Raw genomic sequence first — 131,435 nt, forward strand, 5'->3', positions numbered from 1 at the left:
AAGCAGCATTGTATTGCATTTATATAAGAATATAAAAGTCACAAATATGTGTTGCATTTTGCTTTTTTTTTTTTTTACAAATATGGGGCAGTGATTGCTTTGCATGCACAAATAAATTTACAAGTTAATTTAGTCGAAGACACTTAAAATGAGCTTTTAATTGTTTTATACTAAAGGAAAAATTTGCTTGATTTTGGTTCGTGTTATGCTATAACATGTTGTCATTGAGTCACCAAAATATAGCCATACACTCAGGTTTGTAAAACACTGTGAGGCTTTAAGAGGGGGCAAGGCAGTGAACAGCACTGGAGTTAATTTGCACAAGAAATAATAAATTGTATGTAATTGATAATGCTTGTTTGTTTATGGACATTAATATTACATTACAAGGCTTATAGAGTGTTCTAATTGATTTGATAATTCAGGTAGTTTTCAAACCTTTATGGTAACAGTAAGCAAGCTGCACACAGTTTACATTCGAGGCATATTAGCAGACCTTTTTAAGCATGGAAACTTAGACTTACAATCCTGTTAAAGAGCTGGGCTGCGTTTCCGAGTTTCGATGTACCTTAACGTTTTACGAAGGTTCTTAAGGTATACCTTTCAAAGGGAAACCGCTTTTTTACGAGTGTTTCCGGGACTATACCTTAAGGCAACTGTTAAGGGACACCTCAAAGATACATCGTAAGTTGGAGCTGGCCTTCACTGTGGTGCTGAAAAGTTTATCAATCGATGCCAAGCGAATCGATTGTCTCACTTGTAAAGGCTTGTGAATGACGTTTTAATATAACAAGTGTTGTCATAATCATTTTACATCAATCTAATATTGCAGAAGAGGAAGCTATGCCTACTAGAGATCATCTGCTAATCTCTTTAAGAGTCCGTTAAAACGAGACCTTGTGATAGTTTCAATAAATCCGTACATATAGGCTACAAGGGATAAAATGAAAAGCATCAAGCCATATACATATAAGACATAGCCTGGGACTTCATGGAAGCCCAGGGAAAAGGATATAGGCTACATATGGGTGAATTATTTTGTTCTTATTGAAACAAAGGTCTAATGTTAATTTGTTTTTGTCACACAATATATAGGCAACTGTAGCAGCATATCACTGCACTGCACTGATTCCCGCGAACTTTTCTCTGCAATGCAAAAATGATCGTAGATGAAAGGCAAAAGCGCGTCTGTGGAAATTGATCATGATGAATTCTATACCGGGTGCCTTATGAATAGGTCTACCTGTTAAAGTGATTTGTTCATCCACCTTAATTTGCTGTTGGATAATCTTAAGTTTAACCAAGAATATCATTATTGGGTTGTTTACCGAAAATCGTAAAACAACATGGTAAGAAAAATGTTCCGTAATGTTGATATTTACCCAGTGCTATTTTGTTTTATATAGGAGGTGTGAGCTAAAGGAAGGGGATGTAGATCATTTGGCTATGTTTGTCCATTATGAGCCACTGTACCTGTATGTGTGTTTATGGCTAGGCCAATCAACGTGCTCTAGTTCGGTCATGCAAGTAGACTCACTCAACGTTGTTTTTGCACACACAGGTTTTATATTCTTAATAAACCGGCGGTTTGTTCCAAGTCAGTGTGATCATTGACTCACACACAAACGAACTAATTTCTACAGGGTATGCAGTCAGAAAAGCCATATCCTAAGTCAGCGCCACTATAAATTAAAAAAACTTTTTTTTTCTTTTCACAAATTGGATTAGTATCATGGATAGGCGACGTGCCTATCCATGACGTGCTATGCACAGACACGTTGATTGGATAATTACTTTTCGTAAAGTTAATATTAAACTATGTCATTTTCGCATGCCGATGTGCTACTAGATGCGCACTGTAGTACAACTGTCGATTTGAAAAGCAAAATGTTGGCATAAGGCAAAACTGTGACAGGATTACCGGAGCGCAGCGCTAAGGGACAGTTTACGAGTGCCTCAGACCACCCTTTTAAAGGTATACCTTAATTAAGGTATACGTTAGCTAAGGAGACGCTGGGAAACAGCTCGAGACCTAAAGGAAGAGCTTAAGGTATACCTTACGACGCATGTAGCGCTAAGGAGACTCTGGGAAACGCAGCCCTGGATATTTACTACAGCAGTTCAATTTACAGAAGTTTAAATTGCTCGCTCAAGGTAAACACCGTAGAAACCCACTGGGGAATTGAACCAACCACCTCTAAGTTGCCTAGTTTCCTATCTGTTATGTTACACTGCCACCACAAAACCTGCTTAGCGTTTTACACCATGCCTTGTAGGCAACAATGTTCATGAGGAAATAATGTAAAGTTTTGGAATATGACTTGAGAAGTCCAGTCCCAGTAGAGAATAAACATTCAGAGTGTTATTTGATCTACTTATTTAACCATTAGCAATGCAGAAGGCATACATTTATGATGTCCTGAGGGATAGAATATGTATTTAACAGTGAACACAACTGAATACTATGTCTAACCATGTTTGCTATATCAGCACCCGGTCTTAGTTAATCTAAGCCTGCACAGTTGCTATTTATCCTGAACAGCTTGGGCACCAAAGATTTTTTGCTTGAAAATCTCCAAGTGAACATCTGCTTTCCCAAGGCATACTCTAATCCGCTCTTTGCTGCTTCACTGTTAACCTTCTGTTCTACACATGAAGGCAACTGTGGATGGTTCTTTCATCTGGTCATCTACATCTCGCTTACAACGAAACATGAAAATGCACACAAAGCTTATCATTCATTTTGAAATGGCCACGGTTGCTAAATCACAAGGCCATGTATTTCACAAGTGTACAGGATAACATTGGCAATATCTCTCTTTCAATCACTTTCAGCAATCTATAGATAAGCACACTGTGTCTGCATTCCATCCAGCACATTAATACCCCACCACAAACAACACTACACGTCCAGCTGTAATTGACTGATACACTCAATATGGAAGCGTAATATGCTGAGAGACTAAATTAATATTCTCTCACCCTTTTTATGACTTTTTTGATAAATGACATATGGGAATAAATCCCCAGGGAAATGAAAATGTAAAGTAGTCCATTCATCATGTTACAATCAGGTTTTACGAAGAGTAAACAAATGCTACCTTCGACATAATCTGTTTTTTTCTGGGTGGAGTTTCTGGCTCTAATTCATCACAAGAGAGGCTAAACCAATGAATGGAGATTCATCAAATAATTACAGGCATTATAGTAATAAACAGGGAAAAACAGGTCCCAGGGGGGTTTACTATCCTGCTCCGACTGCGTGTCACTTCCCACTGACTTCCTGCGTAACAGCGGGTTATTCTGCAGTTCATGCTGTGACGCTGTTGCCAGCTGTGCTTGCTATTGAACTCTTGCCGTTCCTTAACATTTCACTTTCTAATACTCTACAGAACAGCTAACAATGGTTACCACCCCAGTGTTAACTCGGTCTCTGGGGTAATTGTGCTATCCCCTCATCCACAAAGTATTATGGGCCTCCCATGAGTGACACATGTCAACGAACTGGAAACCCTGCTGTTTGCATTTCAATTATAAGCTTAAAATAGTAACAAGTAATTAACCAATGAAGTTTTGAGAAGAAAATGTTTGATGATGACCAACAGTCCAGTAATAGATGACCTTGATTAATGAATGGGGTTTACGTAGTAATAACAGGTAGGTCGGACAGTAGGACTAGAAGCCGGCTAACTCACAAGTCCCACTGGACCACTTTATCCCTTAGAGCCGCTCCCATCAGATTGATAGAGAAACTGATGTACAATACCCTCAATATGCCTCCACGTGCATGTGCTGCTTGAAAACCACTGGAAACATTTTTTCCCTGTACTATAGTTGTATCCATGACGTCTTTGGGATCAGGAGGTTTAATTGCTGTTTCCACAGGGGATATAGATGGCTGTTTGCTGACCTTCTGATTCCTCTGTCTTTTTTTTTTTTCCATACTTCCTGTATGAGACCACAGGATAGCTCGGATGTCAGGCTGCACTTTGCTGAATTTGCTGGCCATTTGCGCTTCTGTGACATTTTTCAGATCAGTAATTCTACACCCAGGATTGCAGCAAAAGAACACCACACCGGCACTTTTCCTCACCACTTCCATACTCATTTCACAAGCAGAAATAAAGATGTACAGTATGCTTTAACAACAGAGGAGAACAGAGCATGCACCTCTGAGAGTAATCACTTACCTACAGTAATTGATCCGGTATGATGTGCTAGCAAAGCTGAGTTCCAACTGGGGCTCTTTATCACTTATATTGAACATGTACAGTAAGCCACACTGATTATTAGATGGATCTGATCCTAATCACTAAATTTGTAGGTAATGACAGATTAACAGTTATATTCCACTATATGACATTATTGTCATATAAAAACAGCAACAGTGTTGCTGTTTTTATATGTCAAAGTTGCAAAGTTGACACCTTCTAAGAGTGTTAAAATCAATAAATTAAAAGACAAGAAAAAACAATGAAATAAATAGTAAGAGAATTATGCAAACTGCCTTTTTTATAGTAGACCTATCATTTAATGTTTTGAATGTATAATTGTTTCATTTCACATCCAATATATGTAGTTGCTTAATGGTAAATGAAAATAGTGTTATACAAGTAAACTATACACTCTGGCCAAAAGTGAAGCACAGCTCTGTAAACAAGGGAAAAAAGCATAAGAGGGGGACTATATTTTAAGTGATAGAGCATTTGGGCATGGGTCTTGTGCTCTATACAGCCCAATATTGTTGACAAGGTTACCTGTAAGTTCTCTGCGTATCCCATAACAAAGAGTACAATAACCTTTCATTCAGCGTGCTTTGTTCGATGACCTTCTCTGAATGGGAATGGCGTAACTTTGAGTATGTTTTTAAGAACAGCTCAGATAGGAGGAGAAGGAAGCAGAAAGGATCTGGCCTTCGACTGGGACGGAAAGCATTTGTGATGTTGGTGATAAAGCTCACTGGAAAAGAAAGAATGAATCCATAGAATGCTCTAAAGGTCACATTCTGTATAACCTTTCTAGCAGTAAAAAAAAAAATGACACAGAAAACAGGTGAAAATGGCCTACTTGGAATCAGGCTAACAGCAGAGTGACAGGTAATTAAAGACAGTGGTGAAATGCTTTCCTGTAGAATCCGCCTGGGCCTTTTCCCTCCAATATCACTACTGTTGGCTCAGTGAAAGGAGGCAACAGTGGAACCAGCGCCAGGGACACCACAGACATGCCGGTGACGCATTTGACAGCTAGCGCACGGGCTACACAGTTCGACTCTGGAGGAGTTGCCATAAAAAGGAACAAACAAGACCCCTCCTTGAACCCAGGCTTCAGGATTGCACATCTCAGCCAGCTGATCTGCTGCTCCCTGCCCCCAGTTGTACGGTACTGAGCCAGGAGAGATGTCTTCCACTCCATCTTCTTCCCAGGTGTGAGGATTGGGGTGGATCCCTTTTGGCTGTGGCAGCAAACTGCACAGCTGACCAATCTCCACTGAGGCAGGTCCCGCCCATTTGATCTTTACTGGGTCATGCAATAAGAGACTGAACAGGTCTTGATATCACTCTGTACTCTCTGTACAGATGTAATCTCTCTGTACTTGTAAGCATATTTTCCTCCAGTCTACCGGTTATCCCTATTACATGCACGCAATTTGTTCATTTCCACTCAGCCAAAAAAAGCAATACTCCTGAGGGAACTAATAAGGGTATAGATGATTTCAAAGCCTCTCCAAAAAAACTTGCTGCGCTGTGCATATCCTTGCCAATGTTGGTCAGCCACCGATTAAATCCGCTCTCCAGGGTGCTGATTTTGTTTGCTATTTCAATTAGAATACCGATGCTGTCACAGTTTGTTACAGCGTATACTGACAGCACACTGCAGTAGATAGAACAATTTTAAGAACTGCACTGACTGAATGAGGCCATGTCAGAAGGCCTGGGCATCTAGCCAGGGGCAATGAGAAATGCATAATTAGTATTCTGCACGTTCTTCATGTTCAACAGGAACAATAAATCTTTTCCTACATGGTTACTAAAATACATGATTTAGTTACTAATTTATGATTTGGTTACTAAAACATGTGTTTTAGTAATCTAAATGTTGTGAGAAAAAGAAAAAAAAATGATAATCCAGGTTATTTTTCTCTACATTATAAAATGATCAGTACTATCTCTGTAGGACACCCAACACCAAGGACAGGGAGCCAAAACAAATTAATCTTCCTTTTTGTCTGTGTCATTAAGGCTAATCCAATTATGAAAAATGTATTGTATCTTGCTTTTTTATTTTGAGTGTGGGCCTGTCTGCATTTGTGTTCTGATGTCTCCTGGGCAGGCACACCAGGTAATCACTTTAGTGTGAGAGCTTCAGTTTTTGCAGTTTCTACCATTATGTACATGAATAAGGGCTGTCATAAGAAATGTATTGAACACCTGGATTACGAGAGCTTTTCAACAAACAGACTAATGCTGTCAACCAAACTTTGCACATAATATAATATTTATGCCAGTCCATACTTTATAATACAAACAGTAGGCTATATGCATGCATTTAAGGGACATTTAAGTAGTCCCAAATGTGATATGAATATTCTGGAGCAAAATCATACAAAATAATGTTAAGGTTTTATGTTTTGTACTTAAAGAAGTAGAGAAAAGAGTGGCTATCAGCCTCCACAGCTGACAAACAGCATTGTCATGTAATTGACACAGTTAGCTGATTATGGACCAAATTAACGGGCAATTATGCCCTCATTATAATGTAATCAATGAGCCTAATATAATCAGAAATTAAATTAAAGAGTAGATCAACACAGATGTTTATCTTCACTGTACTATTCAGAAAATGGAATTCTTATTCCCAAGACACCAGACATCACAATGGAGGCACTCACCAGTAATACACAATGGATCTTCAAAAATAAAAAATAAAAATAAAAAGATTTTTTGAGCAAATCATATGAAATATTCAAACAATCAAGTTTTTTTTGTCTGAATGATATTTCCTCTCTTCTGGTGCTAACCTATATTTGTTCATTGCATCTCGAGTCACTATTTTGCTAACAAGCACTGAATGTATCTGTGCCAAGGCCAGTACATGTTTTCCCTGCAACAGAACACTCAGTACTGCAGTTGAAGGAGAGACGCGTTTGTCACTAATGAAAACTGGCAGCCTGTGTGCTCCTGGCAGATAATAGGGATATGGTCATTATCATGAGCTTCTAGTGGTAGTTGAATCGTGAATACTCTTGTAGACCATGTGCTGAAGCAAATCATTCTAGGTTGGTACAGTAATATTGACTATCCATGGTACTTGTGAAGGCTATATCAGAATACACTAATGAAAATGTCAAATTTTATTTGCAAAATATTTTGAAGAGAACCTTACCCTGTTAGCCTTTTGCAGCTTCAAAAGTTTTGTACATGAGATACTGCTAAATTCTTACCTAAACAAGAGACAATCTTACCATATTATGGTTTTCCAGTTGTTTTCTCCTAAATTTGGATTTGCCATTTGTGCCAATTGAGCCAATATAGTGCCACCCACACCAGCACAAAGTGCAGTGGAACTGCAGAGCATGCACTCCTTCAATGCACTTTTCTCCCTACAGGCCTCACACTATTACAGGAGTAAGTACTGAGCAGAGGAGGCATCTTCAGTTTTAATAATATGAAGTAAAGCTCTATCCTTCATGCTAGTCTTATGGTTTCCAAGTGTGGTTTGGAAAAATTCATTTTGAAAATACTTTGAGAACAATGAAATAAATATTGTCACAAAACAGCATGAACAATTTGTCTACTTTTTTTAGGCAAGCAATTGCTTTTTTAAAGTAATAACTTCATGTGCTTTATCGTATGTATCTGGCATTTGAGTAAAAATATTGTGAATTAAATTTAATGCATGACTCATGAATGAAGAAACATCCTGGAGAGATATTTTCCCTTATTTACTTTTTGGCTTCCACTGAAAGTAAGAAATCAACAGCTTTATGCAAAGCTTCTGCAGATGCTGTCCATAGTCATTAAACATCATTTCAAAAAGAAAAGTAAAAAAAAAAGTATCATCTCAAAAGGCAAATTTTCAACACATCACAAGTTCAGAAGAAAAAATGACATTAAGAGCCCAAAGTGACAAGCAAAAATGTAGATATTATACATGAATAAGCATCATTGTCATGTCTCGTTTCTGCTTGCCCTCACACTTAACATGCTTATCTGCAACTCAAATCCAAATTCAACATTATGTTTTTAGAGGTAATATGCGTGAACAAATTAGTTTTACATGACAATACACGGCACAGTTAAAAAGCATGAATATCAGTTTTATTTCACGCTGGAACTTCCTTCTTTTTCAGTTGTCAAACAGCCAAAGTTCTTCCCTCCCATGGGTCCATGCAGTAATATCAATATAGGAAGCTGTGCCACCATTTTCTTAAGCTCAGCAGTCTCTAGTTGTATATGCAAAATTACTGTACAAGCTGCTTTGGAGTTACATGAATTTGTACTTTCTTAATTTTGTCCACAAACCCCTGGTCAGTGATTAATTGCCATTTATCACAACAAATCCTTTAAGATGAACTAGTTTTTTCATCATTTTACATATGTGTCAGTGTCAGCCACAGACTCACCGTACAGCTCAAACAATTTTGCAAATGAAACGCAGCCAAAACAGTAGGGACGGTTTCTTGCTGCGGTTAGATTTAACTTTCACAAAATTGGATTTTTCTGCCCCCAGCAGCAGCCGCAAACTCCAGACAACAGCTTCTGCTGAATAAAGCCCCCCCCCCCCCCTTTTTTTTATTGTTTACCTTTTAGTTTGGCTAAATTATCCACAGAGGGGTACTCAGTGGGCTGGATTTATATACAAACCAATACAAACTGACAGCGATGATGCTGAAGGCCATTTGAGAAACCTAAACCTGGTGATCCTCTGGGACACTATAAGATTGCTATCACATGATCACAGCCTGGAATGAAGAGGAAACAATTTAAGAGGACAAGGAGGAGGTAAGTGAGAACTTGGAGGCTCTTACACACTCAAGTGTTCCTGTGTACCATGGATTGACATGACCATTTTATAAAACTGCAGCAATGACATCTATTCATCATGCCCTTGGGATCAATCAATAGACCCTTATTTTTTATTTAGAAATGCATGTAAGGTTTGCTATGAAGGCTCTAGCCAATTATGCATCACCCGGAAGGAGAGTCAGACACAGATTGGCCATGACATGGTTCATATTCAGTCCAGACCAAAGGACATATCACTGTGCTAAGCACAATTGCCTCATCTTGATTTGTCATTTCTGAATCCCCATATAGTCCTAACAAAAGCCCACAAGACATTTTTCAATCAGTTGGCCTTTACAATGTTAGTTTGGCCTTTACAACTTTGCTGCAAAGGCTAGAACCAAAAGTTTCTAGCAAGGAACTTTGGGCAAACAACAGTTTCGACTCAAGCAATCTTCTGTCTGAGGAAGACCTTAAACTTTTGGGCATGGGTCAAAGCATGAGTTAATAAATGCTTTCACATAACCTCATTTGACGGAGGCAGTAATTCTAATCCAAAGAACCAATAAAAGAACCAGGACTGAACAAGGAAACCTGTACCAATGACCCAGGAAAAAGGAAGATGGCTTCAGACTCTGCTAGTGACGGTTCTGGGGCTTGAATAAGGATTGGCAAAAAATAAAATAAAAATAGAATAGAAATGCTCATTGAAGTGCATCACAGCTCAAAGGGTGAAATAATCACAAATTTACTAACAAACGACTAAACAAATAAAATGACTGAGCATATGAATCCTCTCATATTGATTTCATAAAGATGAACAGAATTTTCCACTGATTTGTTCTCATGCACTGGGTTTGTGAATAAGGGATACAAAAGCATGATATCTCAATGCAAGAGTAAGAGTTAAAGGCCCGAGACAAAGCAAATTAACAGGACTAAATTCAAAGTTGTGCTATCCTATCTCCCCCCCGTACTCTCTACCACACTCTTTCTCTCTTCCTCCCCTTCCCTTCTTCTCTACCAAATACCCACTTTATTCACACAATTTCACAATGTACAGCATTGCCAAAGCAGGGTTACGAATGCAAAATATGTTACACAATAGCAGCACCAACAATAATAGAGACAGCAATTTACATGCTAATGTGAGCCTTACAGCTACAATGAAGGTGAAGTAGCCCTGCATTAGCCCTGAATGTATAATTTTCCATGACCCTGCAGTAGTATCTGCAGAATTATCATTGTAACATTTATGCAACAACTATCCCCAGATCTTGAAATTAGAGATTGTGAGGGCAAAGCATGCTCAGCTGCTTATAGCAGAATTGGAATAACATTTGCTAGGCAGATTTTTTATCGTTTTTCAATTTAGCCATATACAAGTTTTATACCCATTTTGGATCATTCAGATTCTCTTAGGTGGCAGGTTGAAGCACCCTGATCCTCTAATGAATTGAGCCTGATTGGAGGACTGCTCTAACCCTGAATTGCCCCCCCTCCAGAAAAATCATCGGGCTGTTCTGAAACACCATAGCTCTTGTCGTGTTTGGACTGTCAGTGCCTGTTTCTGAAGTACTACTCCAACAGAGCCAGGCTTGCTGCAAACCCTTATCTGTAGGGAAAGGAAAGACCAGCTAATCCTTACGGAGCAGTAATTTTAATTTAAATAAAATTCAGGCTTCTGACTCCTTCTAAATTTAATTTCTAAGAAAACTCCCAGGTGGCTGAACATTATGCGCCCGCCACAGCAATGTTAAAATAAAGGCGTTTTTAATGACTGATTAAAAAGAAACCTCTTTCCGTGGCCCTTGAGAGTCATTTCTATATGAACTCAACATTTCGGCCAACTGTTCCTTTTCATTCGAAAAAATTCTTTAAACTTGAACTGTTCTACTTTTATATTTTGTGTATTTCTGTGGGGACTGAAAATCTGGGATAATGATGGATAATATCAAATGTAAAAAATGCTATTTCTTATCAGAGTTAATTTAACATACAGTAAAGTAGTTATATAAATGAGCCTGTCATCTGTAATCAAGTTTATTTTACTTCTCTTTCACCAGTTTGTTCAGACCCATAATAATAGTCTGAATTTCCCAAGTGACATTGTCAGCAAATAACTATTGGTCTATGAGCACCGCAATGAATAGCGGTGGTTTGGCCAAATTGCATTAAGACTGTGTTTGTGTTGTGCCTGGCAGCTAGGTGTCTGTGCACTCTACAGTCAATAACTAGCTGCCATCCCACTTAACTCTTCTATGAGCATCTGTTAGTATCAAATATAGCCTCAAACATAAATCTGCAATGAATTGAAGTTTAATGACACATGCCTTAAAAGTAGTGAAACTGTGGTAATAACCTACTCTATTTAATATCTGACATTGACTCATTACTTTTGACATTAGTTAATTCAATAGAGAAGAAAGTAGATGCACCGGCACGTGAAAAAATGGACAAATATGCATAGGAAGCAAATTCAATAATGTAAAATATTTGTCTTTGGATTATTAAAGAGTCATTTCGAAATGTATGAATACCCTAATATGTTACTTGACCTACCTTCGGCCATGAAGACGACAACATTCTTATTTTCAGGCTAACATTATAATGCAAGCCATTTTAGATGCTGGCAATTGCATTCCTTATCTTTGGTGGAATTGATGCTGGTCATGTATATTCAGTCAATTCCTCTTGTAATGTTTTATTGTTTATGGATTAAACATGGAATCCTATGAAACATCAAGGATCAGAAATGTATAGGCTGTAGGTCTTATTTTTCAACTAAGACTGTCATTCAATCCATAGAACTAGGTGTAAAACCTTTCAAACAGATAACTTGGTTGATCGCTTATGACAAGTTGATTACATTCATAAAGCTCAAAACGATATTAATGACAGTGATGAAAAATAAGAAGCTGACAGCTTTGGCTGTTAGGGTTTAGGTCCATTATTCATAAATCTCATATGTTACAGTAGAAACAACTCAGCAAACACTTCATTACTCACACTTCAATTTTTAAAATAGTTTATACAGTAACAAAATAGGAAATGGGAAAACAGCAGAATTCTACATATGCCTTACAAAGACATAAAAACACTCCAAAGCAAATAAATGCATACACGATGGAAAAGAAAAACAGCCAAAATTAGTCCTACCAAAGCACTACAAATCATGGCAACTCTGTTTAATTCTTACCAAGATCAAAGGATCCTTTTTACTTAAAGGAAATAATTAAGGACAGACTGGTTAAAACTTGGAGCCACAGATAAGTACCATTAAAACAAAGACTTCCTTTTCTGCTTCTTATGGCTACAGTGAGAGTAGCAACACAGGAACTCTTTGCATACTTCACTATCATATATACTCAGGACACACTATCTCTTGGAATGTTGCTTTGGGAAAAGCAGACTGACAATGAAACAATTATTATAATTATACAATACATTTCCATTATGTCAAATTAAATTCTGTATACAATTATACTGGTGAGAAAATTAATTAATTAATTAATACCACCATCATATCACTTGTAACAAGACAGTGCAGAAGATTGTATTAAGATTTTAGGATCAAGTTCATTGCATTTTACTTTCAATTAAACATTCATAAAAATCTGTACTATGTGAGTTTTGAAACTGAATAAAATCCCTAAACAAGGGGAGCAAGTCTAGAATATGTTTTGTGTGTTTTGCTGTTTAAATCAGAGGAATAGGTTTCTCATGCAATGAAATTTCCATTTGGAGTCTGGCATTATTATTTCTGTGTTCTGAGACATTGGATACTGTAATTCAAAGCCAGGAGGCCAGACCACTGGTTGCTCCCTGGGCTGTGAACCACAACTTAAATGGGTACTTCAGTGTGCCAACAGGAATCTGACATGAAAACTTTGTGCACAACAAGGAGATGGGAATGCCCTAGTTCTCATGGAAAATTTGTGAGCCACAACCAATAGCTTCTTGCCTGCTATTGTATGCTGATGCTGAAGCCATTTCGTCAGGGAAAAGCCCAGAGTAAATGGATACTTTTGAGGTAGCGTATGTTAAATTTTAAAAAGGAGTAAATTAAATTGCTTCCATTTCCACTTTTTTTGCTGATTTACAAAGCTCAGATCTCATTTCTCTTCCCCAAAGGCCTTGAGCAATATCAAGGGGAAAAACGGTTCAAATGAATCGGTATTCTTGTAGCTATTTTTACCGTGAATACGTCTTTAAAAATATGCAAGCTTCTTTCCCCCTCTCTTTCCAAATACCATTTGTAATTCTGGTCTTTCTCAGGGGTGCAGAGGCCCAGGAAAGACTTACTGTGTGTTGCCAAGCTGCGTATATATAAGCCTGTCCTCAGAGCCATGCAGAAACCGGGGAACTGCGATCGCAGAATGTCAGCACGACAGAAAACCATCAAGGCCCTTATTATCAAACATGCACCTCTGTACTCAAAGGAACAAGACACTTTCGGGGAACTAGACTTGTATCAAATGAAACTGTGGGGGGGCAGTTTGGTCCTTTCAGATGTTTCTCAGATATCATGAGTGTGCAACTGTATAATGACAGATGTGAAAGCAAGACCCCCCATCTTTTGAGCTGTTCCACTCTGATAAATGACTCCCCATGGACCACGGAGCCTCCTCCCGCCTCCTGTGTTAATCCCCCGAATAAAGACGCTACTGGGGCTTGGGATCTCTGCAGGAACCTCTGGGCTTTATAGTCATGCTTTACTGCTTTGTGTAACATCATCAGGCAAAAAAAAGATCACTCAGGCACATCAGTTATGTCCCCAGAGTGAGTCATGCACAATGGGGAAGCTTTGAACTTGGACAGAGGTAGAGGTAGCTTACAACACAAGCATGCATGCGTGCACCCAGTTATAAATATATGCAGTTTTACACACACACACATGCTTTCACATTAAGTGCATGCCCCTTTTATACCTACATTTTACTGTTCAACAAAAAAAGGCTGCCATACTATAACCAGACATCCTCTGAGTATTTTTTGGGCCGCCCGGAAAAACAAATTAGTGAAATACAAGGATTGGACCTGATTTCACATTGCAGAAAAACAACCCTTTCTGCTCTCCACATTCATTTTTACCCTTCTTCTCTGCAGACAGAGACACCAACAATCACTATCTCACAAGCAGAACCACTGCCAGTGGTTGTACCTACAGGGAATGAGGAGCTAGCAGTCAGGCATCATCTACTATAGCTCATGTTGCCTCTCCCGACGGATCCTGTAACCATGGTGACTGCAGGGACCATTGTGTCAGACTATTTTAAGAAAGCATTCGATTTCCTTCCCACAATGCGGATACCATGTAATTTTGGCTGGAGTGTGGAAAATGTGTCACAGCTATATTGGAGGTGGTAGGTAAGCAAACATGTCACAGATTCCTCTTGACAACTTCATATTTGATGAGGTTTCTGGCATCTACCACTCCAATCTGACCTTCAGTAAAATTATCCTTTGGCATTCAAGGTTACTGAGGTGTTGAAGCTTCCGGCTGAGGTTTAATACAGCCATTCATTCAAATAAATCTTCCTGTTTAGTCAAATAAAAAAATAAAAAGCAGTTAAAAGTCTGTAAAGCAGATCCTAAATGTTTTAAAGAAAATAAATAACACACACAAAAGTAAGAAACCTTCAGAGTGTTTATAATGTCCAGGTCATTAATTTTGTCAGAGAATGACAGTTCTCCATTGTTGTCCTCTAACCTGGGACCCTCAATGGCAGAATGACCAAATTCTAATATTCGGTTATGAAAAAACTATTTTGTGGAATGCAGAGGTGAGTTGAATAAGGAAGCTCTTTTTATTTGTGATACATTTATCTGTCAGTTTTTGGTCCTGCTGGATAGCACACCAACAACAGCCCTTTCTAACAAATCGCCCTCGTCTAAAAATGCATATTGCTCGCGGAAGACAAGATTCAGCATGCATTCCTATTGCTTAATGACTCCCAGCTTTCCAAATTCTGAGGCAAGGATTTAATTGCACTGCTGCTCGGCCTCATGCAAAATGCAATGAAAAATCGAACCCATGGCAGCAGAAGCACTGAGACCGCTGCATAGCCCTTATTTGTTGCATTAACTGGCACTATAATTCTCAAATTCGTTTTTTTTATTTTACTTTTTTCTAAAAATACGACTTATCTTTGCTTTTTTGCCAAAGTGTGTAACACATTTTCCAAGAAACGTTCAAACTGGCTGCCACACGATGATTTTCCCTGCATGCTTTGGGTTGACCCCAACCACCCACCATAGTTTATCATTTGTGATGTTGAATCTCTCAGCACACACCTTAATGTCTAACTAGTATAATACAGGAATTTTCAGGACAAGTTAGATGTGTCCATAGCATTGCTGTTATTTTTATACATTCAATTAAATAAATAAATAAATAATAATAATTTCTGCAATCACTTTTTAGCAAGCAAACAGGATAACAAGAAAATTTACAGCAGGTGTTTTGAAGAAAAAAAAGCCAGCAAAGATAAAGCATTATAAAAGCAATGACTGAATTTCCATCTCAGGATGTACTCTGTCTCACGATTGCTAGGTTCCTGGTATTTTGTTTTAACTCACTGGCTACTATTAGTGCCCCAGCTATCTAAATAGATAACAAGAATGATCAATTAATTGCTGGTTTAAATGCAAGCTAGATGACTTGGGAGTTATGGCTACACAATAGCAAGCTACATTTGTGGTACAGTTAAGAAAGAAAATGCTCCTGGCGAACAATGTTGGCTTTTAATGATTTGAATTTCAATATCGTCACCCACTATCTTTGCAGGACATAACCTTCGTTAGACTATTCATCTTTATCCATTAAAGTAGTACTTTTTTTTAGCAAGAAAGCAAACATAATAACATGCTAATGTGTAGCAGGTGTTTCGAGAAAAAAAGTAAGCAAATATAACTGGTCTCTACCAGTCAAATAATGGAAGCCAGGGAATGTCAGATGACAACGTTCCAGGTTCCACCAATTAATTTTCTTCACCTCTACACACTTCCCAGCCAAATGACTCAAAACACCATTCATCAGGAAGGAACTCATACAGTGCATTACAGATAAATGTACCAAATTATTAAAGCTGTTAATAATCTATTTTCACACCAGTTTTATGCTGGTTTATATGACTTTTATGTGACTTTCGTCTTATTTCTGGTCTCATAATGAGCTTCAACAAGCATCTCTCATTTGGAGGCAGACAGTAGAAAGATCCTCAGTCTTAATGACTCGTTTTAGACAGAGTGGGTAAGGAGGTGCCCTCCTGCAATTACAATGGAGATGAAAGGAGAACAAAGGGTAAAAAATGAACAGTGGTCTCAAAGAACGGTTTAACAAAGAGTGCATACTAGATATAATGAGATCTAGGAAAGTTAGTGGGCAACTCCTGGGCAGGACAATACCATCAGCCGAAACTAGTGAGTTGGACAAACTCCATAGCACCAAAACAGCAACGAAACAATAAAATACCTTGTATGTGTATGCAATGGGAGCTTTCACACTGTTCATTCTGAACGATATTCAGAGATTCACCGTACTGCATCAGCAATGACACCAACTTGTTGATCAATACGGTTAAACAACATGAACATGATTATGCGGTATATGCTATTATATAGTATAACTTTATAGTATTGGAATATTATACACAAGTTAAAGTAGCAGGCTAACTCAGTCCTGAGATCAGCCATCTGGGATGACAGTTTGTGTGTGGGGGCTGCAGGATAGCTGAGGAGAGGTGCATCCTACAGGCTTCCTGCTGGTACTGTGAACACGTTTGCATGCTTTTGGAGGAAATGTGCTGCTGTAATCTGTAAACCACTCTGTATTATCCTGTAGTATTGCCCAAACATGGCTCAATGACCCCACAATTAGCACTATTTAGTCTAATGTACAAGAGCCCATATGCAGCAGAAGGCGTTTCCAATGCACAGATTAGAAAAATAATTTGATGCAACCAGCAGTCAAAACCCTCGCCTCCATGGTTCTGTCACATTCATTGTGTTGTAGAAGCCACGGGTGGTGATCTGATAGTGCCTGGCTGGCTGAGTTCTTTTTGATTCTCATGGAAAATAAAGCATTACTGTGGTATGGTATCCAGGAAGGTGTGAGCACATGATGCTCTGATGTTTTATTCACTATTTTAGCTATAGTCCTTTAACCTTGATTACAGATATTTTTTCTATACAATTATACTGTTCCTGTCTAAGTGTTCCAGACAATGTTCCATTCATTTAGAAACACATCATTTATTGTACACTGTAATATCTTCTCTTGTTGTTATAATAATAATAATAAAAATAAGAAGAAGAAGAAGAAGAAGAAGAAGAAGAAGAAGAAGAAGAAGAAGAATAAATGCTATTTTTAGAGCAACTTTCATTGCATAGTAATCTCCAAGTACTCTATATGTCTACCACATTATATTTACCATATCTACATGATTGCTTCTTCATCATTTATTCCCATGGAAATTACTAATCTTGTGGGAAAGAATGCAGTACCAAGGCCTTCACCAGTGATACATTTGACACATCCTTTTGGGACTCAATGACTGTCTATGCAGGGCATGCTGAACACAGACCAGCAAATTATGTAATCTGTTTCATCTTGACAAAAAAGATGCAGTGCAGCTATTTTAACGATACCATTCCTGATTGCAGTTTCACAAATTCTCACAAAATAAATGACTGGGTCAATGTGAATATGGATAGTCCATCCCTGCATTGCAACTGGAACTAAGGGTGTCTACTTGCACACAATCCTGAATGAGCAGAGTGATTGATTAGTGGCAGATTGCACTTGGTAAGGACAGAAAAATCAAATGTAAAGATAATATACAGTTCAGACTAATGAAACACTGTTTACAATAGTTCAGATGAGCAAAGCATTTTTTAATTTATTTAAACTACAGCTAAATTGAGCTGAAAAAAATTCTCACCTTCCTTTCAGCTGAAACCCCAGCTGGTCTTTCTATGCCGCGGTGCATGAATCCCTCCTGCTTTATATTTTCTGTGTCTCCAACTGAAACGCAGTTCAATTTGCATGATTGATGTTTTTGGATTGAATGAACAGCATGCTACACAGCTAAGACATTTTTAATTGATATTTTAACAGGGCCCTGAGGGAAAGGAAGGAGTTTGCCCAGGCCTCTTTTCTGTGGATACAGAAACAGGATTTACACTATGTTTACCCTGTAATGAGAGTTCTTCCAGGAAAAGGTACAGAGAGTGCCTTTAGGAGAGAAATAATGCTGCGTTAAAGAGTAGCTGCTTAGCAGTAGCAGCTCAAAAAGGGTGTAATTGAACCTCTGGTTCTGGCAAACATGCCCCCTGCTGTGAAAGAATCGATCAGGTCAGCCCTTATCATGTTATGGACGAGGGTTTCTCATGTTTCACTAACTATTGTCAGAATCTGGCATCAGTGTGATCACTAGCTAAGCTCACTTTAAAATCCTGAACACAGTTCTATCAGTGTTGGGTTTATATCAACTTTCTTTCCTGTTTCCTGAAGACAGCCAAGAGCCAAGAGGGCTGCTCTGGTATCTGCACATATGGTTTTAACTTGATCTTAGCTCTGAAACTAACCACACTGTTACTGTATCTCCACTCATCTCCATAGTTATCAGTGTAGACATGGATGTTTCTAGCAGGGAGAAATCAGCTATACTCTGTTCCTAAAATACCTGTTTTCATTGTCACATAGCACATATGAATTTGGAAACAAAACTTAGCTAGATGAGTTTCCATCCCCCTTTCCTTTTCAGCCATTTGGATTCTATATTTGTTTTGAAGGCTGGGGGGTCACTGGAAAAAGTCACCCCCTCTTTCATATGACAACGAGCCCCCACAGATGATAAATTTCCCTCTGTAAATGTGGAATGTGACTTCAAACTGAGGAGGTTGCAGAGTTGAGACCATTGTTATAACATTAGTACCTCACATCAATGTGACAGATGTACCAGAGGTAGGGTGAAACAACAGCAAATAAGCCAAAGGGAAGAACAAACTGTACTGACAGCTCATATGAAATTGTCACAGTTGATACGGTTTTTCTGAGTAGGTTTTTCATTAGAAATATGTAAATTATGTATCGAACAGAGACTATGCAAACCTTTTAAAATGTATGATACTAATTTACCAACTGTACTTCAAAATACAACACAGTCAACAAAAATGAAAAAAGAATCCAAAAAAATAACTGGTCTAGCAATCCAAATGTTATGCTATGCCTCTCTGGCTCAGGGACTGATATCGAGGGGAATTTTTTTTTTGCTTCAGTCAGTTCTTGCAAAGTACAGAAATATATACCTGGCCAAATTGCAGTCACATTGCATAAATATGCACTGAAACAAAAAAAAAATTTTCTATGCCGTATTGGCACTGTTATTAATACAGCTGTTAACAGATTATGAATAAAATACCTAGAAACATTCAACATGATTCCATCTACATGCTTCTGTCTGCTGTCAAGGTCATTTGAAACCCACTACATTAGGGCCTGGTGATGAGGTTTAAACACTTTACTGAAGTGTACATTTTAGTGCTCATTAACTTGAACGATGGCCAGGCGAAAGATGGAGTCCGTTTTTTTCTACCCTCTTACTGATGCACAGTGCACGTTCTCCTCCCTGACATTGATTCTCCTGATTGAACCTCCTTTGTTAGTGACACAAATTACTGGTAATGGAAGGCATCCCCCTATTGTGCATGTGCTTTGTCCCAGTCTCTAGCTATTTTTTTTCTTTTCAAATTAACTTGGAGCTGAATCACAATTTATGACACAGACTCAGCTTTAAAAATGCTGAAAGAGTTTCGCTTTCATTTGCTATACTTTGCATTTTCCAGGCAGGAAATGTAAATACATAAACTAAATACATTTAAATTGATAGATTTTAAGTCCTTGAAAGAGCAGATGGGTTAATTAATTTATATACTGTGGAAAAACAGAGGCCTTTGTGGCATTATATTGAATTTTGTTTTATTCATCACCCAAGTGAGTGCTACACATTGATGGAGGGTAAAGCACTTTGAGCATTTGGAAAATGACTATATAAATGCAATGATTCGTTCATTAATTCATTCATACAGAAATACAATTGTTAAAAAAGTATAAATTATTAATGTGTTACTTTCATGAACACATGCTTGAGACCAAATTATATCAGCAGACAAATCTAATTTTCTATTAAAAACCTGAACACTTATTTTTAAAAATGTTTTTCTTGAGGACTAGAATTTACACCTTGTCTGTAGAATCACACACACACATGCTCTCTCTCTCTCACACACACACACACACACGCACACACACATTCAAACACACACACACATGTCACCAGAAACTCTGGTTCGTCATTTAAATTAGTGCCATCCTTTAAAAAGAGCTGGCATTTCTTCCACCACAGGTGTTCATCACACAATTGATGAAATTGACTCAATGAGGCTGTTGTTCTGGGTGTCAATGAGCTTTTCATTGGTATTCACCTTTTAAAGCCTCTGGTCTTAATTGTTTTACTGTATGTTACTTTATGTGGGCTTGCCTAACATAACTTGAGGTTTTTTTGTTAGCCGTTTGTAACATAGTGCACAGTTTGGCTGCATTTTTACACCTTACTTTTCCCAGTATAGCTTCAAGCAGATGGATCCTTTACAAATATGGTATTGTGGTCTGAATCATGCACACAGTGCGATGAAAGGGAATGCAAATATTTTAATTATATTTGGTTACTGTGGTGCAACTTTTCCCAACCATTATAACGGTGTGCCAGAACTCAGACAGGAAAAACAGCAGTTTTTGCACCCAGCAGATCATCCTACCCGCCAAATGCAAGACCTACAGGACTGCTTTGCTTGCACAATGTTATAATGGTACCTGAACAGTGTGAGAATCTGAAAAACTGAAAAATCTGACATTCGTATCTGAATATTAATCTAAAATCACCTTATGCATTACTTTAATTCATACTTGAACAGTAGTCAAACATAAACAGGTCTATGCACTCAATAGCTTTTTTAATTAAGTCTGGGACCTATTATATTTACTTGTCAGTAACAGAATAGACAATGTGGTGTGAAACTGGTTGGCAGGTAAGAACGGGATCTCAATTCAATGTAGATTGTGTGGGAAGCAATATGACTGCCAAATGGTTACCCTGATGTATACAGTAAACAATATGTAAACAGTATCTGTTTTCTGGTTAGTCTTGCCTGTTAGTCTAGCATGTCTGTTGGTCTTGGCTTATTTTTTTGAATCATGCACAAACTTGTCTTGATAAGCAGTGTGTATCTGTGTGTCTACGTGCTATGAGAGAGACTAGACTAAGACTACACACGGTACTCAAGACAAAACAAAATTGACTAAACAGACTAGACTAGACAAGACAGCTTAGCCTGGATGTGTCACATGTGAAATACATGAAGCATAAGGTACTACTGCATTGCCGACAAGGTCATGTCACCCAAAGAGTATGAGCTGTTGTGTGAATATTCAGTAAGGGAGACTTCCCATAGACTATTCTGAGATTCATATATTTTGGGGAAATATATACTTATATAATGAGGGAATTCTTTTTTAGTAATATAATAACAAAAAGATCCATAATAAGTATTAATTATATTTTAGGGCACTATAGTATGCATTATCAATCCGCCTGTGCAATCTCGGGCATTCCTGTCCACTCTAATCTTGTCTTTGTTTGTCAAGAGCATCCTCTTGCGTTGAGAAATTCCAGGGTGTTCCACTACTTCTACTACTGCTTCTAAAATCAGTTAAATCACATTTCAAAAGGAATCCTAAACAGAAACTTCAGTCACAACCGAAAGATATTTTCTGAAAAAGAATCAGCGAGAAGATTGAAAAGGACATTCTCTTTCCATGTGCAAAAAATAGAGTGGGAGGGAACTTTGCAGTCATTGTGATTTCCCTCTTGATGTATTTGGGCAAAATTTAGGGAGAACACATGGAAGATGAATACTACACAGAGAATTCCTGTATGCCTGCAGTAAAATTTGCTGCCTTTTTTTATTTTTACATTCAGTCTGGAGGCCATTTTAGGTCACAGAAGGACTGCATATTGCACAAAAGCAAGCTCAACGTAGCTATTCTGAAGTTATGCAGTTACAGTTACACTGCAGTGTCTCAGAACTTCTTCCCACTGCAAGGTTTTCTACAGGAAAATAATCTCAGGGGAAATCGTAACATACTAAACATACACTATAATGTTTACAGTAATAAATTGCACAACAACAGTACTGTATGTATGCATGTAAGCGCCACATCTATAAAAGGGACCATGGCTAAGGAGAGAAATCAATAAGTTCCCCAAACAAAAATACATCAAATCTAAATATCATTTGTAACTCTCTGTCTATTGTGCCAATGGCAACGTCCATTACGTTGTTATTGTCAATGCATTTTGCCCAATAGTAGAGTAAACTCACCCCTGAAGTTGTGTAGAATCAATATTTTGTTTAGTCATTGCTGATGTGCCTTCCTTTAATGTTGACTATTGCCTGTTCTGTATTGGCTGAAGTTTGAAAACTCTTAGGCAGCTGTATAAAATGTTCTATGACAAATTTATAGGCATTGTACGTGAAAGTGTGATGGGATGCATTCAACCAAAAAACTTTCACAAAGAACCCCCCTCCTCCTCCAAGACAACATTGAATCCCAAACCCTGCACTGAAGTGGTATGATGTTGAAAACACAGTGGCACAAGAATATTCCTGAGTATGGTATGGAGACTTCTACGAACAGATGTTACAGCAGACTACAGTGATAATAGTACATACTGTATAATTTTAATAAAGTCAAATAAATAATGAAATGCGTACACTATTTTGTATGCTTAATCTTACGATAGCTATCTAAAAGCATCAAATAGAGTTAAAAAAAAAAAATCAATGGACCAGGTCATTGGGTAATTAATTTCCCATCCTTCAGATAAATCAATGGGCACACCAATGTAGCCCTGTGGTAATGATACGCAGAGAAGCTAAATATAGACTGAGAAAAACAATGTCACAACTTTGTGGAGATAGTCACACAGTCAAAAGTGAAATGCCAAGATGTTCTTTACCCACTTTAATTTTGTTTTATGAACACCTCACTTTTAAAGTTCCATGGAAAAATGCATTGCCCTGATAAACTAACAACATTACAAATCATATCTAAGATCCCAGATCTACAACATGTATAAATAAGTACTGACCTACAACCTCATTCTATAAGTGATTTATGAGATCTGTCATATTTATTATTTGCTGTTACAGGAGCAGAAACACTTAATAGTACCTCTTATGTGAGCCAAATTCAGTGCAAAATGTGTGACAATTATCCCAGGTCTGGTCATATTCTTTAGAGGGAAGACAATCATGGCAGGTTGTAGTGTTGTTACAGGTTTATTGATACAAAAACAGGTGCAATACTGTGCCCCCATGCAGATTATACAGTGCATTATACCCACAAATTCAAGACAGGAAGCTGCCAATTGTCATTGTTCCGTGATGTGTGCCCTGTTCAGCACTTAGAATTTCAGATGGACAGGTCAAGTGGCATACTACAAACTAGCCTTCAAGTTATGAAGAAATGCATTTGCCAATAAAAATCTAAATACTTAATTGAATACAAAATCACACCCACACGTTTACAATAAAATGTGTATTATTATGCAACAGCCTCAATTAAATTCAGCATTTTCAATGAAATACCAATGACCAACCGTTGTCTGTAATTAGGAATTCAGTAACATAAAAACTTTAAAGGTCATTTAATACCATTGGCTAACAGGGACATAATTAACAGTCTGCAATTAACAATATATGGGATTCGGTGGTACAGAACATACTTTGCACCAACAAATACAGTGAAGTGTTTTTTTTTTAATGCTTGGTGGTGATGTAAGCACTCATTCAAATACAATGTGGAGAACATTCTGTTCAGCCTGTCACATGACATATTCACATACTGTATTTATCACCTGCCCACTTGTCTTTTGCACCAGGCAAAGTTACACTACAGGGCCAAAAGTATGTGGACACCTGATGTCCAACTTCTCATCCAAAATTATGAGAATTAATATGGAGTTGGTCCACCCTTTGCTGCTATACAACCTCCACTTATAGGAAGATATTGGAGCACTGGTGCCAGGATTTGCATCCATTCAGCCAGAAGGACATTAGTGAGGTCAGGCACTGATTGGGCAATTAGGCCTTGCTCGCAGCTGGCTTTCCAACATATCCCAAAGGTGTTGGATGGGGTTGAGGTCAGGGCTCAGTGCTGGCTAGTCAAGTTCTTCTACACCGTTCTTGACAAAACCATTTCTATATGGATCTCACTGTGTGCCCAGGGACATTGTCATGGTGAAACAGGAAAGGGCCTTCCATAAACTGTTGGGGGAGCACAGAATTGTCAATAATGTGATTGTATGCTGCAGCATTAAGAATTGCCTTCACTGGAACTAAGGGGCCTAATCCAAACCATGAAAAACAGTTCCTGACCAAGGGGTGTCCAGATACTTTTGGTCATATAGTGAACATACTTTTTTTATGTGCACTAATTTAACACCTGAGCTACATTTATGGCCATAAAATAGGGCCTTACATATTTTAAATATGGTGGAAACATCCCAAAAATAGCACTGTAAAAGCAATGTAATGTAGGATAATTTAATTAGGATAATTTAGGGTTGAAAGATAATGAAAGTTGAATCCAGTAAATCCAGTAATAATCCAGCTGTGGGTTATTTCATACATTACTGTGAGTTTGATGTAAAGTGGATCAACCTTGTTTAATGCACTATGATTTTCAACAGACCTGATCTGTTGATTGCTAGTTGGATATAATACAAAGTAGTGGTTAATTATTCATAATATTCATAATTGTAATAACTGTAATTATTCCTCACTGTTTTACTGCAGTGCAAGTGTACATATGTAATACAGACAGGGAGAATTTTAATGGACAGCCAAAACAAATATAGGTTCTTCCTCAATAATCAGTGATCAGTCCTTATGTGTTCAGTTCAGGAGTTCATAGAAGAGAATGCTTTTATCCAAAAGCCATGTAGTGTGATCCAGAGCTGTGACACATTCCCAGCTACGATTGTCATGAATCTATTTTAGGGAGTACCATAAAATTAATATTCTGTCTTCCATGACCAGACAAAAACACTACTTTAAATTCAGTTTGACTATACCAACTTCTTGAGCACATGGTAAATCTGATCTCTGTTGAGCAAAACAAGAAGAAGAAGAAAAAAAAGAAAAATTCCTTGGCATCTTGTCTTAAAGTGCAGTGGAACACAATATTTCTCCAGAATCACAAAAATCATGAATGACACAGCTTTCAGAGCTCAAAAAGAAGGTTTAAGTTTTTCCATTCAGGTTAAAACAGTTTTGTGATAAATAAAAGATAAATATTCTTGGAATGTAGGATCACTGGTGGCTGTTTTGAAGGCCTCAGATTGTGAGAACGTGAGTGGAATCTAGCCACAATTCTGAGAAAGATCTTCTCTCTACACGTCTAATCAATTCTGTGGATCTTTAAAAATGAAGACAACAGGGGTCAGATATGCAAATTAAACTGCAGACTTGCCTCTGATTTTAATGTCCTGTTAGATCATTTTGAATATTAATGTAGTTTAATGCTCTTGTCTCTATTGCTAAAAGTAACTGTTTCTATATTTTTATCTGCAGAAATTTTTAGATATAAACCTCGGAGCTATAGACTTAAAGGTCAGCCAAAAAGGGTATAAAATCAGAAGCAGCATACATGATTCATTTGTTAATTTCACTATCTTTGACAGGTATATGGTTTGTCAGAGCTCAAACTGGCAGAGACCATAACCTAGATGGAGACACAAAGGGGCATACACACAGACACACATGCACTTTATAAATACAAATGACCCAAAATGCGAAAGGAAAAATGCGAGAGAAATCGAGAGAAATCCTCCTCACAGGAGGAACATGTTAACTCTACATATTTCACAGAGACTTGCATGTTGAGACCCATAAAGCTGTTCAAGCTACGTAATCTGTATTTGAACATTATTCTTGGGGAATCATATATTAAAACCACATTTGAAATTCTGGAAAATATTTAACTTATAAAACATGCATAGCTAGGGATGTGTAGATGAACCACGGATAGCAGTGTGCCTGATATCTCTGTGTGAAATGTATTTTTCCTTCTTTACATCTGCAATAACATAATACACTTGGTAATACACTGAGGGTATTTGACTAATTAGAGAGCATAAACTGCCCTGTGAAATGCTTCTGCATTTAATTATTTAGGTACTCTTATGTCACATATTTTGTGGAGCAATGAATGAAGATGATGTTTACAAACAACTCAGCATGAGGCTGAGAGAATACAGCTTGGATTATTTTAAACACCCTAACCCCTGACTGTGAAACAAAGAACATGTAAGAAACCCCTCAGATACACCAAGCAGTGGAAGTATCTGAGTGGGGAAGGAACACATGTAGCATCTTTGCTGGTGGTACTGGAATGAGATTCATTTAATTTATCTCGGTTATCTGACTCCTAAATAATGTTTAACCTTTCCTGCTTGCTTTCCTCCAGCAGTGTAGCTCTATACAGATTGCTATCTATCTTGGTAAATGAGGATGTGCCTCTGGTTCGTGTAGCCTCCAAAAATACAATTGTGTATCTTGCTATGACACTAGTGCATAGGCAAGTGACTATGAGGTGCAGATATCCTGACTTCTGTGTGTGTGTTAGGACCTTAAAACTGCTAGGTGTGCAGCAGGAAGAGTCAACGTAATGGCGGGTCAAAATGAATGCAATTGATTGTACAGTACATCAATAATAGCAATATACAATGGTGGAAAAGTGTGCCTATGTACATCAATGTCCTGCTTGCCCTATCTCTGTAAGAATACCACACCAAGGTATCCTTTGTGTCTGGCTGGGTGCTGATGTCAAGATCTTTGGTCAGCATCCCACATCAACTTCATCCCCATGACATTGGCTTTCCAACAACACCAAAAATGATAACAATGTATCATGGAGAACCTAAGATTTACATGATCCAGTAGGGTGTTTTGCAACTGAGCACTGTCTCTTTATCACACCCTCTAAAGTCTCTGCCAGGACAGTATCCAGTCTGTTTTCCTTGGGGATCTGATAAGTTGCAGACTATTGTAAACCGTCCTACAAACCTGTCCACTCTTGCTTTCCCAGTGGAGAGGTAGGTCCTACTCTGGCCTTCTAAATATTGGAGAGCAGCACACCTTAATGATCTGCAGATGTGTCACATATGGGTGTATGTACAGTGAGCCTGTGAGTCCATGGCTTTGCTATCCTCCTTCCTGCTGAATCGCTCCCTCATCAGATGAAAACAGGACACCTTTCACACTATTTTTATTCATGCTGCAAGAAGAGAAACCTGGCCTTGAAATGAATTCTGTTTTTCATGTTTCAAAGTATCCAGGGCTGTATATACTTTCGAGCAGACATCAGAAATAGCATCAGAGAAGCCGCATTTCTACATTACAAAAGAGCCCGCATGGATATGCTTGAACCTTTACCATCTTCTACTGCATCTCGTGTGTTAAACTCTCAAGACCCATTATTCCACACATTTATTTTTTGTCCATTCTAGGAAGGAACTGATCCTTCACTGCATTTCTGTCAATTCATGATATTCTCATTTGATAATTACTTCACCAGAGAGTGCTTTTTTAAAAAGCATTCTCTCCGATCAACTTAATGAACTATTTTAATTAAACCCTGTCACTCAAACCACAGGGTTCTCTCGGCTCCACATCCTGCAAGCTCCAGCAAGGAGGAAAATTATGGGAACAACTCCAGAGATGAAATTAGTAAGACAGGTATGTACAAGAATGAACCACATTTAATTTGGAGAATAAATAACTGCTCAGGATGGAGAAAGTTACCTGGGTTTTTTTTTTTTTTCCAAAAATAATTTAAGAAATATAGAGTATGTGGATATTGTGGAGCCAGCCTTCCATTCCCGACCCCATACTGAGTGACACTAACTCTAACTGGAGGGCATATCCTATCTCAGTAATAAGGAGAGAATTGAAAGGCCTGCATGGAAGAAAGATTGCTAAGAGAGCTGAGCATCAACACTTCTTCCCATTTAGAAAGAGCTGAGAATCCCCACCTTGCCTTCTCATCACTGGAAAGATGAGTATTAACAGTTTGTCTTGCCATCATGAGGGATGGAGAATTTCTACGTTTTCTTCTCCATGAGAGAGTTGTGTGTCACCTTTCAACTATCCAATGGATCAAAAACAGCCCTCCTCTGAATATCTTCAGCCTGACCAGGAGCTGAATGAGTATAGAAATGCTGGCTTGAGGATTTTTGTTATTGTGAGGCTGAAGTGGTTACTTGCAAGGTTCTGCTATTGTATATAAAACGCAACTTGCATTGCAGGAAATTTAGGTTTAACAGCAAAATTATGTCAACAGATGACTGCCAGATGGTAACTGTTTCTCAGGTGTTTCCTTTTGCATGGACTGTTCACACATAATAGAGCAGTGACTGCCTAGTCTTGGTTTTAGCTTTTGTTTTCATCTGTGGAGATCGCATTTGGAGTCAGAGGCATACACTTTTGTGAAGACCAGAGAACTATGGTTGAAAAACATAAACTGTGTTAGCTGAGAGAACAAAGTAGTTCATTAAGAAGTATTATAGCACAACCTTGAAAAAAGTATTGAAAAAGAAATTATCCACTGGAGGGCTCAAAAATAAACAGGTCGGCCAATGAAGACAATTGCAGTTGACAACAGACAAATCCTAAGAACTGTTAACAAACAAAAAAAAACCCCAAAAAAACAATCAGTCACCAGCAGTTTCCAGAGGGCATGGGTAAAAATATCACAAGCCACTGTAGTAGATTTTAAGAGCACAATTATAGAGGCTACACAGCAAGACGCAAACCTCAGCTGTAAGAATCAAGATTCTAGATTAGAATTTGCCAAAAAATACAGATGAGCCAGAAGAGTTCTGCAAGAGTTTCATGGACAGATGAGACCAAAGTAAACTTTTACCAAAGTCATGGAAAGCCAAAAGTGCAAAGAAAGGAAAGACCAGCCCATGGAGCAAAGCATACCACCTCATCTGCGATAGGCTAAGTCAATCATCTGATTTAAATCCAATCGAGCACGAGTTCCACTTGCTGAAGAAGAGACTGAAGACAGAAACCCCTGAAACAAAGATAAACTGAAACGGTTTCAATGAACGCCTCTAAAGGCATTTCCAAATAAGAAAAAAAAAGAATTAGGAAAAGTCAATGGGTCTTAGACTTGATGCAGTTATTGCATTGCATTGGGCTATGAAACCAAAGGTTAGACAACTGCCTTAAGTATATAGAAAAAAATAACTTCACTCTGTCATTACCATATTTTTGAAGAGCACCTGTGGATCCATGAAACAGAGATTTTCTAGCTATGAAAATAGTTGGGCATCTGGCAGAGGCAATCAGTGAACGCATGCACTGCATGACCCATAGTCATTAAGGAAACATGTATTGTGACTTTAATGTATTATTAAGCCATTTCACATAATTACCACTCTACAATACCCGGTTTTAACCCATTCCACCCATTTGTCTCGGAACCTAGAACCTTACTGACAAGTTTTACCAAAACAACAGGTTATATTAAATGGACATCTCATATATTAGTTCCCCCTTGGGTCAATGTGATATCAAAGCAGAATTACGTTCTACCGTTTGCAGTTAATCAATCATGTTGTTCCATTATGAGGGAGGTGGGGGGGGGGGGGGGCTTGGGGTGGAGATGTAGTGATTGCAAGTGGTGGGTGTTCTGAGGGGTTCATGGCAAAAAATATATATATAGTATTAGTAGATGCATGCATACTTATTTATAAAGGTGTTTATTTTTGTTTCATCTAATAGTTAAATACTTTGTAAATGTATTTTCATTTTATTACTTATTATTGTTAAAAAATAGTTATTTATTGTTTGAATTTGTTCCAGTGTCATAAAAATAAAACAGTTTTATTTAACCATCTTAGTTCTGATATTTCTCATATGTTCAGAGCAGATTTCCACCAGGTACTCTGCTGATATTTATGTGCATTATAAAGCAATGGTATGCCCTATTGGCATGGCTGTATGTGATTACTCTATACAGCCTATTATTGCCATGTAAGATGTATGCCTGTGCTGACACTTTTGGTTCTGGAGATATATTCAAGTAAATACATTTTTAGTCAGTGAAAATGATTTTTTTCCTCCCAAAATAGGGCCAACTAATACCAACTAATCCATATCATATCCAGGCCCAAACTTGGTATTTTCAGATTTGTGTCAAAAAATGATGGGTTGCAAGAGTGTTTATCTATTGAATAAACCTGTTAAATCTGTAAAAAAAAAACTGAGGGTAGTGGAAAAAAAATGTCAAAATCACCATAGGGCTCTAGAAGTTCATTAACTGCAACAGAACAGTGAGGTAATCCCTGTACAATAATGTAGTGCGTGTGCTGACTTAATGAATAGATAAAATTCCATTTTTGGCCTACATTGGTGTACAAATGAACTTGGTCTCAGTTATAGGTCCCTATGGATAACGCCTGGAAAGTACTTATTGTCCTGTGGGGTCCTATGCCGTATAACTCATGGTGTTGCCCACAGAGGAGGATTTTAGATCACAGTCTATAGCGCATTAACAGTGCAACTGCGCCCCCAGACTTCACTGTCATTACCAATTACACTTTATGCTTCACTTTATCGTCCACTCTAGGTGGAAATTTGTTTTTCAGCTTCACATAACAGCATGCATTCATTAAAAACATGAACAATCACCATTCACATTGTAATCGCATTCAGCGTTCTGACCTTCAGATGACAAGCTAAAATTTACATACGGCAGCCTCATAGATCCAGGATTTAGCACCATAAATAACACAGGCTGCTATTGCACATCACCAATAATAAGTATAAAAATACAGCACAAAAATTCTGTTGTAAGTTGTGTTAATTTATGACACCTTTGACTACCCAAATTCAATGTGCTAATTGCATTTGGTATTTTTTAACTGTTCTTGGTTGCCTTTGGTTGTGAGTACCTTCTTCCTGATGGGAGCAATTCAAAGTAAAAATATAAAGGATGAGAAATGACACTTAAAATGCTTAGGGCTGTCTTATGGGTATCATCTGCAGAAGGTGCACAGGCTAATTGACAATGACATTGAAGTGACAGTCTGGGGGTCGCAATTGCAATTACAAATGGGGGGGGGGGGGGGGGGGGGGGGGGGGTGGAGGAAAAAGCTACAAAATACTTACAAGAATACTGTTAGATAGGATTCTTACTCTTATCATTCAATGTATACAGGCTTTGGACAGACTTTTTTTTGCCATGAATTAGTAAGCTAATAATAACTATCAATAATGCAAGAGACAGGTTTGTGCACTCCTTCTAGGTCCTTCTCTCAAAGCTAAACAAATCCAAACCTTCTGGTGTAACTAACAGTTATCCTTTTCTCTCTCTCTACTAAAGTCTACTAAAGTTCATGATGATGAAACTAAAGTAAATGACACTTACCAGTCAACAGAAACCATAGACTAAGTGAAAAATTGGGGTAGGCTCATTTGAATAACACTATAATAAGAATCTAGCCAGACATACTTCCGCCGTAACAATCATAAGGGGTAGTCATAAGGGCATTTCTCCAGACTGGGCACATTCTGTGTTTTTAATGTAACTACTTGCCCATCCTTCCTCCTGGAACCACCTTAATCGGTCACCTTTTTACATAAAGATAGAAAAAAAAAAACCTTTTCAGATCACCAAGGCTTACACAGAAAATTGGAAAAGCTCCATATGGCTATCCATCCAAGCAACAAAGGATGTCAAGTCCCTATTCAATAACCCCATTTCAGTAGCTATTTAAGGAGTGACCACCTGGCACTTTCATTAATCACCTGGTAGGGGAGACTGTCCAACAAATATAAAATCCTGCAACAAATAAAGCCATCTGCTTGTCTTGCAATTTGGCTGTTGCACGGTTCATATGGGCCTTAGTGCAGAAATAGGATCATACAGGTCTCGTGGTAGAAGATCCATGATGATGTCATATATTTTAAAACTCTACACATGCAATCAGTGCCAGTGATGATGAATGTCCTCAGGTTTGAGTGAAATCCTATTTCGGACCAATTACAGGGCTGAAGTCTACACACAATTTCATGCTGGATACTATATAAATGTCTGCTGGTACCGGAAATTGTTCTTGTGTCCAACGTTTTATGTTTTTCTTTTTACCGAATATAAAACGTGTTATTTTTTAGTTTGTTTGAAAACATGATAAGAAAACATGGGGATTGCATTTACTTGGCTGGATGAAAAGTGATAATGCCGTTTAAGAAATAATTAGATGAGCTCTATAATTCATTTTGTTCTTTGCGTTGGAGAGCACACGCTGCGTGACTGTAAAAATGTATTTGTTAATGCAAGGGGACACAGACAATCCATGCCATTTCTCTTCATTAATCTGTTTCACTGTCCTTGCTGACAGCGACGTGGAATCGCAGCAAATTAATGTGTGTAGAGACTGTCAGATTTAACGGCCCTAGTTTCCTGGTTTTAGAGAGAGAGAGAGAGAGAGAGAGAGAGAGAGAGAAAAGGATGCAACATTGTATAACTGCATCTCATGAACAACCACTCTGCTTCAAGTGTTGAAGCTGAGGTCCCCTAACCAAAACACACTCACAGAACTTTTGCTCTTTCACCACAAGAGGACTGCTAACAGTGCAAGGCTAAGGAGAGAAAATAAGGGGCCAGAGAACACAGGAGAAGGTCATATGCACTCCCCTGCCCCCGTTGTAGTCTAAAAATGATGTACCTGACCTTAAACCAAAACAAGCCAGTAATCAAACAGCAATCAGTGACATTCAGTTTTGAAAGATAGATAATGATCAGTCGCAGCATTTTCGCTCTTGCACCATCTGTATACTGGTAATTGAAGACACCGGAGGTGAGAAGAAGCCTACTTTTCACATCACTGGCAGATCCCTGAGAAAGCCAAAAAACCAGTGATGGCCTCTGCGTTCGCCCATTAATTTTCACCCTGTGAAAATCTGCTGCTCAGTTGTATAAAGTGAAGCATGCATAATGGTGTCAACTGCCCCAAAATTCACAGACAACTGAATCCAGACATGCACCATTACATTATCAGGTAGGCTGCTTTTTACATTTTGTACTTTTATCATGTTTTTTTTGGGGAGGGGGGGGGCAAAATATGCAGCTGATTATAATATAGTTTTTTCTGGAAGGATATTATGATTTCGAGGAGAAAAGAGAGAAAAAAGAAAAAGAGGAAAGCAGGAATTTGGGGAAGGAAAAAGGAGAGTAATCAGTCCAACACAACAGGTGTCATTCCTACCGCTTTAAAAAAATTCCTGGATTAAACAACATAGTCCAAAAATAATCAATTCATACTGCATTGATTATCATTTCAACAGCGTATTCCCTTTGTGATTTCAAAGTATAATTTGAAAGAATAGATATTTATATTGTTGTTTGCATGGATTTATGCATGATTTTTTTTTTCAGGTAGAACTACAATTACAGTTGACGCCAAAGCCTTACTTAAATTGGAAAATTTTCATAACCTGAAATTCATACAATTAAATGGTTGTGTTTACGATTTGATGTACCGTACGACTTATACACGATTATACACCGCCTGCAGGTTTTTTCTTTGTGAATGATAGTGTTGGAATTTACATTTTGATTACAATTTAAATGGAGACTGATGCAACAATCTCGTCCTGCCATCAGCAAGGTCTCTTTGTTCTAAGTGCCCATTAATGTTGACCACTGTGTCCTACTGTAATACTATTCATCCCTTACATCAGTCTCCCTCCCAGCAGTGCCCGAGCCGATTTTCTTAAATAATGCCATTTTTCATTTCACGTTTCATTTGTCACTTTCCTTTGACTGTCTCCTCTACAGCTTGCATCGTGTGAAGTGGAGGGCAACTGTAAGGGCTGCTGCACAACCCTCCTTTGCTCTGGGTTTAAACCAGTACTTCCTGTCCACTGGCCTCGGGCAGATTTAAGAGAGGGCTGTTGAGCCAAATGTGCGTTGCTGCTCGAGCGCTCATTCAAGAAAGCAGCGGGCCGGGTGTCTTTAAAGGCACCTGCAGAACCCGAGCGTCCATCCTTAAAAGCTTTTTGAAGACAGATGAGAGGGTCAGGCTCTCCCCCACAGGGTCCTCTGGGGCACAAACGGCACCATCGGGAAAGCCGGCGTCCCAACGCAATTTATTTCTCGCAGATTCTTTGCTTCTTTGATAAAGCGCTCAATTTATAAGAGCGAGACGGTTTCCGAAACTTGTGATGGTTTATTCATTCACTTGTCTGGGCCTTGGACCCAGGGGGTAAGAGTGGAGGAGAAGGAATCTGGGACAGATACAAAAAAACTGGGCAATAAATTGTGCGAAGGGTCGAAGCTCCTGGTTGCTACATTAAAACACCTGATGAATTGAAGACTAGGAGCAATCTTAACCCCCTTAGTGAGCTAAAACACCAGCGATTCTTCTTCTCGGAAGGACCCGTCTTGTCACCGGGCAGTTTTTCTCCGCTGTTCCTGGAATAACAATGGCATGCTCCCTATCTCAGGGACGGGCAGAACCTCAGCTCGTGAGAGAGACGACTTCCCGCCCTATTAATCCTCAAAAACACTTCAGTCTTCTCTCTGATCTTATGCCCACAGCAAATGGCCTTTCTCTGCGTGCCATGCTCCAGCACTTGCAGCTGCGGTCCATTCACCATGCAAGGCGACCAATATATAATTCCATTTCTTTTCAAGGCAATCAATTTTCAGAGAGTGTGGTGATGCAACTCATTTGTGTGTGTAGCAACACAGGCCTAATTTCTTCCAGGGACACCGGAGACATGTCCATAGAACTTTTTTTTAAAGGCTGATGTTGTCCCTGTCACATCTTAAAAATGCATTTTTTATTTTTTTTGTTGTTGAAAACTTTCTGTTTCTTTTGTGTGCATTAGTGCGGCAGAAGAAATAGCTGTAAGACTATTGAAAGATGCCTCTCCTCCAAGTGTGTAAACTGGCCTCCACACAGCCCACTGAGGTGAAAGCAGACAGTTTAGTCTTTTGTGAGAAGTGTTGACACACTGGGAATGGCCAGTTAATAGTTAGGAGAGGAAAGTTGCATTCATTAAAAAGATAGCAACTATAGGCGCGACTTAAAATGTATAACCCCCAGTCAGCTGAGTATTTGGATTTTATCTGAGGTATGGAGAGCATGTGTGTCTCATATAGCTACCTACATTTTATTGACTAACCCCCACATATATGACCAGTGTTATTCAGATTTTCTACAGAAAAACCTTTTAAGAAATGCATAAACAATTAATCAAAGAAGCTTGGCTGACAGAACAGAGACAGCTGTTGTCCTCACTTCAAATGAGGCCCGTGAGCCATTTGCTATCTGCACTCTGGGCTGATGTTCAGGACAATGTCTCCAGCATCTGCACAGCAGGTGAGGAACATCTATTTGACAACACAGAGGACATGGCACTGGCAGACAGAAGCATTGTCTCTTTCTGCGGAATATAAATAATTAACAATGCTGTTCTGTCAACTCTGCTGCTAACTCTGAAGAATGTCTGCTTAGGAAATATGTTGCCAAATGATGAGATGTTTAAATATAGACATACAACAATTGCGTTAATTTATTTCCAAGCATTTCATGACTAATGAATTATGCATCAAAAACATGCATAATTAAGAGAAAACAAGTGGAAGATCTACTGCAGTGCCAGCACGGTTGTTTTTCTTTGTCGAGCATTAAAATCGTAAAGGCGGCGTGAAACCGAAATCAGTGTCACGGAAAAATATGGCAAATAAATAATCATTTTCAGGTGCTCCATGTCATGCTGTGCTTCCAGGGTTGTCATAGTAAGCAACCCATCAGAGGCAGCTGTGAATTCCCGTTCAGCAGTTCAGGTGACAAACCTTTATATTGATTAGCCGTCATGAATGAGAGTATATATATATATATATATATATATATATATATATATATATATAAAGGCACTGAAAATATCTGGAGAGGAGCAAGGAAATTAATGGGCTTAGCTATCATATATTCAACGGCCCCACCCAAAATCACAAGCATCACTCCCTCTCTCTCCCACCCCCAACTCCTCCTCCCCCAACACTGAGGGCAATCAAAGGGAATAACAGAGACTTAAATCGTTTGGAAATTACGTTCTCCACTGGCCCATAACAAACAACCTGCAGCAATTTATCAACCTCGGTGCAAGACTTTAATTTGTACAAATTGCCATATTCCCCGTGTTGTCATTTAAAAGCCCAGAAATAATAATACTAATTAATAGTGTAAAAGCACAGGAAAGATTCCGCAGCCTGGTGTAGGCCCAGGAAACCCAAGAGGTCCTACCAGAGAAGCCCATCTGCTTTGCACTAGAGCATGCACACAACAAAAGGAAGTGATTTGGGTGCTGTGCTTTGCTTTCTTATCCACTCATAGTTTTAACAACTAATTATGCACTTTCCTGTCACATTACTTGATCTGCTCCAGCTCACAGTACACCTTCAGCTTGTAAATCACAGATTGGCTGTATTCAGAGCTTCAATCTCTGCAACTCTCCAATGACCTTGAAGTAGTTTGACTTGAATGCAGTACAATTTGAATTACACAACGATCTTAGGTCAGATATATCAATGTTTTAAGAGCATAAACCACTCCCCTGAATGCCAGACATTCATTTCACAATCCTCAGAATATTATTATATTATTCTCCAAGTATTAAAATGAGCCAACTTTTTCACCTCCCATTTCAGGAAAGGTTACCATGGAAACCTCCATGTGGAGAGACTGATCAGTGCAATGCAAGTACAACAGGTAAACTGAACTCATGTTTTTTAGCCGGCTATACATTAAGTACTAGCAGTCCTATCTATCTGTTAGCTGGTTATTGTCTGGGTGTTCAACAAGCATTTTCAGTGCTATGCCTGTAAGATTCACAGACCCAGCAGAACAAACACCTTAGTTAAACAATAAGTGTTATAGAAAAATGGCAAACTATACTACTACTACTGCTACTACTACTACTACTACTAATAATAATAATATTATTATTATTATTAATAATAGTAATAATAATAATAATAATAATAATCATACATTTGTATTTCATTTGTGGGTGTGTGCATGTGTACGTGTGCATGCATGTACATGTGTGAGTGTGTGTGTGTTTGTGTGTGTGTGCGTGTGTGTGCAAGCGTGCGCATGCATGTGTGTGTGAATGTGTTCAGAAATAAACAGCAGGATATCTGCACCCACCCCCCTCCACACAGCTAGGCCAGCTGGCCCAGGTGCACTCCTGTAAACACAGCAGCTGAGGATGATCGGTATCCAGATACCCTGACCTCACAACAAGAGAATGTGCGATTACACATCATGCACAGACACAGGAAACAGGTTTCAAAATGACCGGGTTATTCCTGTTGTCACTTTAGCTGCTATGAAAAGCACAGCGCTGATTCATAATGCATACTTCCTGAATGCAAATGTTAGAATAAAAAACATAAAAGACTCATGAGAAATTTGCGGATCCATGCAGCAAACAAATTTTTGAATGTAGAACAATGGCTGTCATAAAACCACATTACACCAACAAGAAAATAGATTTTTTTAAATCTGATGTTTTGAATAAGCTTCTTTTACCCATACATGAAATCTGAGGGAGTTACATTAAGTTGAAAGATTTAATCACTTTTCACTTCTCTTCACCTGCTTCTGAATGCCTCACCTGATAGAAAACATGGCCTCTTACCCCCACTGCCACTGGGTAGACGATCTGGTTGTACTGTCAGCTGGAAGGGCCACACTTTGTATGCCGCACTTCATACAAAACAGCACAATACCCAAAATTGAAAAAAAAAATACTCCCACAAGAGTTCTCTGATAGCTATTTAGGAACAACACAATAAGATGCAAAAAAAAAAGAAGATGTTCTTCTATGATAACAGAAGTACACTCGGCATCCAAGACTGGACGACAAACCAGTGGCACTCAAAACAGTATTGCATCCATTGCTTTGCAAGATCTCATGAAACCAAGCCAAACAAAGCTAGACCCTCCGTCCTATCGAGAGACTCTGCGGACTCTGAAAGTACAAAGTGTGACTTCAGAGAACTGTACACTGTGCCATCACATGATGCCGCTCGGATAGTTTCGCCTGGCCGGCAATGCAGGTTGCGATGGCCAGAGATGAATAGACGTGTTAACATGGAAGGGCAGAGCAGTAATTGAGGGAGCTGCTACCAGTGTGTCAAGATGGATGAGCAGTTTAGAAGTCCATCGCTCTGCTTGAAGGGATGCATGGGATTTCACGCCTCTGTGGGAGTCAATTTAACGCATGTGGGAACATCGATTTTCTGCAAGCTTGGTAAGTAATGGCGGATTCTGTCGCACGGGACTGGTACTGTTATTGAGGAGGACAAGGGTCATGTGACACAGGTCAGTAGAAGTTATGCAGTGGCTGATTGAGACGGGAACCCTGGGAGTTTGGCTGTGTTTCAAATGCTGGGATGAACACTCAGAATGCATTGTTGGCTACAAATGTAACAGTATGACTGATTGGGGTACAACTGTTACGGTATATACCGACGTAACTATGTAGTTGCCTGGCAGAAACTTTCAGTTGTGCTAACTAATTTGAATATTACCCCTTTTTACAGCTTGCTTTATTACTGGAGTGCCCTGCACAAGGATAAAATGGCAGTGGCTCAATGGAGAATTGAAACTGTAATATTGCCTTTGTGTAACACCGCATACATTCACATATTAATGTGCAAAGACAAAAAATATGTTTTAATGGTTGCATTTTTTTGAGACTTGTAAAATCTATTCCTAGGAAAAATGCAATGTCCAGTCATAAATGTACAGCAAGAGACTGTCACAGTTTCCACGTTACAGCACTGAAGTCTTCTGATTTCAGTCACAGCACAGCCAGCACCAACAGCACTAACGAAATGTAATGTTCAAGGCTGCAAGCAAGACTACAACATTCTCTGCACCAAAGTCTCCAGATGAGCAACAACCACCATCGCCATCATACTTGCACAAAAGACAGGACGGCGAGAGAGAAAATGAAAAACGTCACCCTGTCAATACAAGAATAAGAGAAAACATCTTGTCAATAAGACCTCATTCAGGCATTGATCTGCCCACTTGTGGAGTTGTCCCTGATCTTTAAGACTCCTTGGTCACTGGGTCGATAAAGAAAGGTATAAAGGACTTCCGTCTCCTCAATGTCCCTCTCCTCTTCCTGTATTAGCTTCTGCTACGCACCACCACCCTCGGTGATAAACCCAAAGCCACACACACCCAGAAAGGAGAGGAAAATGGATCTGCCACACTGCACTGGTGGAAAGGAAAAGATTACACAAAAATGAACAGAAAAGAACAGGTGGAGATAAAAGAAGTGCCTCTTCCAAGCTTAATTAACCTGTTCGATACAAATAGTACAGGCTATCAAATTGCTCAGCAAAAGCCGACTGTTCCTGGATAGTCAATTGGACATTGTTAACCTTAATGTAAATAAAATAAGTTAGCCTTTTGCTGGACTTTATTCCATGGTTAAAACCCAAACCTAACATATTCTAGCCTTAGGTTTCACAACAGGGGTGAGTCCAACCCATTACTGAGTACACCTAATTGAACTTGGAGAATAAATGACAGTCTGTGTGGTCATTACTTTCCTTTGCTGTGAAAGTTCTGTGTTCTTTTCCCTAAGAGTGAAAATATATAGCATAAATAAATAGCAAGAAAATAAACAACACCACAACTGAGATTTTCCTGAGACCCAGTAGCAAGCAATTAATACCTCGCACAAATGCCCACATCCTCCAGCACCAACTGTTTTCAAAAATAACCAACCTCCCTCTCAGGGTCAAAAGTTGGCCTTATAAATTCTGGGAAGGGACTGCCTCTAGCCACATCACTTGACTACTGTAACATGTCAAAACAAAAGAATATGCTTGTGTGTGTTCCTAACCGGTTCTTAACACCAAGATATTACCTCCTCTAGCTTGTTTGTTCAAACTCTGCAGAGCTGTCTATTCAATTTCTTTTCTATTATTCACCACTCTAACTTAGAGCAGGGGTCCCCAAAACTAATTCACCAGAACCACAGCGTCTGCTAGTTTTTGCTTTCATGTTAAATCAGCAACGAGTTCAGACCCAAGAATCCAGGTGAAGTGAGTTACGTGTGCAATCAACTGCTTTAATTGATCAATTAAGTGCTGAGTAACAACAAAAACCAGCTGGCCATTTGGCTCCACATGACCATGGTTGGGGACCCTGACTTACTGCATACCCATGTGAAACACTTAATTTTGCACTCTAAAGAAGAAATGTTGGCAAATAAGACACCACACCCCACCATACAGGGCAATGGTAGGTACTTATCTAGTGCATGGCAATGGTGTGTGAATATTATTGTGGATTGCCAAGGATATCATCAAGGTTATGGCAGGAGGTGTCTGTGTCCGAGAACATGTATGTGAAATGCAGAGGGAAAACACTGTCGACACGTTATTGGTAATTCCAGTGCTTCTTCCAGTGTAAACCTTTCAAACTAGTGTCACTGTGTGAAAAACATCTGCTATATGACATGAATTTGAATTTGCATTCAGCCACTGCTGTTGTCTGTTTATCTTTACCCATCAATCACACACTGTGTTTATCATTCTTTTAATAGCTATCGACAGTTATGAAGAGCGAGCTTCTTAAACAGCCGCAAGATGGGGCTTGTGGAACCAGTTATCACCAGCACCATATGTGAGCTCATTATTAGAGTAAAAGAGCCCTAGGCTCATTCAATATTAGCAAGCATATCCAATGTTACAACAATATTTTGCCCCATGCCCTCAATTTCCATCTCTAGACATCTCCAGGCTTCTCCCAAAATAGAGTAAATAGATATAATGATATTTCCCTGTGACTTTTTGTCAAAGGTGATTACCAATCAGACTTTACCAATCGACAAAGCCCTCACCTGTCCACATCTCTAGGCAGTTACATGTTGTTCTTCTCACAGTGTGAAATACCTGGTTGTCAATGGCAAACACTTTCTCAAACCAAACATTGTTTCAGTCACACAGTCCAACACATTCTACCCTAGCAACATAAGAAGTATTCATCCATTTCTGACCACCTACTTATCCCAGCCTCAGGCCCAAAACCATGTACTAAAATATCCTGCCTACAACTCCGTTCTTTCTGGCTGAGCCACCAGACTACTTCAGGTAAATACAGAGGGGAGGGCTATAGCCTTTGATAAAGAAAATAGACAGCCAAGGTACAGCGGGTAGCTGACTGGAAAAGTGAGTGGAAAGATATCCGAGGTCATGTGCGTGAACAGAGAATATCCCCTTTCAAAGGGAAAATTTGGCTCTGCATTTTTTAATGCACCCTGTCAGCCAAACTCATTCAGTTCTGTCATTTAAATAACACATTTACTGGCTTCCAATACTGTACGTTATGCTCAACTACAGGGGATGAACAGTTAGGTTTAACTTCATGCAAACATGTACAGTAATACTGATCCTAATTGAGGCTGACTGCATACTCATATCCTGCATGAGCTGAAGAAATGACATGAAAGAAATGGTGGCCTGAGGTTTGAACTACTCCACATAAAAGAGTTTTGATTGAGGGACTGGAAGAAGCCTTTTGGGGAATGGCTAAAGGGGCTGAGCATCTGTATCATTTACATCACACAGAGAAATAGCTGAAAGATATCCTCTCTAAAGGAAATCTTTTGGATAACATTTCAATTACCAGTTACATTTTCACTGAAATGAGAGCATACCGTGCACCCAAGGCAACACACGATACTGAAGACACAAATAGCAGTGTTAACAATGTGTTCTTTGCAATCATGTGAAATGCGCAGTTTCAGGACATAAATGCATAAAATTATATAATAAAAAAGTTTATTTAATTTTCAGCAACTTTTCATCACTTCCCCTCCTCCCGCCTCCCAGCACCCCCCACCCCTACCCCACCCCCAGGATTTGCTCAATATTGAAGGTTTTATTGATTCTTAGGACACAATAAGAAATTAAAACTGAAATGAAAGCATTTACTAACTAGCTTAGAGAATAGTCTTCAGCATGTTGTGTATGACTCATATTGCAATCAGCTCTTTACATGTTGGGACCAACGTTCAAAAAAATTTCCTGATTGAGACAATGTTGAGAAAAGGGCTGTGTGACAGAGCATTCGTGAAGATAACAACTTTATTTTGATACTGATGAAAAACTGCACTAGCATCAAAAGCAGTTCAGTGGCCAAACATTTTAAGAGCACTGGGGGACAAATCCCACCACAGATGCAGCTCACTCATATGCTAATCCCTCAACCCACAGCCATTTAAATCAGACAAGACCACCCCCATTGAAATCAAACTGTATTAGCCTGCCAGCGCTGAAGCGGCAAGAATCCAAATATTAACAATGTAGCATCACTAAAAAAAATTTATAAAATGTCTGTGGAGCCCAATTTCAAACTTCATAGCTGATACAGCTTCAAAGAGTGAGGAGAGATAATGGAGACCACACAGAGAGGTGAAAATTATTTTAAAAGTAATGAATCTACAGTACGCTGTACCTTCAATTATCGGCACGTCTGGTTGTCAACAAGAGCCTCTGGCTCCTCTGCCCCATGCCGTGACAAAGACAGTCATTTAGTTGATGATGATGCCTCTGTAGAGATGGCACGTCCTGTTGGGTCTGTTTGGTACCATCTGGTACTTGGCATTGATGGGCTGGGCACTCGGCCCCCGGGCCAGCTCCACAAAAGCAGCATTATGCGGCCTCGAATTTCAATGCATGCTCACAACGGCCCATCCTAAGTAGTGATTATTGCCACTCACCGATTTGTTTGACACCGGTACGTTCAGAGAATGCATCTGCATTGTTGCCAAATTGCATTCATTCCCCTCTATCATAGCGAGGGGAGCTGGTGATTATCTTGCCCTCTTTCACCTCTCTACCCTCAAAGTCAGTCCACGACCAGCCCTCGGGACATTTTTATTAATACGCCTTGAACAAAAAAATTGGCAGTGGAGGCTTCAGACTACAGAACATTCAGAAGTTTAAATACAAGGACATTCTTTTGGGGCATATGGTGACTAAAGTGCCTTTGATTCCCTTTTTTGCACAGTTGCACTAAAGACTCTTTAAACATTAATGAAACTGTTGGAGCATTAGGTTTCCCTAAAATCTTCTTTTTAATTCAAAGCCAATGAAAGCTTTTGACAAACGGCAGCGATGGATATAAAGACAAGTAGCATGAACTACACTAGGAAGTACACTTCAGCTACAGGCCACAGGGGGGAAGACCACGAGGATATTCCGGCCATCAGTGTTAAAGGAAACCACATTTACACTGGGGTGTCCACATTGAACATAAACTAAGAGCACCAAGGAGCACTCCATTATATAGTATACTATATACTATATTATAGTATACTTCTGAAATGTTCCAAGATTATCTGCATACGTTTGGTATGACAGAGATGTCCGGCATATCCTAGAAGGCTGTGCTGTCATCCACATTAGTGCAACCTCTGGTACAGCTTCATGCAGTCATTGTCAACACTGTCTGGTTTACCTGCAGGCATGACATCTCACTGATGCACTCTGGCAAGCTGGAGAGAGATGCAAGCAGGAACATGAGGTTGAAGAGATAAATCAGCTCAGCACTTCAGTGATGAGGTGCTAGGCTGTGGCTATACCTTAGAAATCTGTAGGAGGTACACTGAATTAACCCAGATATTCAATGACTCTCTTTGGAGGGGGTTTTGTGAAATATATGGTTATGGACTATTACACCTTGAAAAAATGTCAGGCCATCGTATGATTCCATAATACCAATACAAGGTACATTATTGAGATTAATATATATGACATCTTGTCAGACAAACAGACATGAACAGAGACCTTTAATAAGAGACGTTGCAAGACGCAGGAGAGATAACTAATAAGATTCTGCCAATAGATTCGTGGAGAGTCACGCTTGTTATCCACAGAAACATAAAACAGGACCCTGAGAGACAGCACCAACAGAGGGAGGGCATCAAAACCCTTCCCTGGCAGCACAGAACATTCCTACGCAGATAACAGAGGGTTTCCCCAGGTTGAAAAATACAGTTTGGTATGGTTCCCTTTGAAATCCTGCTGAATCTCTGATTTCTGAAGTTGGACTGTAAGATGGATTCCCACTGGCTCAGACCTCCTCCTCCTCCCCCTCATCACCTTTACGCCTCACAAGGGAACGTAGGCTGGCTGTTTTCTCTGAAAAATAAGAATCTATCGCAGCAAACCCCTGTGCATTTAAATCTCCCATATCTCAATCTTTCTTCCTGAGATAATGCATAGTCTGTTTTGTGTTGAAAACAGACATGTAAGAACCCTCCATTTTGACATATGGCTTAATTAAAATTCCAAGTGTTTTTTGACCAAAAGTAGTTTAGTGTAACATATTGTCTCATTATGTTTCTTGTAACTAATTGGTACTATTAATTACACTAATCTAAGCGGAAAGCCAGGAAGCAACCTATGTATCTACTGCAATTGGCCTGATCAAAATTTTACAGTTGACCCTAGATACACAGACTTAAGATAACACATCTTTCTCCACAACTTATCAATGCAATTAAATTTTCATGACTTGTAATTCCATCCCTTTCCCACCACTGTGCTGATATAGAGACCAAAAAGAACAGCTCCAACATGATTGTGTCACAAGGGCCATTTGTGTCTACAGTACAGTAACTACACTACACTTACATGCTGTAAGTAGAAGCTTTTACATCTGCAGCTCTGTATATGCTTCTCCAGTGTCAGCCTGCACTCGTCCGCCGTACTCCAAGCCAATCTAGAGAGCCGGGCGGCTGAGGAAACTTGATTTGGACTTCCCAGTCCCTTTGGCTCAAATAAAACAATGTCAGAGCACGGTGATTCCAATAAGTAGTCAACTAATAACTTTCCCAGCCCCAGTTATGCCACAAAGCAAGCAATGTGACCAAATCGCTACGTTTACCGAGGACAGGTTGGCTTGACAGAATAAGAAATCAGAGCACTTAATATCTTCTGCTGACACCCTCCCCAACGGGCTAGTGTAGATCAACTCAGAGTCATTTTCCCCTGTATTGATTAGTCACTATTGTCCATTTCTTTGTGGCAGAGGTGTCTGTCCCTATTGTGACCCCGCAGAGTGCTTCACATGATGGCAGAACAACCTCTGAGTGCTGCTCTCATTCAGGCAGCTTGAATGGCTTCTGTCTCTCTCAGATCCTGAAAGAGAGCTCTTTTCCTGTGAGGACACTCAGTCACAAAGGGAAATGTTTTCTGTTCCCGGCAGACTATGACAAGGCTTTGAAATTGCACATGTAAAACAACAAGGCCTGACCTTCCATGGTCACCCTGCCACGTGCGCATCTTTGTGAGTAGTCCCGTTGTGTTTACAAAAGAGGACAACATCACGTGCATAGAAAATGGCAAAAGGCAGACAGTTCAAAAGGGAGCAGAAATTTTGATATAACGGGTTTTGGCCTCTCCTGGTCGTCGCTCTCTCCAGACATGAGGGTAAGCTCTCTCCAAAAACATCATCCGGGTGGGCAGTGGCGGGGTTGATGACAGGATCCGGAGGGACAGGGTGATGACTCACCTCAGCAACCGTTAGCCTGTGAGCACCTGTAAACACTGGTTTATTTATAATCAGGTTGATGATTCCACTGATACTGACAGTAATTTGTCAGCACTGCTGGGGGAAAAACCTTAGAGTTTGCTCTCAGACCAGCTTTGAGACACCACTCTTTCATTTGAGCCATATTTTTGGTGATAAAACGAAAAGCTGAGTACATACTGAAAATTCATATGCTCAAACATTTTCTTGGACTGCTATTTTAATGCGATATATGGAGAATAAATTGAAATTTTATGTATTTTTATAGAGCATCTTATAAATTGTAGACTATACATATAATCTGGAATTATATTTTTGGTTAGAAATATGTTCACAACACCCTGATGGGTCAGACCTGAGAAAACAACTGCAATTTAAAGAATCACTGCCTGACAGACTGCCTTTTAAGGCCTTTTAAACCTGATAACCCCTGATGAGCCAGAATAGCGATTTGTTTGGATTAATTGCCATTGCCACAAGAAGACAAGACAAGCCACAGAAAATATGGCCGATAGGCCTTTTGCAGACATCTGAGAAAAGAAGAAAACCATCACAATCTCGGGTACATAATCCAGCTTCGGTCACATTTTATGTTTCACACTCTGTAAAGCAGCAGATGATAACAGGGAAGGCAATGTTTCCTTTTTCCCAGCTGTGAATGCTGGGAGTGCTTTCTGTTCTAGAGTCTTCATACATAAGCTCAAGAGGTAGTAAGACTCCAGAAAAAATTGTTGCAAAAAGGTACGACACAGAAACTGTAAATCTGATTCACTCGGGTTAAAAGCTGTCTCAGGGAAATAGCTCTTAACAGTGTCTGTGAGCAAACACACTGCACAGAACACAAGACACGTGATAGGCTAACTACATTGGTGGCCAATTGCAGCCCACTGTGTCCTGGGTTTCAGAAGCAATTAGTCAATTTAATGGTGAACAAAAAGTTTAAAAAAAATATTTAAAAAAGTTTATTTACTGAAAGTGATGTAATGGTGTAAAAGTACTTGTCTAAATATAACTTGATAATCCTCATGTTTCTGTCAACTAATTGCAGATATATCAGGAAAAAGTAACAATTGTAGATTTAAAATAAACCTGACAAAAGCTGTGGGCTCGACCTCAAAGTCTTACTTCTCTTTTAAATTCAGGCAGTAGTTGAAGCTGAAATAATGAGACTATGGACGCATATTTTGAAAATACCTGCAAAAAAGACCAAAGGTTTTTTTTTTTAAAGAATATTACTTCAAAAGAACTGTCAATCTTTTGAAATCTACTGCGTCTTTTTTGTGGGTAGTACTGTCGCCTCACAGCAAGAAGGCTGGGGGTTCGAATCTCGGCTTGGGGCCTTTCTGTGTGGAGTTTGCATGTTCTCCCCGTGTCCGCGTGGGTTTCCTCGGGGTATCCCGGTTTCCTCCCACAGTCCAAAGACATGCATATAGGCCGATTGGAGAGCCTAAATTGCCCATAGGTATGAGTGTGTGAGTGAATGGTGTGTGCCCTGTGATAGATTGGTGGCCTGTGCAGGGTGTATTCCTGCCTCTCACCCAATGCATGCTGAGATAGGCTCCAGCACCCCCCACAACCCTGCTCAGGATAAGTGGGTATGGATAATGGATGGAGGGATGGAAATTACAAATGTGCTTCAATGTAAGTTTGAAATCATATTTTGCTGCACTGCGCTACATTTCCTCTGCATATGGTACACCTTTTTAACGATTACCTCACAGAGACAGAAATAGTGCAGATACATTCCATGAGAAAAATCCACATACTGCTTGATTGCTTTTGCCATGATGGAAGTACATAAATTCCATCAGTTCCATACAATTCGATTACCTATACAAATGTGTTCATTTACAGATGGATGCATTGTTAAACTCTGAACAAATGAACAGGACCTTATTTCAAGGCTGAATTTAAAATGTACAAAGTTCCATCACTGACACATAAAGTAACTCACATAATAAACCAACATCCAGTGCAGGGGAGTTGCAGGTATATTCCCAAAGTCTTGACTCCTGTCTAGAAAATTTGCATCAGTGCAATGGAAACCCACACAATTTTTGATGTTGATCTTAAGATGAGCTAAAGGGCCTCTCCTCTGTGCAGCCCAAGGTGGTCTTAATATTCAGATCAAGCATTCCTGAATTACTGTTTGTCTTGCTGCTGCGTGCGATGAGGCCTTATTCTCAAACTTTACTTTGCTAGCTCATAATGAGGTCAGTAGGATAAACCCACTCTTGAAATCATAAAATAATTCCCTGCATCATTCCTCCTGGGTCCTTGGGTATCTCTATCAGGAAAGAAACTCTAAAATCCCTCTGAATAAATCTGTCACCTTAACAATAGAAATCTCCAAATATTGCTAAATTTGAATTAAATACCAAAGAAGAAATAAAAATGAAATGCCAAAAAACCCATTCAATAGTATTTGAGTGCGGAACAGTCCTAGCATTAGCAACACAAAAATCTCAATATGAACACCAAAAAAAGAAAAGCAGTAGGAGGACCGATGCTCTTCTGCTTGAGCTGGAGGAATGTGCTCAATACACACACTAATTTTTTATGGCTTTTTTAAATCCAGGGTCAGTTATAACTGGCCTGGGCCCAAGACAGAAAATCACAACTGGGGTTTGCGTTTAATTCCTTCATAGATGAAGAGGCTTGGTATTTGTGTTTTCTCGGGGGGAGAATTGCAGCTGGATTTTAGCTACCTTGACTTTCACACTGTAGTCAAAGAGTAGCAGTACGCCACTTTTAAGTTGGTTTTCAAACCACCATCAACAACACAGAAGAAGAAAATGTCAAAGGGCTCTCAGATCATGCATTCTGATTGGATGACTCATGGGAAAGGTAATGTAGGGACGGCACTGCAAGTCAACTGGAGTGGCATTTCTAGGATTAGTTTTATGGAGACACACTAGTTTTCTCTGGAGACTTTACCTTGATAGTGTCCCTCTATTGTGGAGCGAAAGACCAGGGATGTATCATTCCTGAATTATATATTCTAATTTGGTAATTCTGTACACCCTTGAGAGTGAATCTCTCTATAATCGCTACAGTTACTGATTGCTTTGCTGTATTTACTGTGTATTTATTTTCATGTAGTGTTTTTTCAATTGATTTTGCATCGGTACAGTCAATAACATATGTCTTTATTTGTACCAGATGAGTAATTCTTCTATTTTCTCCAAGGCCAGACATAGTAAGGTGTAAATGAGGACACCATATCCATGTTGGGCGATTTATAGTACATAAAACAAACCTGAAGGCTACCTAGGCATCCACACATTGGGGTAGTTTGGAAGGGAGAAATAGATTAAACCCATCTACCCTGAAGGAGCGGAGCTTTGACCCTTGCTTGGCCTGGGCTCCACATGAAACTCAGCTATGCCACAGAAGAGTATGTCCATTCTGAGCTCACTACACTAAAACTGGAGGCACTTTTGTCTGGGGGAAAATTACTCCTGTGTCTGTCTGTACCAGCCCCCACTGCCCTGCAGGTTTGGAAAAGCCACTTTTAATCAAAATGGCAGCTTGTGCTGATGGGGTGTTTCATTACGAGACCAGGGACCCTGAAGTTGATTAAAAAGTCCAGCTGAAGCACTGCTTCACAACATTGTGATGTTGCAGATATACTGAAGGTCTTTGTGTTGATACTCCAGGAATTGCATTTGTGTGGAAGTACGTTCCAGTATGAAAGTTGGCATCCCTTACAATAAAATCATGTTTTTATCGTAAAGGTTTAACATTTTCACATGTGACCTGGACATTTTCACCTGTGATTGGTTTTTTTCAGAATTAAAATTTCCACATGTGAAAAGAAAATAAGTCATATTGAGTAATTTGCATCTTCACATTTTAACATTACAGACTTTTTAAAATGTGAACTACAATGTTCACATGTGAAAACAAAACACCGGATTTGAAATAGCTTAGGGATATTATAGTTCACATGTGTACAGTTCACATGTTAGGTGTTCACATTTGTTTTTTGAACACATGCAGTGTTTGAACAAATATGATTCTTTTGTAAGGGTTAAAATAATGTAAATTCTGAAAAAAGATCATGCTAAACAAACATAACTGAATCAGAAAATGAAAATGAATGAGTCATTTCAAAGGCAATATGACAGTCAAGATAAACACAAGGCACTACATTTGTTTTGTTAAAAAAGGCAACAGGATGCAGAAACTCCTGATTCTGATGTAAATGATTTACTGCTTCTACTTTTCATTTTTCAGATGTGCTTCAAGCTTCCCCTCATATGTAATGACAGATACATTGTGCACTCTCATGTCGCCATAGTACAGAAAACTCATTTTAGTATAAAGATGTAAAGGGCTCAAGGGGGAACTTTGACTGCGCATCTGGAGAGAGAAGGTTACAGAGTCACTGACGGTCCATTAGCACACTATCCTACCTCTCTCCTTGGAGGGAGGAGAGAGCCCGGTCCAAGGTGTCCGCCAGACTGTTCCAGCTCTAATGCATGGTAATAAGATTCCTACCTCTAATCAAGAGACGCGGACGTAAGAGAAGAATGGATGAGACAGGGAGGATCATTTCTCTTCAATCCGCTGATGGTATCGTTTGAATCAGCGTGCGAACGGTTCACTCATCAGGATGATAGAAGGGGGAGGGGGCGGGCGAGTCCACACGACATGGAAATGCTTCAAAGGTGACTGGAAAATGGAATCTGCAGATGAAAAGATGACAGGGAATGGGAATTATGCAGTCATGATGTATGCTGCAGGAAACGCACAACAGAGCTGGGGGGCCACTCCCACCACTTCATAAAGCAGTCTCGCCGTTTCTCCTTGGAGATGGCAAGGAAACCTGCCACCAGAGGTATGTTCAGCTACGGAAACAGTTTGTGCCAAAATATTGTCTTTAAACAGAGGTAGGTGCTGTCACTCAAATTAATATTCCATTACCACAGTGGGATTAAAGGGCCAGATGGTGTATGATTTATAGAATCAAATGTAACAGTTTTATTTTTGGAATATTTTCCCAAATCTATATGGAGCCTTGTAAGTCTGGCCAAGGACCCACAATAGTACCTCCAAGGAGCCCCAAGGGTGCACAGACCGTTGAAAATCCAGGATGCAGATAACTAGCTACCCAGTGGGAATACCTGCATGCAGCTAGCCAGGCAGCATGTGGGCTATAAAGCATGTCATTCATTTATTTGAAGCTTTAAAAAAAAAAAAAAACACACACACACACATCAATGCTGTGACCAAATGGGTATGTGGGTTAATTGAAGGCTTAAACACTATAATATAGTTCCAATTTCTATCTGCGTGCACAGCAAATCTGTCAGTCAGATCTTGACAACCACAGTTTGACAAGTTCCTTTTGCTGACTTCTAAATTTGCAAAACAGTATTTCTGATGAAAATGACAATGCATGTAATTTTGAGTCAACAAATAAATGCTGATTAAATCCAAGTCTTTGTTCTAAAGCTGTTAGATCATTGGTAGCAAAAAGTTAACTAAGCTAACAAAAAAAGCCTGAATTTATGAATGGTAGCAAATGTTAGCTTGTGTAACTGAACACAGATGAGGTTGGATAGTTTTGTACAGAGCAGCCCCTGTGTACTAGTATGAAATGAAAAGTGCAATCCAAATAATAATACATGTACTTAGCATTCAAAAGGCTTTGGTTGTTTAAGGCTGAGAGCAAAACATTCAGGCAGTGTCACAGTCAGGGGCAAATTCCCCCTTGAATTAATATTTTATTTTTGGTATTGGCCAAATCATCAAACAAAAGACAGACAAGGCAAGGAATCTTTATTAAATACATTTCATTAAAAGTATGCAACCACATACAACCTCCCTCCCTGTGCTACTCATGTTGCTGGCCTCCCTCCTGTGCTGAGGCTGCCCAGGTAAGCAGACGCTACCCCGCAATTCTCACTCACAAACAGCACTTCAAAAGAACATACTGAACTGTGCATTATCACTGACACTGCTCAAATATCAAGAGCACACAGTGACCCTGGCTACACTCAGGCTAGTACCCAGACTGCCTGCCACCGTAGCAACCCTGTCTCAGTGTCAAGACACTGAGGACGGCTTAGGCCGAAACATGTCTGTCTCTTTGTCCAAATAGGAATAAAATATGCTGAAAATGATCTTGTTGCATAGACATTTATGATTTATATCTCATTCATTAAGAGTGTGGGCTCCCGTCTTTCCTTTCTATAATTATCTTTGAGAAGCCAACGCACCAATTTATTTGTTATATGGTTTGTTAAAACTTCTTTGAGTGCATGGGTTGGTAATTCTTTTTTTTCGCCTTCATATCCCAATGATATGGCTAGCAATTCAGACCCAAGAAACCAGGCGAGGTGAGTAAACTGTAACCGACTGCTTCAATTGATCAATTAAGTGCAGAGTAAAAACAAAATCCAGCAGACCTTGCGGCTCTCCGGGACTGGGAATAAGTATCAATGCGCTAGAGAATCCTGACAACAGGAAGGCAAGGGGAATTTATTTTAAAAATTGTAGAGTACCTTTCTAAGAATAAAAGAACAGGATCTGCCCCAGTATATGTTTTAGAGAATATTTACATCTGACTAACACCAGTGATTCATGCTATGAAAAAACTCCCCCAGCTGTAGACTATTGGTTCTTACTTGATCTTTGTTTTTTTATAGCTTGGGGAAAGCAGGCAGTGGCTTTTTCTGGAATTCTCCATTACACAACAAGCACAGCGCCAGTTTCACCAGTGGCACCTATTCAGAGTCAGCCTGCCTATAAGGATTAAAAGCAGTATGGTGGTTTGTGGCTGATCCCGGTATGATTGCAACTCTGGGCTCATTCCAATCACTTATTTTATCCATCTACCTGGTCCTCGTCTGACCTCAAGATCGATCGAGATCTGCCATCTTCAAGGACATTTCAACCCCTTCAATGCTCTTTGAAGGAGATAGAAGCAAGAAGCTAGGAGGCCCCCGAAGGATGTTTGAACAAGGAAACACGAGTGCATCCTTTGTGGAAGTGTATTTTTCAGAATGCATGACATATAAAGGATCAACCTCCACCTCACCCCATCTGCCACATCTGTAATTGACGAGGCTTCAAACTGATGCTTGAAAGAGCAAGGATGTCCCATTTGCCTGATACACATTTCTTAGATTTTTCCATCCTCACGTCCTTTCCTTGCATACTTTCCTTCGATGGGTGGAACTATGAGCTAGGAAAGGACGCAAAGAAAGGAAGCAAGGAGCTAAAAAAAAAAAGCAATTGGAATGCACCCTCTAACTGGGAAAGTTTCCAGAGGAAGTGATGGAGCAAAAGTCAAGGAGAGTTCACACAATGTATCAGCAATAGCCTTGGGTTTGAATGGTTCGCCCTTAGAAAATCACAGCTGCAGCCCAAGGCATGATGGCTTCCATTATCATTATCATAATTATCCCTTTCCCACTCGTGCCTTTTTTGGGACAGAAGGCCTTTTATTTGACTTGACCTTTCAGAGACTAATTTTAGCACTTAGGTTTGGAAAACTTTCTTCCAACAAGGTAAATGCCTTATCTAAAAGATGTGAGCAATAAATCGCCCACTGTTCAACTTTTTTCATGTAGTTATATCAAGCTAGATATTGGGAAGTTGGCAATGGGACAAAAATCAATGAACTGAGATGTATACTATTTTGTACAAACTATTTTGATAAGCTGTGGAGGGTATCATTGGGAAAAATGCAACCTGAAAGCAAGTCAGTCTTGATGATTGTGAACCAAGAATATCAACACCATCTCAGAGACAAACCAAACCAGTCAAGTGTGTGAAAGCACATTTAGGGAGATTTATGTGACATGTGAACATTAACGAGGACTGCAAAGTTTTTACCCAGTGATCCTCTGCAGGTGATATTTATCACAAAGGCATTAATGAACGTAGTTTCTGTACCACAGGAGAGAGATAATAAAGCGAGGCATTTTCATTACCCGAAAAATAAAACAAATGACCAGGTAGAGTTGTTTTTGTTCTCATAATTTTACCATCATGCTTTTCAAATTGGTTACAGAAGCCATTTCAGGCAAATATTGTCCTGCAAACCAATTGATATGTGTCTCTCTGTTTGTCTTTAAGTTGAATGAAATCATTTGATGATACGAAAATTCATTACATTTCATCAATTTGCCCCCATCAGTTTATAATAGCCTTTGTTTCTTTCTCAGCCCAGTTCATTATTTATTTTTATGCCACAGGCAAGCTTGAAGACTTTAATTTGAGCTTGTAGTTTGCATTGATTGGAATAAAGTTGAGCTGTCTGTGAACACAGACGGTGCCCTCTGAACATGCAGACATAAACAGATCAATAGAGAGGCATTTGTGAGGACAGTAAGGAGATCCAGTGGTGAATTGGGGGCACAAATTGAATGTAAAAAAATAAATAAAGCACACACACACACACACACACATATAATGCATGCACCATAGTCAAATTCATGAATTAGAGCAACCGGATGAGTTAAATCCTCAGGGAGAATAACTGTATTCTGCTGCATGAGACCGAAGACAGGCCCAAGTAAACAAACCCCACAGGGGAGAAAGTGGGTCCTGTCGCTAGTACAGCTCTCTTTCTCTGCAGCTTGAGTATCTGGCTCGCGCATTTCAGCTGGCAGACTCTCGCATGCAGTATTAAAGCCCACAGCCAGAGGAGGCGCAGGTAATATTTTCTACATCCTCTGCTCTGACAGGAGTTTTAACGGTGGAAGAGCTGCTTGTGCTATGCCACTGGAATAAATCAGATCATCCCCACTCTCCTGTAACAAACGTCCCTCCAGTTTGCTCCTTCAGCCAACGGGCATTCCATTTTGACCTACTTATAATGTACGCATAATACTTTCAGTCGTTCATTGATTGATAATTTTTTTAATGTTTCACTTTTAGAAAATTGTCAGTTTAGCTAATGGCGGAGTGGTTCATAACATAGTCAAACTGGATTAATCTTCCATAATGTTTTATTCATAAGTTGCCTGAGGTAGCCCCCCCCCCCCCCCCCCCCATCACTCGAACGGTATGGGAAACCAGAGGTCTGTATCACTGAAACACAAGTGGAAATAGCATATCTGACAAGGCTGAATACCTTTAAATTACTATTTTGCTGAGCGCTGATTTATATGAGTAAATAAGGGTGAGGCCCAGGTGGTGAGGAAGGCGCAATCTATCTGCTTCATCAGAACCTGTCAGGAGTCCCTGTCCGAGGTGGCAGTGCATGCCTTCTGGATAATCAGCCACAATTGCCATCAAGGGCCCACTCCAGTCACAGCAGTGTCTTCCCAAAAAAAAAAAAACAACCCCATTCTTCCTTCCAAAGGGCTTCCTGCTTCCAGCATACAAACAAACGAGACACTTGTGAAGCACTGATTGACGCTGGCCAGCAGGAAGCTTGACATTTCCCGTCCAATGCCAGGTCATTCAATGGGACACGTCTTAAAAGGGACAGGATTTTAGTGCTCGGATTATGAGTGCTGCGTGCACACTACAGCAGGGGGGTCCAAGGGAAGGATGAGCTGCCGTTGTGATGGCTGTAGGCCTGGAACGACCAGGTCAGGCTGGATCCCGGTTTGAATTCCACTTTCTGGGCCTTAGCTACACAAACACAGCTTGCAGCTGAATTGCTAAATATATTCCTCCTATCTGCTATCTGGCCTGCTACAAGAGAGACCAAAAAGTAACACTGACCACTGCAAGTTTCATAAAATGTCTACAGCAACATCCTGCTGTCTTCATGTAAATTAAAATGTATTTTAATTATTTTATGCACTGAAATCAATATTCAGGATATATACATGCATACCTACATACTCGTAGGATAATTACTGAAGCCATTTTCAGTACATCTAAGTACCATGCTCATTATTTTAATTTGCACAAATAAACAATATTCAAGTGAACAGTGATCTAAACAAAGCCATTGGTATTTGTAAAGCAAATGGCCTCCATAAAGAGAAGTCAAACTCATAATCATCAGATTAACAATGTTAACACTGTTTACTTATATAAAGATGCATTTCACAACATTGCTAGTAAATGCAGAGGTAATGCTGTATCATGCAGTCACCACATTAGTTTCCAGCTGAAAGCCGCCTTTTGCTGTCCTTGGCATGCTGTGATGCTCATGGGCCTGAAAACATTGCATATTGTATTATGGTATTTTGAAAGCCTTTTCATCTACACTGCTGCTGTTTTAATGAAACCACGCATCTCTGAGCATGGGGAACAATAGTGACATCCCTAATTTGTATTCACAGTTTACTCTCAACAATACTCAATCAAGCTGTCGTCGTGGTGCAGAATCGCTATGTTAGGAAGAGCTGCATATTAAATTTTCATATCACAGCATCATTTAAGTAATTAATAAACCATAAGGTGTGAATAGCCTCATGTACTGTAAGACAGCACGCAAATACAGATAACATTTTCAGTTAATTTTCCAGGGATGCAAAACAGTGGACATAACAGATACACACATCTGCTTTGGAAGGTAAACAAAATGCCGGGAATCCCAATTAAAACAGCCAAGTACTGAGGGTTCTAGAAGGAAGTTGATCATCACTATCATTTCTGTTCATTATTCAGCTCTTTATCTCTTTAACTCGTTGCACTTTCATGAATGTGTTTAAGTAGAGCAACCCAAGAAACCTGTTTTACTCAATACCTTTACAGAAGTGTGCTGTTTTGGTCTTTAGTCAAGAGCTATCAAAATGATCTTTTTATTTGACAGCACTGATGTTCGCAACTTTAGAATGCTAGGAGCGCAGGAAAAAATGTAAGGAGCACTATCAAATAAATGATTTAGGACTGTGCGTACATCACTGTTGACATCATGTGATCACTGGACATACACATACAGCAACTGTGAAAATGATATTTTGCTGTGCATGGAGGTTTGCATTTCTCAGTGTAGCCTCCCCAGGTCTGTTTGTGAAGACTTCTACAGACAGCAGTCACAGACACATCCACGCCAAGTGATTGGAGGTTTTTCTTCATTATAGTGTTTCTTAGGTCATGACCTGCAGAGGTCTTCATTAGCCTACCAGGCCCTTTGTGATAACAGTTTTTTTTTTTTTTTAAGTTTGTTTCTTATTTCTTAGAAAAGTGAAGACCAGAAATAAAAACTGCAACCCTAAGCATGACACTGCTCTCGTCCCCGGTGATGTAATACCAAATTTTATAACAATAACAAATTTTTTTCTCCAGTACCTGAATGGTTTAACCTTGTAGGGCACTTTGGGAAATGATGTGATGGGAAATAAAATTACATTGCTGAAATCTCTCTCTCTCTCTCTCTCTCTCTCCCAACACATGCTATGCATGGGCTAACACCAAGTTAAAGACTATAATTGAATTTGCTGAAAAGACCTTGAAATCTCAATGCCACTTTCAAACAGTGAATGAAATTACCTCTCATAATATCTGCATCTTCTGGCATCTATTTTTAATTATGACAGCTTGAGAGCTGAACAACAGTAATTTGCCTCTGCTGTTCAAAACCATTAAGATGCCTTTAAAGGACATTCTGGGGATGTTGTCCAGCACTTAAATACAGTATATTAAAAAACTGGAGTCTATGAGACAAAAGGTATCTTTAATGCAGTTTAGCAAGATGCAAGATACAACATTCCAAATAGTAAAACCAATTCTTAACTTTCTTTCTTAATTAGACACAAGTTTTTCCTCATTATTATTGTTGAGTTCATTTTGGCAACAAATATTTATGTATCATATTACATAGAAACAATGAAAATAAAGATTCTATCAGGCAACAGTTTCTGCTTGTTTTTATACCACACAATTAGCCCCAATTTGTGTTATTTTTGTAATTACATTATTTATCACTCACATTACCTAGCTAGCTAATATTAAAATGTCTCATGACATGCTAGTTATCCCAGCTAGCTAACTAGCCAACAATTTCATTATTTTCAAAACAGTGAAACAAAATCGTACCCAAACATACAAAACACAATGCGTGAAAATAGTACTTCATTTTTTTACACTTACACAATGCTAAAAGTGGAAAAATTGAACAGAGTGTGCAACTTTTTACAAACGCCCCATATATTTATATTTATATTCTCCGACTATCACTTCTGAAAACACATTTTCTGATTAGAACAGTTTATGAAGATACATTCTCTGCATGACACGAATTAGTCCGAACATAGGCATACAGAATATTATGCTTTGCAGTTGTTAGCTTTTACCTTTATGATCAGCTTCAAAGTGAAATATAAGTTATGACCTACTCTCATTCTCTTCATCTATTTATGAATGAATCTATGTACTTTATAAATGCATAATCCAAGTTTTGCTATGTTTTTCTATGAAGCATAATTGCCTTTGAGAGATTTCCACTGATGTGTGCTAGGCAACAAGAGGTTATAAGCATCTTATAATGTGCTTCACACAACTGCCAAAGATGCAGTGGATACTAGAGAAATTTAATTTACAGGTTGAAAATAAACAGCAAACAACAGATGTGAACTGCCAAGACTTTTAACATAATTAATATAATAAAACATGACAATACAATAGAGCTAAACATTCTCTGCATTTGGGATTTGGGACATCCTTTCTGCAATCCAGGGTTTTACCTTCCATAGTAAGCTATGAAAAACATAATGATTGGTCAGATATTTAAAAACTAATAAATATATTGTGTATATATAGTTTTGCATCTGGAGTTTGAACTGAGAGTTATAGTACTTGCTAGATAGAAATTAAGATTTTTCAGAGGCCCTGACATCCAGTAGGTTTTTAAAATAGACTAAAAAGATATCAATTAACTTTCTCAATTAACTATGTGGTTGAAAAGAGATAAGATCATCTTATGCATTGCCAGTTGCACCTCACAAGTCAAGATAACAGTGATTGCTGTCAATGAGCAATGTGAATCAAGTACATCAAAGTTTTGTTTAACTCAAATGAGCGGCTCAAATGAATCTCAAATAATAGATGAGACTGATTTGAATAGTTGTCAGCACTGCAAAGGCATGGGATGGAACTGTGGGTGTAGCTTAAAAAAACTTTGCCATACTTACAGACAGCTTTATACAAGAATTGCAGCTAGTCTTGAAGAGAATGGAAAAAAATGGTCCTTTTTTAAAAATCCCATAAACAGCCAACACGTGTTTCTCAACATTAATCTCATGAAGGCTTACAAATGTAGCACAACAGCTCTTAATCAACAACCATCAATAATCCTCCAGGTCATACACCTGCACAGTTAAATCATTTTACACAATAAAATATGTCTACATTTTTCCAGATATGCCCATATTTCTTTGAGAGGCTGGTATTCCATTCATAGGCTTTTTTTCATGTACCATGGTCAAACTGTAAAATATTGCCAGAATATTATATGGCTTAGAGAGTGAGTGATTCTCCCTTGATGTCAGCAAGGAGTCCATGCTCAGTAAACATAGGAACAGTTACTGTAGATGGGCGATTTCTCTAACCCTAACCCTAACCCTCCTGCCCAGACACACACCCTCACCAACCCATCAGTCTCTGTCCAACAGCTAGCATTTGGGTGAAAATGAAATGACATTTCAAATTTATTTTCCTCTTTTTCCCCAAACATACTAAGGTTGTGAATGTGCTCTTGGCAGAAGCCGGGGTATGCCGGTGAGGTGTTATCTGAGCCGGTGAACACCTCTTGCCGTCTGGCAGAGCCCTGAGCTGCATGAAAGCATCCGTTGCAGGACCTCATTAGACAGTCTGCGGTGCCTGGGTCTTCATGTGAATAAGGTCCTGGGGCTTCCATAGCTCTGTCTTCGCTAATGAAGGTGATTTTGATAAGGCTGCATGCTCGCTGGCAGCAGAGAGTTACATTAGCCATAATGGCAGGGCAGGAAGTCGATATAATGAGGATGGATTATGCAAGTTTTTTCGCAGGACGTGTTTACAACTTAATTGCAGAAAGAACCGTGAAGATTAGGAAGGGATGGATTTCCAGCAAGGGCAAAAAACTGGCATCGGTAATTGACTGCTAAAAAGCTCTATTAAAAGAGCTACAAAAGACATTAACATTTCGGTGAACTGCGCAGTTTAAGGGCTCGGCCTTACTCTGAGTATATATATATATATATATATATATGCCCCACATGGCATTGGATGTGTGCACCTGAAATGGCGCTTTACTGTTGGTGTGAGCACTAAAGAGCCCTGTTTCTATTCAGCGAAAACGCCCGCCCCCATGTTCCAGAGCGATTCAGCGAAGGCGCTCCAACACTGGAAATGATTAGCAGGAGCCAGAGGAGCTGTAATGGTGCCGGGTTATTCAATCAATGAAATCTTGGAATCTGATCAACTCCTGGCATCTGGGTCGATGCCATCTGAGTTACACAGCCGCGCATTAAACAGCTGTCAAATCTGCCAGCTTCGCTGCATCAACAGCAATAGCCCGACAGAAAAACGCTCTTTTATGTGTCAATGCAAATACAGATTCTAATTTTGATACCACTTCAGCTCAAACGAGTAGAGCGTTCTTCGAGAGAGGAGCTGTTCACACATCACATTAATGCATCGTAAAATATTTAACTGAAAGATGGGAGGCGATGGGAAAATTATATCAGAAAAGGCCTTCTGAATGTACAGTTAGACTCAAAGGGTTAGGAGGCAGCCTGACTTTCATAAAAACGACTGTGCAATGCGACCGATGAGGCGTGGCTCAAAGGAACATTAAGTTTAAGGGAGAAGAGGTTTAACTAGCTCCTAATTGCAGGGAAAGCTTTGTTGAAGCAGGCTGAATCAAGCTGCTCTGTGATTACTGTCCCATTAACAGTACCTTAGAATGGGAAACTGACTTAAGTACGTGATTCTCAAAATGCATTAAGATGCTTTAGCAGAACGCTCCAGCACAGTTCAAACCTTTAGAACACTATAGTGCTAGTTATTTTAGCCTTTTTGATCTCAAATTAAGGGACCATCTTGGGCCTAGCTAGTCTTAAATGTTGCGTTTAAGAAACAGAAAAGAATAAAACTTGCAAAAATGTGCTTCTCAAAGAGCACGTTATCAAATAGAACCTAGCTTATACTTATACATCTGTAATTACAGCAGATGACACAAGAGCACATTGGGATCTTGTGAATCAGGTCAAGAGGGTGCTGGGTTTCCTCAGGCAGGGTATGCCTAATAAAGTGGCACTGTGTTAACATTCAGCTGAGCGTACATCTAATCAAAGAGAGGGATTAATCAACACCCAGAGCCACCGGAGCCTGCAGATCTCTGGGAGTTATGGAAGCATTGCTGGTTTATCTACAGCACCAGAAAGAGCCTGTGGGACAGAGGTATTGTTTTTACAGTGGTACAAGGAGCAAGTGGGTGATGCCCTACAGAAGCAAATGTGAGCTCTCCTTATCTATGTTATACCCCCCCCCCCCCCCATCCCATCAGTAATCCTCCAGGTCACACACCTGCACAGTTAAATCCCCCACAATGCACTGCTTTCCCAGATATCCCTGGGGAATCTGGAGCATACCCAGCCCCTACCCTCCGGCCTCACCTCTCTTTCACGGCCGGGTATATTTACACAAGGAATATCAGCCTCAAAATGTAAGCACCCAGGCAATGCCCCCAACCTCCAATATCCCAATACCACACAAATACTTTTTTATGGCAGTGGAAAACGTTGAATCCCAGACGTACGGAACATAGTTTTGCGCTACTTTATTGAAGATTGATTCTGTCCAGGTGTCTGGTGAGTGTGACTGACAATCAATCTCAGTGGCAGCTTCTCTTGCCAGAGGTCAGGGTAGTAGAGTCCTTAGAGGGCTCTATTAGAGAGAAAAAAAACAACATGAAAGGATTGTGAAGAAATGTAGGATGCAGCAACTTATTTTACATAAAAAAAAGATTTTTTTTTTAAATCAATTCTTTCTTAACAATATCAAGAAAGAGAAGATTGAATTAAGTGGTTTGATATCCATAGCAGAAAGGATTAAGGGGATTATTTCCAGGATGTATTTAAATGATTAAAAGAGTTAATGGTCATTGAGGGGGAGTGCAAAAATAGGGCCTTTCAAGCTGTGGTTCCAAATGTTTACTGCTGAATTAAACAGTAGAGATAGCTCAAAACAAGTGGGCCAGGCGTTAAAAGAAGACACAGCTGAGAACGACCGATAAATGAGAAAAGCCTTTGGTGTGACAGCTTCAATTCCTTCTTCTTTAATCTATACAGGATATTTTTTTTCTCTTTACAGCATTTCAAAAGCGCGGCATATTACAACCCCCCTCCAATTTCCTTGTGCGGTTTGTTGGCATGCGCTGAAAGGGGCACGTCTCAAGCTTGGCAAATTTCATTGTTAGTGCCGTACCCAAATTCACACGTGACAGAACACAGTACAATGACTTCCATGTAAAATACTATTTGTGTGATCCTTCGTCGTACAAATGTGAAACTACAACCGTGCAGATTATTTATTATGCTACAGATAAATTACATTTTTTGTGGACTGGGAATATATGTAAAACACTTCTGATCATAAACATAAATACGTAAAAGACAGAAGGGCTGTGAAAAGGAGAGATTTAAAACAGGAAAACATTCATATCCAGCCACACACCATGCCAGCTGCACTGAAACTAAAAGGAGTGGTATACAGAATGAAAACACTGAGCTGCTAAACTAGTGAGACATGGATAAGGGCAGATTGTCTACTTTCACAGCTTGAGTATCATTTGATTGTTTTGCCCACAAACGGATTGCTACCAGACAGTGAGCTACATGTAATTATTGCACATCTAAGGAGCATTCTCTTTCACCCTGAAATCTCTACTATGTGTCATTCTGACAGACTTCTAGCTGCAGTGCACATTTGTGTGTCTGATGTCGGACAATCTCCGCAGTTCTTCTAGCTTCCCCTGCCTCAGGCCAGCGGCTCCAGTTCAAGGCATCTGTAAGCCATTGTGACTTGCTCAGTAACAATGCCATACTAATCTTTTCTTTTTTGCATCTAAGCGAGACGGGCCTTCATCACGGCGATCCGTCAACTGCGGCCTGCTGACTCTATTTTCCTCTCCCTCCCGGTTAATATAAACTCTTTCCAGGGCGTGCATATCCATTACAGCTCAAAGAAAAGGGTGTCAGCACGTCCGTCATTAGCCTGAACACAAGGTGACTCATAGCAAAGACACAGCTCATCAAGCAGCTCGTAAAGAAGCAGCGGCCCAAGTTGCGGCCTCACGTTTTCTTTATGAAACACCCATTATGGATCCATTCATCTTCAGACGGATTTGACAGAGCCAAGCCAGTGGATAATGACCTGCAGTCCTACTGCTTGGAGACAAAGTGAGGGAGGGACGTCATTTGATCAAAACATTATAATAATTAGACTGTGAACGCCACTGGAATTCATGCAACATGCAATAAGAACAGCCTGTTCAACCCATCAATGTACACCATTTACCTAAAAACTATGCAGAATTCAGTACAGCATCAAGCCTTGTCTTAAATACCCTGAGGATCTCTCCCTCAACTTCATGATCTGGCAAGATGGACATTGACCATTCTTATTTACCTTTAACTAACTTCTACCTATATTCCCCGTGTTACTGACAGAACTCAACCTGAAAAATAGTTCACTTTAATTCCTTTTATGAATGAAATGAATTCAGTCATATTCCCATAATATTTTTTTGCTAAGCCTGGAAAGATTGAACTTCTCTTCTCATGTGTTTCAAGTATCTTGATGCATGTAATTAACATCCCTAAGAGGAAGGTCACAGTTCAAATGCAAAAATTGGTTTATAAGTACTGACTAGGACTGGAATGGTGCTGAAGCACATCTGGCCATTTTATTGAAATGTTTGTTTTTTCTTAAACAAATCTTGATGACTTGCAGCCACTTGTTACCATCAAGAAACGTATTATCACCTCAGAAATATATCAAAAATAACCAACGCATAGCTTGGACCAGGAAAACAAAACAGCCAGTTATTATGCAGTCTGTTAGTAATGCATCTTTTTTGTATTTTCAGTCTTCCGCACATCCCAGTCTCCAATGATTCAGATGGCTCTGCTCCAAGGAGGTATTTCATGTGCATTCTCATGCAGTCCTGAGGCAGTTGCTGCCCATGTTTCATCTTCCCCCCCTATAGGGAACTTTACCTATCAACAGACCAGTGAATGTGACTGAATTTATGAACATCTCAACTTGTTTTGGAGACCAGGACTGTGGTATAAGGAGACCATAAAGTATTGGTTTAAAAGCAGATGTCAACCTACTGGTAGATTCTTGATGACATGGCAGAAGTCTAATACTCAACTACTGCACATGCTGCACTTTTTTTCCATTTCTTTATTTATTTTTTGCATTTCACTGAATTCCAGAAGCTTCATGTTTCCAGCTGAATGCATTGTTTGTTGAGCCCCATTACAAATAACCCGGAGCGAGGCTGAATTTGCCATAGCCACCCCCCTTCACCGTGGCTGCATCATGAGCAAATCTATATTAATGTTATGTAAACACTGTTTATGATGCTAAATAGGAGCCGTGAAATCTTAAGCAGCTTATGAGGCACCCAAATTGGCAGGGTTCTGATTAATTCATGGAGTGGCTGTGAAATATTTATCAAATGAGAATTCAGAGATTTAAACAGCAACACAGCGTGCTCCTGAATTCTGGCCTTCCATTATTTTCATCTAAACCTCCTGTCCAGACTTGCATACAGAACAGTGCACCTGTTGTGTTGCAGCCCACTCAATGTCTCAGCCATGCACTTAAGCAACTATAAAAAGAATTTGATATATTTTATGTCTGCTTCCCATTTTGTATAAATACCTCCTGAAATTACATGTCAAAGACAAAGCGTGTGATTAGGAAATGCAGTGAACACTCTATAATGGAGTATATTACAGGTTGTTCTCCATTTTAAATGGGCATATTCAATCCAACTGAGTGGTTTATGCTCAACTTTGGATGGCAAAATTATGCACCTTTTAATTAAAGTTACATTTATTGATCTTACGACGAATAATGTTGCGCACAACAAAACTCATTTAAACTCATCAACACTCATTTAAATTCCCTATTCAATTTTTTTTTTATCAGCTTCTTGTATAGACTGAATGTATGTGAACCAAAAGAAAATCCTTACAGAATGTTGCCTGGTTTGCCATATGAAGTGTGATGATTTTCCAACCGAACCTGTTGAGAATGTGGTACGCAAACATTGGGCCTGTTGCTATGGTCTTGCTATCATCACACTTCATTCCTTCACAGTGATGAACGGTGTTCGCTCGAGGTTCAGCCCCTAAGTCTGCCACCCTTGCCGGGTCAGTCTATTTACATTGTGCGGCATTTGCACTGGAGATATGGAGGACTTCAGTCAAACTTTGAAGTTCCTGTCATGGCGCCCAATGCACCCAGCAGCTCTTTTCAAGCATATTCGCATACATACTGTAGGTGCGCAGACCAGGCCACAGCGGAAGCATCACTGCCGTCAGAATGAGCCTCGGGGAGCCGAGGAGCAGCAGCATGCAGCAGGGCTCTGCTGTGCTCACACTGCTACACTGAGCGTTAGAGGCTTCACGGAGGAACGGAGTGCATCTCACCAGTGGTGATAATTTACTCCGGGGAGAGACAGATGCAAAGTTTCTGTCTGCCTTTTCTCCTCTTCCCATCTCCTTCTGTCTCCAGTGTGCATGTATGGGTGATGTGTGTGCGTGTGCGTGTGTATCTGAGAGAGAGAGAGAGAGAAAGAGAGAGAAAGAAAGAGAGAGGAAAAGAGCAATGGAAATAATAAAGATAGAGCTAATCCAAGCACTGAAGGAAAACGAAAATGCTCATACACCAGCTCTTATCTATTAGTGACAGCATGAGTCAGATCAAGCATTAAAGTAGCATGAAAGCTCAACTTTCTGGAACTGATAATGTACTGAAGAAGGGTTATGATGAACAGATTGACTGATATATTAAAGTAATGCATTTTTTGATGGACTCAACAGTAACATGAAACTTATTTTATAGAAGAAAAAACCTCTTCACTTTTTTAACTTGTGTGCTGAGTGTAGTCCTTCTATACCTGATAATGTTCATATCATGCTGACACTGAAATCATTATACAGTAATAAGACTACAGTGCTTCATTCTATGTACTTAATTTGTTTGTTTCAATGTTTCATTTGTCCCAAATAAAGTACAGAAGTATTCCAGATCATTTTATCCAACATTGACTTAAGCTATTTATGTTACAACTATTTTAATTGTAATTGTAACTGTAATTATAATTTTGTAGGGCTGTAGTTGTCCATAAGGAAATGCCATGTCATGCAAAATAATCTGCTTTGTGGAAGCAGGCTTTCAGTCTCAAATGTGCAAACCAAATTTTATCATAATAATGGAACTACCTCATTTGACATTAAATGCTATATAATACTGTTGCACAATCTGCAAAAAAGGATGCAAAAGCTCACTTTAATGGAAATCTACCTTGTACGCTGTCTCTCATATATTGTAAGTAAATGCTAAGCTGTCTAAATGGCTAAACACTTTGAGCAATGCAGAAATTCAATTTCCAACCAGTAGTCCATATATATAATATATATATATATATATATAAGCTATAAACCCACGTTGACCCATAAATATAAAACCAGACTATTATGCATTACAATGACAATGACAATGAAGGATTTTATCCTATATGCATGAGATGCAAAGCTGATTTAAAAACCACTCTTGCCAGGGGTGTCGCCAGGGCTTTTGAGCCTCCCAATGGCCCCACCACCCCAAGTCACTCTATACCTGCACTTTCCCCTTATATGGCACAACTGACTCTTGAAAAGACCTTTCTGAAATGGTAATTAAATGTTTAAATTCAAGTTAGGGACAAAACAGACCCAATTACCTCTCACATAAAATCTGGAGCCTTGTGATACAGAGCAGTCAGGATCAATGTAATGGAGGAACTGTGGCCATCTGGGACCGTAGATTGATTCTGTCAGGTCAACTTGGCAACGTTGTACATCGAAACACAGAAATACTCGGTCAGAAAATATCGATCACTTTCTGTTGGTATCATTTATAACAAAAATTTACATTCGCGGTGTGGAAAATATAGACCTTTGGGCCCCTTATTAAACCAAAATAACATTCCATCTGGACTAAGGGATCAAGCATAATTCTGATGATTTCTATTTGAATCGTGAGCAGGATGAAAATACATCTCGGAGATTCACTTGATATGAACTTCATTTTTAAAGCAGTGTATCCAGACTAGAAAGTATTCAGAAAACATTGTAGTCAGTGAATGCTTACACTGTATAAACGAAGTTTATAAACGAATCGTGCGATGTTACATCTTTTTTAACGCAATGTAATATAATGTTTTTAAAAAATGTAATTCAATACGCCTACATCATATACAGCCTACCTGAGCGTAGGAAGAGTTCCTTTTATATACACAGGAAAGTTCAGCAAAACTTGAAACTGGCATTTACCAAAACAGACAAAGACAAAGACATACGCTCTTAGCTGAGTAGTGCCGTTGTTTGGCCAAGCGTGAGAGTGCTACTGAATTTTTGGACAGCTCCCAGGACCCAAATTGCACGATACACGCTGCGATGATTAACATACAGTATAATGTAAGCTTCCAACACAAACAGAAAACAAGTTCATTCAAACATAACTACTTGATATATATTTGTCAATTGCACTTGATCAGTTGCAGTGCTATGCAGTGCTCAAAAGTAGCCTACGTAAATTGCAGCGTAGCCTACTGCTCATAATTCACTATCGGTAGGCTACGTGTTAGGGTAGGGAAACAGTGGAAGAGTTCAAGGGTAGGCTATATTTTGTGACTTTTCAAGTCTAAGGAATTTGCGGACAATATAGGTCGCACAAAAACATGTCTGTAGTCAAAACACACGTTGCCTCAGAAATCACTGAAATAAAACGAACTGCCTGCTTTAAAAGAAGGCTCTTGAGTCAGTTGTATCACCGAACATTAGAGTAGTACAGGAAATATATATTCACATCTATAACCATAATATCTGTTCAGATTCATTCCAAAATATGGTCTGTGGCGACGGCATAGGATGATATTATATCCGTCCACATCAGTCGAATACATTATTAGAGGGGGAAGATGAAGCGATCAGCTCACTGGGCGTGAAGACCTGGGTGTGAATACCAGTGAGCTGAATAGTGACTTTTTTAGTCGCGCACTGGAAAGACGAAAACCTGCTGCCAAACGACAGACTGGTTTAATTTATGCAAAATAGCCATGAAGATGAGTTACTATATAATATAAATATTTTCTCAAATTTTGAGCCCAGGGCTGAAGAATGTCTAAAATTACGGATTTCTGCGTGATATTATCGCAAACGGGACACTTTTTTTCTCTCTTTAGGTAAGAAAGCATGTGTAGTTTTATCCTTCCCTTAAACACCCGTATCTAGTATGCTTTTTCTAAACCGATTTTATGTTAAAGTACAATTAAATGGGTTGTCGGTTAAAAGCACTGACGTATGTATAAAAATCTCATTTTGCCTACTTCTGTGGGACACAGGTTTTGAAACACGTCTCTCATCCTTTTCCTGTGGCATGCCGAATGCCGGTGCGTTCATACTGGAGTATTGATCATACAGAAATAGCATTTATTGCCTCGAAGAAGGATAAGATAAATGTCAATGACAATTTCGGCAGTATGTCATAGATTTCGACCAAGGGTCATTTTTACGTTCTGAAGACCAAGAAGAATACTGCTTTAAAATTGAGACATGTTTTTTTAAAGATCATCAGAATGAATGTGGACGCACATTTTCACAGTGGTTACGGCTCTGACAATAGTATATTGCATCTGAGGACAACTGCATGAAACAATCTACCGTCAAAGGAATCTTGATTTAACCGTTTTCTAATTTCCTCGACCATTTAGGCGTACGAACACTTACGAAAGAACTGAATCCCTAACATTCATCATTTTGTTTCATGCTTTAAAAATTACACGGGGATGACGGTCAGACAAACAGCAATTGGATTCTCTGGAATTAATAGGTGAGTCAATCGTTTTAATCAAACTTTATATGCTCAACATTCTTGGATTCATGTTACCAAAATCATGAATAGCTACAGTTCTATTTGGAAACTAAAATGGTATCAAACATTTATATGTTGGTCTTCATAAGTGACTGAAAAAAATAAAACTTTTCATATTTGCATTCACATTTGCTTAGTAGACAGCATGCTGTGCTGACAAGAATGAACTCTTGCAACTATATGTGACAGGTGGTAAAGAACTTCTGCACATTAATTACGTTATAAAAAGTTAATTACGAAGAATCAAAGTACACATTTCTTATCATCATTAAAATAATGAGGTGACACGAATACGCTATGAATGTCAACTGAACATAGTTATTTGGGCTTCAAAATCTTCTTGTATCTACTGAGGCTGCTATGCCATTGTTATGAGGTGAATTTTGAACATTGAAAGGTAACAGTGGGAGAGCAGTGGGAGCTCTAAATGCACAATAAAATAAATAAAACTTGACCAAAAAATAGCAAATAAGAAAATTCTACAAAGTACAGGTCTCATTGCCGCTAATAAATTAAATATTTAATGGTTATATATTTTTTATTAAGATTTAGAATGCATTGGATTCAGTTTGGACAAAATTTTAGGTTTTAGAAGGGAATGGAGCAATCACAGTTCTACAGTATCTATACCTAAATCTCTTATAAGCAATACATGCACATGCAAACAGTATCTGACATCCATCCTACTGATAAATTATTTTTAGACATGAAGTAGCACTTTTGTAATGCAGTGCACTCTGATATAGAATGTCCTCATATCAAGATAGTGGTAGAGTTGCATCCTTATAGAAACATGCAATTCAATGAGAGATGTGCACCCATAGACAAAGCCTACTTATAATTTCCAAAATTATACAACACAGGCATTTGTAGTTTGCATTGGCATTAGGCATGCAGCACACACAAACATTTAGAATTTGCATAGCAGTGCAGATGAAAACGTCCTTTAAATTTAAATTTTTTTTAAAGTTTATTTTCAAAACGATGGAAAGTGACCAGAAAGAGATAACAAAAAATCCCATTAAAAATGAACTCCAAATTTCTTCCTGAACAAAGGGAAGTGTAATTTTATAGCATTGTGATTGTGATATAATTTCTTTCATTCGGCAGAGAGCTTTAGGAATGAATTAGATTTGAAGGCAGTCTTTAGACATCTGTCTCCTCATTATTGTCCAAGTCAATGAGACTTCTACTGTGTGCATGAGCTTAAATGAGTCTCTTAGAAAATTAAGATTGCCTTCAATGGGAGTTTAATATAATCACCAATCCAAGCATTTCATTGTCTGTTATTGATTGCGTCTGTTAGAATGGACAAAGAAGAGGTACAGAGAATAATATTTCTCTGTTTCTGGATTAAGTGTCTATGAGAGAAAAGCTGTCATAGAGGTGCTTCAGCAAGGGGAACTATGATTGATAACCTGATAAAAGAATGTCACTGCTTGTAGTAATGGTCTAGCAGAGCGATCAGGAAATGGCAACCATTGACGGCCTGCTTTGCAGATTATTGAAAATACTGAAAGTACTGACTCGTCCCCAAATGAAAAAAAAGAAAGAAATCTCTTAATTCTGAGATCACCTGCTGGCAAAAACCATCTGAGCTGGAGCAGGTGGGGGTGGGGGCAGCTCTTGTAAAGACATGTAATACAGTAAGCTACCACTTCACCACTGTGAAGTTTTGAAAGAGGGTACTAACTTTCTGGGCAATTTCTGTGTCATGATGTACTAGGATTACTTGGGATTTTCCACTCAATTTCTATTGGCATGGGCCTACCGACACACGATGGAGAGGTCTTGGGTACCAGCAATTGTAGCTGGGCCTTATAAACCCTTGCAGTCACACAGCAGGTATAAGCTGCATTAACAAGGATTATGCCTGTAGTTTCACTGATGTGGACCCCATTAATGGGGTATGGCCTATAAATAGGGTGTGATGACATGTGGAGGTCCATTTGTCCTGAAAGAATACTACACATCAGGGATGTAATGGTGAGGCTATGCGCATGCTCCAAAAACCACATTAGAGGAGTGGATATACATTTACTTATATGACTGGAAAAGGGTGATAGGCAACAAGTGGAGCAATGATGCCAGCCACGGGCAAATTGTTTACTAGATAGGTGAGAACACTGCGTGCTAGACTTGAGGGTTTGACTCCATTACATCCTTGCATGGTAATTTACCGTGTATCCTGTAAATAAGTCAACAATGTCACACAGCTGTCATGTTCAGCAAATGAGCGGTGTAAACAAGTGGAATTCAGGCTCAATTTGAATGAGCAAGTTTACTCTGAGGAGTAGAAGCACAAACGAGTCTCAAGCTTGATGATTTACATTCTCAAACTGGTGCTCTGCCAACGGTTGACAGTAGGTCCTTTTTATCAAGCAATTCTACATGGCAACTCATCTTTCATGTAACTGTGTCAACAGGCGCACTAAGCAAAGTGTCTGAAATCACTGGATAGAGAAGAAATGTGACAAATACAAGGCGATGATATGACAGATAAAACACGCCGGTATTCAGGTACATTGCAAGTACTTCAGATGGCACTTCCTCCTTCAGTGGTCGGCTTCCTGTTTATTAACTTGAGAAGACACCGGCTGATTGACAGCCAGCCAGTTCTGGGAGCTAATAAAGGACTGTCTTGTTTGAAGGAGCTAGAGTATCACAGGAATACTGTCTGTTCTCTCATTGAGTGTTGTCTCCTCGCCTTACCTCGCACACAAATTAAATCTTATTCTCTCAGTGCTACTCTTTCTCTTATTTCTCTCACTTTCTGTTTCACAATAATGCACATGCATGGCACAATACACACATGCATACCTAGAGTCTGTACAAAGATGAGCCCGGTACAGTGCAAACATTTTTACATATGTAAAACACATAGGTTGATGCAAGCATAAAGAGACAGTCTGGCACAGCCATGGTATCACGACAAGAAGTGGTCAAAGAGCTCATACCTCTGGGAACCGTAGGCTGAGGGCAGAAAGCGAATTTATGATTAAAATTTAATTTCCAAACATGGGCTCACTGTGTCAGACACATTTCTCTGCTCCATATTAAGGAACAGATATAAACAGGACGGCAGCCCATAAAATAACACTGAGTTGCCAGCGGCAACAAAGAGCCAGTGGACTCAGGGGGTGGAGGCACTCACCGAAAGGATATCCTCTCATTTTAATATAACAATGTCTCAAGAGGTTGAAGAAGCTCATACCTGACTTTGGATGTAGAGGAATTGTGAAGACTGAGCAGTGTGAATCAGTAGCACCTGTATCAGTCTATGCTCATAGGCATTTGTTATTATTTTATCACCCCCTGATCCACCTTGCCATTACAACAAAATCATTTTTCAATGACCGTACCATTTCTGAAACATCAACAATTAGTTTTCTTTTAAAGTGCCAGCATCGATTTAGAACCAAGTATGTAAACAAGGAACACAATCTCAATGAAATAGACATTTTCATTTTATAGGAAAAATATAATTAAGAGCTTCAATTCACCCAGCCCTATGGTGGATTAATGCTGATTTCCTAAAATTATTCTGCAAAACATGTCAACACAGCTGCAAATCGGAGAGAACAGCGTGCTGATACAGTTGGGTGGAACCCACAGATGTTATTAGATCTATTCTAGTAGATAGGCCTCTTTAGCTCCTAAAAGCGCCCAACCACACACATCCTCTGGTACGAGAAAGAGTAGAACATGTGACAGATGATCCGCAGTGTGTTTAATTGCCTGAAATAATAGAAGGATGAAACTGAACACCTGAAGGATTAAGTGTGTATTTGCTCACCATAACCCCAGTTAGTGGGATTGAGAAAGATTCATTTGCTCAACAAGAGGCACTTTTCATGGTCCTCTCCAGAGACCAACCTGATGAGTTTCAGAGAAAGCTAGTTATTTTTATGCTAATTCTTGTCTGCCAGAGAGAGCCAGAGAGAGAGACAAGAGAGCTACAGACACACAGAGAGTGAGAGAGAGTGGGGGGGGGGGGTGTTTGCCTAAATGCACAGAACGCAAGATTAGGTTGAAAATGAGATGCTTATAACAGCAAGCTGATTTCACACATTAAGAGACGTCCCCTGACAATGGCTCTTTTTTTTATTATTGCTGATGCAGTCAGTGTTGATTTGAACAGTTTTTCTCCTGCTCTGCTTTAAAAATAATATATCCCTCTGGTGTTTATTTTTCTTTCATGAGTCAAGAGGCAAGCCTTTCTACTATTTTACACCAGTCTACACTCAGTCCTGGAAGTCTGTTGGATTTGTTTTTGCCTTAAGATCAGCAACTAATTCAGGCCCAAGAAACCAGGAACCCTGAGTTAGCTGTGTAATCAACTGCTTTAACTGATCAATTGATGTGCTACTCAAGTGCTGAGTTACAACAAAAGCCAGCAGATACTGTCGCTGTCTAGGGCCTGGACTGAGGACCACTTGCCTACACCACTGAGGTCCATTTGTATACTGAATGTAGGTCTCTCAGATATGACTATGGGAGTGGGTGGGGGGTAGCAATGGCAACCTGGGGCAAACAACCTGGGGGACGTTGTTGAAGATGTTCAAAATGCACCTCTGAACCCCAAAACATCTGCCTTTTTGTATTTATACGTACACCTGTCTGGACATTGTGGGGAAAACAATGTGTTAACTTTGTGCTGTTGCGAAAATTTTAATACAGATTGCATCCTCGGTTCATGCACCCGAGAGTGTGTGAGTGTGCTGTTAGAGTAGCAGCTAGAAGGCTGGTTCAGGAGAAGTGCTGGCAGGTCGAGTATTGATAGTGTCAGGGTCAAAGATCAATGAAATCCACTCTTGTAGTCTACATACCAAGTGGCTAGGCTGGCTGCTTCTATAATGCAGGCCTTCTGGGTTTTTTTTCTGAAAGCAAGCCAACAGCATATTTAGCAGTTTGTTTTATTGGTACAATGTATAAAGTATATGTGTGTAGGCCTTTCGCATGAGACAGAATTTCAAACATGCTTCTTGACTGCATAGACTGAAGATGTAGTAATAAGATTATATCAGGATTTCCATGTAGGAAATGACTCATATACTCATATAGATCATGAACTGCATTGCTTGCACTGTACTAGATAACCAAAACCTTAAGCATAGGCTGCATTCTGTCTTACCTCATGCTCATAATCAAATAATTTATGGAGAATGTTCCAGTGCAATTATTACCAAGAGTGAAATAATCATTACCGTTTTGTCCAATAGTCATTTTTTATATTTTTTACAGCAGATTAATAGGGAAACAATCAGAGGAATACTGCAATTAAAGCAGGACCAAAATATGCTTCCCTATTTATCACGAACTAAGTCATTGTCCATTAAACAATGATCACATCAATCAGATGTCAAGCATCAACAGTGGAAAATTCATTATTAACATGTTTTGGTTTATTAGCTGTCGGCGTTTCTGGACTGCTAAGCAGTGTGTTCTGGGCATTTAATTAAATTGTCTGTGTTGCTGATTCCCCTTCAAACCCATCAAAATGTGCTATCTTTTCTTGAGGTGTAGTGACACGTAAACTGAAGTTAATTGAAATCTGGCCTGAAACTGCAATGGTCTGTACTTGACAGGTAGTGATTTGCTATGAGAGTTGTATACAGGGGACATACTGTAAGAGGATAGAATAGAGCAACAACAAAAAAAGATGTTGCTTTAGCCAGGTTTGTCAGGGTAAATATACAGGGTTAAAACAATAGGAAAGCTAGCAGAAGGTTGGCACAGCTGGGCAAAACTTGCGCAATCTTACTTCCCATTAAATATTTAATTGCATCTGAAAATAGACCTAAATCACTGACGCACATCCTGGAATTTCACAAATGGTGTGCTGTTCTGTCACCATACCGTGTCCACCTGACCTCACATCACTGCCTCTCCTTACAGACAGCCTGCTTAGCTGAACCTCTCTCAGCTCTGTAGAGCCAAACATGCATAAAATGCTCTCAGTTTGAGAGACTAATCACATTCAGTAACCTCTCCTCTTTCTGTTTGCTTTCTCCTTGAAGCTCCCAGCTTAGTGACTATTGTTAGCACCTGTTGTGTCCGGTCTCAGTGCCCCCTCTCCCCATCGCTGGACGTCCTGACCAGTCCTCCACCATGGAGAGCCTGAGCGAGCTACAGAACCCGCTCTTGGACAAGAACAGCAAGCACGTGGTCAAGGGCGACTACGGCTACAAAGGTGACTTCCCCAACAACCAGTACCAGGAGAACATAATCAACTACTTTGTGACGGGCGGTGGGGGCAAGGCCAAAGCCCATCAGCTGCTGGATGCTACCTCACTGCACCTGGCTGTGGAGGCCTTCTACAAACCCAACTTCATCCTCTATAAGGACGACGTCAGCGTCAAAGGCAAGGATTATAAAAGCGAGTGTTGCGAGACCACCTTCACGGAGAACAAGGAGGCAACATCCGAGTGCACGCCCACCGAAGACCCCCAAGCCAAGCTACTGGGGGAGAATGACGTGAAGATCCAGACTGTGTCCTACGAGGTGGAGGAAGAGGAGTACCATGAATATGAGGTAAGAAGAGGGGTATGCCGATTTAGGTAGGTTCAGGTAAAGAGGGTCTAGCTTTTTATTTAATGTCATCCTTATTCAATAACATCTAGACCATTACATCTAGCATTTCCAAATCTTGTGGATTAAGAAGTTAAAATGTTACACAATTTCAAATTGACATCTTTAAGAGAAACAATTAGAGCAAATAATTCTGCATGATGGCCCCCTAGGAAGTGCTTGGCTCTGCAGCGTAAGCAATTTGTGTATTGTAAAGATCCTTGGCAATGACCCTCTCAGCTTAAAGTAATGACAGGCTTCACAATTTACAGCTACAGACTGTTATATCTTCTATTAATATGCATTTCGTCTCTTTGAATAACTTTTTTGGTGTGTCCTTGTGTCAAAAACTCTGCCAGTGACAAAATGACAATAACTTTGTGTTTATGCTTTCTTGGCAAAGAGAGATCATTCTTATCATGATACAGCACCACCCACAATCCCCACCGTTAAGTACCTGTCAAACCTGAGCTGAATGGGAGACCTGCAGATGCATTTAAAACTCCTGTTATTGTTCATTCTCTCTTGACAGAATTGTATATCCAAGCTCTTCCTGAGCCTGGTATGCTCTACTACTTTTAATGGCCAAGAGTCACATTGACTAAAATCAAGACCTCCATGTCTCCCATTAGGATGTCATAAAAGCCTGATTTTATCTCCCGAAAAACCCATTTAAAAAGCTTCGCACACTGCCTCTAAATTGCACCTATTTCTCAAGGAAACAACTGAAAAGGTACCACACAAACTAATAATACAAAAATATGGGCATGCTCTCTTCCAGCATGGTGGTGTCTATAATGGATAGTATTCAGTGCTGACCACATGCACAAACCTGGATTAATCTTCAATAGACAAATTACAGTACTCTTCGACATTATTTTGATGATTATAACTTTAATGGCCACATCAGCGACATTTAAAAAGTAATAAGATTAAAATTAAGGTACTATGTGATTATTTATGATTACTCTGATAACTGCTTAGTCATTCTTGTTATTGCAAACTCATTTCAAACCATAATTTTCACCCCACCCACCCACACACATTCACATTTTCATAGGTGTCTGTACGTGCACTGTACACGCACACACACACACACACACACACACTCGTACACATGCACAAAACCAAACCAGTTACAACAGCAGTGAGACCTTTCTCATAAAACCTGAAAAACTGATCTCAATCAGGAAAGGCATTGATGTGCTTCATAGAACACTGTAAATGGACTGAACCAAAACAGCTGGACAAATGTCAGGGTGACTCTATGGGGCTGTTTACCCTGGCTTTAAATACATCTCCGGATGATTGTACAAAAGAGCATAATTACTGGCCCTATTATTCCAGCTCCTTCATAAATCACCTCATTTTGTAAGTAGAAACAGCCCGAGATATATTTTTTGTTGAGGACATGTCTTGATTAAGTTATTTGAAAATACTAAATTTTTTAGACTACAGTGTGTGTGTGTATATATATATATATATATATATATATGTTGTGTAGTGCATAAATATTCGGACAGTGATGCATTTTTGTTGTTTTGGCTCTTCTCCAACACATTGACTTTGAAATGAAATATGGTACAGACTATCAGCTTTAATTTAAGGGTAATTATATCCATATTGAGAGATCTGCCTGTTGTCGCCAGGGTCAGGTTCAAAGTACTGCCCATGCCCGGTGACTTGCACTTCCTACTATCTGGGTGAATGGTTCTTCCTTGTCCCGTCCATGGAGCTCTTCCACCCTAGCTCCCCACTGGTGGATCAAACTCCCCATTCCTCAAGGAACCACTCAGTCCCTGCCCATTTCCACCATGGTCTGGAGACATACAGTATATACCATACCATAAACTAACTCAACACTACTCCTCCACAAGTAAATCTAGTATCGCTCTCTTATATCACTTGTATCTTGATCTTCTAGCACTTTCATGTTGTACTTGAATTGTCATCTTTATATTGTAGCTCTTTATCATATCTCTTGTAATCATGCCTCAGTTCAGGTTTGCCATAACTATACTGACTTAGCCTGTGCTTACTGTGTGAACTAGACTTGATGTTCATGGCTATGAATAACTGATGGTATATGAAAATTGTACCTTATTCGACCTGTAGTTGTTCCAAAGACCTTCGGTATGCACTTATTGTATGCAGCTTTGGATAAAAGGGTCTGCCAAATAAAATTGTTATGTAATGTAAAGTGATGAGATCAGTGTAGGTATTACAGCCCTTTTTATACATAATCCCCCATTTTAGAGGAGCAAAGTATTCATTAGCATAATCGAATTAGCATAATCTGAAATAAAGTTTTCATATTTATTAACTGGATACAGGTCCTTTGCATTTGGTGACTGCCTGAATTCTGTGATCGACAGAAATCACCAGATGCTCGGTCTCTTTCCTAGTGATGCTCTGCCAGGTCTCTACTGAAGTCATCTTCAGTTCCTTTTTTCTGGGCATTCTGCCTTCAGTCTTATCTTCAGCAAGTGAAACACATGTTCACTTGTATTCAGGAAGTGTGATGGGAGTTGATCAGTCAAGAACATTCTACTTTTTGGCCCTGAAAAAGTCCTTGGTTTGCTTTAGCACTATGTTTGGGGTCACTGTCCTGCTGCATGGTGAAGCGCTGTCCATTGAGTTTTGGCGCATTTGCATGGATCGGAGTAGATAATTCTGAAGTACACTTCAGAATTCGTCCTGTTGCTGCCATCAGCAGTCATATCATCAGTGAGGACAAGTGAGCCAGTTCCAGTGGCAGCCATGTCCAAGCAAAAATACTACCTCTACCCTGTTTCACTAATAAGAGATGGTGCTTCTGATCCAGAACTGTTCCTTGCTTTCTTAACACTTTCCTCTTTCCATCACTTTGGTATATATTAATACTCATCTCATCTGCCCAAAAGACATTGTTTCAGAACTCAACAGTTTTTTAATGTACTTTGTTGCAAACTCTCACATGAGCATCCTATCAGTGATTTGCATCTTGCGGTGAACACACTGAGGTTATGCTGGCGTAGTCTTTATCATAGCTTTTCATTATGGCTTCCTTGACTTACATTGGTGCAACTCTTGTCCCCATGTAGACAAATGCCAATAACAGACTCCAAAGGCAATGACAAGCCTAGAATCAACACTAAATGCAGAAAGCCCTCTTATACCTGCACTAAGGAATCAATTGAACATACCTGACTAATCAGAAACACCTGTGAAGCCACTTGTCCAAAACATTATGGTGCCTTGAAAAGGGGGACTGTGTATAGAAAGTGCTGTAATTGCTGCATGGTGAAACCAAAATTTATAAGAATACCCTTTAATAAAAGCAGATTGCACTTTAACCTCATTTTCATTGTTCTATTTCAAATTCAATGAGCTGGACTACGGAGCCAAGACAACAAAGTTGTATCGCCATACAAATGCTTACAGACTGCGCTGTATATAAAGAATATGTATATCCTCTCTAAACAAAGCATAGCTGTCAATGACTGTGATGTGTTGCCAAATTCTGGCTTCCAGACTCATTAGTGGTGGATATAAAACATAAGTAAGTAAATAAATAAATAAATAAATAAATAAATACAGACATAAAATATGCAATGGAGCAGCAGGCACTGGCGATGGGCAGCAGGTGTGACAGGGCTCTGCCACGCCTTTCCGCCCACTCCTCTCTTAATTTGGTACATACGTATTCACTGACGCTCTTGTCGAAGGGGAGATGAAAGGGCCAAGGGATGCTTTTATCTGTGTTTTTGGCACTTTATTCGGAGAGTGAGTCCATGCTTGACGGGCTTTCAGGCGTCGCTTGAAGTACCCAGAGCCGTGAGCTGCGCTATGCTTCAGAAATGCGCAGGTCTGAGGTGGGCTGTACACCCCCTGTCCTGCGCACATACTGCATAATGACTTTGCATTATGCGTGGGAGCAGGAGTTCCTTTGCAAGACATCAAGAGGACCCGCTCGTAATGCTCATAACGCCTACGTACTTGCATTGCATGCGTATAAATATGTTCCCAACGATTTTTACTTGAGCAATACAATGGATGGCAATACAACTCCTTCGGGAGGGTGGTAATGATGAGTTATTGGGAGTCTGCAGTTGGGAGGGTGTGATAAACGGCCACAGGAAGTAGCTGGGTGCACGAGGTCCACCCTCACGGCAGGGTCGGTACTGGCTCTCTGCTCCGATGGCATCGGCACCACGCTGCAGTAATTAATGAGGCCTCGAGGAAAGCAATTCCAGGATAATTATCACTATTGAAAGGCAGAGAAATACCATCAATTTTACAAGGTTCAGATGTAACCGTAAATCCGAAGCTGCTGGTGATGCGTGTTAACATTTTCCACGTTGTCACGCCAATGGGCACACCACAGGCTCGTACACTGGCACGCCGCTAAATGATAAATTATCAGCCAAAAAAAAGAAGAAGAAAACAGCAGGCACCAAAATGTACTTGCAGTTTTAAACCCTACCCATCAGTTTATGATGGCATCTGTGCACATATTTTAATGGCCATTAATCTAAATGCATGTACATCCAACATAAAATATCCTGTTTACAATGTACTAAAATGTTATTCTACAATCATTAACTGGATTTGCATAAATACATGGACAGTTGGTGATGGCCTGAAGACTGATGAGCACAAGGATACAGGGGCACCACTAGGGATTTCAGGCCCCATGAAAAGATCTCACGTTGAGCTCCACCATCCCAGAAAAGTCTGTTTTCTAATATTTCTCAAGGACCCCTGTCAGTAAGGGCCCTTGGAATCATCCTAACTTACAGCACGTATTTATACACAACAGAAGTTGTGACGTGCAAACTGAGATCTGCAAGAAGCAATAGATTATTGTTGCTCTTTTTTTGAGTTTTTCATGTAGAAATTACAAAGGCAAACCACAACCGCATATCAAAAAGCGTGTTCATGTAGGCAACTGGTAAATTGGCTATTGTTCTCATCTTCCTGCTTTGTTTTGGTTTTGTATGCTTTCTGCACAACATTGTAGTGCTGCTCTGGTCTACGTGGCTGGCCACGGATGTCAGCATCTGAGGTTGCAAGGAGGATCTGGAGAGTGTAAAAATTAGGCTTGTGGTCAATTTAATATAAGAAATGTAATTTCAACTATTTGTTTTATTTGAACTATTAGGTCTCGCCCGGTAGTCTGTACTGAATATACTGTAGCATACACTTTATAGTAATGTTAGGAATTTTGGTATTTGCAGTATTAAATTTAAACCTACAGTAACCCACTGTCACCTACATGCCATCCATCATCAGTAACATCACCTGTGACGAAGCGGTGACACAAACCACATTACAATGCATGGAGTTGTCATCACTTTATAGATGAATCTGGATTCAGAGGCTTGGCATGGTCTGACAACCCCAAGAAAGCTGCCTGTTGCCAGGAAACACAGACCAGTTAATCCTTAAAGAGGTTAATGAAAGCATGCCTTGAGTAAACTATTTCTCAGCTGAATTCTAGGAAGTGTACTTCCACTTTACTTTCCAGAAGTAAACTTAGATCACTTTTGAATACACAGTTTAGAAGTAGTTCAGGCATACTTAAAGTATAGTTCTAGCCAATACTTTCAATATACTGAAAATGAGCAAATCCAGTTATTAAAAATATACCTAAAAGATATTTTATAAATAAACTTGATGTATGTTCTATTTTCGTGTAAGGGAAAACTTGAAGTGAGACTGGCAGAGGCATGCTGCAATTAGTGTTTGACATAAGATTTATGTCAAGAAGGATGCATAAACATAATATATAATGCAGTGGCACTTTATATATTTTGAGCAACTCATCTCCTCGATCACAGAAGTTGTTTCTGGAGTATGCCACAATTTCTGCACTATCAAAGAAAATCCTTATTTTCTTATTTGCAAGGCTTATTTGCCAGGAAAGAATTGGATGCGTGAGAAGCCTGTAGTCATCACACTTTTTATTTGCAATTTGCTAACCACTCTACTCCAATTCTACCCAAAATACTTTTGTGAAACTGGTTTAGACAAGATATTGCAATCCTCCCAAACCACTTTCATGAAACGAGGCCCTGGTTTCCTCGGTTCGCTAACCACTCCACCCCAATGCTACCCCAAATAGCACACAGAAGGTGTACATAAACAAGTCTGCCTCCTGGTTCAGTGTAGGCTGGTTTCATTTAGGCTTGAGTGACATCCCAGTGAGGGTCTGACATCCCATTAAAATCCAGGATGCTAAATGAAGCACAGAGGTTAATGGTGATATCTCACCCCGAAGGCATGGAGAGAGAGAGCATGTGAGGGAGAGATAGGGAAAGAGAGAAGGGGGGAGGGGAAAAGACAGGAAAAGGAGGGAGAGAGAGATAATTAATCAGGACACTGGATTTAGTGCTGTGTCAAATCAAACCCAGGGAACAGCTTGTTTATTCTATATCTGGGCTTTAGAAATGGGTCCATGATACAGGCAATAGAGAACAAAGAAATATGGAGTCATATGATCGCAGCATATTGGCTAAAAACAGCCCAAAAAAAGTCCAAACATTTTCACTCAATAATAATTAAGTCACACACAGGCAGTGGGATATTTGGTATGAAAACAGCTCAATAAATGGCTTTCACCGACTAAGTGTCCCAGCTTGACAGATGGAAGAATTGACCCAGATAAACATGCCTATATTGCAGCAAGGCTTCTCTTGTTGTCCATTAGGATGCTGCTCGAGCCAGGAACATCAGAACACTTGTATGTGACATGCGTGTTTGGTTATAAAAGCGACGAACACATTGACCACAAAATGAAGGAAAAGGTGAGGGTGAACAAATCTCACAGTGCAGGCTGTATCACCAGCTGAGAAAGATCTCCTTGATCCACGCAAGTCAATCACAAAAGACAGCAGTTGTTTTGCAACAAATGCCAGACTGGCACAGCTGGCGGGTAGGGAAGGACGCACTGCTTCTCTCTTCACATTGTTTTAATTGTCTGGAGCCACAAGCCGACTGATTACCTTTGTGATTTAATCCAGCAGCAAGAACAATCCAGGGCAACCGAACAAAATTGCGATGCACAGCCCGTTCACTGCAGATCGGTTTTTCACGTAGTGGTCCATCTCTCTTAATCAGCCTGCACGCTATGATTACTAACAGGTCTCAGTCTAAGCTGTGAGCGCCCTGCTGACGACAAAATCCAATCAGAGTGCAGGCTTTGGCATGCGCCGTTTACGCGGTTAGGCAAGGGTAGAGAGAAACGGTGGACTCTGAGCCACGAATGGACGGTCTGTTTATCTCAAGTCTGGAAATCAGGAGCTGCACACTGAATATCCATTAGACTGTGATGCCAGTGGAAAGGCCTGCTAGAGTCCCCAACTGTCACTAATTGGCCTTGCAGGGGGGCGGACTGAGCGCGAGCGAGCTGCGATGCCATCCCTGCTTTGGGCGATTTACTTACCCCGGCATATTGGACATGCCGGTTCAGTCACGGGAGCATCAGAGAGAGGGAGGAACAGCCAGACACGTGAGCTAAGGGTACAGCCGCTGTCTCTGCACAACGCCTCTACGGGATCAGTAACACCCATACTCATCCATCACTCACTATTTACAGTGGAGTGGTTCTGTAGATGAAAATACACACCCAACTCATAGACCAACAGGACACTGAGAAGAACACCCAAATAAACACTGCTGAGAGGCTCCCAACTGAACAAAGATCTACCGAACAGTAGCCTATGTAACCTGGGTTGCGTATAATGGTGTCATATACTGCATAAACAAATACAGGCAAGGGTGTTTAGAGAAAAGTTTTGCCAAAGTGATTGGCTATGCGTGAGGTGTGAGGCTGTGCACTGGGAAAGCAGGTTCTGCTCGCTAGCAGGCCTCAGGGCTTCTCTCTCCTTCATTATATTTCTTTCTGGAAATCATTCAAAGATAACCTCGGGATGAGAAGAAAGCAGCGGTCCGCATTTAAATTTAATGACTGAAAATATGAGAGCGAAATTGCGCTTCCCGACTTTCACTTTGTCATTCTGTAACTCGTCATATGCTTCTCCGTGGCACCCAAAGTGGGGCGTGATTTCCGAGCCAGGCCCCACCGCGACTGATCGCTCAATCACCGCGGAGCTCCTCGGACGGACTCCAGAGCGAGAGGCTCGTCATATGGCGGAGAAGAGCGCGGCCATCGATCAGCCGAACTCATTAGCGGCTCAAAGATCCGCGCATTACCCGGGGTGGGATTTCGGCTTGGCGCTGGCCGCGTGGCGTTAATAAGACGAATGAGCGGTTCGCCTCGTCCCGGTCCGCTGCGGCCGGCCTGCGAGCGCCCGTCGCCGTGTAGGTCAAGCATTATGCGCCAGAAAGGAGCGTGCTCCTCCTTAAGTTCACCTCACCGGGCCTGCGTCAGCAAGTGCTATTGACGACTTTCTCCTGTGACGCTGGGCCTCGCGCGGAAATTGGCAGGAGAGCTTTTACAGGCGGTGCACCTGGAAACCCAGCGTGCCCGTCTCCCTGACTTTCCTCTCGTCCTCCCTAAATTGCCTCATTTATTTTCGGCCGAGAACATCAATTTCCATTTATCCGCCAAACCCCTCCCACCTCGCCCCCCGGCTCCCCCCCTCCAGTCCCCTGGCTTTATCCGACGCAGAGAGTAATGAGACTAACAAATGAATTCCTCTCCCAACAGGCCATTCATTTACACAAACAACGGCGGGCAAGGGCACGTCCCAGAGGCGGTGGCGTCTCCGCTGAAAGGTCACTGCCGCGATAACGCTCCTCCGTGTCAGACACGCTGACCCGCAGACATCATCAGCCCCTTTCGTCAGGGGAGGAACGCGTACCGTATGCGTGCGTGATCAGGGCGCCCCGGAGAAAATGTCGCCCGTTTCTTGAAATATTGGTCGCCTGTCACCCAAAACCCACCGCGGAGAAGATTTAGAGCGGGGGAGGTGCGGGAGGAGAAATCGTGTCTCTTGAGCTGAAAAAAGCAATTCGCCACGTAAATGACATTGTCTTCCCGTTTTCCCCGGCCACCTCGCAAGGACAAAACAATCAGTTAATCCGCCGTTATCTGTCAGAACGTTCAGGGGCGCTGACAGAATACAAATCCGGGCTGCCCCGCGGAGCGCGGGATGCCCAGCTGCCGAGCATGACGGGGGTACGCAGAGCGAGCCTGTCGGGACGGGTCACTCAGGACCCCTCTCGACACGGGTGCCTGCCGCAGGGCGAGCGGAACGGGGACACGTGCTACATAGAGATCGACCGCACCGCAACCAAGCTCACTGCAAAAACACAAATAACCCGGGCCCCCTCCCTGCACAGGGACTTTTACTACCACAGAGCAGTACAGAGAGAATCAGCGCTCAGAGCTTTCCCAATGTATTAAGACTAGATGCAGACTTTTTACTGGTTAAAAGACTTTTGAATAATTCAGAAATTGATTAAGCAGTTGGAAGTGTATATGCCGGAGAGAGGCCTGTTCTTATCTTGCTCAAAACTAATAAGATCTAAAGGGGATATTATTAAGCATGGTAGGATAGTCAGAACGCTGACCTCCTTCACATTATAGCAGTGTGAGGCTTGAATGGTCTTAGCATTTCGGAGGAAAACCTACGAATGAACAGGTCTGGTAATTATCCAGCTAGACATTGAGGATGACGAAGACGGCTGGCCTTCAAAATGTAATTGTGTGCATGGCTGAAAACATTAAAGTTGGGGATGACATTAAACTGAATATGTGGGCAAAGGTCCTCTAATTGTACTTAAGATTGTCAATCAGAGCCTGCTGAGAAACTGAGGGCGAGCATGTGCTGACCTCCACAGAGAGTCCAGAGAGACGTAGGTGGATGATTCACTCTTCTCTCCTGTAAAGTTCACCAGGAAAAAAAACTGAAATGCATGTCTTTTTAACAAAATTCTTTAAATAAAGTTTTTTAAGAACACTTCAGTGTTTCCAGGACAGGCAGGGGAAAGCATCAACTCCCTCACATGTCAGTTAGAAACCTTATTGTATCAGATGCCATTGTTTAACTTAGATGTATACGAAGCTTCTGAAATGAATTTAAATTGCAGCCCAGAACAGCCAGCTCTCGTTCCTGGTGGTACCCTCACATCAGCCTGAGAGCATTGGGTCTATAAACAGCAGTAAAGGCTTGTGAATTTCATAGCTGTAAACCACGTCAGAACTTTCCTCCACTAACGGTTGAAATCTCACTGAGTAATGACTGCTTCTACCGCCCACACATTCCTGTTCAGGGCTTTCTGACACCTCATTAAGCCCTCCCTACTTCATTCCGCTGATGTAATGGGGCACTTTTCAATATACAACTAATGCAAACACATTATCTGCCGGATTGTCCATGGGGATTGAGAGAAAATAATGTTTAGGTGCTCTTAGTGCCACAAAGATGAAACAATAATGCTCCCTTTTTTTGTTCCTCCCAGAAGGCATTAGAGGGGTTTATGACTTAATTGAGTTGTTGAGAATCTGCCGGCGCACAAAGCATGGATGTCCCCCTGGCCTTTAAGTGCGGATGACAGGTTGTTGCGTTGTTGTGTCTTCCCAGAGTGACTGTTCCAGTGACAGTGAGAGCGAGGACAACTTCATCATGGTCCCACCGCGAGACCACCTGGGCCTGGCTATCTTCTCCATGCTCTGCTGTTTCTGGCCCCTGGGCATCGCCGCCTTCTACTTCTCTCAGGGGGTAAGCATCACAGCCCTGGCATCCACTGGCCTCCATACGGCAGCCCAAGATCAAATAAGACCAACTCTAGTCCCAAACATTGTAGTGGGCGCTTGGAGGCACGGCCTCTCTTTAGACTATCAGTACGGTGGTTGTATGAACAATCGCTGCAGTCAAAAAGCAAAAGTGATCAGCTACACCATGTAAAGTACATATTTCCTTCACATATCCCATAAATATTTGTTTGCGCCAAGACTGTTCAAAGACAGTTAGATGGCAGATGGTTCGTTATTTATTCAGGGATGCGGTCGGTTGCTTTCCTCCAATACAGCTTCCATTAGAAGTTCTTATTCACTGTTGATGAGAATTAAGAGGCTTGCGAAGTAATTATGACAATGATTATGGTGTCTGGAGCGACAGATCTGGCTGGCACTCTCACTGGGAGGGCACAGCAGTAGGAGTTAAGTGGTGGCCTAGAACGCTGGTTGCTCTAATGACGTTTTTTTCTCAGTACTGAACCTTTTCTCATCCACTTCCTTCATCTTTGTTTTGGAGCCAAATAACAGCCAGTCCCTAATTCAGCTTAAAACTCACTCTCCATTCTCCGCACCATACCTGTCTTTATGATAGCTTTATTGATATGTGATCTAAAACAACAATAACAATAATCTTTGGTTAGTTTGAAATTGACACGGTTACATATTTTCAGACTGACTTAAAAAGGTGCCAAATACCTGAAAAAGCCATTTTTCATCTTTTAAAACCTTTGTCTTTCACCAAATTTTGGAATTAAAGCTTCTGCAGTCTACCGGCAGAACTCTGCAGTTACTATCACTATCAGAGAACACCCCATGCAGCTGCAGACCAAAGGTACCCAGAAAGCCAAAGGAGTTTCTTTTGCATGTTGAAGTAGGAGAAACATAATGACTGAAAACACCCTGCCTCCTGGAGATGCTATTGGAATTTTACATCACCCCCACAGCAGCCATTGGCTCTGGATTCATGCTGGTGCTTTATTAGGACCAACCACCCAGAACGCTTCACCTTTCACCTTTAACAACCAGAATTGTTATAGATATAAAATGGACAAGTGATCTTCATACAAATGAATAAGAAATTAATTACGCTAATAAAGTCGGTGATTCAGCATAGTCCCTAGTGAACTGGGCTTGTAACCTACAGAACCCTAAAACAGGGTACTTAGCATGTGTTACTATGATAAATACCTATAACTGTAAATGTAACCTATAAATGTAAGCTCATGAAGGTCATCGTGGATAAGTGCCACTACGCATAACTGCAGCAGTAATTACATTATATATAATTGTCAGGTAACATTCTTAAGAATTAGATATAATACATGCTTTACATCATCAACAGCATACATGAAAACACAGTTATAATACACCTCATTATACCTGTGTGTTTCCACAAACAGTAATGAGAATCCAGGCTTGCAGTGCAGCTGTAACCATCATTTTAATTATACCTGACCTCAGGTCTGTCTATAAATAGCAACACTTTCTGTCTGACCTGATGATGAATGTCTCATTTCCATAGTGAGTATATTAAATTGAGCTACAATTCATCACTTAGTTCTAACTGGTATTTCAACTAACAGCAAGGACAATTATATGTAATCAGTCCAACATTTTAATCCAGCATCCTTCAAAATGATTTCAATAGTAATTGGGGAAAATGAGAATGGTGGTATTTTAAAAAATGCTAAATTAACAGTATGAATGCTAATGTCACTCTTTTCAACACACATTATTATTATTATTATTATTATTATTATTATTATTATTATTATTATACATTTTTGATGGTTCATCATTAGTATAATGTGCCATTACCTTGAAATCATAATTTTCTCATGCCTAAATGTAAATGTAATGTGAAATTCCATTTCCACATGACACCAGTGAGACTGCTCACTGTGTAACCTGGCAGGTTCAGGAAAGAATATTCTTTCGTAAGACACAGTGACGATATGCTAAGTGATGACTTCAGTTGTAGTAACACTGCCTTACTAACTAGCCTACTGGCATTCTCACTTTCTGTGACCTTATTCCCAGGTGTGATGTACACTGTTCTGATGATCCGTTTCCTGATCTTCAAACACCAAAAATTATGAATTTAGAAAGCCGTTTTCAGAACATCTGTGCTTAGCAAAAGTGAACAGTGCATTAATGCGAGGTTCCCGATAAAAACAGTTACGTAACTCCTTGAATCACCGTCGAGTCAAGAGGGGAACCAAATCGATAGCATTTCTGTGGATAGAAAGGTTAGGTACTGCAGCTGCAAAAAGCAAGAGCCTCCCACAGGCACAGCCACGTCTGCCTGCGCGATATTTGCAGAGTAAACAGCGGAAGACAAAGACAAAGACCAGCGTGGTGCCATGAAAACCGGTGTGGCTCCTCCACGGCTCGGCACACAGATAAAATGCAAATGGCCGCGCGCGCGTGGTGCGAGCACACAGCGGCTGGGAGAAAAGCGCCTAGAGCAAGAGAGAATATTCTCATTCAATTAATCTGACTAATGTTGCTTCATTTTCCCGTTGCTGACAAATAGCCTATTTTCCCCGACTGTGGAAATTAAATCCTTGGAACCAGCGTTTTTGTTTAGAAAGCCAACATGGAGCTTGTAGACGCTAATTCAATTTTCATGGTGATGAAGAAAAACCAAATTATAGTGGAGATACTGAAATGACGTTGGTTAAAATGCTGAATTCATCTGATAGTGACAGTGTTGTAAGGTACTACTTTAGGATTGTTTGTGATGAATATAATGTTTATGGTGCTGCTTCTAACAAAGCATATGCCGTGTCTAATATGACTAATGGTCTCAAGGGGTTTGAGTTGTTATGCATGTGTGTTTGTGTGTGTGTGTGTGTTTTATAGTCAATCTTTAGTGAAATAAGAGCACTTCATAAAAAGGCTGTCAGTCAACTGAGCATAATGCCATCCCGTGACCCCATTGCCCTTTTCCCCCTGAAGATGATAAGCTTAATATGGTGTTCTTGTACTGTAGCTCTCCTTGTCCTCGGGGAGTCTGTCAACGTTCACTGTAATTATTTATCTCAGTACAGGAAAATAAATTCATTAAATATTTAATCGTCTTGTTCATAGTAATTGAATTTAAGAGATGCCCTGTTCAAGCCTAATCCCACTCAATGATGTTAACTTCTTGCACACCGCGGACTCATGTAACTGAATAACAGGTTGTTCACAGAGCAGAGTGTTGGCAGAGTGTTGAAGGATGTTCAATTCTCTGCCAACAGTGCGCGACTTTGCTGAAAAGTCGCTACATTCCCCTGAAGACCGCAAGCTTCACTTGAAATGAGTATAAAAAAAGAGTGCCTTTTCCAAGCACCGGGAGGGCAACTAATTTCCTCTGTGAATGGATTAATGTGTTTGATGTCACTCTGCTCTTCACTTAGTTTCCATGGAAACTGATAGTTCTCATTTGTTGAGAGCTGACTTTTTCTTTTTGCATTTGTACTTGTTGTATGTTTCCTTGCCTTAACTCTAGCCATTTGGCTTTCTATTCAATGAAAGCATTACACAGCAATGCCTTCATCCGAAAGGCTATTTTTGGCTGCTCCTGCAGTGGAGCCAGAGTAGGTGAACGTAGGTGATAACAGCTGCAGCATTGAGCAGGAGTCATCCTCTGTGGGAGGCTTTCCAAAAAATTAAACTGGAAAAACAAGAAAAACAACTCTGACCACCATGTTTCCTGCCAAGAGGCCACAAGAAACAAAAACTCTGCTTACATTAAGACTTAAAATAGAAGTAACCCATAAAAGTAACATAGATGCTAGGACCACACACATTTGCACTTAAAAAATTTAAAAAATGCATTTATCAAAAAACTAAATTAAAAAATTGGTTCTTAAGATCGGCGAATCGGCTCCCGACCCTCACCTAAAGAAGAGCCAAGCCCACCATAGCTTTTTGCAAATTCTCAAATGTTGTTTGCCAACCACCAGTAAACATCAGACGACAGTAGCTAACGTGAACACCTTTGATGAAAAACTGTGTGTTTTTGCCAATATGTGCATTTGAATGACTCTGCATCATGATTATAGACACAGAAGTTGCTGAATTCATGGATAAAATCCCATCCCTCGCTATGATGGACAGCCTCTCACCCCACTTTTGAGTTTAGCTACTTCAGAAAAGTTATGAACAAAACTGTCCAATGTGGTTGGACAAAGTACATTGTACGAATGAGTTCGTTAGATGCATACAGAAGGAATGGCAAGGACAGTGGTTGTAGACTGGAGTGTTCTGGCAGGAGTACAACGTTTGAAAATAGATTGAATGCAATAGACTGCAGTTCCTCTGGCTGCATCAAAAACAATGACTAGAGATGTGTATTTCTGTTCTGGTCAGAAACAGTATCCAGTGGAGGGAGAGGAGAAGAGCCACATCCTGTCTTTAAAGAGGTAGAAAGTCCTGGGGTCATAAAGTAAAATATCTCCCCAGTATTTTGTTACAGTCCACCTGGATTTGCTAATTAGCACAGTTCTTCAGCCAGAGGGTAGAAATAATTAGTGAAATCAGCTGGCTAAGTTTATTGGTGTAAGAAACTCACAGCAGGATTTTTACTTTCTGACCCCGGGACTTTCCACCTCTGGTACTTTTGATATTGGTAAGACTAGCAGTAGCATACTAAATGAGCTAGAGGACCAGATGACACTTCCATGGAGACCAGGGTGCAGAAGTGCAGTTGGGATAGCTCAAAGGTCTGGACAATGGCATCGGTAGCATACGTAGTAAAAAAAGAGGAATATTGTGGAAATAAATCTGAAGCTCATAGTATCTGTTCCAATGTTTTTCTGTGAAAGACAGCTTGTTATCAATCATGAACATAGATTCTTAGCAGTCTGGGGTTTGGACACCATTATGATACCAAGGTTAAAGGAGAGATCCTCAAGGGAGTAGGTAGTTGGCATGGCAGGTAGAATAACTCAGTTTTGGCAAGCTTGAGCATGAAATGCTGTCTGATCATCCAACTCAAAATATAATTAAGGAAAGCTTTTATGTGTGAGGGAATACATCCCTGGGAGGAAAGGAGATAAATGTTTGTCTTCAATAGAACCTTGGTAGAAACCACAGGAGGATATTATTGATCAGAGGGATGTTAATGTACAGGAAACCTAGTACGGGCCAAGAATGGATCCCAGGGAGCTCTTGTATTAAGCGGATGGGACTCAAGATAGATTCATGCCAGTTCACCTGATAAGAGTGGTCAGACAGGTATGAAGAGAACCATTTGTGGGCATTGCCTGAGATACACATTACTGTCATTTTGTTAGGGTTGGCAATAGGGCCTGGTGGTCAGCTGTGCAGCACAGAACACATAGGATTAAGACAGAGGACAGGGATGCTTGCTTTGACAGATAAGAGTGCCTCTGCTACAGAGGACAGCCATCTCTGTTGAATGGTTTGCTTTGACCAGACTGATTAAGGTAAAGTCAGGTCAGGTAATGGGTTAGGAGAGTGGATACAACCAATTCATGGGAGGAGGGATACCAATTAATAGTGTGGGTACATAGTTGGATTTTTGAGTAAGAGTACTACTTGTGCCAGCTTGAATTCACTGGGGACACAACCAGTGTCCAAGGAGGAGCTGACCAGTGCATAGATGCAATCATGAATGGTAATGGCAGAAGTACAGGAGCAGAGGACTGCAACATGCACAAGTGCACACACACACACACACACACACACACACACACACACAGTGTATGAGTGAGACCCAGAAAAGTCCTGATCTTTGCTAGGGGGTAGTTCCTTACAAAACCTGCCTGAGATATGAATTGTAACATACAAGCCCTTCAGTAATGTGAGGTTGTTTGAACTGTGAAGTGAATTCTGAAAGTGAAGATAAAATACTCATTTTAATTTGAATCATTTACTGGAATGGTGACTTGCATTATGTATTGCTCTAGCCTTATTTTTAAAATAAATATTAATATAAATATATAAAATATATAAATATTCATTCTGTAGCTAAAATAGCCGGTCTGAAACAGAAAATTGCTACCTGTGTTCTCAAAAATGAAAGAAAAACAACAACACAAAAATCTGCCATCAGGAAAGTAGCCAATATGTAGTTAAGAACAACTGAAAGCTACTAAAAGCGATAGTATGTAGTCTACACAGTGGGACCAGTGAGTGCCCCAAGCATGCTAGGGATGGTTCCTGCCATGATATAAAACACACGGCATCAGTGAGGAAACAGCAGTCTCTGAAAACACAGGAGGCAGCTTGTAATCACACCACTCAGCTTAAACTGCTTCTAGCACTATTAATAAAAACATCCACCAACATGTTGAAAGTAGCATTAAAACGCATGTTTTATTGTTTTCTTTTCACTCCGCCGCTCCCTTCCTGCTGATATTAGATGGAACCAACATGCAGTCAAAGAGGGAGAAGTGTATTTCCAGTAGAGTTGTTTTTTTCGTTTCTCCGACTAATTCCATTAAAAGCATGTTTTCCCTGGACAATACCAAGTAGACCCTGGAAGTAATTAGCAAAGTGTTTAAAAGACACATCAGTGCCTGTGGAAAGAGACAAACAACAAAATAAACACTAGGGTTTTTTCTGCCTTTTCTCCCCTCTGCAATGTGCATTATCTCTGCCCAATTAACTGTCTTTTAAGATGTTCATAATTGCTTATTTAAACCGCTGCTTCAGCTTTTTGACCGTAAGAGCAAAATAGAGAGAGACACGATTTCATGATTGTTAAGGAAAAGAAGTTTCTTTGCTGTGTATTTAATGTCTGTTTCTTCACTTCTTTCTGCAGACGAGCAAAGCCATCGCCAAGGGAGACTTCCCGCAAGCAAGCACCGCGTCCCGTAGGGCTCTGTTCCTGGCCGCCCTGTCCATAACGATCGGAACAGGAGTGTACGTGGGTGTGGTGGTGGCCCTCATTGCCTACTTGTCCAAATCTGGACACGTATAGCAGCAGGAAGGGCGCTCGGGCGGAGTCTCGGCGTGGCGGTACCCCCTTGGCACTGTCTGAGCGGCTCCTCCCCATCTCTGCCTGTCCAATTGGCTTAGGGGGAGGAAGAGGGGCAGTGGAAAAGGGAGGGCGGGGAAAAGGGGGTCATTTGTAAAAAGTTAAACATTTACCTTAGTGAAAGGATATAGATCTGCTTACATTGATCAGGCCTGCACCCTGCATCCTATTAAGCAAGCCCAATTAGGTCCTTGAACTGTATTGTTTTTCCTAATATTTTGAGACTGGTACAAAAAATAAAACGCTGGGGAAATGAGCAAACCAATTATCCAAAGTTTCGGCGAACTTGGAGTAAAGTGTCGCAGAGAAAAACCTGAGAGGATTAGAGAACTTTTGTGCCCTTGTATTCACTCCCTCCTCTATACAATCAGGGCTGCATTTCAATGTAGAAAATGAGCATTTAAGCGATACTGTTTTCTTATGAAATCAATTATACACATCCTCAAAGTTCCAGAACAATCAATCCCCAATGATTTTCTTCCCTGTGCTGAAGGTTCCATGTCCACTGTCTAATCTATTGTGTTTCTGTTTTTAATATTTTTTCTTAAAAGTTTTACAGATGGTGTGGTAATATTGAAGTGTTTCCATTTGAAAACAACTCTTACTGTATTTGTCTAAGTGCGTTATCTGGAATCCACCTTAAGGCCTGCTTTAATCTTGAAGAGACAATTGCAACAACCCCTGGCAAGTCAGTCACAGCTTCTGAGTGAAGTGAAGTGAAGAGAACCAAGCTGTGATTTACAAAAAGTACACCACTCAAAAACACCCTTCTGTATTTTTCATTTGAATTAATGCATTTGGCAAGAGTTCAAAATGGATCCCTTTGCAACTTGTTTCAGAGAAACAAATAGAAGACATCATGTCCTGATTTATACAAAACAGAGGAAAAAGGATGTTTGAATAATTATGGGCAGCAATCTTAGTCTGCGGGTCACTCTGATCCTATTGTTTTTGTTCTTGTAGCCGAGAGTTTGACATCATCTGCACTGTAGCCTCTGTGACTTTACCTGGCCCTGTAAGGTTAGGACTAAAGTGGACAGTCAGTGGACATTCTAAAGTCAAGTTGTCAACAAAAAAGAGAGTTCTTATCCTGAATTCTGTGAACACTTCAAGCATTTTCCCCTCTGACTTGGCATCTGATCAAGACAGGCCACAAAGCAAGGATGGTTCAAAAATTAAATTGAGAGATAGTTTTGGTTCATATCTTAGATGGGTGCTGCTGAAATTGGCTTTGGCTCTTGTGAGTTCAAACTGGGTCAACACAAAGAACAACAGTACTTTCATCATGTTTCTACATGACCCAATTCTTATATCTTGAATGTTTTGTCCCCACAGGGAAGACATTATAAATGCATTTAGTACTCATTGCTATCCTTTTCCATAAAACAATAATGGTTTATCTATTTTTGTTGTTTAATGCAGCAATGTGCAATTCCCTGATTTGTTCTAAATCCAAGTTTTAAAATCTACCTGTGGAGAGCCCCAAGCATGTCGGGGCACAATGTCAAATCAGAACTTTGGAATGCTTTCACTTTTAACAGAATTCTTGGACCTGGATCATAAAACAGTATTGATCATATGTCAGACTGCTACAGTATCATTGCCAAGGCAAAGAATCCCAGCTTGTATTCGCTTGCATTACTAGTGTGAATGGCAGCTTTGAAAAGTGTACGGCATCTCAGATGCAGTCAGAAAGAACAACAGGGCCCTGTAAATAACATCTATCATTAAGGCCCTTAGAGAGGTTATGACTGCTACCACTATAGTTAAGAACATAATGAGGATTATTTATGATTCATAAATATTTCAAAGAATCATGTGCAATTTAAATAACTGTATGTTTTTAAAAGACGCACATAAGGATGAGTGAGAGTACTTGTCTTTTTAAAGCACTAAAGTGGGTTATGCTGAACTTCACAACAAGATGCTCCATATGGCTATTAGGCTTGGCTCTTAATAGCACCGCCATTATTACTCTTGAGAAACCCACTGTGGGGAGTAATAAGACATCAGCCCAGAAAACCATGGCATCGGTTTCCATTCCAAACACTGGTGAATACATAATGCATAAACCCACATCCCTCGCCCACATTCTTACCTTGCAAGTTAATGTGTCCCTGGGAGCCAGGAGACAGACAAAGAGCCAATCACTGCGCTCATCAATCTTGTTAACGTATAGCACAATAGCCTATTATACTGCTGCAGCAAGGTTGACAGACTGTTGTGCATAATAACAATGTACAGAAAAACAAATTTTAGCTTCATTCTGCTGTGCATTCACAGTAGGAAAAGCAAAGTCAGTCACGCACGACCAGTGGTGCTTAGTACTGATGTAAAAGGTACAAAGGTACGGTTTGACTGTGAAATGGAGATCCCCATAAAGAGATGGTGTCAGTGCAGTGTATCTTCTACAAGAGCAAAGGCAGATTAGACTAGAAGAAGAAAGCAAAAAATTATTATACACATAGTTTAGAATAGGAAAAAAAACGAACATCCTGTAGAACGTATTGTATATAATCAAGAAATATTTCTCTCAAACTTTCAACAGAGCAGCATATGTTTACAAAAATGGTCAACGCATTAATCTAGGAACTGAGTCAAGCAATGTGAGGACAAGTATACAACAGTTGGCAAAATCAATATTGAGCTAAAAGACAAATAGCTTCACAAGCCTGCTTTGTCATAAAATTCAAGGTCAAGGGTGCATTGTTCCATGGAGAATACTGATAATCCAGTACATGCCTTCCCATAGCATTAAAATCTGCATCATACATTTACAATTTCCTGCACAGGTCAGGCATTAGTCACACTTGTCAAGGATGGTTTACAATTAGCTTCTCATAATTGCTTTTTCAGATAAGATTAATATTCTCTGGAGCATAGCCTGTACATTGGAATACATGTCATCATCATGGGACCATTCATCTACATTCATCTGAAACTCAATGTGACCTGCATCTCCTACATAAAATTATTTCACATCAACACAATTTATGGTAATCAGACAGTATGCATACATATGGCAAGTAAATTCAGGGGTTTAAATCATTCTGGAAGGTTTTTTATATTCATCCATTAAATCCTAATTGGCACATACGTATCTAATTCAGCCTAATCCCTGTTGGTACAACACGCACGCACGCATGCACGCACGCGCACACACAAACACACACACACACACACACACACACACACACACACACACACACAGATAACACTGAATTTTATTTGAAAGAGGGCATCTATGAAAATGAAAGAACCGCCATCAAGTACTTAGTGATAAAAAAAGCCTTCAGTTTGGTGTGTGGCTCATTTCATTTGAAATGAGGCATGTTGTTTACCTTCAACTATTACCTATGGGCCGTGTTCATCTTTCCACCTATTATGACCAAATGCATTCCCATGGCAACGGCCTCCACATTGTGTCTTATCACACAACTTTGAACCTAATAGCTGGCACTCATGACTAATTACCATCAGTGAATGTACTGAGAGATTTTTTTCAAAGAAACCCGTACAACACCTTAATGTCATCTGCATTTCAATCTGTGATACTCGTGTATTTTTCCAATAACATTGTGAACACTGTAAATAATTAAGAGTGCTTGTATGTTCTGCTGTTTGGAAGTGGTCAAAAAGAAAGATTATTGTTGCTTTGTGTTTTGAGGTGAATTGATTCAAATAACATGTTATTTGCCACATACTTTTACTGTTTAATATGTACATATTCTTATTTATGATTGATGAAATGCTCATTAGAAGATATCTGTAAATACCACAGAAAGCACGTACTGTAATTACCATGACATTTACCATTTTGATTTAAGAGTCCCTGTGGATGTGTTCTAAAGCTTGTTAATACAAATGTAAGAAGCCCTACTTTCCAACAGGGAAAATTCACATCTGTTTGTATAGCCATAGTGTTTTTGTGATCAAGAGACTAAAGAAATGTCTTGAATGAATCTGAAGACACTCAAGGTGCTGTTCTAATCACAGAACATACATCTTCAGTGTCATTTATTTTAGTGGGTACATTTTCATTGTAAATGGTTTGGCAGAAGGTGCAGTGGGCTAGTGCTGTACACGTTGTGGAGCAGTGGGTGGGGCATAATGTAACATAGTTAAGTGTGCTCATATTTGTCATCTGTAAATAAAACCTGAATACAAATGCTACAAGACAGTGGCCATTTCATTGACAGTTAACTCTGGTACACACTTGAACCAGCCGTGTAGATTTCAAAATATTGGACAGCATTCCATATGCTGAAGTGTGTGACTTCAATTTCTTACCACCAACCATAGTGATGGCTCCACTAACTAGTTTGTACAGGACCAGTTACCTACAAAATGCAAAAGTTTTGTAATGGAAAAACAGGCCAATTCTATGTTGTTTGGTTTATTTCCATGTATGTTATTATATGATTCAATGATAAGTACAATGAGTAAAAATAGCTGCAAGCAGATTTGATCATTCAGTGCAGTGGTAAATGTTTTTGAAATAATATATTTTTGTGTGTTACTCATGAACAATTATTACTTATTAAACCATGTAGTTATGTACCCTAAGAAAATAGTGCAGAGCAATTATTCACCTAATAGTTTTATTATAATGTAAGTGCATACACACTGTTTATTAAGCAACAAAGAACTGGTCCCAATACATTAGTCACAATAAATAATAGCCCTTATTAACACAACTTAATTATGAATAGTACATATATAAACCAACAACATAAAGTTAAGAGCCAGGTGGTGCAAGGGGGAGACAGAGAATGTAGTGTTTACAATAGTAAACTAGATTTATTTTTCGTTATTTAACTTTTATATAACGAGGTGGGTCAATTAGGAACACATTATTATTTACAATGATGGCTAGAATTGAGGATAGATTTCAATGCACCATAGGCGGGGCTAGTAAATATTCAGAGTTTAACATTAGGTGAGCCAAGATGCAGTTTAAACAGATGTGTTTTCAGCCTCAGAGAAAGACAAACAGTGACCCTGTCATCATGATTGCTGTGGGGAGCTCATTTCACGACTGAGGACGCAGAGTAGAGAACACTTGTGATTCAGGAGGAGGGAACACTTAAGTTTTGATATTAAAAATATAGTATTTAACATTAATAGCACTTTTGTTGTTTCAATTCACCTCAGGGCAGTGACAATGCATGTCGTTTTGTACTTTAAAAAGGTAAGTCTCTGAGTTTATCACTTGTACGGTTCAATATAGGAAATATGTTTGCAGGCCTCTATAATATAGACCACTATGGTTTAAGGTATATTCATTCTGAAGGTTAAAATGAAGAAAATAAAACAACTGTTATGGTTCCAGTATGTAATAAATAAACAAGACCCAAATCAATGTCTGGGTGGGTGTATAAACTTTTCCATTTACCCTACCCATTTTCAAATGACAAACACAATCGCAGTTTTTGTGAGTTTCAATGACCCATCTGGATGTTATGGCCACACTGCTGTAAAACTTTAATCTGTCCTATAAAAATAAGGCATCTGAACCGCGGTACTTGGCCTCCTAAAAAATATACTTACAACTTTGTAATTACTCAGCACTAGTCTAAATTTTCCAACACTTTTTGTATTGATCTTCACAGAGTTGTACTGCGTAATAGAAATATTGTGGACCTTGCATGTACAAATCATTCCTTTAGCTGGGTTTCCTCAACTGTGGGGTTTCAGCAGCTATATTCAAATACTAATCTGCCTTCAGTGAACTTATCACCATGGTTGAATGTAAAGTAAACAAGCACGGAACCATCCAGACCCAAAGTAAAGATATCATGTAACAATCAGTTTTTTCATGTTGGGAACTGCAAAGCCTGATTATAATTATAGAGTTTATGTATTATTATTTAAATCAATAACATATAAAAATTAACAACATGCAAAAAACTGAGAAGGGACATCAAATACATACAGCTTTATTTTCTTACATAAAAGCATATTTGGTATGACATCTTTTGTACAAGCCAAAGTTACTGTTCATAATTTGGTTGCTACAGAAATGAAGCAATCCGTGTATTTGCTTATATAAATTACAATATTTTCACATTTCACATCAATTTACTTCTGCAATCACTTAAGTGAGTAGCTGAGTATCTGACTAAGTAGCAAACCCTCTTCCTCTTGACAGACAAATTAACAACTTCACACACTATTGAAATCTGACAGTAAACCGTTTCTCCTTTACATGCAAAACAATGAGCTTGACCTCATCGCCTGAACAGAAGGGGAATTTTCTGAGTGCTGGATGATCTCTCAGCCCATATCAAGCCCTTACGTCTTCTAGAGATTATTTGGCAAGTTGCATCACGTATGTTTACAGAGAGCTGTGCCTGTGTGTCAGTATTCTTCACTTTGTGTTTGCTCAAGGGCCACTTTACAGTGCGGATGTGCATCCTTTCTAGGCAGATTGGCCTTGATGCTACTCGCTGCACGAATTCAGTTAGCATTTCAAAGTTGAAAAGGGTAAGGTGTGGATAACTACAGAAATGTTACAGGGAGCAAAGAAAGATGAACAATTAAAGAAATCATGGAAGAGGATAGCGATGCTTCAATTAATATATAAGCCCACACTAATGGATTGATCTAATTCACATTTTTATCACAATTTGTCCAAGACTGCTTGCAACCGGCACACAAAAGCACCAACTAATATGTTAACGGGCACAAGCATTGCTAATAAACTTATTTAATATGTTAGGCCTACATCTCTCAGCTCCTGAAAACCACAGCCCATAATGATTACTTTTGACTATAAAAAAGATGAACCAACTCATTGACCAAATGATTGGATTGGCCTGTTGTACTTGGTTGCTAATGACAGGGGATAGCAACAAAAGAAACATTCAAAATATGACTGGAAATATTAAAGCTGCTGCCTTGAGACCACATACCTCATCTGCAGACAGGTTAATTCAAATCTCCATCTACATGTAGATGGCTGTTATCTGCTTCAGAAAGTTCCTTGGTGCTTTTGGACAGGGTTAATGGTGTCCTTAATCACAGTCAGAGGGCTGCAGAACAGGGAACAAATGGGTTGCAAATGGGGCCATGCGAAAGAATGAGACTGATGGAAAAGCAGCCAGGAGTAGGAGGGAGAGAGAGAGAGAGAGGGGGCAGACAAGGGGCTATGATGTGATGGTAAAAATCACCACATGAGACCGCAACCACTGATTGGCTGAGAACAGGTGCTCTACATTAGGAGCACCTAAAAAAATGTTGGGGGTGGGGAGGGGGGGATAAGGTAAAATCAGAAGCAAAACACTTCTGTTTTAGAAAGACTGACAGACGTCCATTCCCAGGAGCAGGAATGATAATGTGGTTTGGACGTGCAGGAAAATCTGAAACTGCAATTCAAGCATCGCTGTTCAGGAAAAAAAGGGTTTGTTCCCTGCACAGTGGATGCAGGCCTGCACTTCAGGGCCATCTGTTACAAAAACAACAACAAATACTTACTCTTCTTCCGTGACACCTATTCCCAGACAACATGGTGATTTGGAGTCTGTTCCGTACTTCTGTCGGATGATTCATCCATATTCAAAAAGGGGTTTTATTTGTCCCTGCAGAACCTATTACAGATGTCTTTGTAAAGCCTGTCCTAAAGATGTCAAGCAATTTTTTTGACTCTTTCAAACAGCTTGTGAGAAAGCCTGAAATATTAGGTAAAATACAAGGAAATGTCTGTGACTGGAATATATGGGCATACACGTAAGCCAAAATGAAGGTGCAGAAGGGCTGGGAAGAAGAGAGTATATTAAGTATATTCTGCCCTTAAAGGCGACAGACAGCCAGAGGTCCTTATTGTTCCGATTTATTTATATGGTGGACTCCTTTACCCAGGAAGTTCAGGGTTTAACATTAGTGCAGGAATAGCCAGAGAGAGTGCATGGCAGTCTGCAGACAGAGCAGGTGACGGAATTTCCTGTCAATCATCCCAACCCAGCAGCAAACGCCCACCAGATGTCTCTCACTGGGGAAGCACTGATGGTAGATCAATATTCTTCCCAAGGAAGAGGCAGGAGACCAGCCATAGCTAATCTCTCTATTTTAAAGGAATAGTGTGTGTGTGTGTGTGTGTGTGTGTGTGTGTGTAAACACATGTGCGTGTGTGCCTGTGTGAACCCGTGTGTGCATGTGTGAATTCATATTTGTGTGTTTTAAGTGTAGGAAAAAGATTATGACAAAGAAGCCAGCGAAATCAGATACCACTGTATAGACCTCCAGGGGGAGAATCGACTTCATAGTGCCACATGCATCACCATCACAACCTAATAAAAAAACAAATGACACCTTTTTATATTCATGTGTGCTTAAATAAAAGATAAGCCATGCATCCACTGATATTTACTCAGTTCTCAGGAAACACTTTGTGCTCAGCATGAACACCTATGAGACGGCAGCCGAAATGGAGAGCCAGTAAACAAGCTGCTCGCCTTTATTCAAAAAGACCCTGCATGCGGCCTGCCTTCTCCCCGCGTTATTTTATTCACATTCCTTTTTTTGCCGTGTTTCTGTGTCCACATGCCGATGTTTAACACACACGAAGTGACAGAGGATTGGCGAGTCAAAATATTGCAACGACAAAAACATTTTACCGAAAAGACTACCCCGTCGTCCTTTGTAGTGCTTCTGAAAGTCTGTGGGCTGTGAGGCAAACAACCTGGAGCCTCACAGCCGCTAAATACCTTTGGTGCTGAGCAATACGAGATGCAGACCGATAAAGAAAATAAAAAGGGGGGGAAAAGGGGTTACATTGGTTAAATCAATGCATTAGCAATCATGAAAAGCCCTTTTCCACATGACATCCCTAATCTATTTGTTTCCATTTCAATTCTAATTCAATTGTTTCCCTTTGGGGGACTGCTAAGCTAACAGTGTCACTCAGCGGGCCTGGCCGAAACTGATTGTTGCGTTGAATTTACATCGAATGGCTCTGAAGGGACGTGCAGAAATGAAAGTGTACACCGGCGCTATCCCGGGAAGCAAACAAGAATGGCAAATTTTCTTTTGCGGCGCTGTGGAGTCAGTGTTCTTCACAGCGAAGCAAAATGGAGACCATGTCTATAGGGGACTGTCAAAAGTGATCTTCAGCTTCTAGATTCCTCACGCTGGGTAATGCGAACGGGGAGGATTTTGCTGATATGTTCGGTCCCAACTTCACAGCTATCCGCATCCCATCGCCTTCGTTTCCCCAAATGCGAAAAAAAAGTTCTGTCAAAGACTAGCAGCACAGGCACATCGCTTTGAAAAAGCAGATTTAAAGTTTTGAGCGTGTTTATTGCAAAGATGAGATTGGGGCTGAAGCCAGAAAACTGGCGGGTCTTTAATGCACCTTTCAACAGCGTTAGCACAACTCCGCTAGGGCATCAGTCAGAGAGATACCTCAGCAGCTCCGCCCTGCAATCTCTCACATCTGACAAAGTGTACGAGCTGAATAAAAATGAGAGGCCCAGAGAGTGCCCACTTGTGTTCCACCGTGGCTCAGTTCAAACTGCTGTAATGAGCAACGACACAACAGTTATTCAACACGGAGCCTGGATAACTTCCGGCACTTACTGCTGGCGCTTATTTGCTGGAGATTTGGAGATACCGTTGGAAGCACGGCTCCCGTTACCAGGCACCCGCAATTAAAATGAAAATAAATATAATTAGTGCGCCCTGAAAACAATAATGATGGAAATAAATGATTGGAACTAATATGCACTGCACTAATTCAGCAAGCGTGACAGGTGAGGTTATGTTCAATTCAATGGGGAGTTTAAATTCATAGATGAGTAACAGTTCACAATAAAATCCTCCTCGTCCCATAATCTCTCCCTGAAACAAGATCCTAAAAGCAGTCCCTCAGTCCTTTCATCACATTCCAATTCCTTTAATCTCATGTTTCCCTTGATTCCTCCACTGCAATTACTGTAAAATTACCGCTCGGTATTTGGACAGAAGAGTAATTGTTCATTTTCTTTTGCTGAAATTAACTGACAAGCTGGTTAGTTAGGTGAGGTTAGGTTAGTTTCCATATATGGTCATTAGACACAAGCATACAGCTAATGGCAGGTGCTGGTATTGCATTAAGGTCTATTATAAAGAAGATTTTTCATAATATCATAGTCCAATTCTTTCAAATATCTTTGAAATTGACTAGCAAGAGGAAAGTATTCCAGTATTTATTGTTCTTAGAATGCTAGCTAACTGGTTACTTGGCCACATACATGCCTCAATAAAAAATATGCTTACACTGGAGTCCTGTTAGGCCTGGAAGGTTATCAGACCTCCTCTATCATATACATTAGCCATTATAAGCAAACACTTTACTGCTAGCTACATTTCACTTGGCAATCAGCAAACTGCCAGCTATTGATAATATCAGGGATATATTCAGTCTATAATACAGGGATTCAGTCTGCGGTTCATTGCCTGCCAGTGACCCAATCTGGTCAAGAGGGCACCCACAGCCTGCTTGATCAAACCAAACATGAAGTGCCTTCCTCTGTCTCATGTCTATAGCAAGGTGAACTTGCAGAGTGCTGGTTGAAAAGAAGTGGCAGCTGACATCACAGCAGAGGGAGTGGCCATCTTAACTCTCCCAAATTGACAGGAGAGCACACAATGGCTTTATGAAGGAACAAGAGACATATTTATTGGACTGGTACAGGACCAGAATTTCCCTTAACGCCCTGAAGTAACAATTGTGCCATGTCAGAGCTGGCTCAACTCTGGTCCTCAGGGTCAGATGATAGAAGAATCTTAGCAGGAGGAAAGGCATCTGACATTCAGCTGATGCACTTTCAGAGTGAGACCCCCTCCCACCCAGCACACGCCCCTTGGGGTATTTTCCTATCTCACATTAGCTGGTACCACTCCAGTCTGGCTCAGGGATCAGTTCTATTTTCAGAAAAGTCCCAGCATGATCCAGGCCTGTAGCTGGCGGGTAATTAAAACACTTTGCGACTGTCATTTGGAAACGCTCTCACCACCTCCCTGAAAATCCTGTGTTAACAGCATAGCTTCTGCATTAACCCCCCGTGTACCTCCATTGTGGGATGAAGGGATTTCCCTGGTTTCGTTATGTGCGGTTTAATTGAAAAGCATAAAGGGAATGCGGCCAGGCGAAGCAGCGGGAGATAAGGAGAGTTTACGCTGTCGAATTTGACTGGAATTTTGTCAAGTGAGAGAAAATGGTTTGCGATGCTCTCGGGTTCTTTTCAGAAAAACGGGAAGATTATGTTGTGCAGATTACATAACCATGAGAGGCTCCCTTCGCACTACAGCTGGGTGCATTGTTAACAGCATCGCATCATCATATGCACGGACAAACAAATATGCAAGCACACAGTGCAGCATCTCATTGATTAATAAGAACATAGCATGCTCTCAGTGTGGGTCAATGTGAGGTGCATTCTGGTATTGTTTGTTTAGACCAGGCACAGAATTAGAATATATAAAATATCATGAATGAGATAATCAAACTGATTTTTAGTGGCCTCTGCACAATACTTTAAGAATGATTTCTTAGAAGAAGCCAAGTTTGTAGATAAAAGAAAAAAGAACCAGTCAAAAAAGTTACCATGGTAGCGCATACCCAGAAGATGTGACGACAAGCCCTTAAGAAGCACAAGTATTTTAAAATAAAAAGACGTCTAATCACATCAAAGATTCTGTGTTAATCTGTAGGTGTTAGGCAAGGGATTCAGATTGAGCTGTGGTTCCCAAACTGAGGAGTCCCAGGGGCCCCAAACAGAATCTCTTCTTTACATTTCCGTATTTTAGAGTTTCAGATAAAACAAACCTATTTTATGTACAATAAAATTGGCTTACAAATGATTGATAATCGTGTGATCATTGTAAATATTATTTCCTCTTTTTTGAAAATAGTACTGGTGTGGTAGATAGTAACGGCATTGCAGTTGTTGGATTGAGGTGCCAATTATGAACCATTATTGAGGTGAGGGTATGCAGCTACACGACAGTCACTTTAGGAGACCTCGAGGCCTCTAATATTGTAATTGTAATTCCGTGACATATATTCCAGATTCTATGTGTCTGGCTGAATTTTTAGTAAGCACATGAAATGTATTTGCTCATCAAGTTAATGTGGGGGCTCAGAAAGCTTAAAAACATCTACAGAAACCATTCACAAATTGAGTTTGTTTTCCCTATTACAAGCAGTAGAGAGTGTGACCTTCCAATCAATAAAACCAGTTTGGCAAGTTCACTTATCACGCAAGTCATCAAAATTTTGGCGAAGAAACAAACACTTCACATTACTTAAGTAAGTCAAAGTTAAGGATGCATTCTAAATCAAAGCCTAAGTTTGAGCAGAACCCTATCCATAGGTGCTGCTGTTATCTGGGCTCAGAAAATCTGTAGGACCCTATATTGCCCACCGTGTGATCCGATTTCTTTTCACATGGCAGGAATGGCCAATGCCGTTCCTTCTAGGGCCAAGTCAGACACCGTTTTTTATTGTCTCCAAGATATTACTTTTGAATTGCCAGGGTTAAACACTGCAATGTCACTTAGAGTACATTATGGATCTTGCACCTGCAGAACTCTGGCTGTGGACAGCTGGAGTTGTCTGTGGCTGTCACAAGGCCTGCTGGACCCTCAGTCTCTGGCCAATGTCCCTGTGTAATGCATCATTAGCAACTGAATAGAAACTCTTTTCCCTGCACAGTGCAAAGAACATAGCTGCAGACCATACTGCACAGAGGCAGTAGAGTGAGGCTCTGAACAAGAATTCTTCTCTATCCATTTATTTTCACACAAAAAAGCAGAAAGGCAGGAAATTAGGAGTAGGGGTGCAAAGATTCTCCGATTCGAACCAATAGACCGATCAATGCGCTGCATCGATTCCAAAATGCCAAACCAATCCAAATTAAGTAGGAAGTTGGTCAAAAATCAATATGGTCCTCAAAACCCAATAGAACTGTCAAAGTAACATAAACATCGCACCCAGCAATGTATGCACATGCTATTGCGTAAGTGGTGTTATTCCTTGTTTATAATGAAGTGAACATTTTGACTCTGATAGGAACAAAATCGGACAAACAAACACCCTATTTTTAGCTAAGACCAGCTATTTCCATTGCACCAACCAAAAACAAGAAAATGCGTGCACTTCTGAAATTTTAGGATTTGACTGAAAAAGTGTGCAGGCTATCTAAGTAGCTACACTGTGAAACTACTGTACCTCAGGTGCAAATAAGTTTACTGGCACTGCAAATTAAAAAGGCCACAAAATCGACCAAATGATCTCACTCTGGAGCCACAAACATTCACCTCAAATGTATTAATGAGATTAATATGTTTCTGTCATATCTTATGGGAATAATATGTTGTCGGCTGCATACACATAGCATATAATGGGAATCATGTACAAATGGGAAATTGCCACTATGATTTCATGATCTAGAATAAAGAATTTCTACTGACAATGATGGCAAATGCATGTTAAATTAAACTGATTTGCATCTCATCTGAACTGAATTTAATGGGAGCGAAAAGAAATTAGTGTTCAGGGGTGAAGATAAGGAGTGAAATGTAAAGCAGTTTACAGTACGTTCTAACAGCAAGAAAGCTCTTCAGTAACGGATGGTCTTGCTTTCAGCTCATTCAAGGTTACATTAGAGGATTGTTTATGATTTCTCTTTTTCTCATTTCATTCACAAAGTGTCAATCACGCTACTGTGAAACTATTTTTCCAATGTTGCTGGTCACTCAAGTCATCTCGCTCACATGAAAAACATTGGTGGGAGAAACTTGTGCCTTAAAGTTGGTAATAAATGAATTCTCTGAAGCCCTGTGAATACCTTCTCTGTGGCTGTCAATTAAACCCCCAGCTGTCAGAAACAAAAAGGGAGAATGAGACTAACAAAATGTTTAAAGGTGCCTAATACTGGCAGAGCACAGATGCTAGCCCTTCCGGCAAACCTGGCTTCAAAAGCTTCCAGCAATGGGAAACCATCAATTAAACACAGTAATTCCGGACAAATGACTTTCAGATAGGTTTTCCATCTGGTAAAAATGCTGAAAATAGAAGAACAGAGGAACTCATAATGACTTTCTGGCAGATTCGCATTTCTGACAAATTTTGTTCCGTGGTTCGAAAATGTGTTGTAACTCAATTAAAATTTTATTGTTATGTCAGTGATTTGATAATGCACACAAGTAAGATCTGTGGTAATATGGTGCAGAACAATGGCTACAAAGAGTTTAATATCAGGCATCTAATCACAAACTGAAAAAAAAAAAAAATTTGGTGGAAAAATGTAGGCTAAGTCTTTGTTTTTGAAAATAGTGTTCCTATGGTAACAGTAAAGAAACAGAGGATTCAGAATAGACAAGGACAGATTTCTATTTTTTGTGGATGTAAACACATAAACTCATGTTTTACAAAGAAGAAGAACTGGGCAATTTTCTGTATGTTTACAGCTAACCTTGGATCATTATACTTCTCTTTATGCTTTTCTCTTTATACTTTCTTTTTTACAGAAAATATATGAAAAGCATTATGATTAAATTATCAGCCTAACCCAACATATTGTTAAAAAAATCAACTTACAGTCAACCAAAATGTATTTTCCATCCAAAAAAAAAAGAATCAGAACCATGACAATCTTCTTGAAATGAACCCCAAAGGTCAAAAATGGCTGCATGTGATGAGGCAGAGTATGTCAACCTGTCGATTCTCAAAAGCCTGCTTTCAGCTGAAAACTCTTAATATTTATGCTATATAATGTTCATCTTCCGGCTGCAACCAGCCAATTACTTCCCCAGAGGCTGCAAGCGTGATTTTGTCCCAGGGGGGCACCAAAGGCATGAAAGGGCCAATAAATGCCACCAACTGTCCCCATTACCAGCAAGACAGGGCATTGACCTTCTCATCCCCAGCATCAAAGGGCAAGCACCCATCTCCCAGGGGAGACCCACCACCATTGCTTAATTAGCTCTCATGTGCAATGCCGTGGGTGCATCCATTGCTAATCAAAACCATCTACAACCCATCTGAGCAGTTATACTTGACAGTTACTGCAGACCGTGCTTTCTGCCCACTTTGCTTATCCATTACCCACCGGAGGTTCTGGTAGTTGAGGTTTGTGCAGCTTGTGCATACTTTGCCCCTGTAATCAATTACCAGCTTTCAGAAGAAGCACTCTTGCATCACATCTTTTAACTTATCATTTGCATGACTACCCACGTCTTACATCTTCCAAAGGCTGACAAGCTTACTGGTATTATAGCAATTGGCTAATTGCTCCCTTAGTTGGACAATATGGGCCTTGTAAAGAATGTGGCCCTGCCCTGGTAACTCTTTATATCCATCATCCATAAATTTTATCTTGCCAGGCAAACTGAAACTTCTACATTGCTGGCCTCCCTGCCCACACTATCTAATTCCACTGATTCACCCAGCACTCTGCCTGCCTAATTGGTCTTCTCCTTTTCCTTCCCATCCCTCTGGTCTACTCCCCCACAGGCCATTTCACAACTGTAGCCTGCATTCATTTTCAAATTGCTAGTCTTGGAATGGTGCCCCTTCAACCCTTCTCTCTCTGCTCCCTACATGAATGCAAGCAATAATATCTCCCCAAAACACCTGCTTTTCTTCTTCTGCTCCTCACTGTAGGAGGTCTCTTAAGTTTAATCTCTGGCTCCAAATCCAAAAAGTATTCATCCACTTCCCCCTGCTGCCTCCGGACCAATGCACTTCACATAGTAACAAGCAGCAAGCCAGATCAGTTTTGAAACTAAATGCTTGCGCTAAGACACCGCAAAGTCTAAGACTCCGAGCATACCACAAAATCAGCTATTTTCAAATGTTCACCAACAGCAAGGCTACCCAACCCAGTTCCTGGAAATCTACTATCTAGGTTTTCAATCGAACCTTAACAAAGCTTGCCTCATCCAACAACTAGAGATCTTGTTGAGCTGCTAATTAGGAGAGTCAGGTGTGGAAAATTAGGGTTGAAATGAAAACCTGCAGGACAGAAGATCTCCAGGAGTAGAGCTGGGCAGCGCTGGCCTGGAATTTTAAGCTGATTCAGCTGATGGTGCTGTTCTTTTTCATGGAATATGCCAGCATGACCCGTACCAAACCAAAGGACTATGCAGCCAGACCCCACAGGGCTATCCAACTAAACCCCAAGGGTTATCCAAACTGCACAGGACTATGCAATTAAACAGAGCAGGGCTATCCATTCCAGATAATAATGTGCCTTCCAGCTAAGTTGCATGAGATAACTGGTCAAAGCTGCATGATGCACTTGAGTCAGGACAATCGTACTGTTTTAATCAGTTGGCTCACAATAGCAAATCCACAATATTTATCATTAACCGCTCACATGATGTAATGATGTAAATATGATTACTCATATGATGTAAATGACACAAAACAGAAACAATGACAACAGAAACAATAATTAATTGCAGAAACACTGTACTTTACAGCCCAAAAATACTCTTGACTCCAACAGGGCTTATGACCCATGATATGGGACAAAAGTTGTTGGGAAACTGGGATTTTAAAGAGTGATATCTGTCGTAATTGAGGGAGATATTGCCGTATTGATTCAGTGTCGAGTACAAAGAATAAAAAGAGGGATGACATGACGCTGGGTGCCGTTCAAAAACCAGTGGTTAATATTACATTTACATTGAACTCAGCCCTCACTATTTGAATTTCCTTGCCTGTGGTTCCAGTCATCTGCTCAAAGTTTTCAATTTACCAAAGCACATCTACCTAGATTCCAAATGATGTTCCTGATTTGCAGATAAAATGCTTGCTCACAAACAGTGCGTGAAAAATAAATTACATGGAAGCAAAATATACTATTTAACAAGAAACCTAACAGCTAATCAACATCTTTCTTGGGGATTTATGTTATTTTACTGAATCATATAGCAAGGCAGTAATCTTTGCAAAATTAAGTAGGTAAACTTTTCCATAATTCCATAATTGAAAATTGGCATAAATTGAATGTAGCTGTTTAAGCCTTCGCATTTAATTTTAGAAATTACTTTACAACATTATTGAAGACCAGAAAAGGTGATTGGAAGGACAACAAGGACTAACTGAAAAAATAATTCATATTAAGGGACATAAAGCATTTTGGTTTGTTTCAATCAACATTTGTCCTGACGAGCAATTAAATGCAGGTGGTATTGTTTTTCTTCACAAACACATTTAAGCAAGTTTAGCCGTTGGCAAACTGTGTTTTTGAAAAACGAAAACACAATACTTGTATTTTTTTAATCATGAGTCAAAGTTTGGGACAAATATTGATTGAATCCAAGGACTCATTCATTAAAAAGTTGTACCAAAAGCCATTTCAAAATAAGTTCTGTTCACCAAAATAGAGGGCACATTTAAAAATCAATTTCACACTGACATGAGAAAGCACTTGTTCACATAAATAGTTACTAACACATGGAATAGCTTGCTAGATTTTTTTTAGAAGAGTAAGAGACCTAGGTTTGCTCAAGGACAAAAACTAGCTGATCATTTCTCTCTTTGGAAATTTCTTGTTATACTATTTAACTAATTTAATTCAAGGCTGTCTTTCATTTACTATTTTAGTCATTTTAAGTAGAAACCTATTACATTACCATATTATTTATCTTGGTATTGCAGATTGGCATTAACTGATTGAATGCATGATAAACACAACAAATATGATGCATTACTGTTTTACAAACAGGTAAATAACAAGCCACCAAACAGACGGGAATGAGTTTTTCCTGAATAGCCTGTTCCCTTCTGTACACTTTTATGACGGTCTTATCCTTGAAAATATTTTCAAGGTTTACAACATATAAAAGGAACATGATTACACGCTGGAAGTGTGTTTCAACTGGATTTAAAACAGATGAACTCTGCTCAGCGATCGATATGTGCGGAGCCTGCCTTGGCGTTTGTGGCTTCAGAGCATTACGAGGGAAGACAGGCACAGACTGACGGACAGCATGACCTGGAGAAACCTGCCGCTCTGATCACCACCAAATCCATATTTAATGACGCCACAACAACCTGCTGTCAGAGTATTTATAGAACACTCACTAGAGGAGAAAAATGTTTTTTGTTTGAAAAACAAAAGGTTTATTGTTTGAGAGGGATGGCAGTCACATTTAACACGCAATTGGAAACGTGAGGCAATTAAGCACTGCATCATTACCAACCGGACAAGGGGAATTATGTGGGCTATTTTTTTTTTTTTTTTTTTTCATGTTCTATTTTGTTTTTGAAAAGGGCTACACAAGATTCACCTCACATCCGTAGCACTGCCAGATGGCAATGGGAGATAAGGGGGGGGGGGGGGTTTATGATGCAATAACTCCTCTCATCAGTGAAAACTTTATGGGGTGCTAAAGCGATTTCCCTCGGAGCACAAGAGGGGCACGTGCTTTCCGAGACCTGCTTTATGAAAAGAAACGACGGGCAGAATTTTAACTGCAGCCAACCCACCAACCTTCAAGACAGAAACCAGAAGGGGTCCCAAGTTTTGCATCCAGCTGGTGTTCCGAGTAGTTTGGTCCGTAGAGAGGCGTCTGCTGCATCAGGTCATGACGGGCAGGGTGGCCATAGCATCACGCAGTGTGGGGCTAACGGGGTATCCTCCTGCCTTGTTACCCGACTGTGACTTCCCTGGTCACTGTGCAGCAGAGCTGGCGGCGTGCACAAAGAAAAGCAGCTGCAACTGGCATTTCAGAAGACACACACCCTTGAAAAAAGGTGTGAAACAAATTTGTTAATAACACATTGGAATTTATACTTTGTATCCCATCCTCACTTAAAAGCGCTCTGTGAACAAAGCTGCAGAAAAAAACAATTGCAATCCATTAATGCTTGTTGCTGTTGCTATCAGCTTATGCGTTTGGGGTTTTCAAGCTAATTAATCAGTTTGGAGGTGATGACTGGAGGTTCTCTATTTATGGAATAGGCCAACTGAAAACAAAACTCAGTTCCTTCCTTTACATAAGATTAGTCCTCTGGAGGACAAAATAAATTCAAATTGCATTTTGTAAATTGGTTTTCATTTCTACATGTTAAAGTGCACTTACTTTGACCAATACCTCTATTGTGCACTGTACCTTGAAAGTAATCTAAGGTTCTTGTTTCCCTCTAAGCAGTACTGTGATTTTTTTTACATTTTCCATCATATTAATATGTAATTTCACAGTGATTGCCTTGTACATGTTGTATAGAGAGAGCCAAGGAAAAGAGTCAAGGAGAAAGAGAAAATGTCAGCATTGTTCATATTTCACCTTTGCCAATACAATCAGATATGGTGTCAGAGAAGGATCTCAATAGGATGTTTTTAATGGTTGTTGTGTTTTTCAATGCTGATCAAATAATGCACTGGGCACATACTAATGTCCTGCCTTTGTCCTGGTGGTTATGATATACATATGGCAACTTTCAATAAAATGGTGCTTTCAATTTGGATCAACAAGGCTGGCTAACAGCTGTAGCTCAATGCTTGTCCTTGGTTGATTGTTACACTTTGTGGCACTGTGGCAGTAACATCACTTTTTTACATCTTTTTCTGATCACTTTGTCCCATACAAATCCAGTCAGATGTGCCAATAACTAGTGAGGTAACTGTGAATTTGAAGGCGCATAATGCTAATCATCAAATGCTATTCAGAAATATTGTTTGGAAATGCTAATGAGAAAAACAGATTGAGTAATTTCATCTGAATAAAATGTGTTGCTTGTGACTGAAGTTCTGAGCCTCTGCAGCTGCCATTATAATATGCCTGAAATGCAGATGATTACGCTTTATGTCCATTTGGTTTTCATCTGTGTGTTAAGAAAGTAGGACTTTTTCCATAGATACCAAGAGGGATCACAACCAGTAGATTTCACTGTGTCATTTAATTTGTAATGCTTTCTATTTTCTCATATTCCTACAGTACTAACCCTCAAAAGAACGCAATTCGCTAGACTACTCAGCACATCAAAGGAAAATACACTGACTAGGGATGTCTGTACATCACAGACTCTTTAATGCGTTTTATTCTAGGAAGCAGAATGCATTAGGATTAGGTCTACAAACAGTTAAAATGTCAAATTCCTAGTTTAATTTTTCATGTGTAATATGAGCGTCTAGTCTTTCCAATTCCCTTCTTGCCAGCACAGAAACCAGTTTGATTGATTTGTAAATATGCACACAGTCAACTGAGAATATCATTTTGTGGAAAGATTTGGCATTTCATTACTGCCAATTACTGCTACTGTAACATTCTAAATAATATAAATGCTGTCTTAAAAGGTAAAATGGTATTCAGCCTCCAAAAATTACTTTGTGGCTCATTAAGATGAAGGGATGAAGTGGAGACCACCAAAGCAATCGCATTTGTGACTGATAAATGGCCTTAGTCAATTCATAATGCACAGTGAGAGCTATGAAAATTTTGAACGAGAATGAGATGTAACTGAAGATAACCAAATGTACATTTGCCCATTCAAACAGCCTTGCTTTATAAGAGCAGGGCTTAAGCTTCCCCGGATCCGCCCGATTTTGCCACCGCCAGGCTGTGAGGTTCTGGTGTAACTTTAAAAACAGCCCTCCCATTTTCCCCTACACAGTATGCCATGCAGATTTGGGGGCTGGGACGAGTGGAGAAGCAAGGACTGGCAATTGCATAATAAGGCTGTCATCATTCCGGCAAAAAGAAAAAAAAAATTGTCCCATTTGATCCAATCGCTGCAGGACGCAAACCGCAATAACCCCAGAATAATTTGGAAAGCCGTCTCGGTGCCGGCGGGCCCGCGAGCACCCTGCCGGGTCAGTTTTAAAGCGTGGGGCGATGGGGCAGGACTGACAGCTTGTGCCAGCGGGGGAGCGGGAGGATCAAAAGGCAGCGCTGTAGCTCAATTCGGCGCGTGAGCCGCAGCCTCCGGACGCGATTCGTATGCGGAATGTTTCATCGAGCGAGCGTGCGCGCGCGGAGCCTTCAGGTGTCTGCTCGAGTGCGCTAATGAGACGGGAGACCCGTCGATATTACAGCCGTGCCAAAAACACCGCCCCGGCAGCGCCGCTGGTCCGGGTCACACCGCGGCACGCGGAATCCAATCAGCTAGAAGGTAAACAGACAGGAGCGAGCGCCGTGCGGTTTTGTGAGCCACTCTCTCCCCTTCAGTGTGAACGGCCCTCTGGCTTTTTTCCCCCCACTGATTCCCTCCTGAACTAGGCAATTGAGCTACAAGGAATCATTACTCTGTATAGGACAGAACACAATCCTGGTCCTGACATCTGCCTTCTCTGGAGAAACACCATATGGGGCCTATCATGTTTACCGTGCCTCATATCTGCTCCCGGTGTTGACTGGTAAAGACTGAGGGCTGGGAAATACAAGGGAACCGACGCTCTTGCCATTATCACTTCTGAGAAGAGGGAGCAATCACTCCAGATGGGGAACACAGAAACCGTTTAAAAAGTGAACAAGGAAATAAAATGATGGGATGGCAAGAAGCCAATCAGAGACCATTTTACATCCATTTTGAGACTGCATATATGCCACAGAATGAGAGGGTAGTGGGGGTAGAGGCTGATCTGAACCTCTGATGTCAGGGGAGATGATCCGGCAACGCTTGGACGGAATCTGAAAACAGGAGCATCCTCCTCTTTCCCTTTGCCCCATCTTTGCTCTCGTCTTTATTCCTGTCTCTCTCAATCTATTTCCATCTTCCTTACCTTCTATTTTCCCATATGATTTCCCCTCTAATTCCCCACCCCCCTCCCTGTCAGTTTTTTTTGCCTCATCTTCTATAGCAGCAGGCCCAGCCATTAATAAGAGTTGAAAAGAAGGGCTTCATGAGAACACCTTCCAGTTAGCATGCCGCAACGCAATGGTCTACTGCCCATGAACATGTACATCAGAGAGATGGAGGGAAGATGGAGAGAGAGAGATAGAGAGAGGGGGTGGTAAAGCTAGGGGAGCAACAGAAAGAAAAGGTGACAGAAGGGTGAATACAGGCAATGCCTCACCAAACTCTCTCATAAGACTTCACCGCAGAACTAATTCACATGCTGCTAGAGCTTCACTGGGCATCAGAGCCTTACTCTACAGACTGGCCTCCCACTGCTGGAAACAGAGAGGAAGCTCCCTACACGCTCAGTTTGACTGTCATAACACAAGTCAGCCACCCACGACTGTTTCTGCTTCAAAAGCACAGGGGCCATTTAGACTAATGACAATAATTAAAAGGAAATATAATTACACATCCAGTTACCGCGTGTCATCCACAATCCTGAAAGGACGCCTGAACCTCGTCTAACGGCCAGAATGCAGCATGCTAAACCAAAGCCGTTAATCTGGAGGCGAGATGGAGCAGAGTGCCTGCAGTACAGCCAGTGTGCCGTTCAGTGAAAAAAAAAAAAAGAAGCCAGATCCTGTCAACAGCAATAGCATATGGAAGCAGCGACATGCAAATATGGGTTTACATAGCACTGCAAAAACCATCCAGAGAATCAGTGCTGCCGTTCTGGTTCTAAAAACGCCTGCGCTCCAATCAAACGGCATCAAAATCATGACATTTATACTGACCCCCCGAAAATGAGTTCTCGCATCTCACATTGAGCAGGCAAGAGGGCGCATTCTAGATGCTCGGAATGCACCGGAGGGGAAATGTGAAGTGATTCTGAAAACCCCCAGCGAGCAGAAACAACAAGCAAATTACCCAGGCGCACACTGACAGGCAGGTCAACCCATCTGTCGTCCTGAGTCAGGGGCATCGAGATAACTTTACAGCTGACGAGACAAGGTCATTTATCCCACAACCTAACGTCACGGTAAGGTTCAGTGTGTATCTGCCGGGCCAGTCAGAAATTGCCCCGTTTACACATTCGAAGATGCTCCGTGCCTGAACAATGCAGATTCCAGGAACCGGAAGCTCACAGTTCCTGGAAAGGCAAAAGGGACTGCGGGCACATAAGCAAGGCTGAGTGCAACTCTGACTGCGGGTTTGACAGTCTACAGCTGATGCTGTGGAAGGCTCTGGTGGTCGCTGAAGGAGAGAACTGGTATAAATTATGCACTTATAAGACACATTTTACATCATATTATATTCTTTATTAAAGGGGAATTCCACCATAAAATGACGTTTTACTTGTAGAAGAGTATATGTCCTCGTGACTAAAATCAGCTCTCAGCCAGCTCACTAGCTGTAGTTAGGGCAGAGATATAGCTCCAAACCACGGCATATGCTCCAGGTAGCTGCTTTACTGAAGACTACAACAATAGACTGTAGAAAAAATATGGACCAGCTCAGTTTAACATAACCCATTGACATTCCATGGGCTTGGTGAGAAGCCAGAAGTGCACGTTTGTGGGCGCCAACAACAAATTGGAGCAGATGACTGTGCAGTATATTACAAAATATTACAAAATAACACAATAACCTAACAAATCTGCACATGAGGAGACAAAGAAAAAACATCTATTGTGACTACATTTTCTTATAGAAAAATGATTGACTTCATATTTTTATGTATTGTCACCAGTGGAACGGGTGGCTGAACCACCTATACTGGAGCCACGCGCACTGGCTAATGAGAAACGTCTCTCAACAAGACCAGGAAGTGAACTTCAAAAGCAGCTTGACTGCAATGGGCAAGCACTTTCAGTTCAAGGGTGGGCATCAGACAATTACATTCCAGGCATTTAGCAGACACCCTTATCCAGAGCAACTTACACAACATTCTACATAGCATTCACTTTGCATCCATTTATACAGCTGAACATATACTGAAGCAGTGCATCTTGCTCAAGGTAACAACGGCAGTGTCCTACCCGGGAATTGAACTTGTGACCTTCAGGTAAGGTCAGACCAGTTCCTTACCCATTATACTACACTGTAGCCCCATACCAGTCACAGGTTGCCACTACTACTGAATACAAATGTAGGTGCTGGGAATTGCTACTAGAGAGAGGGTAACTAGCACACTATCAAATAAAACAGAAAATGTTTATACATTCAGTTTTCTTTACTCCTCTACTAAAAGAAAATGCTGATTCATTTGGGCAAATTGCATGGGTTTAACCTGACTATGTCTTGAATAACTGTGTTTTAAGCAGTTGACATGGCAAGCTATTTCAGACACGGTGACGATTTGTGGAATATTTGATTGTTATAATAAATCTGGCTAGAACAGACACACCTACACATTTATATAAATTATCGGACAAAGAATTCACGCTTGTCTCTTGTTCCATTTAGGCTATTGCCGTTTTTCGTTGCTTTTATAAACGACGCATCAACAGCAAAACCTGCTTGGCTTGTGGGTCTAAGAAATCAATTTGCAGTAGGCATTAGTTTTACTGCCAGTTAAAGGTATATTTCACGTTCGCATAACGCAAGTAATTTTGTGGAGCTTACCCAATTTCATTTGCATCGCGTGAATACTAGCGACATTGTTGACCATTAACAGCAGCTCGGTTCCGCAGTTGCCATTCACCCCCGTTCATTTTCGCAACCTCGCCAAAATTAAGTTTAAAACACAAACTACAAAAGAATAATATGTAAATGAAAGAGAGTATGCCTACTAACGTCATGAGGTCCAAGGTTTTACGAGCTGATTTAAACTGTTTTCAGGTTTAGGTTAGCTATAACAGATTATCTATTTTGAGATTGGTTGTTGCATATAGGCCTAATTTACAGCAAGCCGTAGTTTGATTTTTGTAAAAGCAGGCGGCCATATGAAGTATACGTTCAAGGATACATCTCTTAGTTAAATAAACATACCTTTTTCCGGATCTTTTTCTTTTACTAGGCAATTAAGCGTCAAAAATACTCCAGATATTCAGACTTAATATCATTACCTAGCCTGTGTGATTAAAATGTGGAATCAAACACGGAGAAGCACGCTAGCTTGCAATCTAATTAAGAATAGTACATTTTGTTTTTTCAGTAACTCAGTGTGGATAAACTTAGCTTTGGATAAAAGCGTCTGCCAAATAAATGTAATGTAATGTAAAACATAATGGATGTGGCTAGTGTTGGGTTTAGCCAACATTTTTTTGCTGAATGGTGATTTCCCTGTGGCCGCTGGTGCTAATTTGCTCCTGTTTGGAGGCCTCCACATCCCCGTCAAAAAAGGCCCACAGAAGCGCAAGTCTGCCCTAGCTAGCTTGCAAGCTACTACTGTTTCCAGTTGGAAAAAAAGCTACCCAGAAATCTCTCTTTGACCTCAGCTTTGCCTACGTCGGAGGTAGGTCTATATCTCCAAATTCATTTGTAGCTCTTCAAAAATGTGAAAGGGGGGAGGTGATTATGACGTATACTTCTGACAAACTTTGCACCTTGTTCTCAGTAAGGATTGGTTTAGCAAGCCACACAGAGAGAATGAATTCTCCTGATCTGTTAAATGAACTATTTTGTTTTGCGGAGGAATTCCCCATTGACACACTTCAGCAGACACAACAGGCATGGCATAGCAGGCTTTTCAGATTTTTAGCATTTCAGCTGCACAATTGCTGCGTTCATTGGGCCAGTCAGTTTCCTGAATATTAAATCAGAGAAGGGAACAGAGAAGGTCCCATTGAACATAAATGTAATCCAACAACACATTCAGTGTCAAAATGTGACAGGTTTGTGTATTATATTATTATAAATATTACAGGTATTTTGTCCTTTATTGTATTTGGTATACCCTCGATAAACCATGTAATAGTGTTTTTCTTTTTTATAATTTATTCCTTACAGCCAGTGGATGTCCTCTGCTTTGGGAAAATATTTTTTTTTCTCTTTCTCTCTCTCCTTTTGAAAAAATTGTGCCTGTGTAGATGGGATATTAAAGCATTCCAGGAAATCAGGCATGGGAGCTTTTCATTTCCTGCATGGGTCTCTCATTCTTTCATCGGCTCTGCTATCAGTGTTCGGCGGAAATTGTTTGCATCTGGTCTCCGTCTTTCGCACAACACTGTTTCTCAGATAAGAGCTTTTCCAAGCACTCAGGTACTCATGAATGTGCGATGTGAGGCTTTCTCATGATTTTAAGGATTATTTTTAATATGAAAATGAATTTTACAAAGAATTAAAACCATATATAGACTACTTTACAAACATTATATTCCATATTTGAATTCCCTTTCAAATGAGGCACAAATCAGCGCATGCCCGGTGCACCATACCACACTGGTGCAGCACTCAGATAAACATTTTGGTCAGTAAATCTAGCCAGCAAAAATATAGTATGAAGGCATAATGGAAATCAACGCACACAGCCCCCCACCCTCCCCCTCACCCCCATACATTTCAGTTCCATTTGCGTTTTAGACACCCTGGATGTCACAGGAAATTCAGGCAGCAAGAGAGTCTTCCCAGTCCTGCTCAGCTCCAGCCTCCACCTGTCAAAAATAAGAGAAGAGCATCTTCATCTGCAGGCCTATGCTGAGCGCCAAGCCAGATGCTTAACAAAGTCGCCAAGTTCCCCTCCTCTCGCTCACTCGTGATGCGGGCGGCCAATCTGGGCTCTCGTGGCATGGTACCTGTGCCCACCATTCTGGGCACGGATACAGCGCAGTTGGGCAACACACTGGCACACTCTGCTTAGTCCGTACTATCCTATCACTGACAAAATAAGGAATGTGTTCTCTTTTTTAGGATTCCTTTGTCCCCGGAACACAATAAATGTCCTTACCTCAGCAAAAGGAAAACACACAAGGAAAACCACGTCTGTATAGCACTGCTGCATCCATGGTAAAGCATTTATTTTCAGGCTTCTCAAATAATTGTATTATACTGTTGCCAAAGGCACAGAACTGGCTTTGTTTATGCAGTGCACTTATGGCTACGCAGCCAAGTTTATTTGACGTGGTTGCTGTTTTATCCTAATTCAAATGTTTACTAAATATGGCAAAAAATGTAACAGCTTGTCAAAAGATTGTTGATCTTTTTTATTTTTTCCATTACGTTTATCATCTGTTACTATGGTGGTAAAATTATTACCATAAACATGAATATCTTTTCATTTTTCAGACCATACAGAGGGAGCAATCCTGTTCCATTAAAATAAATACTTCAGCTGCATTAATGCATGGCAGAGAGGGAGAGAACACAATATCTGCTGTTTTGTTGTCTGCTGTCCTTGCTGGTGTTGTCACGATGTTTTGGCATAGCCAAATGTCAGAAAGTTCAGCCTGTCTAGGAGCCAGCAGGCTATAAAACTCACAATCCGTCATGAGAAAGTGAGAAACAACAAGGAGACCTGACAAACAGCAGGTGAGCTGACGGGCAGCTGAGCCATTTCTCCGACAGGGAAGCAAACAAAAATGGAGGAGGGAGAAAAGGCTAGACCGCAGCTGTGGGCTATGGCTGGTAGCAGTTTTTTTTTTTTGTTTTGTTTTTTGTTCTTTTAGCACCAAAAACATTTATCCAGAGAGCAAAGAATAATTGTTTCTAATAAGACACCACCTCGCTTTGTTTAGGTTTTTAAATCGGTCTGCCCACCTCCAGTTAGCAAAATTTGTACATTGTTTTGCACAGCTTGTCTAAGGCCACAAAGTGCTGACCAGTCCAACAATCCAAAAAATAGCATACAATTATGTTGTCAGATGATAGATCGTATTACCTCTTAAAGGAACAAGAAAATAACAATGTGATCTATGTGCCTTCCGAAGGGCTTAGACTCCATCCTCTGTAGCTCAAAACTGCTTCCCAGCTCCAGATTAGCAAATAGAGATGACCTGGGGCAGGTTGTATAGCGTTACTAAATCTCATGGAAGCCACTGCATTCTTCATGGAACCAGTCTGAAAATCAAATTTATCGGAAGCTGGCTGCTGTGTGGCTCATTCAGCCAAGGTACCATGCTGTCGTGCAAGGATGAATCTCATGGTCTGAAATCGAATCCAGACAATGAGAGCGCCAACTGTGGCCAGTAGCTGTATAAGGCTCTATGCTTAGGGTAATGTCTCCCTGGGTATGGGGGGTTTCGGTCAGTTAGAGGTTGACGTTGCATTGCTATCTAGTGACCCCCACTGGCTGATCAGGTGCCACTCTATACAATCTTAGCTGTAGTCTGCAGTATGAACAAAAGCAGGCCGATGACATCTCGTGTTTTGGTAGAGCTGCGGATGTCCGTACTCTTCTGAAATGGCAGTGAAGTTCATGTACACGGCTGCTGTTGCAAAAAATTGAACATTCCAAATTAGGGTGGGAATTGGACTTGTTTACAACCATGTTGGGTGGCAAAATGTCAGCAGCAACATGAGTGCTTCCCTGTCGGCCTTTTTTAACGTTGATAGTCTAGCAGGGGAAGTAGTGTTGTACTAAACCCTCCCTTAAGCCTTCCTTATTCCCTTTTTAATCAGAAGGCATTAATCTTTCACCCCCATTACATTAGTGCCTCTCACCAGATTATGCCACAGCAGCATCTGGGGGCAGGCCTCAGAGCTGAGCTCGATTTGTGGGCCACATGCAGCTCCCGTGCACCTCCAGGTCCATCAGATGGGACATAAATTCAAACAACTGATGCTTGGTTATAACATTCAGCGGTAATGCAAGACAGTTTACTGGAGCGCTAGACTGTAGGCACGAGGGCCCGTATTCTCAGTGGAACAAAAGCTGTTGCACTCTTGATTAATGCACTTGGTCTCAATATCCAGGGAACATCCAGCCGTTAATGGTTACTGAATGGCGATGAAGAAAAACTGTGAGCATGGTTAATCATCTGAATGGGATGCGGATGGGTGGGTGCGTGTCTACAGAGTGACCCAATTTTGCAGTCTAATACAGGAAATGAAAGTAACATAAAATAACAGCTCCTCTTTGTTCGGCATTCTTAATTTTACCTGACCACATCTCTTGCTTATAATGCTCTTGAGTGTACACTTTGGTTAGGGTTGCACTTTAAGGATTGGTTAATACATCGAAGTGCAGAAGACATGCATACGGATGTTTCCTACTGGACATTCTGCTTTAATCAGTTTATCTGTTCATGAACTTCATAACTATTTCCTACACGTGTATTATTTAATAGTAATCTATTTCAATTTGATTTAAAAACAGAATATATTTACATTTATAATGAGATCTGGTGCATGGGGATAATAACAATTGTCACAAATTCACAGCTGGGAAAAAAACATTGCGTCAAAAATATACATACAAAACAAAAAATGAAATCCCACTGTGGTTTCACAAGAACAGAAACAGGTACAGTCTTGAGATTTGCAGAGCTAAACCTTCAGAAATAGAGTTGCCGTAAATTTTAACACCTTTCTTAAAATAGAGATATCATATTTTTGATGTTAATATAAGACTTCAGCCAACATTCTTTGTATCAACTCACAACTTCCTTTGTACCAACTACCTGAAAAGAACAAATCCAAGGAAACATTTTTTTGTGTGTGTAGGGGAAAGCAGGCAAAAATAAGCTAACACGGGGTAAAATGTAACAACATACTCCAGGTTAAACATGCAGAATTACTATCTCTTTGTCTCCAATGAATATTCAATAGAGTGTTCAATAAATATTTTGGGAGATATTGCCAAAAGTCTGTTTTGGCTATATGGAAGTTAAATTTTTTTCATCTAAATGTATGTAATCATAAACAGTTCTTCTGTGACTAACAGATCACATGGTTTTGATATAGTATTCTGACCTGCTGGGATTGCTAGCCAGGCAAAAGTGCAGGTGTCCACATACTTTTGGATGTATGTGGTGTATCTTAAGGTTTCATAACAAACCTGGGCTACAGAAAATGGTTTACAAAATGCATTGAAAATATGTATAAGGAATCAACATATAGGTGTTAAAACGGTGCTTAAATCACTGGCATGTACTTTCTTTGTGAGGCACCAAGAAAGGCTCTTCCTTCAGAGCTGTCTCAGTGACTGACCCATTGTTTATTCAGAAAAGTATGCAGCAGGAAATTAATGACTCTTTAGCTTGGGCAGAGAGAGGGAGAAATAGTCCACAAAATAAAATACACAAACAGTTCCAACCCCTTTTCACAGAGTTAATGAACCAAGCACTCAGACAGGGCTTTCTAAAAGAGCTGTCATAATACAAAATTGAAAATGCACAATTTCACTGAGTTGTGGCAATGTGGCACTCCACATTATATTTTCCCCTGTGAGAAGCTCCCTTGAGGTAAACAAGCCAAATGAGAGATTCTCTTTGGTCTCTACGTATTCTAATCAGACAGATGCAGGCTTGCGCTGTCCATACAAACTGCGCATTCAACGGGCCTCAACAGCCCTCTGCAGGGCCACCGGACCTGTGCCTTCCAGAACTGGGAGTGATGGTTTTACAGTCGCCAGGACGCTCCATCAGTGCACAGCAGAATTGACTGGCTTGGGCCACCCAGTAATGAGAATCGATTCCGAGATCAGCGCTCCTCAGTTTGTCTGCATGACAATGCGCCACAGGCAAGAGCGCAGATCTCTCGGCATCGCCCGTCCCCCGCAACAGCACCGAAGAAATCACTGCTGACGGATCCCCTGCTGCTCCTGTGTGCCGTAACGGCCCATTATCCCTGTAAAAAAGATTGAAGTGGCGAGCCAGAGATCCAATTCTCAAGAAAAAAGCAGAAAGTAGAATGATAATAGGCATGGAGGTGAATAAACAAAATGAATGGGAGGGAGAATACGTGTGAACCAAGGCCAGAAGGCTGAATCAGTGAGTGAACAGACAGACAACAGATCAGACACAAGCGCCTGTAGTAAGGTATGCAGAAGAGGAAGGGTGGAGTCAGAGGATGCTCAGGACTTGAGAATGGACAAGAGGCTGTTCCTTAAATTTCCATTATTATAGCCCCTCTCGAACTATTCAGTTGCCATCAGTGTGATGTTTAAGGGGCAGTTTGCCCAAAAATGAAATTAAGGTGTTTCCACATACCTAGAGTACCATTTATTGAGATTTGATGAGTATATCAGTAACATATATATATTCTCAAAGAAACCGTACACAAATTAAGCTCTGCGGATGTTTGTGAGTAATCGTGGCATTATATTTGGAAAGAGACATTTAAAAATTTAGGTTCATTGTAGCAAGGTGAGCTGCAGCTGATATGCCCATCAGATCTCAGCAAAACTAATCTGGATGGATAGATAGTTCTCTGGGTAAGCGGAAACATACATTAGCTTTATTTTTGGGTGAACTGCCCCTTTAAATCAGTGAGGAGTATAATACTTATGCTGAAGCAACAGAGAAAAACAATGGTGCTCAAGCAAGGAACCTACACCTTCAGGCACATAATGTACAGATAGCAGGTAGGGGCACACATCAGTCACCCCCATTGCCCCCCGGGTTTAATACAACACAGTTGAAATAAAACGTGACATATCCATGCATGTGGTGCTAAAGCAGGTATAGGCGGCTCTGTTTGTATACATGGCAAGTTCTGGCACCAAGTGGATAGATGCATCACCGTCTGTATTAACCATGTTTTACTGATCTGGCTACACTTGGGAACAAAGGAACAGACTTGTATTATAGCACCATAACAGCACAATAATAAGGAAAACATCACAATGCATTTTCTACCAAGGATATTCACTGATAATTCATTTAAGGGAAAACTAAACATAAGTGCATGAAAGTAAAAACATCTTGTGCAAACGAAAGACACACGTGTAAAGCCTCTCGGCAGTCAATCCATTCCACAGTTCAAAATGCAGTTGAGGGTTGCATTTCATCCATGTTTACCTCAAGCTTTTTTTCAAACTGGATTCTACACAAAGTTGACAGAATACATTATTGAATTCATTTTTTCAGAATAAATATTTTTATCAAAGTGCCCCTCAAACTTTTCAAAAACAAAATAAAATTGTGTGGGATGGCTTATAGAACACACAGCAAGCAATAATTTCTGTGTATCATTCAAACCAATCAATGCCAATGCACCAGGGACTTTAACGTACTTAGCACTGAATGCATAAGTGCATTCAGTTTTCAGCCTCAGCTCTTTAATCTTTATGTCGCTCTTTGCCACTGTGTGGAGATATTAGTTCTTAGATTAATGATTAAGAACCCTGGGAAATCCTGATTTTAAAATGCTAATAATGCACCCTCATTACATTCAAATGAACAAGAAGCCTAGCTGATCTACAAGTCTCTTCAATGCCTCAATCTTTAATTACACCTCATTGCAAGAAAAAAAATACAGTCCAAATTTCAGGTTTAATTTGTGCGCCTTCACTCTGCTCTGTAAATTAGGCAAATGTATTTTATGCACAGATTGACATTTACTGACCAGGTCATTGCGAGGATTGTACTGTATGTCACTTATGCAAATACTTGACAGCTTACTTGTTTATTTCGACAGCTTTCATTGATTAATTTTCCTTTTTGAATTTACCTCAAGAGTCACACTAATGGGTTTTGCGCTTGATACTAATCTCACTGATGTTTCAGTTGCAAATTGGGGTCTGCAAATTTCCTCTTTATGTGGATATGAGCAATTAAAATGGTAGAATCTGTGGTATTCACAGTTTAAAGCTAGGCACTCTGTACTGACACCTGAGGCCTTCTGTTTGCCCTGATGCCTGTTTTGCTTTGTGCGGGGGATGCTTTGCTGCTTCAGTAATGTGTGGCCTGCCTAGACTTTACAGTGATTATTCTGGAAACAGAGCAGAGAGAGAGGTCGGGAGGGTTCCCTGTTGAGTTCCCTCTCTCCATTTGCTGCTGACAAAATACAAGGGTCCTTTTCAGCAATCTCAGGCCTCCCGGTAGTTCTGAGCAGCAAATGTCAAATGCCAGACATGGCTGACTATGAAATTATAACAATGAGTGCACCCGTGCCGGCTTTTGAAGCCAGCTCCATCTTGTCTGTTTCAGGTAATACTTCATCTTTTTTATTCTTACACTGCCATGGAAACAGTTCCCCCCCCCCCCCCCCCCTCAGCGTAGACATGATCAATGTTTTTGTGATGCAAGCGCCATCGCGTTGCTCTATGAAAACCATTACGGGAAATGTAGAGGTGCTTGACCTTATTCCATCACGCCTCCTCCGGCCCTCATATTTCATGTGCAAACACCCACAATTTCTCCATGTAGATCTCTGCGTTTACATTACCGGATCTTTCCCGGGGGCTGTTTTTGATTCATTGCTGTGAACTAATCAGTTCTCTCGCTGTGCATCGCTCCTCTTCCCGCATAGCAACGCCACCTCCTCGCCCACGCACCCCTGGCCGAAACGGAAAAGCTAACGCGCTCGCATGTTCACTTCCACAAGGGTGTCAAATGTGCCATTTGTAACGGCACTCCAGTCCTCACTCACACTGTGTATTTACTCCGTTCCAGACAGCTATATTACAAATGCAGGCTCTCAAATATGCTCTTTATGACATTCCTGTCCTTGCTGCTACTCTTTAGGGCAAGCTTATCCTCGCACACACTGAATATGTATGTCAGTTTCAGACAATTGTAGTGTAAATACACAGACATCACCAGTAATATTGTGTGGCCTTTTCAGGCCTTTTCCTCAGCAAAATATTTCATTTTGGATGTAAAAAACTCAATCCAATCCACCAGATGGTTCTCAAGTAAGTGTCATAAGAAACATGGAATGGTAGCTTTGTACAGCATTTTTGTAGAGCTAGCTCTCAACCCTCCACCCCCCAATGTGGCTGCAATTCCCGAAAGCAATCAGCCGAGAGACAAGTGATGAAAGTTGATTCCCGTTATGTCAAAGCCACTTATCTTGACTTCGGCAGGTGTCTGGGGCTCTCTACGTTCAAGAGGGGATTGTGTGACTTTGTCTTGACCAGTAGGCTTCACTGTGAATAAGGTGGCAGTCCAGCACCTATGACCAACACTCTTCTGTAGAAAATTACGCCCCCTGCTCCCAGAACCAGAGAGCAGAGTTCAGATCTGTTGGGACAAAGAAGTTCCCTCAAACAGAATTCTTCATATAACAGTACAAGTGGCACAGCTTAAATGGTTTCTGTAAAAAAAGAAAGTGCAAAATAAAGAATCACAGATAGCAATGTGCAGTAATGAAGAAGATACGGATTTACAACATGGGCAGTGGTTCTTGTGGCTCAAATCAAACTTCAGAACGTACCGCAAATGCTGCCTGGTGCATCGTTCACAATCTAGGGTGCCTGTCATGCAAATGAAGGAGCCGATTACATAGGCGCTACACCCAAGGTACATTTGCAGACAGGCAAAGCCATACAGCTGAGGGAGAAGAATGAATATTGTCAGAAAGCTCCTTTCAAATGCACAGACTCTCAAATGTGCTAGTAAAAAAAGGGGGATTTCAAAGTCTGCAGTGCACTGGAAACCATGACAGACATGATTGGGAGTGACTCAGTGTGCGCAGAGCCTATCAGTGTAAGTTACAAAAGCCCTGTGAAATTTGCAGTCAGAAAATAATCTCCTTCAAAAAGATACTTTACCATTGCAGTGTGGTCCACTCCCTTCACTTTCTACTAATACCTTTCGAACAGTGAAGAACTCTTCACCTTGTCCAGAGATGGACCCTGAAGTACCACGACTTAAGACCCACACATCTTTCTGAACAGAGTGTTCATCTAATGGATGAAAATGCTCACGAAAAACCATCTGAGACAAATGAAAAGGAAAAAAAAGAAATCAACAACATCACATGATCAGCAGGAAACAAAATATTTGCCATATTACCAATCTGTCTTGGAACACCCATAACTCAAAGTCATCTGAACACAACCATTATAATGAATGGAGTGTTTAGCATGAATCATTGAATGAAATTGAACCAAAGATCAGAAGAAATGAAACCTGACTTTTCAGACATGGCATTTCAGTACTGGTGCTGCACAGCAGACAGAAAGCTTTTTCATGCTTAAAATGACAGTGCATTTCTCTCGCTTTTCTTTAGTGACATACTCCAAACTGACATAGCATGAGGAGGGTTCAGTCTCAATTATGCCCACTCATAATCCAACAAAGAAATGATCTATGGTGATGTATCATTACTGAACACTACATTTGTGTTGGCTGTGAAGATCAGTATTAATAGTGATCAAATTGAAAATGAATGCCATAGGTTATTGAAATGGCATACTGTGATAGCACATAATGCGATTTGTGAATTCTGATGCTTGCAGATACTGAACCATCAGTACACCTGGAAGCCACTTCCCCACATTTTGGCTCACCTTAATCTGGTAGCATGGAATTACAGCATTGCAATCACTTAGCAATCACTCTCATCCAGAGTGTACAAAAGTGGAAAACATCAGTGTAACTGTCACAAGCACAAAAATACAATACCATCAAGAAGGCACAGAGGACCATTAACTATTGCTAATAATGTTAACCTAACAAACAGCAATTTGTATTGTAACTCAGGAAAGTAGTACAAGATGGCTCACCTATCTATACACAGCTATAACATAATACAAAGTAAAATAAAAAAAGCAGAAAAATAAAGGTTATTTGAAGGGGGCAGGAGAGACATGGTGCAATCTGAAGTGAGCCTTCCATCTGCATTGGAATATGGGCAGACTATAGGTGCCATAATACTACTCAACTGGAAAAGCAAACAAGCCCTCTCTATTACTCAGCTGACTGACCTGCCCTCTCACTGTATTTCACTCTGAAAGGTAGGAGCATCTCTATATAACTAGACCAGACATCTTAATTAAGCCTGGGTCATAATCCTGATTTACGTACATACAGCTTTGGGGGACAAAATTAAGAGACCAGTGGCTGAATAAGTGAATTGCGCTTTACTAGAAAGTACAACACTTCCTTTTCTGAACAGCTATTAATTGGGTTGTACTGTATTTTCTCCCCACCCACCCCTGTCCTGTTCACTGGAGAAATCGTACGCGCCTGGCAGCTAACAGTGGCCTGCTGCGTCTTCCATGTGGACAGGGTGCATGTCGGCGCGTGAAATCGATGTCGCCAGCAGATCCGGGCTGAATTAATCAAGCAAAGCTTCGTTCACGCCGAGCCGGCGGGAGTGGCGATCGGGAGACCACCGCTGCTGTCAATACGGCCCGGCTGAGAGGGACTCCTCCTATCTGCGGACGCGGGGACGTGACAGCTGCTCACGGCGCCTCCCTTCTTTCCCCCCATCTCTCACGTTCCACTGCCGCGCTTTCGGGAGCAGCACCTCTGTGCCACCGGCGCTCGAGTTCCCGCACGCGAGTGATCCGCACCAGGCGAGCCTGAAAGTTCTCATCGCTCTGCTTCCTGCCTCCGTCTCGTCCGCCCATTAATCTCGCGGCAAGCCTTTTCACAGACGACGTAACGCAATCCTGGCTCCGTCAGAAACATCCCGCGCCGATGCCATTCTGCGCCGGCGGCGCGGAGCAGTGATGGCTGTCGATGTCTGTGAGGGATCTGAGCGCTGCCGCGGACGAGCTGAGATCCTGTCTGCAGCGTCTAAGGGCACTCCAAGGGCAGTCACAGACTTGGCTTTCCCTTTCACAGCGTGTCAAAAACGATGGGTGTTTCACAGTGCGTGCCGTAACGTATCCACCGTACACAGGCACTCGTTTTTGAAGCTGGTGGTTTCAAAAGCAAAAAGAGAGAGACTGCAAATGCTAGCATGTCTAAGTAGCATTAAAATAATACAGTGAAAGTGGCCACTGAAATGATGTAATGTATGACCTGTCAGTACACATCTGATCTCTGTGTCATCCAATATAAATCATTTTGGGCCACCTCTATATTTAGTTTAATGCAGGTGAGCTTTACCCCCATCCCCCCCCCCCCCCCCCCAACACACACACACACACACACACACACACACAATATTTATAGTGCAGTTTGCAGCATGAATTTCGATCACGAGTAGAGCCATTAAAGACAGAACGTAAACAGAACCAAGGTCATTCAGGCACTGTCAGTGATGGCTTTTAATAAGGCCTACAGCGATTAATGCATTGGTCATGTGGATGAATCAGCAAAAGCTTTGACTGTCTTGAAATTAATTAATCACATTTTATTTGGCATCGCTCTCTCCACAGAGCACTTAGCAAAGCACAACATTAAAAGTGAAACAGGAGGTTTAATATCATCATATATCAAATATGATGACATAAGCTTGATAAATTATTAACAAGAATGAAAACATGTGGTTAAATTACAAAACACAGACATCCAAATAAAAACAACATATGACAAACACAAAATTATGTATTGAAATCGCATACAGTAGTACAAGATGAGATATTTAGCAAACATTTAAATATTTAAGGGTCAGATGACTGTAGGAATTGTGCTGAACCTTTTGACAGTTAGATAGAGCCTATAAATATTTTATCTGCTGTCGGTTTTACTTCTTGGCAATTCTCCTATTTCTCCAGAACAGAAGAGTCAGAGATGGTTACGAGCTATATTAGGTGAGCTGGGGTTTTTCTGCTAAATATCTCCTAAGTTAACTTTTAAATCAGGACGCTGGAGGACTTGGGCTGGAAGAGGATCGATATGGCTTTTGTTTGTTTGTTTGTTTGTTTTTTTGTCTAGACAATAGCTCCTGCATTTTGGTGCAGTTTGGGAGCCCCCAGAAAGAAAGCTATTGTAAACTCACGATAACCCTGGAAATAGCAGAGGTTTTTAAACATATTCTCACTGACCACATACCATCTGCTGCCAGTTCACCGCAAAATGAAGGTGAGCGCTAGCTTGGTACCAGAGCAATGGCAGCAGGAGACTCCACAGGATTTGGCTTCAGGCAGCTGCTGAGTTAGGGCGGAGGTGGGGCACCATGGAGACATGAGTCAGATGCCTGTGTTCAAAGGCTAAAGGTTTTTTTTCTGTCTCTGGTGTGGGGGATGGGGACCAGTTGTAATGATTTCAATAATGGTACCGGAAGTATCAATGTTTATCCAATACAGTCCAATGGAGAGGGGGCGGTACAGTATTTGAGGGCTTGTTAAAGAAAAACAACATTACGGGATAAAAGACAGACTAGATATGATAAATTTAATCACACCGTTTATTAGTATTTATTTTAGGAAGCACAACTATGACTTCTGTTGCATACAAATAAAAACCAATTTCACACCTTCATATAGTTTATGTTGCTTATTGTAGGCATGCTTATACTGAGGCAAACAGCAATGCATTAGCTTGTTTCCCTGAGATATGGAGCAGCATTTATTCTAATTAATTGAGTTTTTCCAAATACATTATTTCATGCCAACGTGAGGGCAAGGCTTGCAGCTGGCTCAAGGAGAAAGCTTGCGCATATTTTATGGGACAATAACGAACAATAAATAACCGATAACTTTCCAAGAAAGACGCTGAATTGAAAATGATAATGAGTACACGGTGCAGAATGCATAATAAGCATGCTTCCCAGTACCACTGCAGCCAGTGTACTGCTCAGTACAATCAACAAGGAAATACATTGGCAATAACTGAAATGAACCAGTACA

The 131,435-nt window shown here is 40.3% G+C and overlaps 1 protein-coding gene and 2 long non-coding RNA genes across 6 annotated transcripts; 1 reads left to right on the forward strand and 2 right to left on the reverse strand.

Annotated features, from left to right (window-relative positions):
• Positions 1-61,459: 61,459 nt before the first annotated feature.
• On the reverse strand, positions 61,460-66,755 carry LOC118222682. Its single transcript, XR_004764307.1, has 3 exons — positions 66,648-66,755; positions 65,353-65,477; positions 61,460-61,573 (listed from the first exon to the last, which is right to left on the reverse strand). It is a non-coding gene; the product is annotated as an uncharacterized LOC118222682 (long non-coding RNA).
• Positions 66,756-67,695: 940 nt separating this feature from the next.
• Positions 67,696-97,263, forward strand: LOC118219507 (synapse differentiation-inducing gene protein 1-like). 3 transcript variants are annotated; one of them, XM_035402712.1, is made up of 5 exons: positions 67,697-68,150; positions 68,310-68,797; positions 74,860-75,373; positions 85,942-86,079; positions 92,875-97,263. In XM_035402712.1, the coding sequence occupies exons 3-5, from the start codon at positions 74,951-74,953 to the stop codon at positions 93,031-93,033; spliced, it is 720 nt and encodes a 239-aa protein (XP_035258603.1). In that variant the 5' UTR covers positions 67,697-68,150; positions 68,310-68,797; positions 74,860-74,950; the 3' UTR covers positions 93,034-97,263. The 3 variants fall into 3 exon arrangements, with proteins under 3 accessions (XP_035258622.1, XP_035258603.1, XP_035258613.1); XM_035402722.1 differs by having other exon boundaries at positions 68,679-68,797; XM_035402731.1 differs by lacking the exon at positions 68,310-68,797 and having other exon boundaries at positions 67,696-68,150.
• Positions 93,038-118,189, reverse strand: LOC118219522. 2 transcript variants are annotated; one of them, XR_004763790.1, is made up of 3 exons: positions 117,857-118,189; positions 111,576-111,827; positions 93,038-93,126 (listed from the first exon to the last, which is right to left on the reverse strand). It is a non-coding gene; the product is annotated as an uncharacterized LOC118219522 (long non-coding RNA). The 2 variants fall into 2 exon arrangements; XR_004763789.1 differs by lacking the exon at positions 117,857-118,189 and adding an exon at positions 117,491-117,647.
• Between the last annotated feature and the right edge of the window lie 13,246 nt (positions 118,190-131,435).

The sequence above is a fragment of the Anguilla anguilla genome, chromosome 1 (assembly GCF_013347855.1).
Source record: "Anguilla anguilla isolate fAngAng1 chromosome 1, fAngAng1.pri, whole genome shotgun sequence".
Classification (NCBI taxonomy): Eukaryota; Metazoa; Chordata; class Actinopteri; order Anguilliformes; family Anguillidae; genus Anguilla; species Anguilla anguilla.

What these genes read in the sequence shown, in the direction of transcription:
- LOC118219507 (XM_035402731.1), top strand. Translation starts at nt 74,951, where the DNA reads ATGGAGAGCCTGAGCGAGCTACAGAACCCGCTCTTGGACAAGAACAGC. An exon ending in AGGAGTACCATGAATATGAG is followed by an intron (nt 75,374 to 85,941) that starts GTAAGAAGAGGG and finishes GTGTCTTCCCAG; the next exon opens with AGTGACTGTTCCAGTGACAG. An exon ending in CCTTCTACTTCTCTCAGGGG is followed by an intron (nt 86,080 to 92,874) that starts GTAAGCATCACA and finishes TTCTTTCTGCAG; the next exon opens with ACGAGCAAAGCCATCGCCAA.